Source organism: Zeugodacus cucurbitae, chromosome 3 (assembly GCF_028554725.1).
Source record: "Zeugodacus cucurbitae isolate PBARC_wt_2022May chromosome 3, idZeuCucr1.2, whole genome shotgun sequence".
Taxonomy (NCBI): Eukaryota; Metazoa; Arthropoda; class Insecta; order Diptera; family Tephritidae; genus Zeugodacus; species Zeugodacus cucurbitae.
The window spans coordinates 26,515,809-26,659,987 of NC_071668.1; the positions used below are offsets into that span (position 1 = coordinate 26,515,809).

A 144,179-nucleotide genomic window follows, 5' to 3' on the forward strand; every position below is an offset into this window, starting at 1 on the left:
GTAGACTGCTGCTTCGAGTACTGACAGTTTTGTCTACTTGTGAACTCGAGTTATAACCAAAGACTTTATATGAAATGAAAATCCCAGCATTCATTATTGGATAATACTCGACCGAATAAACCACATGAGCACGCAGTGAATAAAATATAGCAGCCGTAGCTGAGGGTGTACACGAATACCGTGGAGAATCGATTAGGCGTCGTTCGCAGCAGCTCGGACTAATGTATGGAACGACTTGGCGCATTTTACGTCGAGATATAAAATTGAAAGGGGACAAAATACTGCTTTTGCAAGAACTGAAACCATGGGAATTCTCAAGCAACATCGCTTCGCTCTATGGAAACTTGAAAACTTACAAGAATATCCCACGATTTCGAGCGAAATTCTGTTCAGCGATGACGCCCATTGCTGCCTCAATGAGTATGTAAACAAGCAAAAGTGCCGCATTTGCGATGAAGAGCAACCTAAAGAGCTGTCATTTCATGCAGATAATTTCACGTTTTGAGCCGGTCGATTAGCCACCAAGATCGTGTAATATCACACCGTTAGACTCTTTCCTGTGGGGATATGTAAAGTCTAAAGTCTATGCGGACAATCCCGCTTCGATTCAGGTCTTGGAGCAAACCATCACACGCGTCATTCGCCAGTTACGAACGAATATGGGACTCAACGGATGGACTATCTGAGACGTTGAAAGAAATAATTTAAAACAAGTAAGAAGGGCTAAGTTCGGGTGTAACCGAACATTTTATACTCTCGCAATTTATTTATTTAACTTTATTTATATTATATAATACACAATTTGACCCACATATGCGTCATATATATTGTATAAAGTCCATTGAAAGTTGGAAGCCATAATATAAGGTTAGAAGCACCGAGGTCCTCATGTTCGATATATGGGGCCTTAAAAACCTATGGTCCGATTTCGGCGATTTTTAGAATGGGGCTGCCACACTATTAACATAGTATTTGTGCAAAGTTCTGCACCGATATCTTCACTAGTGCTTACTTTATATATTGTAAAGTAAACGATTCAGATCGTCTTCAAAGTTCTGGTATATAGGAAGTAGGCGTGGTTGTGAATCGATTTGGCCTATTTTCACAACATATCATTGGGATGTAAGGAAACTATTACAAACCAAGTTTCATTGAAATCGGTTGAGTAGTTCCTGAGATATGGTTTTTGACTTATAAGTGGGCGATGCCACACCCATTTTTCAGTTTGTAAAAAAATCTGAGTGCAGCTTCCATCTGCCATTTCTTATGTGAAATTTAGTGTTTCCGGCGTTGCTCGTTACTGAGTTAACTCAATTTAAGTAATTTTCAACCTAACCTTTGTATGGGAGGTGGGTGTGGTTATTATCCGATTTCAACTAATTTCATGGTGTGTGGTGGGGTACGTAAGAGAATCGACTGCAGAAAGTTTGGTTTATATAGCTTTATTGGTTTGCGAGATATATACAAATAACCGATTTTAAGGCGGGGCCACACCCACTTTCCCAAAAAAATTACATCCAAATATGCCCCTTCATAGTGCGGTCCTTCGTTCCAAATTTTACTTTTATAACTTTGTTTATGGCTTAGTTATGATACTTTATGTGTTTTCGGTTTTCGCCATTTTGTGGGCGTGATAGTGGTCTCACGGCCCCAAGGAACATGTGTTCCAAGTTTCATCAAGATATCTCAATTTTTACTCAAGGTTTTGACTCGTCTCGTCACCCTGATCATTTTGATATATATAACCCTATATCTAGCTCGTTTAGTTTTATGACTTACAAACAACCGTTAATTATTAAAATTATTATTAAAAATTTTAAACGGAATGAGAACATCCCTAATACCCACATTAGATTACCCTTAGAGGGTTAACACTGATTGACAATTTTATGACAGTTTATACACAATTTAGATTTGACATATTCAGTTTTTTTCGAACTTTTATTATTGTGCTAACTACTTGAAAAAAGTGAAAATTTAGAAAAAATAAATTTTGAAATGTATTGAATGTGAGATAAATCGGAACAGATTATTTGAAAATTATGCATAAACATGACACTTTTATATTTTGATGGAAGCAACTATTTCAATCTGATATTTAAGTTTATCTTTTAAATACTGCTGTGATGTCCACGTAGCCAATTAAATATGATTAGTCTGGTATGATTAGTCAAGTATTAGTTTGCCGTCATAACTAAAGTTCAAGAGGTCAGGAACTAAAATTAATTTCTGACGTAACCGCTGCTTGTCGTGATCTCTCTCCAGTCTGGTACAAAAGTTTTCTACGTACTACCGGTCATTCTGCGTTGATTCTTCTACATATATCAGGTTTTTTTTTTTTTATAGTAGGGGGAAGCATCGAAAGCCGGAGTGCGGAACTTTAATCCGCTAAACCTAACCTACGGACCACCGGATAAGGTATTACTTCGTGGGAGTGACAAGACTTTTAAGTCTCCTCTATAGCGCGGACTGACTGACGCCTAATCTGTTGAATATGTCTCAGTTCTGTCATGATTAAAGCTGCCGCTTCGCAAACAGCTTTCCATTTTTTGGAGAACTGACACATAAGTGCAGTCAAATTTTCCACCGTTAAGCTACCACCTAAGGTTGTTTCCACCTTTTCCCTTATGTTAGAAAAGCGTGGACAATGAAAAAATACATGTTCAGAGTCTTCTACAGATTCTGCACATATTGGACAATACGGACTAACGTCGCAACGGAATTTGTACAGGTAGCTTCTGAAGCACCCGTGACCACTTAATATTTGGGTCAGGTGGAAGTCCAGGTCCCCATGTTCCCTATGTATCCACGAATGGATGTCCGGTATTAGTCTATGGGTCCACCGTCCTTTGGCTGAGGTTTCCCACCGTTGCTGCCAGTTTGTGATGCTAATTTTTCTCTCTTCTATCTTTTTAGTCTCAGAGGGGGGTGCTGATAGTTTATACAGCCGAGCTAGTTCATCACCCTGGATGTCAATAGGCGGCATGCTGGCTAAAACTGCAGCAGCATCACTGGATATGGTTCGGAAAGCACTAATTACTCGGATTGCCGACAGTCTATGTACTGCGTTAATTGGTCTAAAGTACGCTTTAATGTCTAATGCCTGAGTCCATATCGGAGCCGCATACAAAATTACGGAGATCATCGCCTTTGCAATTAAAAGTCGTCGACTGGATCGGATGCAGCCTCTGTTCGCCATCATTCTAGATAGAGCGTTGTATATTTTATTTGCTTTGTTTGCCGTATGCGCCAAGTGCTCCTTGAATTTAAGTCTGGGGTCTAGTATGACCCCCAAATACTTTAACTGTGGTTGTGAAGTAATCTCACAATCCCCTATAGTGAGAGTCATTCTTTCTTCAATTTTCCATGTGCTTATGAGCAAGACTTCAGTTTTATGCTCTGCTAGTTCCAAACTCTTGGAAGAAAACCATTGCCGTAGACCATTAATGCATTCATTGCATTTGCTTCGTAGGTCATCAAGATGCTTTGCCACTGCTACCACTACGAGGTCATCGGCATATGCTATTAATTTCACAGTTTTTGGTTGGTGTCTTCGCAGCACCCCGTCATACATAAGGTTCCATAAGAGGGGGCCTAAGACCGATCCTTGCGGTACTCCACTGGAAATAGAGTAGCTCTTTGTGCCTTCGTCTGTGTCGAATATCAGCCTTCTATTTTCGAAATAACTCATTATTATTTTTATTAGGTATTGAGGGACGCGCATTTCATGTAGAGCTTATCAGGTCCAGGCCAAATGATTTGTTAGTTGAACGTGGTAGCGTATACCCCTTACCTGTTCTCTTGTGTTAGATGACATTATGTTTCTACGTTGAAGTCTACGTTATGATCCTGTAAGGCTCCTTCTATTCTCTATTCATGCAGCTATTTGTAATTGCTATATTTCTGTACATTCACCAACATTACTCTCATACGAATGTATGTAGCTGTTTGTGTTGAATTAAACCCGATAACTTTTCGTTTGTTTATTGCACTTAAAGTTATACAACTTCCTACGTTATAAATAAAATTGACTGATTTTTTAAGTAAAATTAAAAATATGTATATTTGTTTAGAAAAGGGCAGACTATTGAGCAGATTCTTTGTGTTGTGATATGCTAAGTATACATAGCTGGTTCTACAGCCGCATTCATGCCCCATCAAGTCGCGACTGCAACATTCATCATACATATTTTGAAAGACACAGAGAGAGAAGGAGAGCGGAGTATTTTCTTAAATTTGAGATCAATATATAAACACTGATTTTAATTAATTATTATAATTTTTGGCTATACTTACACCTACTTGTTAAATTATTATGGTAGAAGACTTTTAAAAATTTTGGAATGCTCATCTTATACTTTATTATAAATATTTAAATATCATATTCATATTTTCAATTTAGGTAACAAATTGTGAAACTGAAGTTTAGTAATATCCGGATAAATAATGTGATATATTAAGGGTTACACTAGATATATAGATTCATATGTATGTTTAACGTTATATATATTCACCAGCCAACATTTCAATTTTCACTTTTTAATCCATACCGCAGTTATACATCCGATTCAGCTTCATTATATCGGTCTTGCTTAAAGCATCACGCTGGCCCATTAAACCTTCCGGTACTTCTTGCAATGGCTCTATAGTATGTTTACCGTTCGCCGAGAAAGCAAGCGGCGAGTAATGCATAATACTACCGTAATCGTATTCTAAACCAAAATCTTCAACTAAATTCTCAGCGTATATGTTAAAATTGTGCTCGAACTCTGGTATAATATTTTCAGTCACTATGCGTACATAATTGTCCCGATTGTGAGTGCTCTGCATATGATAAAAGCCAAGTAGATGCAACAACTCATGTATTATTTTACCGGGGCGATAGCAGCCCGTATTAAATTCAGAATCCTCTATATTTGATGATGAAATGCCTTCCTCAAAACCTACGGTTGAATAACAGCCCTCGCCATTGCCGGTTATATTGACAAAATACGACTGGTCATCGCCCGCTTCTACAAAACGTACGCATGAAACATCTTCCACGGTCTTCATTGCACCTTTTATAAAAATCTTACGATCGTCCTCTAAATAAAAACTTTTCATTAGTGAACCCAAAAACACAAATATACATAAGTTCATTTACCAAAATCATCCGAAAATTTATAGTAGACAATACCGTTGGGCCAATATTGACTAGAATTACTCAAACCATTACGTTGGGACGATCTCAAGACAATGTCACCTTCAAAGAAGCCAGGAGTTAATTCAGGATCTTCTATCGGTGCAGGTACTGGTAACGCCTGACTTGTTCCTATCACCGAAAGCAGCGCCAAACTCAGAAATGTCCTCATTTCTGCTGAGGATTTTTTTGAATAATTATTTTCCGCACTCCAATACAACTAATAAAGTACACTAGACATGAACTAGTACTTATGTGCACGTCCACATTTAGAATGCTTTTTATACAAATTGGACTCTATCGCATGATTAGCTAAGGAAATCAGAACACAACTGTGCTAATTAACTTGGTTTCATATTACATGTGCCATTTGAAGGTATTAAAACATATTTCTCTAACTAACCAAATGGTTATTTTAATTAAGTATTTAATAATTGCAAAACAAACAAGTAAGGAAAGGCTAAGTTCGGGTGCAACCGAACTTTTTATACTCTCGCAATTTATTTAGAGATGTATCTATATTTTCGGTGGAAAATTATCTCTAGGCACAGAGTTCTTCATGTTTGATATCAGGGGCCTTGAAAAGTAATGGTTCGATTTTGACAATTTTTCCACAAGTGATGTCACAGCTCAAATACTGTATTTGTGTAAAGTTTTGGTTCCTTATGAATACATTATAAAGTGAACGAATCAGATGGAATTCAAAATTGAGTTATATGGGAAGTAGACGTAGTTTTGAACCGATTTCGCCCATATTCCACCAGTGTCATCAGGGTGTCGAGAAAATATTATATACCGAATTTCATTGAAATCTGTCGAGTAGTTCTTGAGATATTGTTTTTGACCCATAAGTGGGCCATGCCACGCCCATTTTCCATTTTGTAAAAAAAGTCTCATTGCAGCTTCCTTCTTCCATTTCTTATGTATTTTTGGTGTTTCTGACGTTTCTCGTTAGTGAGTTAACGCACTTTTAGTAATATTCAACATAACCTTTGTATGGGAGGTGGGCGTGGTTATTATCCGATTTTTTTCATTTTTGGACTGTATAAGGGAACAGCTAAAAGAAACGACTGCAGAAAGTTTGGTTTATATAGCTTTATTGGTTTGCAAGTTATATACAAAAAACCTATTTGGGGGCGGGGTTACGCCCACTTTTCCAAAAAAATTACATTCAAATGTGCCTCTCCCTAATGCGATCCTATGTTAAAAATTTTTTTTTTCATAACTTTATTTATGGCTTAGTTATAGCTCTTTAAGTGTTTTTGGTTATCGCCATTTTGTGGGCGTGCCAGTGGTCCGATTCCGCCCATATTCGAACCTAACCTTCTTATGGTGCCAAGGAACACGTGTTCCAAGTTCCATTAAGATATCTCAATTTTTACTTAAGTTACAGCTTGCACGGACGGACAGACGGACGGACGGACAGACAGACATCCGGATTTGAACTTTACTCGTCACCTTGATCACTTTGGTATATATAACCCTATATCTAACTCGTTTAGTTTTGGGTGTTACAAACAACCATTATGTGAACAAAACTATAATACTCTCTTAGCAACTTTTGTTGCGAAAGTATAAAAAGAAGAAACTAATAAGAAGTAAGAAAGCATCGAAACCAACATAATAGTTCTTAATTGGATAGGAAATAAAATGAATTTAACGTCTGGGTTCAAACGTCAGTGTTGCGTGTTGTTGCGGCAGAATGATGAACTTGATGTTTTAAATTTTCCTCAACTGGCGAAGAGAAGAAACCATTAGGTCTTAATTTTAAATTCTCCAGTCAAAAAGAAGAAGAAACAAACTTAGTAGGGTAAGTGAGTTTAATTTGCTTCTGAAAACTGATCATTTGGGTAAAATAGAAGTTTCTGTTCTCTAAGAACAAGGTTTAGTTTTACACTATCCAAAAGATGGAACTTGATATAAGGATTTCCAAGTTCTTCAATAATTGCTTCATAATTATTATAATATATGTATGTATGTATTGACATAATGGTAGGTCACAAGATTTAATCGATTTTAGTGTTTTAAAGTGTTACATATGGTTGAAGATTTTTTTATACTTGGGATAGTCTTTTCGTAATCATCACAAAATAACGAAAACATGCGAAATCATTAAATTAACTTACGTTGACAAAATGAAATCATTCTTATAAACTTGAAAACATTTCTAAAGCCCTTTGGTACTAATTCTTGGAATTCGTATTAATAACATGCAAAAACATAATTTCCGAAAGCAACACATAAGCATACGTATTTACTTCTTCTAATCATTTACAGTTCTTCCGCTGAACCAAGAAATCTTCCGATATTTGTCTTAATATCTCTATAGTGCTTCTGGCATTTACCTAGAATTCCCGTGGTGAATAATGGCCCAGTATTTTTAAGCACTATGCGAACATAATAATTTCGATCGAAGGTGATCTTCATGTGGCAAACTCTAAGTGTGTACGTCAATTCAAGCTTTATGGTACCAGGGCGATAGCTGTCCTCACACAAGAATGTCATTAAATGGTTTCAAATATATTCATGCTCATAGATTAAACTTTATTGTAAATATTTATAGTAATTGTAAATTAACATATTAGACACATCGAAAAAAATGGTAAAATTAAGAGAGATATACATATAATAATATATATAATAAACATTGGTTTCTATCTTATATATATATATATGCGCATATATTAAATGGAACCACTTACACCAACAACAACACAGTTAATTAATGCTTTTTCTTACATTTATACATTTTATTCAATTTGTAAATATCAATTTTACTTAAAGCTTCGCGCTGACCCATTTCACCCTTCTTCACTTTCTTCCGTGGCACTATAGTCTTTTCGCCGTTCTTCGAGAAAGCACGCTTTTTATAATGCATAATACTACCGTAATCGTATTTTGCTTCAAAATCTTCAATATGTTTCCTTCCATATCTTTTAAAATTATGTCGATGGCCTTTTTTAATATTTTTCTTTTTAATATGCACATATTTGTTACGGTTATAAGTGTTCTGCATATGATGGAAACCGAGTGTGTGCATCAATTCGTGCATTATGCTACCCAAACGAAAGCAGCCCTCTTCTACGGGATACGGTTTCAGATTGAACGCTTGAACTTTATTATCATATCCAACATGGGAGAAACAGCCATCCGGGGTGCCTGTTATGTTGATGAAATATGGTTGATTATCGCCGGCCTTTTTGAAGCGAACGCAAGTATCTTCTTCTATAGTTTTCATGGCATGTTTAATAAAATCTATCTGTTTCTTGTCTGCATAAAATGGATAAATATTTAAAGAATTGACTTAAGAAATGAAATAAAGAAAATTGACATATATTTATTTACCAAAAAATCCATCCATAAATTTATAATAGACAATAGCGTCGGGCCAACGGGATCCAGTCCTTACGCCATTACGTGGGGACGCGTCCAACACAATATCACCTTCAAAGTAGCCAGCAGTTAGTTCAGGATCGTCTTCCTGCCGTTCATCTACTGGTAGAGCCCGACTTCCACCAATCACAGAAAGCAGCAAGAAACCCACAAATATCATCTTTCCCGTGATGAATATTTCGAATTTTCGAACTAATATTTTCCGTACTCTAATACTAATGTTCACTATTTGTTGTTATAAAGTACTGAAGTGAATGACCACTTTTAGTTTGCCTTTTATACCAATTGAACGTAATTTTTGCTTTTGTTTTAAAAGTAACTAACTCAATTTTCGTTCAAATATAACTTTTGGTATAAATTGCTAATAATTATGAAATGCATTTTGCTAACTTTATGATCTTTATCATATGTTTTGGAAACGATAAAAATAAAGTCTTACCTAGGTATTGGATGGAACACTTTCTGCATTTCAAAACATTTTTTTACAGTGGTGGTCCTATCGCTATGCTGACCAATGAATTTTTAACAATTTGACATAGACCTTTTTGGAGTTGATTCGTGTAATATCATCAAACAGCTGTTATGATTGGCGTGGATGTTGAATTAGATTTTCCATAAAAAGTTATTGCCTCTAAAATTTTTTCAATGGCTTTTATGACCAGGTGTTCTTAAATTTAATTACACTGGTGAGCAAAATTTTAAATTTTTGTTATTTTGTTGGTAGTTTTTTATACACTCGCAACAAAATTGCTAAAGAGATTATTATAGTTTTGTTCACATAACGGTTGTGTCACCAGTAACAGAGTTAGATATGGGGTTATATATAAATACATGTTCAGAATGTCGAGTGGAGTTGAAATCCGGATGTCCGTCCGTCCGTCTGTCTGTCCGTGCAAGCGATAACTTGAGTAAAAATTGAGATATCTTAATGCAACTTGGAACACAAATTCCTTGGCACACTGAGGAGGTTGGTATTGAAATGGGCGTAATCGGACCATTGCCACGCCAATAAATAAAGTTATGAAAGTAAAATGTGGTAAAAAGGATCGCATTAGCGAGGGCACATTTGGATGTAATTTTTTTAAGTGGGCGTGGCCCCACTCCCAAATAAGGCTTTTGTATATATTTCGCAAAGCTATTTAAACCAAATTTTCTGCAACCACTTTCTTATACAGCCCAGAAATAAAAGAAATCGGATAATAACCACGCCCACCTCCCATACATAGGTTATGTTGAAAATTACTAAAAGTTACTTAACTCATTAACGAAAAACGTCAGAAACACTTAATTTTACCATAGAAATGGCAGAAGGAAGCTGCACTCAGATTTTTTCACAAAATGGAAAATGGGCGTGGCGTCGCCCACTTATGGGTCAAAAACCAATTCGCAGGAACGACTCGACCGATATCGAATATGAAGAACTCATTGCCTTTAGGTAATTTTTCACCAAAAATGTCGACAAATCTCTCAGATATCTTAATTTAAATCACAGGGAATATTTTTGTTCTAATTGTGTGTCTCTGTACCAAAAATGGTTAACATCGGGTCACCTAATTATAGGTTTCTCAAAAATGCGGTGGGCTTTATAAATCGGTTAATATGCGATATACCTTAGCAAAATTAAGGGAGCGTATAGTCTTCGATATATTGTAACTTGGTGGGGTGAAATTAGGGATGCAAACATCGTGAAATGAAACATCGATGGTTCGATGTATCGATGTTTCTTCAAAGCCCATTGAAATCAAAAACATCGGTCATTAAAACATCGATACATCGAAACATCGATGTCTTTTTTAACTTTTTTAACTTATTTTAAATTTATTGTCAAAACTAAGGGATACATAAGCAGAAGCATAAATAAATGAAATGTAGTACGTCTTAAGTTCATCCAGTTTATTTCACTTAGCATTAAATGTCCGTTAAAGTTTTTTCTCAATAAATAACATAATTTCAAAACAACGACATGGAAAGTTTTTTCACTGTCATTTCTTTTCGATTTTACTTCTGCGTGATAGTTGCCCTGGGTTCTGAAAACGGTCGTTTACTCGGCACTGAAGTGGCCACAATGTGTAAATATTAATAAGCCTATTTGTACAACTCCGGAAACACAGTATTCATGTCAACCCAAACTCTATTGGCTACTGATTGGTAGGGGTAACAGCCGAGATACACTTTCCAACCAACCTTCCGTACCTGTAATTGTAGATAAATTTGACAGCTTACATTTCACCTTTTGGTGGACCAAATGTTTATTCTGGTTCCAAATATCAAACGAGTATTCTGTTTCACACTCATCCGAAGATTCCGTTGTATTAGCGCGATTCTTTGAATTTTCTATGAAGCAAAAAAGAAAGTATTTCTTTTAGCCATAGCATCTTTAAAATGCAGTAATTTGAATCTCTGATCTAACGCAGTAGCCTACGCCAGAATTAAATTGTATAAATAAATCATAAAAGTAAACGCAGTATTGTCCAAGCGCACATTCTCTTAACGAATTTTCCGTATTTTACAAAAATCGAATTCCAATGTAATAAAGCGTATCAAAATAGAGGGTTTCGAGTTAATACCCGAAAAAGTGTGAAGGTGTGAAGTCAAATTTTTATATAAAACATCGACATAAAACATCGACATAAAACATCGTTGAAAGTGACATCGATGCATCGATGTTTTAGATTCGAGACATCGATAGCTAACATCGCAGCTTTTTGACGAAAACATCGATGTTTCAAAAACATCGATACATCGTTCGCATCCCTAGCGGTGGTCGGTCGGAATGAATAATTAGCTTTAAATTATTCGAAGAGTTGCGTTCAATATTTTGTTTAAAGCTTCATATATATAAGTTGTGCATTTCAGTAAAATATATCTGTAAGCATTGTGGATTTTGGCCTGATGGTGGTAAAAGGCTACCAATAAGATGATATACCTGGCCCTCTATTTAAAAAATTGGCATAAAATTACCTTCTCTTATTTCTTTGGCGCCAAACGAATTTATTTGAAAAAGGCTATTGTACTTACGGCTGTTGGTTAAGAAATGTCTAGATAGCGAATGATTATTTATCAAACAATTTTTTATTGGCTGTGGTGGTTCTTGAAGGACAAGGACAATTCAAAGATAACTGGATGGGAACCTGTGATAACTCAAAGATAATGTAAAAGATTAGTAGGAACTGTCATGCAAAATGCCACAATTAGTACTGTTAATATTGCAGCAGCATCGAATCAGGACATTATAAAAAGTTAACATAAATACCTGACGCTTGGCAAAAATGGGTCAATATTTCCGAAAATAAAAAAACGACATCCCAGACATTTGCCTTAAATTAGATCCTGGAGCCTATCGTGGGCAGATAATGCTAAATTTTGGTTCCAGAACTTGTTTAGTAAACGCTTTATGCAGTTACCACGTGAAAATAAGAAATATGCAGTTTAGACGCTAAACAGAGTCGGAGGTGACATGATGATTTTTTGGGGAAGTTTTCATTACCTAAGTTTTTAAGTTTGGTACTAATTTAGGGACTCTAAACCATCCGGACATATCTGAATTCACATGACCATGCCATTGTAGTGGTTAGTCGCCCTTTTCCAACTATTGATTACATTTTACAACAGGACAATGCTCCATTTCATGATAGATCTTTACCTACAAAAGTTTTAAATGAAGCAAATCAAGTTGACCTCCGCACAGCCTTGACTAAAACTTTATTGAAAATAGTTGGGGTTTCGTTAAATATCAGAGGACAATTAATATAATAACCGAAAACGCCGAACTTACCGATATTTGGTCTAAATTAAATACGAACCAGATATCAGGATGTTTTTGAGGCTTATTTCTAGCTATTCTAACCAAACTGACTTCATTCGCTCAGGAATAGTGTATCTCGGCTGTTACCCCTACCAATCAGTAGCCAATAGAGTTTGGGTTGACATGAATACTGTGTTTCCGGAGTTGTACAAATAGGCTTATTAATATTTACACATTGTGGCCACTTCAGTGCCGAGTAAACGACCGTTTTCTAAACCTTTCCATGTCGTTGTTTTGAAATTCTGTTATTTATTGAGAAAAAACTTTAACAGACATATAATGCTAAGTGAAATAAAATGTATCAACTTAAGACGTACAACATTTCATTTATTTATGCTTCTGCTTCTGTATCCCTTAGCTTTTCACACTAAATTTAAAATAAGTTTAAAAAGTTCAAAAATACATCGATGTTTCGATGTATCGATGTTTTAATGGCCGATGTTTTTGATTTCAATGGGCTTCGAAGAAACATCGATACATCGAACCCTTGATGTTTCATTTCACGATGTTTGCATCCCTACCCACCGCAGACTGCTCACCAGGGTAGATACAATTCTCCAGCTGTAAACGAGGTAGCTGTTCTCTTGGTTGACGAAAAAAAAGGCCGAATATCCAGTATATTGTCATCGTGATGCCGCATGTGGAGGAGCGCTTTGCTCAATATCAGAAGCAGTAATTTCGCTATAGATAATAGCTGGATTGTCCTTTATTCTCCTCTTTTGTGCAGGACGTTCAATGTTCACATAAATGTTGAGTACTGTCATTCAGTTCAAGCCATCAAATACATTTGTAAATACATAAATAAAGGATCGGATCAAGCTATAATTGGTGTCAGTAACCCAAATGATGAATTGGAAAACTACGTGAATGGCTGCTACATAAGAACTTCTGATGCTGCCTGGCGAATATTGGAATTTACGATCCACGAGCGACATCCTACAGTCTTGCAGTTAGCTGTTCACTAAGAAAATGGCCAAAGGGTGTATTTTACCGCAGAAACGGCTGAACAAGTGGCCCAAAATCCACGTAAAACAACTTTGCTGGCTTTTTTGAGCTATGTAATGAAGATGAATTCGCAAAAACACTTCTAAACCACGAAGTCCCGCAATACTATACGTGGGCCAATAATAAGTTCACAAGAAGGAAGCGTGGTGAGAACGTAGTTGGCCATCCAGGAATAAAAAAAGATGCAGCTTTAGTTAGAGTCTACAGTGTCTATCCTTCTCAATCGGAGTGTTTCTATCTTAGGATGTTGCTACATCACGTACGGGGCCCAACCTCATTCCAGTACTTGAAAACCGTTGACGGAGTTCTCAAAGAAACATATCAAGCTGCTTGCCGTGCTAGAGGTTTGCTAGAAAACGATGACCATTGGGAAAATACTCTCAGAGAAGCTTTGCTTTTTCAATGTTCATAACAACTGAGAGAATTGTTTGTAGTCATACTTTTATTTTGTCAGCCATCGGAACCATTAAAATTATGGGACATTTTCAAAGACGATTTATGTGAAGATATTAGACACAGAATCAGACAGCAAAATCTAAACTTCAGAAAATAATGGAGCAGAGACAATGACTAATCGCTATAAATAATTTGACCGCTTTTGTTAATGAAAACCTGCCAAAATTAGTCCCAGATCAAAGAGATGCTAAGATAGAGATATAAGGAACTCCTCTGCAGCCATAGGCGGGATTACTTTTGTTTTTGCGGGAGATTTCCGACAAACTCTCCCCGTTATTAACAGAGGTACGCGACCAGATATCATGAAGGCATGCTTGAAATCGTCACCCTTATGGGCTTCAATTGAAACATTGATATTACGAACGAATATGAGAGCTCATGTTCATGGAATCACTGATAGCGATTTCCCACAACAACTGCTAAAACTTGGAGAACAAATTTTTCCCACTCCAAATTTAAGCGGTCATTGTGACATTCCTCTTGATGAGTCTCTAGGTCAAATACTCCATAATTTGGAACAGTTAATAGATGATATATACACTGATATCGAGAATTTGCACAAAAAGGACTTTCATTGGCTATGTTCTAGGGCTATAGTATCTCCTAAGAATGATACTGTTAATGAAATAAACAATCTAATAGTTCAAAAAGTCCCCGGTCAAATAAAAACATACAAATCAATCGGCAATGTGACTACTATCGAAAACGCAGTCCCTTCTTATCCACAGGAATTTTTAAATTCTTTGAATCCTTCTGGACTGCCACCACATGAGTTGTCGCTAAAAATCGGAATCCCAATAGTGCTTTTAAGAAATTTAAGCCCTCCGAACATGTGTAACGGGACGAGGCTGCTTATTAAAGAGTTAAAGGACAATTTAATTGTAACAACTATAATTACTGGCCCAGCAGTTGGTCAACTGGCTCATATACCGAGGATACCGATGATCCCGACTGATCTGCCAATCCAATTTAAACGACTTCAATTTCCGGTAAAAACATCTTTCGCATTAACGATTAACAAGTCCCAAGGCCAAAATTTTGAATTAGTAGGATCGCGGGTCGGAGCCCCTGAAAATAAATTTATTTTGTTGCCACAGAATAAAGCAACATCAAATATTGTTTAAATAAAAAATTAAAAAGGTTATACAAGTTAAATAAATTTCCTATACAATGACTTACGATTTTGGAAAAATATCAAAAATTGACAAAATGGCGTAATCCTGAAAAAAAATTTTAGGTAAAACAAGTCAGGAAAGGCTAAGTTCGGATGCAACCGAACATATTATACTCTCGCAATTTATTGATGTAATTTTATAAGGAAAACACAATTCGATCCATATATTCTGCATAAAGTTCAATAGAATAATGAAAATCATCATAAATTGTATAAGGGGACTGAGGTAATTCCAAAACCGATTTCACTCGTTTTCACCACCAAGATACAAAACATCGAAGACTATACGCTCACTTAATTTTATATTACTTATAATTAGGTATATGGGATCTGGAGGAAGTTATGACCCGATTTTAACCATTTTTGTACAGAGACAAACAGTTATAAGAGGGAATGAATTACATTAAAATATCTGAGAGATTTACCTATATATTCGGTGAAAAATTACCCTTAGGCACTGAGTTCTTCATGTTCGATATCAGGGCCCTTGAAAAGTTATGGTCCGATTTTGATACAGTATTTGTGTAAAGTTCTATTTCGCTATCTTCATTGGTTCCTTATGTATACATTATAAAGTGGAGGAATGAGATGGAATTCAAAATTGAGTTATATGGGAAGTAGGAGTAGTTGTGAACCGATATCGCCCATATTCCACCCGTGTCATCAGGGCGTCAAGAAAGTATTATATACGAATTTCATTGAAATCGGTCAAGTAGTTCTTGAGATATGGTTTTTGACCCATAAAACCAACCAAAAAGATCGTAGGTCATTGTATAGTAAATATATTCAATAATACTAAGTTTTTGAAAACGATCGAAAAATGTCGTTTCGAGAAAAATGCGTTGAAGTTTCGACTACAGCGGCGTATTTCTACTAGCGGTTGAAAGTATGAACTATTGAATAAGCAAAAAATAAAACAAGTACGGAAAGGCCAAATTCGGGTGTAACCGAACATTTTATACTCTCGCAATTTATTGATATAGATTTATTAAGACAACAATAGAAAAACGAAAATCATCATATATAGTATATAGCCTGAAGTTATGAACCGATTTAACTCATTTTCATCACCAACATACATTATGTCTAAGATTATATGCTCACTTAATTTTGCTAAGGTATTTCATATATTAACCGATTTATAAGCTGGGCTTAATTTTTGAAAATCCTATAATTAGGTATATGAGAGCTAGAGGAAGTTATGACCCGATTTTAACCATATCGGGTACAAAGACACACTATTAGAATAAAAATATTTCCTCTCAATTTAAGTAAGATATCTGAGGGATTTATCGATATTTTCGGTGAAAAATTACCCAAAGGCACTGAGTTCTTCATTTTCGATATCCGGGGCATTGAAAAGTTATAGTCTGATTTCATTTTTTTCGCAGGTGATGCCACGGATCATATATAGTATTTGGGTAAAGTTTTATTCCGCTAGCTTCATTGGTTCCTTATGTACTTGTGAACCGATTTCATCACGTTTTATCAGGGCGTTAAGAAAATATTATCTACCAAATTTTGTTCGAATCGATCGAGTAGTTCCTGAGATATGGTTTTTGACCCATAAGTGGGCAATGCCACACCCACGCATGTCGGCCTGTAAAATTTAATGTTTCGTTAGTAAGTTAACGCACTTTTAGTAATTTTCAACCTAACCTTTGTATGGGAGGTGGGCGTGGTTATTAACCGATTTCAACTATTTTCATGTTGTGTGGTGGTGTAAGAGAACCGACTGCAAAAAGTTTGGTTTATATCGCTTAATCGGTTTGCGAAATATATTTGGAGGCGGGACCACGCCCACATCCCCAAAAAAATTACATCCAAATATGACCCTAACTAGGGCGATCCTTTGTACCAAGTTTTACTTTTATAACTTTATTTATGGCTTAGTTATGACACTTCATATGTTTTCGGTTTTCGCCATTTTGTGGGCGTGGCAGTGGTCCGATTTTGCCCATTTTCGTAAGCAACCCTCTCACGGTCCCCAGGGACACTTGTACCAAGTTTCGTCAAGATATCTCAATTTTTACTCAAGTTATCCGTTGCACTGACGAACGGACAGACAGACATTTGGATTTTGACTCGTCTCGTCACCCTGATCATTTTGATATATAGTATAACCCTATATTTAACTCGTTTAGTTATATGACTTACAAACAACCGTTATGTGAATAACACTATAAACTCTACTAAAAACGTTTGTTGCGAGAGTATAAAAATCGATTTTTTGAAGGAGTCACAATGATATATACCGTTGAAGTACTCCTTCCCCAACTACCCACATACGTCTTCATCGGAAGGGAGGATCACGTTCTGCTATTAGAATAAAGGAACTATATGGTTGGAACCGAAAAAATTACGGGCATTGCGGTATCTCTAACCTCCCACTGGACAATAGGACTTCAATAGTGGCTTTTAGGTCAGGATATCCACTAAACATTAATGGATAAGAGGTTAAGTAAGAGAGGAGGATATACTATCAATCTATACCGACGACGATCGAAAATGCACTGCATGTGGCAAACTCTGAGTGAGTACATCAATTCATGCATTATGGTACCACGGCGATAGCTGTCCTCTCACAAGAATGTCATTAAATGGTTTCAAATATATTCATGATTAAACTTTATTGTAAATATTTATAGTAATTGTAAATTAACATATTATAAACATCGAAAAAAAGGCGTCAAATTAAGGGAGATATATAGTACATATAATAATATATATAATAAACATTGGTTTCTATCTTATATATATATGCGCATATATTAAATGGAACCACTTACACCAACAACAACACAGTTAATTAATGCTTTTTCTTACATTTATACATTTTATTCAATTTGTAAATATCAATTTCACTTAAAGCTTTGCGCTGACCCATTAGACCCTTCTTCACTTTCTTCAGAGGCTCTATAGTCTTTTCGCCGTTCTTCGAGAAAGCACGTCTCGGATAATGTAAAATACTACCATAATCGTATTCTGCTTCAAAATCCTCAATTAAATCCTTATCATATATTTGAAAATTATGCCGTTCGCTTCGTTCAATATTTTTCTTGTTAATCTGAACATATTCGTCGCGGTTATAAGTGTTCTGCATATGATGGAAACCGAGTGTGTGCATCAATTCGTGCATTATACTGCCGAAACGAAAGCAGCCCTCTTTTATGGGATACGGTTTTAGATTGAATTTTTGAACACGAGCAGTAAATCCAACTTTAGAGAAACATCCAATCTGAGTACCTGTTATGTTGACGAAATATGGTTGATTATCGCCGGCCTCTTTGAAGCGAACACAAGAAGCATTTTCTATAGCTTTCATGGCATCTTTTATAAAATGTATTTGTTCTTTGTCTGCATAAAATGGTAAAATATTTAATTTATTAAGTGAAGAAATTAAATATATCGCCAAATATATATATTGGCATATATTTATTTACCAAAAAATCCATCCATAAATTTATAATAGACAATACCCTTAGGCCAACGTTTATCTGAATTCTTTACGCCATTACGCGGGGACGCGTCCAACACAATATCTCCTTCAAAGAAGCCAGCAGTTAGTTCAGGATCGTCTTCCTGCCGTTCATCTACTGGTAGAGCCCGACTTCCACCAACCACAGAAAGCAGCAAGAAACCCAGAAATAACATCTTTCCCGTGATGAATATTTCGAATTTTCGAACTCTAATACTAATGTTCACTAGTTGTTGTTATAAAGTACTGAAGTGAGTTTAGTTTAGTTTGCCTTTTATACCAATTTTTAAACGTAATTTTTGCTTTTGTTTTAAAAGTAACTAACTCAAGTTTTGTTCAAATATAACTTTTGGTATAAATTGCTGATAATTATGAAATGCATTTTGATAACTTTATGATCTTTATCATATGGAGGATGGGACCATGTGTAGAAGTTCACGTAAGTAAGGAAAGTTTTTGATTGTCATTCACTTGGGAGTGTCCAGAAACGATTCTTCTCCACATGATTCAAGCAGCTCACGACTTCCGGTTTTAGACCAAGTATCCTCTAACATCATCCGTTTGAAGGCGAGCTAAAGCGAGAAGGCGAACCCGCTTCTGCGGCTGTACGTAGGGCTTGGGACCCACCACATAAAAATGGAGTACCAATGAAAAATCGAAAAATAAAGCCTCGGATGAGACGCCCCCTGCAAACGTTTTAAGGATAATGATATAAGGGCATGCACCTGGAATGTCCGGACCTTTAATTAGGAAGGTGCCTCTGCCCAGCTGGTTGATGTCCTCATACGACTAAAGGCTGACATCACCGCCATCCAAGAAGTGCGATGGACGGGACAAGGACGGAAGAAGGTGGGTCCTTCTGACATCTATTACAGCGGCCATATATGTATGTATGTGATTGGCGGTGCAACCGTTTAGCCGGTTATAGCCGAATCGACGATAGTGCGCCACCTCTCTCTCCTTCGCAGTTCGGCGCCAGTTGGAGATCCCAAGTTTAACCAGGTCGCTCTCCACCTGGTCCCTCCAACGGAGTGGAGGCCTTCCCCTTCCTCGGCTTCCTCCGGCGGGTACTGCATCGAACACTTTCAGTGCTGTAGTGTTTTCGTCCATTCGGACAACATGACCTAGCCAGCGTTGCCGCTGTCTTTTTATTCGCTGAACTATGTCAATGTCGTCGTATAACTCGTACAGCTCATCTTTCCATCGTCTGCGGTATTCGCCGTTGCCAATGTTCTGAGGACCATAAATCTTGCGCAAAATTTTCCTCTCGAAAACTCCTAGTGTCGTCTCATCTGATGTTGACATCGTCCAAGCTTCTGCACCGTAAAGCTGGACGGGAATGATAAGCGACTTGTAGAGCTTGATTTTGGTTCGTCGAGAGAGGACTTTACTGTTCAATTGCCTACTCAGTCCAAAGTAGCACCTGTTGGCAAGAGTTATTCTGCGCTGGATTTCGAGGCTGACATTGTTCGTGTTGTTGATGCTGGTTCCCAGGTATACGAAATTATCTACAACAAAGTTATGACTGTCAACAGTGACGTGGGAGCCAAGACGCGAGTACGCCGACTGTTTGCTTGATGACAGGAGATATTTCGTCTTGTCCTCATTCACCTCCAGACCCATTCGCTTCACCTCCTTATCCATGCGGGAAAAAGCAGAACAAACGGCGCGGTTGTTGCTTCCGATGATATCAATATCATCGGCGTACGCCAGGAGCTGTACACTCTTGTAGAAGATTGTACCTTCTCGGTTTAGCTCTGCAGCTCTTATAATTTTTTCCAGCATCAGGTTAAAGAAGTCGCACGATAGTGAGTCACCTTGTCTGAAACCTCGTTTGGTATCGAACGGCTCGGAGAGGTCCTTCCCAATCATGACGGAGCTTTTGGTGTTGCTCAGCGTCAATTTACACAGCCGTATTAGTTTTGCGGGGATACCAAATTCAGACATCGCGGCGTAAAGGCAACTCCTTTTCGTGCTGTCGAAAGCAGCTTTAAAATCGACAAAAAGGTGGTGTGTGTCGATCCTCTTTTCTCGGGTCTTTTCCAAGATTTGGCGCATGGTGAATATCTGGTCAATTGTCGATTTTCCAGGTCTAAAGCCACACTGATAAGGTCAAATCAGTTTGTTGACGGTGGGCTTTAGTCTTTCACACAATACGCTCGATAGAACCTTGTATGCGTTATTTAGGAGGCTGATCCCACGGTAATTGGCGCAGATTGTGGGATCTCCCTTTTTATGGATTGGGCAGAGCACACTGAGATTCCAATCGTCAGGCATGCTTTCTTCCGACCATATTCTGCAAAGAAGCTGATGCATGCACCTTATCAGTTCTTCGCCGCCGTATTTGAATAGTTCTGCCGGTAATCTATCGGCCCCCGCTGCTTTGTTGTTCTTCAAGCGGGTAATTGCTATTCGAATTTCTTCCTGGTCGGGTAATGGAACATCTGTTCCATCGCCATCGATTGGGGGATCGGGTTCGCCATCTCCTGCTGTTGTACTCTCACTGCCATTCAGCAGGTCGGAGAAGTGTTCCCTCCATAATCCCAGTATGCCCTGGACATCGGTTACCAGATTACCACCTTGGTCTCTACATGAGGATGCTCCGGTCTTGAAACCTTCGTTAAGTCGCTTCATTTTTTCATAAAATTTTCGAGCATTCCCTCTGTCTGCCAGCTTCTCAAGCTCTTCGTACTCACGCATTTCGGCCTCTTTCTTTTTTTGTCTGCAAATGCGTCTCGCTTCCCTCTTCAGCTCTCGGTATCTATCCCATCCCGCACGTGTTGTGGTCGTTTGCAATGTTGCGAGGTAGGCAGTCTGTTTTCTCTCCGCTGCGAGACGGCACTCCTCATCGTACCACCTTGTTTTTTGTCGTTGCCGAAAACCAATTGTTTCGGCTGCAGTGGTACGCAGTGAGTTTGAGATGCCGTTCCACAGTTCCCTTATACCGAGATGCTGATGAGTGCTCTCAGAGAGCAGGAGTGCAAGTCGAGTAGAGTATTTCGTGGCTGTCTGTTGCGATTGCAGCTTTTCGACGTCGAACCTTCCTTGTGTTTGTTGACGGGCATTCTTTGCTGCACAGAGGCGGGTGCGTATCTTCGCTGCGACCAGATAATGGTCCGAGTCTATATTTGGTCCTCGGAGCGTACGCACGTCTAAAACACAGGAGACATGTCTTCCGTCTATCACAACGTGATCGATTTGGTTCCGCGTGTTTCGATCAGGAGACAGCCAAGTAGCTTGATGTATTTTCTTATGCTGGAATCTGGTACTACAGACGACCATATTTCGGGCCCCAGCGAAGTCGATCAGCCTCAGGCCGTTTGGCGATGTTTCGTCATGGAGGCTGAACTTTCCGACTGTTGTGCCAAAGACACCTTCTTTACCCACCCTGGCGTTAAAATCACCAAGCACGACTTTTACATCGTGGCGGGGGCAGCGCTCATAGGTGCGTTCTAGGCGCTCATAGAAAGCATCTTTGGTCACATCGTCCTTCTCTTCCGTTGGGGCGTGGGCGCAAATCAGCGATATGTTGAAGAACCTCGCTTTGATGCGGATTGTGGCTAGACGTTCATCCACCGGGGTGAATGCCAGGACTCTGCGACGGAGTCTCTCTCCCACCACAAATCCAACACCAAATTTGCGCTCCTTTATATGGCCGCTGTAGTAGATGTCACAAGAACCTACCTTCTTCCGTCCTTGTCCCGTCCATCGCACTTCTTGGATGGCGGTGATGTCAGCCTTAAGTCGTATGAGGACATCAACCAGCTGGGCAGAGGCACCTTCCCAATTAAGGGTCCGGACATTCCAGGTGCATGCCCTTATATCATTATCCTTAAAACGTTTGCAGGGGTCGTCATCAAAAGGGGGGTGTCTCATCCGAGGCTTTCGTAGATTTTTCATTGGGGGGTGTTTTTATGTGGTGGGTCCCAAACCCTACGCACAACCGCATAAGCGGGCTTCGCCTTCTCACTTTAGCTCGCCTTCAAACGGATGTCTGTTGGCTACCCAGAGGATACTTGGTCTAAAACCGGAAGTCGTGAGCTGCTTGAACCATGTGGAGAAGAATCGTTTCTGGCCACTCCCAAGTGAGTGACAATCAAAAACTTTCCTCACTTGCGTGAACTTCTACACATGATCCCATCCCCCTCAAAACTAATACGGCTGTGTAAGTTGACGTTGAGCAACAACAAAAGCTCCGTCATGATTGGGAAGGACCTCTCCGAGCCGTTCGATACCAAACGAGGTTTCAGACAAGGTGACTCACTATCGTGCAACTTTTCGTGTTGGAAAAAATAATACGAGCAGCAGAGCTAAGTAGAGAAGGTACAATCTTCTATAAGAGTGTACAGCTGCTGGCGTACGCCGATGATATTGATATCATCGGAAGCAACAACCGCGCCGTTTGTTCTACTTTTTCCCGCATGGTTAAGGAGGCGAAACAAATGGGTCTGGGGTGAATGAGGACAAGACGAAATACCTCCTGTCATCAAACAAACAGTCGGCGCACTCGCGTCTTGGCTCCCACGTCACTGTTGACAGTCATAACTTTGTTGTAGATAATTTCGTATACCTGGGAACCAGCATCAACAACACGAACAATGTCAGCCTCGAAATCCAGCGCAGAATAACTCTTGCCAACAGGTGCTACTTTGGACTGAGTAGGCAATTGAACAGTAAAGTCCTCTCTCGACGAACCAAAATCAAGCTCTACAAGTCGCTTATCATTCCCGTCCAGCTTTACGGTGCAGAAGCTTGGACGATGTCAACATCAGATGAGACGACACTAGGAGTTTTCGAGAGGAAAATTTTGCGCAAGATTTATGGACCTCAGAACATTGGCAACGGCGAATACCGCAGACGATGGAACGATGAGCTGTACGAGTTATACGACGACATTGACATAGTTCAGCGAATAAAAAGACAGCGGCTACGCTGGCTAGGTCATGTTGTCCGAATGGACGAAAACACTCCAGCCCTGAAAGTGTTCGATGTAGTACCCGCCGGAGGAAGCTGGGAAGGGGAAGGCCTCCACTCCCCTGGAGGAACCAGGTGGAGAGCGACCTGGTTACACTTAGAATCTCCAACTGGCGCCGAACTGCGAAGCAAAGAGAGGAGTGGCGCGCTCTCATCGATTCGGCTATAACCGGCTAAACGGTTGAACGCCAATCACATACATACATGATCTTTATCATATGTTTTGGAAACGATAAAAGTAACGTTTTACCTTTCTGCATTTCAAAACATTTTTTACAGTGGTGGTCCTATCGCTAGATTTTCTCTCCATATATTTCATAGTAACCAATGAATTTTTAACAATTTGACATTGACCCTTTTTGGAGATAATTCGTGTAATATCATCAAACAGCTGTTAAGATTGGCGTGGGTGTTGAATTAGATTTTCCATAAAAAGTTATTGCCTCTAATATTTTTAATGTCTTTTATGACCAAGTGTTCATAGATTTAATTATTAGAACTAATGTAAGGGGCTGTAATAAGATGTTGCCATGTTTCTGGATATGTAGGTATAGATGCAGAGCAATAATCAAACTCCAACCCTTGTATCCTCGTCCCGTACCCTAGAAACGTGATCAGTCCTTGTGCTAGATGCTGTAACAGTGGGTACGGAGCCTTTGGTTTAAGCGAGGCCAATAGAATTGGATGCATATATTTTTGAAGTTATACTTCTTATACGACTTCGGAAAAGGTTGCGATAATTGTTTAACGCGTTAAAAGTAGTATTGCGTTGAACAATTAACGCGAGAGAGAGAGAGAGAGAGTGAATGAGAGTAAAGCAGAGAACTTAAAGCACTTTCCATGCTTATGCTATTTGAGCAATTCTTGTTTTTGTAGAACAATGTTTCAATTTTTGGTTGGTGACATATTCGCATGTGTACGCACATGTATGATTGTATGCTTGCGCATTATTTTTCTTTTGTTTCTGTTTCAATTCTCAACTATTTTGTGTGACTCTTGGTTGAAATACTCTGCGTTGGCCGTTGAAAAGTTAAGACTATACTTCACAGGATCATTTCTGTAGTCAGCCTTCATTTACTTTCTTTGCAAATCGAACGTATTAGCACCCGCGATGAGGAGGTTTATGTACTTCATTTCTAATTTTGTCTTGTGGCATATTAGAAATGATGTTTATTCGATGATCGGTCGGTTACAACGGATAAAACGACTTCTGAGTGGTGATATTAATGAATCAATTTCAAGGTTTTATACGTACAGTAGGGCAATTCGCAATCTGGTGCAAATGGTCTTGCATATTTGCAATTGCAAATTCGCTGTATATTTTGTTAGTGTAAAAGCAACAATATGCCTCAATATGTGAACTGCAGGTTCGCAAGCTTTTTTTGTAAATTTCTCATTGCCAGAAGCTGAACCACTACTGGCATTCCTCAGAGAGAAATTTTCATTGGAAATGATCAATGGAAGAAATGATCCTACGACAAAAGGAGGTACGACTACTGATGCGATATTCGCGAGAAATATAGATAAAATAGATGACATTAATAGATGAAGACATTTCATATCGTATTTTAGCTATCATAATCCAATTGTAAATATTATAGATATCATGAGACAGACATGTAGCACCTATCATAGTATGCTTCAATTGAGTATAGCGAACAACCGGTACTCAGCTAATGGATATAAACATGGTACAATACTACATGTGTGTCACTATGCTGGTATATGATTTCTTGAGCTTTTATTGTAGTACACATCCATATGTCTGTCTTAGGCATAAACGATTTCGTTTTTATTTCAAACACTACCAGTTTGGTGTTTGCCGACGAAGCAATCAAGTACCGTGGAGGTAAAAATTAGTACAAGGAACAGTCTTACAAATCAGAAAAAATGATGATCGAATTTCTTTGGCATCCACCGTAATTTTTGAACCTGGTCTCAACGATTTTTTAAAGTACGCAGGCTTCAAGATGGAATGTTCTCAGATTCAATAAGATGTCGTTGGAAAAAAGTTTATGAACCGTTTAACACTGAGGCAGACCATCGAATAATTGGAACATCAATATATCGAACAAGTTATCGCACAGCAATTTTCTCATCATCATGTAAGTAAGTAAGGATTTTTAATTACTATCACTTGTTGTTGTTTTTGTCTTCTCTTTCATTTCATACGCTTAATGAGCTTACACGGACAACTTAATCAGCGAATGAGAATTCTTCTCTTTTTTATGTTCTTTTGAGAGCAGCGCCACCCAATTGTTTCATACGTGGGATTCGTAATTCGCTTAACACAATATGGGAGAACCTTATCTTGAAACTATGTGAAATCTACTGAGAGCGCTTGATAATAAAAATTGTTAACTTCACAGAGTGGATAAATCAATTTCAACTATTTCCTTACCTTTCTTATAGAGCTTCAAAATAGAGAATCGTAAAGATAATCTTAAATATATACACCTCAAAGATAAATACGTCGAGAAGAACCTTATGAGTTTCCAAGAGAGAGCTGAAATACATATACACAATGATATTGTAGAGAAACAGAACGTTCGACAGATAATTTCACGTTTTCGGGCGGTCAAAAATAGGGAACCAGGAAATGGACCACCCTTTATAATGTTTGCTCAAATAGTTGTTTATTATCTTTATCTATATCGTTTATGGGGGATGAGGTCATATGTAGAAGTTCACGCAAGTGAGGCAAGTTTCTGATTGCCATTCACTTGGGAGTGGCCAGGAACGATTCTTTTACATATGACTCAAGCAGCTCACGACTTCCGGTTTTAGACCAAGTATCCCCTGGGTAGCTAACAGACATCCGTTTGGAAGCGAGCTAAAGTGAGAAGGCGAAGCCCGCTTCTGCGGTTGTGCGTAGGGCTTGGGACCCACCACATAAAAAAATCTTCCCAATGAAAACAAACACAGAGCCTCGGATGAGACACCGTTCTTTTGATGACGACCCCTGCAAACGTTTTAAGGATAATGCTTTAAGGGCATGCACCTGGAATGTCCGGACCCTTAATTGGAAAGGTGCCTCTGCCCAGCTGGTTGATGTCCTCATACAACTAAAGGCTGACATCACCGCCATCCAAGAAGTGCGATGGACGGGACAAGGACAGAAGAAGGTGGGTCCTTGTGACATCTACTACAGCGGTCATATAAAGGAGCGCAAATTTGGTGTTGGATTTGTGGTGGGAGAGAGACTACGACGCCGAGTCCTGACATTCACCCCGGTGGATGAACGTCTTGCCACAATCCGCATCAAAGCGAGGTTCTTCAACATATCGCTGATTTGCGCCCACGCCCCAACGGAAGAGAAGGACGATGTGGCCAAAGATGCTTTCTATGAGCGCCTAGAATGCACCTATGAGCGCTGCCCCCGCCACGATGTCAAAATCGTGCTTGGCGATTTTACCGCCAGGGTGGGTAAAGAAGGTGTCTTTGGCACAACAGTCGGAAAATTCAGCCTCCATGACGAAACATCGCCAAACGGCCTGAGGCTAATCCACTTCGCTGGGGCCCGAAATATGGTTGTCTGTAGTACCAGATTCCAGCATAAGAAAATACATCAAGCAACGTGGCTGTCCCCTGATCGAAACACGCGCAATCAAATCGATCACGTTGTGATAGACGGAAGACATGTCTCCAGTGTTTTAGACGTGCGTACACTCCGAGGACCAAACACTGACTCGGACCATTATCTAGTAGCAGCAAAGAACGCCCGTCAACAAACACAAGTAAGGTTCGACGTCGAAAAGCTGCAATCACAACCGACAGCCGAACGATTTTCTACTCGACTTGCACTCCTGCTCTCTGAGAGCACTCTTCAGCATCTCGATATAAGGGAGCTGTGGAACGGCATCTCAAACTCATTGCATACCGCTGCAGCCGAAACAATTGGTCTCCGGCAACGCCAAAAAACCAGTTGGTACGATGAGAATTGTCGTTCCGCAGTGGAGAGAAAAAAGACTGCATACCTCGCAACGTTGCGATCGACCACAACACGTTCGGGGTGGGATAGATATCGAAAACTGAAGAGGGAAGCGAGACGGATTTGCAGACGTAAAAAGAAAGAGGCCGAAATGCGTGAGTATGAAAAGCTTGAAAAGCTGGCCGACATGGGTAATGCTCGAAAATTTTATGAAAAGGTGAGGCGATTTACAGAAGGTTTCAAGACCGGAGCATTATCATGTAGGGACCGAGGAGGTAATCTGGTAACGGATGTCCAGAGGACACTGGGGTTATGGAGGGAACACTTCTCCGACCTGCTCAATGGCTGTGAAAATACAACACCAGGAACCAGGAGCGAACCCGATTCCCCAATCGATGACGATGGAATAGATGTTCCATTACCCGACCATGAAGAAATTCGAATAGCAATTACCCGCTTGAAGAACAACAAAGCGGCAGGGGCCGATAGATTACCGGCCGAGCTATTCAAATACGGCGGCGAAGAACTGATAAGGTGCATGCATCAGCTTCTTTGTAGAATATGGTCGGAAGAAAGCATGCCTGACGATTGGAATCTTAGTGTGCTCTGCCCAATCCATAAGAAGGGAGACCCCACAATCTGCGCCAACTACCGTGGTATAAGTCTCCTCAATATCGCATATAAGGTTTTGTCGAGCGTATTGTGTGAAAGACTAAAGCCCAAAAAAAAAATGGAAAATCGACAATGGACCAGATATTCACCATGCGCCAAATCTTGGAAAAGACCCGAGAGGGAAGAACCGATACTCATCATCTTTTCATCGATTTTAAAGCTGCCTTCGATAGCACGAAAAGGAGCTGCCTTTGTGCCGCGATGTCTGAATTTGGTATCCCTGCAAAACTAATACGGCTATGTAAACTGACGTCGAGCAACACCAAAAGCTCCGTCAGGATCGGGAAGGACCTCTCCGAGCCGTTCGATACCAAACGAGGCTTCAGACAGGGTAACTCACTATCGTGCGACTTCTTTATTACTGGAAAAAATTATACGAGCTGCAGAGTTAAATAGAGAAGGTACAATCTTCTACAAGAGTGTACAGCTGCTGGCGTATGCCGATGACATTGATATCATCGGAAGCAACAACCGCGTCGTTTGTTCTGCTTTTTCCAGACTAGATAAAGAAGCGAAGCGTATGGGTCTGGTGGTGAATGAGGACAAGACGAAATGTCTCCTGTCATCAAACAAACAGTCAGCGCACTCGCGTCTTGGCTCCCACGTCACTGTTGACAGTCATACCTTTGAAGTAGTAGATAGTTTCGTCTACTTGGGAACCAGCGTTAACAACACCAACAATGTCAGCCTTGAAATCCAACGCAGAATCACTCTTGCCAACAGGTGTTACTTTGGACTGAATAGGCAATTGCAAAGTAAAGTCCTTTCTCGACGAACAAAAATCAAACTTTACAAGCCGCTTATTATTCCCGTCCTGATGTATGGCGCCGAAGCGTGGACGATGACAACATCCGATGAGACGACTCTTGGGGTTTTCGAGAGAAAGGTTTTGCGTAAGATTTATGGTCCTCTGAACATTGGCAACGGCGAATACCGCAGACGATGGAACGATGAGCTGTACGATTTATACGACGACATTGACATAGTTCAGCGAATAAAAATACAGCGGATACGCTGGCTAGATCATGTTGTACGAATGGATGAAAACACTCCAGCGCTGAAAGTGTTCGATGCAGTACCCGCTGGAGGAAGCCGCGGAAGAGGACGACCTCCACTCCGGTGGAAAGACCAAGTGCAAAGTGACCTGGCTTCACTTGGTGTTTCCGGTTGGCGCCAAAAAGCAAAAAGGAGGAATGAGTGGCGCGCTCTGGTGGATTCGGCTATAATCGCTAAAAGCGGTTTCTACGCCAAATATATATATATATATCGTTTATAATATTTTGAAACCCATTTGAATCCTGTTTTGATGAGGTTCGTTCGTCCTGTTCGTCGTCGTTCTCGGCCAATTCGTGTGTTTAGAAGACTATGATTCCAGTCAGTAACGTCGGGGTTTCACGCATGGTTGAGTTTTTTGTTCGCGTTTGTTCTACTAAATTGTCTATTTTTATACTCTCGCAACATGTTGCACAGAGTATTATAGTTTTGTTTACAAAACGGTTGTTTGTATCACCAAAAAATAAGAGAGTTAGATAAGAGTTTATATATAAATAAATGATCAGGATGACGAGTGGATTCGACGTACGACGGACGTATATCCTTCCGTCTGTCCTTGAAAGCAATAACCCTCCGTGGGAGGGTTGCTATTGAAAATGAGCGAAAGAGAACATAAATTTGACATAAGAAAATAGAAAAATAAGTCTTTACAGAAATACTGTATTTGACTGTAGCGTCAATTGTGGAAAAATTGTCGATATCGGACTATAACTCTTCAATGCCACGGATATCGAACATGAAAATCTCTCAGATATTTTAATTTAATTTAGAGGGTTAAAATCGGGTCATAACTTCCCCTAGCTCCCATATACCGTATATTCGGATTATCAAACCTCCGGTGTGCTTTATACCGCATATATCGGTTAATATGTGAGATATCTTAGCAAAATTAAGTGATCGTATAGTCTTGGATATAGTATACCTTGGTGGTGAGAATCAGTGAAATCAGTTGAGGTATTACATCAGTCCTCATATACTATATATGATGATTTTCGTTATTCTCTTGGACTTTATGTCGAATATATGGGTTGTGTAATAAAATATTCGGTTGCACCCGAACATAGCCCTTCCTTACTTGTTTTGTTTATTACTGTCAATTTAAGAGAGACTTTTTACATATAAGTTTCTTATTGAATTTTTTTTTGTTTATTATTCATTATGGAATTATTTGGTCTTGCCTACTTCCTTCCTTATGGCCTTGTTACACGTAACGAGTACAGTGGTGAGACAGTATACTCGGCCGAGAGAGTTGCATTGGCGAGTAGAGGTTTACACGTATTTTGTTCATCTAGTTAGACAGTGAAGTTTTTCAAAGTTTTTCAAAGACATTTTAAAAGAGTTTTTAATGAAGTTCTACCGTATCTCATAAAAGAGTTGTGGGATTTATTGGAAGCAGAAAATAATAGAGTGTGGACAAGACCGTGGATATTGAGACGATCCGCTATTGGTGCAACAAATACCCTCTTTAGAGAATTGGAATCAGAAGATCCTGAAGAATTCAAGTCGCTTTTGCGCATGAATATAGAAACCTTCGAAACATCACTCCAAATATACAAAGAACTGATATTGTCATGCGAGAGGCTATTCCTGCACGAGTTAAACTACAAGTAGCGTTAACTTATTTGGCAACGGGAATGAGCTATCGCTCTTTGCAGGCAATGTACCGTATTTCCCGCTCAGCAATATCTGCAGTAATACCAGAAGTTATGGAAGCTATTTCACTTTATTTACAAGAATTCTTAAAGGTAATTTGTAATTGAAAAATAAAATTCGCCTTCAGTAGCCTTTATTTAATGCAAAAAATAATTATAAGAAAAAGTTATTCAATTGCAACATGTTCAATATTATCTGTATTAATAGCTGATTCCAGTGCAGTTTGAATTATATCGCTTGTAACCACCACTTCCGATGGTGTAGTATCAGTGCCTTCCACTATAAATGAATAATTGTCATGACCTTCATCAAAATTAGGTTGGTTTGATGGAGGATTGGAGAATGAATCATAGCTGTAATTGGAAAACGATGTTGTACTTCTGGACTTCTCTCTATAATCTTTTATTCCGATTTCACTTAAAATGCATTATATTTTCTGTTGTGCTATTAATGCATTTTCAAAAGAAAGATTTTTCAATTGTACTGCCACATTTTTGCCAAACACATCAAACGAGCATTCTTCTTCTTGTTGGTTTATTGATTCATTCAATGTGCTTAAAGAATTAATGGCTTGTACGATGTCTCGGCACCTTTTTTGTCCACGCATAGAAGTAGGAACCGCCTTATTTGTTGATGCGCCATTAGAGCTACTTTGTTGTGTTGAAGCTGGGCATTGCTCAGTTTCAACTTCAATAGTTGAAGACGATGCAGGAATCTGTAAATTGAAATATTAAATTTATATCATTAAATATTATTTCAGGTACCGGACAATGATGAATGGAAAAAAATTGAAAACGGATTTAAAATCAGGTGGAATTTTCCCGGATGCCATGGTGCCATTGATGGCAAACATATTGTTATTTTTGCACCTCCAAATTGTGGAAGTGAATATTTTAATTATAAGGGCACCAATAGCGTTGTCTTAATGGCTGTCGTGGACCATGATTATTGTTTTCGCTGTTTAAATATTGGAGCAAATGGAAGAAATGCGGATGCAGGAATCTTCAATCAAAGTGCATTGCGCCAAGCCCTTGAAAACAATATGTTACCCAAAGGTGGATTTTTAGTGGGCGATGACGCTTTTGCATTGAAGTGTTATTTATTGAAACCATACGGTGGACCAAATCTCACAACAGCACAAACAATTTTTAACTATCGTATATCTAGAGCACGAAGAATAGTCGAAAATGCGTTTGGAATTCTAGCGAGCAGATTCAGAATTTTTCATACACCTATTCCAACGGATGTCAAAACAACTGACAAAATAGTTCGTGCTGCATGTGCTCTGCATAATTGGCTCAGAACTAAAAGCTCAACTACATATTTCCCAAGTGGTTGTGTTGATGAAGAGGATATCAACTCTGGTGTAATAGTTCCAGGAGCTTGGCGAAGAGAACTTGTTCAAGGGCTGCCCAGTATTACCGATCACAACACCAACTACGCTGGAAAGACAGCTAGGGATTTGTGTGAAAAATATGCGGAATATTTCTCCAATGAGGGTGCAGTGCCATGGCAAAACAGGATGATTAGTTAAGATTAATAAAGAAATATTTAATAAACTTACATTTTCAAACGTTTGTCTTTTTAGTTCGTTTGCGAACACCTCTTCCATTTCGTGTAGCCACTTTATGTTTGATTTGTAGACGTTGGTGAGTCCAGCTCCTGATTTTTTAGAATCTTCAATTTTTTTTCTCCTGGCTGTAGGTCGATCTTAAATTTTTTATTTTGTTCTTCGCCTCTGTCACTCCAAAGTTTGTTATATTCATTTCTTGGACTATGGCAAGAAGTGCAGCCTCACGTTTGTGTTTGTTTTTATAATCCGCAGATGAAAAATTCCACAAGCATTGGTGTAATTTATAATTTTGAATAAATTTCACAGTTGTATCATAATTCCACTTATTTGCCATTTTAATTCTTTCACAATGCAAAATTCAATTGAAACTAAATAAACAACATGAAAATCGACCGAGTGGCGAGTGAAGACCGAACGAGTGTTCACATGCAACGAGCGAGTCAGTGATTAGCTCAGAAGGGGCAAAAGAGTGAAGAAAAACGAAGCTCTCGGCCTAGTAAACAAAATGTGATTCTAGTGACTCTCTCGCCACTATACTCGCCCACTGACTCGGTTCATTACTCGCCTTACTGTTTAAACGAAACGAGCACTCGGCCGAGTCACTGTCTCGCCGCTCTACTCGTTACGTGTAACAAGGCCATTACTTTCATAAAATCTAAATGGCTGGGCACTTGCAATGAGCAATTGTTTAAACACATTCCTAACCCAATATCGCTAGCATATGCATTGGAGGATGGGATCATGTGTAGAAGTTCACGCAAGTGAGGAAAGTTTTTGATTGTCATTCACTTGGGAGTGGCCAGAAACGATTCTTCTCCACATGGTTTAATCAGCTCACGATTTCCGTTTTTAGACCAAGTATCCTCTGGGTAGCTAACAGACATCCGTTTGAAGGCGAGCTAAAGTGAGAAGGCGAAGCCCGCTTATGCGGTTGTGCGTAGGGCTTGGGACCCACCACATAAAAACGAAGTACCAATGAAAAATCTACGAAAGCCTCGGATGAGACACCCCCCTTTTGATGACGACCCCTGCAAACGTTTTAAGGATTATGATATAAGGGCATGCACCTGGAATGTCCGGACCCTTAATTGGGAAGGTGCCTCTGCCCAGCTGGTTGATGTCCTCATACGAATCAAGGCTGACATCACCGCCATCCAAGAAGTGCGATGGACGGGACAAGGACGGAAGAAGGTGGGTCCTTGTGACATCTACTACAGCGGCCATATAAAGGAGCGCAAATTTGGTGTTGGATTTGTGGTGGGAGAGAGACTCCATCGCAGAGTCCTGGCATTCACCCCGGTGGATGAACGTCTTGCCACAATCCGCATCAAAGCGAGGTTCTTCAACATATCGCTGATTTGCGCCCACGCCCAACGGAAGAGAAGGACGATGTGACCAAAGATGCATTCTATGAGCGCCTAGAACGCACCTATGAGCGCTGCCCCCGCCACGATGTAAAAGTCGTGCTTGGTGATTTTAACGCCAGGGTGGGTAAAGAAGGTGTCTTTGGCACAACAGTCGGAAAATTCAGCCTCCATGACGAAACATCGCCAAACGGCCTGAGGCTGATCGACTTCGCTGGGGCCCGAAATATGGTCGTCTGTAGTACCAGATTCCAGCATAAGAAAATACATCAAGCTACTTGGCTGTCTCCTGATCGAAACACGCGGAACCAAATCGATCACGTTGTGATAGACGGAAGACATGTCTCCTGTGTTTTAGACGTGCGTACGTTCCGAGGACCAAATATAGACTCGGACCATTATCTGGTCGCAGCGAAGATACGCACCCGCCTCTGTGCAGCAAAGAATGCCTGTCAACAAACACAAGGAAGGTTCGACGTCGAAAAGCTGCAATCGCAACAGACAGCCACGAAATACTCTACTCGACTTGCACTCCTGCTCTCTGAGAGCACTCATCAGCATCTCGGTATAAGGGAACTGTGGAATGGCATCTCAAACTCACTGCGTACCGCTGCAGCCGAAACAATTGGTTTTCGGCAACGACAAAAAACAAGCTGGTACGATGAGGAGTGCCGTCTCGCAGCGGAGAGAAAACAGACTGCCTACCTCGCAACGTTGCAAACGACCACAACACGTGCGGGATGGGATAGATACCGAGAGCTGAAGAGGGAAGCGAGACGCATCTGCAGACAAAAAAAGAAAGAGGCAGAAATGCGTGAGTACAAAGAGCTTGAGAAGCTGGCAGACAGTGGGAATGCTTGAAAATTTTATGAAAAAATGAAGCGACTAGGTTTCAAGACCGGAGCATCCTCATGTAGAGACCAAGGTGGTAATCTGGTAACCGATGTCCAGGGCATACTGGGATTATGGAGGGAACACTTCTCCGACTTGCTGAATGGCAGTGAAAGTACAACACCAGGAGTTGGCGAACCCCCCAATCGATGACGATGGAATAGATGTTCCATTACTCGACCATGAAGAAATTCGATTAGCAATTACCCACCTGAAGGACAACAAAGCGGCAGGGGCCGATAGATTACCGGCCGAGCTATTCAAATACGGCGGCGAAGAACTGATAAGGTGCATGCATCAGCTTTTTGCAAAATATTGTCGGTAGAAAGCATGTCTGACGATTGGAATCTCAGTGTGCTCTGCCCAATCCATAAAAAGGGAGATCCCACAAACTGTGCCAATTACCGTGGGATAAGCCTCCTAAATATCGCCAATAAGGTTCTATCGAGCGTACTGTGTGAAAGACTTAGGCCCACCGTCAACAAACTGATTGGACCTTATCAGTGTGGCTTTAGACCTGGAAAGTCCACCATGGACCAGATATTCACCATGCGCCAAATCTTGGAGGATCGTGAAAAGAGGATCGACACACACCACCTTTTTGTCGATTTCAAAGCTGCTTTCGACATCACGAAAAGGAACTTTATGCCGCGAACTCTGAATTTGGTATCCCCTCAAAACTAATACGGCTGTGTAAGTTGACGTTGAGCAACACCAAAAGTTCCGTCATAATTGGGAAGGACCTCTCCGAGCCGTTCGATACCAAACGAGGTTTCAGACAAGGTGACTCACTATCGTGCGACTTCTTTAACCTGATGCTGGAAAAAAATATAAGAGCTGCAGAGCTAAACCGAGAAGGTACAATCTTCTACAAGAGTGTACAGCTGCTGGCGTACGCCGATGATATTGATATCATCGGAAGCAACAACCGCGCCGTTTGTTCTGCTTTTTCCCGCGTGGATAAGGAGGTGAAGCGAATGGGTCTGGAGGTGAATGAGGACAAGACGAAATATCTCCTGTCATCAAACAAATAGTCGGCGCATTCGCGTCTTGGCTCCCACGTCACTGTTGACAGTCATAACTTCGAGGTCGTAGATAATTTCGTATACCTGGGAACCAGCATCAACAACACGAACAATGTCAGCCTCGAAATCCAGCGCAGAATAACTCTTGCCAACAGGTGCTACTTTGGACTGAGTAGGCAATTGAACAGTAAAGTCCTCTCTCGACGAACCAAAATCAAGCTCTACAAGTCGCTTATCATTCCCGTCCTGCTTTACGGTGCAGAAGCGTGGACGATGTCAACATCAGATGAGACGACACTAGGAGTTTTCGAGAGGAAAATTTTGCGTAAGATTTATGGTCCTCAGAACATTGGCAAAGGCGAATACCGCAGACGATGGAACGATGAGCTGTACGAGTTATACGACGACATTGACATAGTTCAGCGAATAAAAAGACAGCGGCAACGCTGGCTAGGTCATGTTGTCCGAATGGACGAAAACACTCCAGCCCTGAAAGTGTTCGATGCAGTACCCGCCGGAGGAAGCCGAGGAAGGGGAAGGCCTCCACTCCGTTGGAGGGACCAGGTGGAGAGCGACCTGGTTACACTTGGGATCTCCAACTGGCGCCGAACTGCGAAGGAGAGAGAGAGGTGGCGCACTATCGTTGATTCGGCTACAACCGGCTAAACGGTTGCAACGCCAATCACATACATGCATGGAAATATGTACGCAGATGTGTAGATTACATCACAAAATGTGCGAAATTTATACGAATACTGAATGTCTTATTTTCAATTTACAGTTAGAGACCGCAAAAATACAATAAGCCAGTGCAGAAGCACTCGTGAATGTGTGAATTTACTAAAGTGCAAATATGCGCTTACAGATGTGTGTACAACAACAACAAAAGCACATAACCACGTTCGTTGTGTGATCGTTGATGTATGCAAGCGCGTTTTCAGCTACTGTTGCATATATTTTATGTAAATATGAGCCTGCGTCGGCAACATGCACCGTCAGCAGCATATATGCATATGTATATACATACATATATATATACACATATTCACATTAGAGTTGCGGCATGCTGTGTGCTTGACTGTAGTGTGGTGTGGCTGTAGCAATAGCAAAAGCGCCGCAAATCCAGTGTTTTGTCGGCCAAACTTGAAGGCATTCATAAGTATTCTGTTTCAAACGCACACACGCTTTGATGGCATATGTCAGGCCATAAATTGCCATAAATTTGATTTCAACTTCCGCTTCGACATGCCCCGAAATCGCATACGCACTCAGCGCCTCTGAGTGTCGGTACGGCAAGCAGTCGAGCTACGTTTTCTGCGGCTTTTATTATTTTGGTTTCCAAACTTTGTCTCAATCTGAATCGCATTCGCACTTTTGCTTGACTTTGTGTGTTTTATGTAAAATTAAAAGTTCGAAAATGTTTCGCATGCGTTTCGTTTGGAATAGAGTAGGCCAATGGCAGCGTCCGCATATTGAATGTAGAGCAGGGCTGCAAAAAGTATCCTCAAAATATTATAGTATGGTATAGTGTGTCGCGTTGGCAAAATTCGCACGCAGAATTATGCGCTGTGTTTCTAGCGTTTTATCGGGTGATCCAATTAGAGCTACTGTTTTTAAAAGACAGATCACCTATGAGTCCGTTTCCCGCTGTCATTTAATTTTTATTCTATATTGTTTCGCATTCCTTCGTGGAAAGACTTCCGTCTGAAAAACTTTTACAAATTTAACTTCAACTTTATGACGAAAATTCACGTTCCATAAATAATGTTTTTCACGCGCTTTGCCCAACTTATGATCAACATAATCGGCCAACTGAAAATATAGCAGCGGTAGCTGAGAGTGTACACGACGACCGTGAAGAGTCGATTCGACGCAGTTCGCAGTAACTCGTATGAAACGACTTGCCGCATTTTACGCCATGATACCCGCATTTGGTTTCAACAAGACTGCACCACTTCACATACATCGCATCAATCCATGGATTCATTGAGAGAACACTTCGGTGAGCAGATAATTTCACGTTTTGGACCGGTCGATTGGCCACCAAATCGTGTGATATCACACCGTTAGATTTTTTCCTATGGGGATATGTAAAGTCTAAAGTCTTTGCGGAAAATCCCGCTTCGATTCAGGTCTTGGAGCAAAACATCACGTGTGTCATTAGCCAGTTACCAGTCGAAATGATCGAACGAGTCATCGATTGGACTCAACGGATGGACCCACTGAGACGTATCCGCGGCCAACATTTGAAAGTTATAATATTCAAAAAATAAATGCTAAGCAATCTTCTTTCGAATGGTAATACATATTTCCCATTAAATTTGAATTGTCTGTGTTTTTCTTTAAACAAGTAGGGAACCTCGAAATAGATCACCTTTTATTAAAAAGTTATTTTCATAGACATGTGGTTTTCAAGAAGAAATAAAACGCATATAATTTGTTATGGTCAAGAATTTAGTCTTATTATAAATATAAAGACTTTACATATGATATCGGGCAAGTGACTGCAGCGGCGGGCTCGAATAAATTCCAGTCGAACGTCGACGATGGCGCATGAACTAGTGTAGGTGTTTTTCGATACTCTGATCCATAGCAAAAAAAGCGCTTTTGGTGCGCACAGTACGCCACCTCTGAGGTATTCAATTAATTTTAAAAAGCTGTGAATACAGAAATCACTTTGTGCTATCTGGTACGAAGTTTTCATTTCAGAGCATCTCATCAACGATATTGATGTCATGGCTTTCCGCATTGATATTCGAATTATCTAGTGATTTCTGCAGTATTAAATAGTTGAACTAACAGTAACTGCTAAAGATCAAGAAATATTGTAGAATTTCAAAGTAATCGTCAGCATTTGCTAACTGTTCCACTGTACCAACAGTGGAGTTTTGTGCGAAATGAGTCAAAATTAGTGTGAGAATTGAAACCACTACAACAACAACACGACTCATCTATGCATATACATATATACGTATGAATGCATGCAAGTAAGTACATTTTCGCATAGAAGACACAGAGCAAAGCCATCGATGCCCTAATGCAATGCATTTCATTTTCAGATAATTTATGTGGTGTAAATATGCTACTATACTCCTATTACCGTTGCTGCAGCAAGTCGACAAAGTGCAAGAAGAAAATTTTGCCGCAGCCTAACAATACTGTGAAAACCATAAATTTTTGGTTGTGATAAAAAATAAATTTCAAATGGTAATTTCACTGGACAGCCATGCATATGCAGCCAACACCCCACACACGCACACCCATACACACATATATAGTATAATATATACGTATGTATTTGTAATAAGGCCGGCATATGTGTGAGGCTTATTGGCATCGAGTGCAAATGTGCGTAACGAAAAATATAATTTATTACTTGTGAATATTTTTCAATTGGAAAATATGGTTAAGCAGCTCTTACTTAGTATTCCACACACTCGCACACACACACAGATGTTTCGTATGCGTAAAAATTGGTTTCTCAGTGTAATTTTACATTACAAAGTTGTGTGCGTTCCGCTCGATATCTCCTTTTTCCAAATTCGGCTTATGTAGCTTTTTGCAAATGCTCTAATATTTCCAAATATTTCCCAGTGAAATTGTAAATATATACTATGTATATACACAAAAACGGTTTCTCGCCATTTAAAGCGGCAGGACCAGATGGCATAATACCTGTAATGCTACAAAAGCTGGAAGAGCCAATAGTTCAAAGGCTCAGCAATATCTACAAAGCAAGCATTCAACTATCTTATATCCCAAGAAGTTGGAAAAGAATCAAAGTGGTATTTCTTCCCAAACCAGGCAGAAGAACGCACGATAATGCTAAGGACTTCAGACCTATAAGCCTAACATCCTTCATGTTGAAGGTATTAGAAAGGCTAATAGACATACATATAAGATCAATCATGGCAGATACATTATCGAAGTCACAACATGCTTACATGAAGGGTCGAACAACCGAAACTGCCCTTCATGATGTGATAAATGTAATTGAAAAATCACTACATCACAAACGGTACACAATGGCTGCATTTTTTGATATAGAAGGAGCCTTTAATAATATAGAAATAAGCACAATCATTAATTCACTGGCACATGGCGGTATAAACGACATGGTGTGCAGATGGATACAGTCGATGCTTATTAACAGAAGGATAATAGCTTCAAACGGCGCTGCTACACGAAAGAGTTATGTGAGCAGGGGGACACCTGAAGGAGGAGTCCTCTCGCCACTCTTATGGGTGGTAGCGTTGAACGAAGTACTACTCCAACCTAACGAAGGAGAAGCAAAAACAATAGTATACGCCGACGACATAGTGCTGATGGTATCAGGCATGTTTCCTTCAACAGTCAGCGAGATTATGGAAAGAGCCTTGAGAAGGTTAAACCTATGGGCCATGAATAACGGACTAGGTGTTAACCGCAACAAAACAGAACTGATGCTATTTACTAACAGAACAAAAATACCCCAATTTCATCTACCGGAGCTCAATGGTACACCTCTCTCTCTGTCACCTACAGCAAAATACTTAGGGATTGAGATAGACACCAAATTGAACTGGAAAATGAACATAGATAAAAGAACAAAGAAAGCATATATGGCCTACTACACCTGCAAGAGAATCGTCAGCAGGAACTGGGGCCTTAGGCCAAATATAATCATGTGGATGTACACTGCCGTCATCAGACCAATACTTTAGTCTGGTGGCCTGCATTAAAGAAACAATATAATATCAGGAAATTAAATGGACTACAAAGAGCAGCCTGCGTAGGAGTTACAGGTGCTTTAAGGTCCTGCCCGACCGAGGCACTTAATGTGCTTCTTTACCAACTACCCATAGACATCCATATCCATAAAATAGCTGCATGCTCTGCTATAAGAATTAAGGAGCTAGGTGGATGGAAACAGAAAAATTATGGACATAGCGACATTCTGAACAGAGTTAAAGTAAATGCCAATAAATCAGATTTCATTATCCCGGAGTTAGACTTCAATAGGGGATTCCAGGTGAGGATACCCTCTAGACAAGAGTGGAGAAGAGGCCTAATAAGGGAGAAAAATACTATAGAATAATACCGACGGGTCCAAAATGGACTGCGGAGTAGGCACAGGTATATACTCCGATGATCTTAAAATTTCTCGTACTGGGCATAGAGAAGGCCTGTGAAGCTCTATTGGCTAACTACCAGAGGATACAAAAAGCAATAATCTATACAGATAGTCAGGCGGCGCTCCTAGCTTTGTCGACGCCACTGACCAACTCCAGCGTAGTCCATAACTGCAAGAAGGCATTGAGCACTCTGAAAGACAAAGTACAATTAGACTTGGTCTGGGTTCCCGGCCATAGGAACAGCTTCGGTAACGAAAAGGCAGACGAGTTGGCAAAAGCAGGAGCCGTTTTAGACGAATCCGAAGCTATGCCAATACCATGCCCGCTAGGAACAATCAAAAGAGAGCTCAACATACAATTTGAACAATTAGCAGAGAACAGATGGAAGAATACAACAAAATACAAAATAACTAAACAGATATGGCCAAAATATGATTAGACTAGATCTGGGGTATTATTAAATAGGTCCAGGAAAAGTATTTTCAGACTTACAGCTACTCTAACGGGTTATTGGCCATTTGGAGAACATGCAATGAAAATGGGCATACCCTATAATAACATTTGTCGAGGCTGTGAACTAGAGGGGAATAAGGAAACAATATTCCACTTTCTCTGTGAATGTCTAGCCCTAACGCAGATCAGACACAGGACACTTGGAGGCCATCAGGCAACAAGCCTTGAATGGATATCCACTAAAAGCATATCGGACATAAGTAGCTTCATCGAAAACACAAAGTGGTTTGAGGCTAAAGATGAAACGGGAGAACAGTAAATGATAAGGTCTACGAATAGTGCATCAAAATGGCACATCTAGTGCTAATTGGGCCATATAATTATATGGCAGCACTCCTACATACCTACCTATATACACAAATTCAATAATATTTCAGACCTTCCGATAGATTCAATTTCAACTGTATAAATCACCACATATGTATTTCGAGAAAATATTCTTCTTCTATATATACTTGATTTGCAATCAGAAAATTTATAAATACAGTAATAATGACAGAATGGATTGTTCTCCAATTACTTAATTTGCTAAAAATCTTCTTAAAACTACTTCAAATCTATATGGAAGATACAACATAAGTATTCAATGTTGGATGTACTTGTCGTTCCCCATAACTACATTACATCCATCCAAACTGGCTTAAAGATTGACATGTAAAGTCGTACTTTATTTTCAAGGCTAAGTTGTGATCGCAAACTTAAAGCCAGTACATTTTTTATTTAAGCTGAATTTGTTTTCTCTTTTACGTGTGTCTCCCAAGTGAATCATCTGTCCAAATAAAGACCAAGGTATTTGACATTTTCAGTTTCTGGTATTTTAGAGCCATTTAATTTGTATTTTCTCAGTTCTTACTTCCCTAATAGAAATTAACCGAATAGAGAGACTCATCTGGCAAGGCGATTCTAGGAAGTCTTGTACATCAGCAATGTTTTCGTTAACTAGAATTACGTTTGGTCTAAAAACTGAATATAAATGGTCCGGCTTTCTCTCGATTATCTCTGCACCTGTGACCATAACTATTTTCTATAATCGGGTTTCTCATAATGGGCCATTTTTGAAATTTGGTCGATTCGTTAGATATTCTAATGTTTCTTGAACCTTTATTTCAGACAGTTTAGACTTCAAATAATTTCTTACTTTAAATTCTTGTGTCAAGTGGACTTCGACTAATTTGCAATCGTTTCCTGAATAATATTCTCTCTTTGATTAACTATTATTTGATTAAAAGGAAGAAATGGTTTTTTACTTCATTCGCAATTGATTGTGAAGTGAAAACAAAGTTCGCTTCATGAATAGCAATTGTAAGTTTTTCAGTTGGCTTCAGTTAGGTTATGTTAAGAGGTAGATCTCCGAAAATGCAGAGACTCTCACTAAGGCAAATTCGACTGTAAATTGTGACACCCGGAAAAACTCCTAACGGATCATTAATACCCTTATGATGCGACGAAGCTAATATCGACGAGGCTAATGTCGATTCCAGTTACTTCGCTGGGTCCTACCGAGGTGCTTTAACCTAAGTCTGGCGAATGCTGGACATTGAAGGAGGAAGTGCTTGGACGATTCCTCTTTGCCTTCCTCCAAACAGCTTGGGCAACTAGCGTCTGACATAATCCCTAGCATCACTGCGTATGTGCCTATTGGGCAATGACCAGTAAACACTCCAATGATCGCGGAGAGATGAGCCATGTGGGCCAAAAGGATCTCGCTACTGCGCAGGTGCTGGTTGCTCTCCAGCGCTTGGGGAGCTCACTCAAAGACAGTATGTCCAGTGCTCTGACGCAAGTGGACCACGGACTGCCCACACTCCGGCGTCAATGTAGCTAGGGTACCCTCTCTTGCAAGCTGATCCGCTTTCAGTTTCCAGCGATTCCGCGGTTACCGGGTACCCACACAAATCGGATTTTAATGTAGTCTGAAGCTACAGACAATGATGTTAGACACTCTCTTACTAGCTTAGAATGTACTGTCATCGAGTCCAAAGAGAGTATAGCCTCTCTGCTATCGGACAGGATGCCACACTTCGAAGTAGTATATCTACTGCTACTTTGAAGACAGCTACCACTGCCTGAAAGATGCTGCAATAGTCTTGCAGCCGAAAACTGGCGTTAATTGAGAGCTTCCGACAGAAACCTACCTGCTTCTAAGCCACCGCAATGTGGCCTAACCTAACACAGCTCGCGTAGATAGGGACCAACCAGCAGGACACCTTTGCCGCGCGCAGTAGCTGCACAGGTATAATGCCGTCCAGTCCTAGAAACTTGAACGACTTAAAAGAGTTCAAAGCCTAGGTTACGTAGCGTTCATCCAGAATGTCAAGGAAGGCGATACCGCCCTCCTGAAGCTCCTCGATGGATGCTCCTTCCGTTAAAAGGTTTCTTGGGAATTGAGCGTCCAAAAGTAGCTCCAATGACCCTTCACTACTCGAAGTCCAGTCACCAGTTCCATCTTTCAGATAGCCTACTGGAGTTGGACCTTTAGCGAGAATGTGTCTAAATCGCGAGGATTCCTGGCAACATTCCACGCTTTCGCAGTAGGATCGCCAAGAAGACCGTTTGGATCTTCTAATCTCAGATTTATAAATGGCAAGTCCTGCTTTGTACAGAGCCCAATCGTCACTTAGACCACTTTTTCGAGCCTTGTTGAAAAACCTTCGACTTGAAGATCTAAACTCAGAAGGCTCCGGTGTCCACCAGAGAGGACAGGAACTTTCTAGGATAGCCCTGCACGCAGAGCTGAATACCTCGTCACACTCGTCTATGGCACCAGCAGAGAGCACACAGTCTCGTGATGGCGCCACCGGAAGAGCGGAACGAAGTTTTCTACCATATAGGTCCCAATCGGTATTCCTAAGTTTTCTATATGGTTTACAAGCTTGACGTGTTCTGTCTATGTTAAAACTAATATATCTATGATCCAAGAAGGAATGCTCCTTTAGAACCTTCCATTCTGAGATCTGTGGCGCGATGTCCCTAGATACTAAGGTAAGGTCAAGGACTTCCGCCCTGACCGCATTCACAAAAGTAGCAGAGTTTTCCCTATTACAAATGAATAAGTCCTAACTACTAATAAAGTCAAGTAGTGACTCACCTGTCACGTTGATATCCGTTCTTCTCCAGACCGTGGGTCTAACGTTTGCGTCTGAGCCAATAATTAAGTCGACTCTTCCACGCGTGGCACCAAGAAGGGCCTTTTTCAGCATGGCCGGAGGTGGTTCCTACTCGTCGTCGTGATGCATGTATGTCGAGATTAGCCAGAGTTCTCTAGCGTTACCTTCCAGCCTAGTGGTCACGACATTATTGCTGCTAAAATTGGGCAAAAGAAAAACATTTAGTTCTTTTCGGACCAGCAAGCAGGCTCTGAACTTACCTGTACAATGGCCATCACCAGCTTATGGCTCCTTGCCCTTAATCCAGAGACACCGCTACTGCTGAGCAACGGTTCCTGGATATAGACGACATCGGTCTCGTCTGTTGTTTGACGAAACAATAGGTTTGCGGAGGCCGCCTTAGCATGTTGAAGATTAATCTGATTAATACACTTCCCCCAAAGACCCACCATTTCGTCGTGGTCAACTGGTGGTACCACGCTATAAAATACTTTATAATTATAGTATAAAGAGCCAGAATGTGCATTTCAATTGAAAATGCTTTCCATCAGTGGCTCCTACGGAGTTGCGCATCCCAATAATATTGTAAAAATCATTGGCAATTCTTGCCCATTCACTCTCATATGGGGATGCAATATATATGGCATGCAGGGCATTCCATGTATGCTGGGATGTCTCCAAAGCGATTGCTCTTACAGTTGAGACTCCCATGCGAAACATCCATGCAAGGGTCTGTCACTTTGCACCTTGAGCTAAAACCCTTAAGATTACATGCATATATGCATGTAGAATACTCGGACTTTAATAAAGTAAAATATTTATTTACATGAGCGCTAACACTTATCTGCACTCAGGTTCAATTGGTCTCCTGAACGAGGTTTTTTCTAATTTCTCTTTTAGTAAATTCAGCACCAAATTAAATACTCTTCTTTATATGGAGTTCATGTTTTTTTTGTGTGTGATGGAAAAAATCACCGAAAAACACTGTTGCCCTATCAACAGTAGTGTGAGAGTTTAACCCACTAATAAACATCTAAATGCATAGCTTTGGAATATCCGAGTTTAAATCAAAGCTCTCTTTACTGTGTTGTTGTTGTGATATACCTTTTTAGCAGGTCTGGTCGTTTTCGAAGATCACTAAGACAGTATGTGGGGTTTCCATTACAAATAGTAGAGTAATTGAACTTTGTTAGTTATTCAAATCAGTTCTTTTGGATTAGTCAGTCAGATACCCGCCATGGATACTTATCGTTATAGTCAGTAATAAAGTGGTTACCAAGACTTTGAATATATATTTTGTAGTTTTCTAATTTAATCAGGGCTCCTTTATTTATAGAATATGATTATCCTACAAAATGTACGCATGAGACCTCTCCAAGGTATTCATTACACCTTTTATTAAAGCCTTTCGTTCATTCCGAAGACACAAACATACGTAAGTCCAATTAACTAGTATTTTCCATAATTTAATGTAGACAAGTCAAGGACGATTCGAATCTCTAATTCCATTGCGTTGTGACACTCTCAAGATGGGATTTAGTTCAGGATCTTCCATTGGGGGTTCTAATGGTGGTAGAGTTCGACTTGCGCCAATACCGAAAGCAGCAACAAACGTAGTAACAACATCATTTCTGCTAAGCAAACTTTCGAATTTTCGAAGAATTATTTTTCACACTAGACATGAACTACTTATATATGTGAACGTCCACATTTAGATTGTTTTTTTATACAAATTGGATTCTATGTCATGTTTAGAGTTAAAATCAGCTAAGTCCATTTTGGAACTGGAGGTTTCGACATAGACCAGGATACAAGAATGCTAAAATGTTTCTATCTTCAACCGAAAACAATATAATTCTCCCTGTCCTGTGGTACTTGTTTGTAATAAAAGCTCTTCAGCCTAACACCAGTGATATTTGTCGCTTCAGTTTACATTACTTACATATTTTTGCAAATTTGACATTTGAAGTTTTTGAAAACTCAGCTGTGTTAATTAACTTGGTTTCAATTTACAAGTGACATGAGAAGGTATTAGAACATATTTCTCTAACTAACCAAATGGTTATTTTAATTAGGTAATTAATCATTTCAAAACAGAACAAGTAAAGAAAAGCTAAGTTCGGATGTAACCTAACATTACATACTCTCGCAATTTATTGATGTAATTTTATTAACCCATTGACGCATGATTTCATTGCTATTTATTAATTCATTCATGGACAAATAAGTAATTAAAAGAAAAAACTTTAAATTTGTTTAATTTTTGAGAAAAATGGGTGTCCTCACCTGGGAATAATGGGCAGTTTAAGTAAGAATTGCGCAAAACACTTGCGTTCAACGTAAAATGTTTTGTGCGCAATTCACAAGGCCAGCGCCATTTAGAGTTCTTTTTCCTTACGAATATTACACCATCCAGTGGCGGATTAAGTATTTTGCCGCCCTAGGCCCTGTCTGATTAGCCGCCCTTTTTAAAGGATGAAATTTTATTTCTTTGAGTCCGTTCATATTATTAAGATATACTATTTATGTCATAAAAGTATAATTGTTAAACAATACAAATAAATATTAACAACATAAATAACAGTCAGTTTTCTTTATTTGCTTTCGTCTGAGCAAAATCATCAATTATGTCGTTGTAATCAATTTCTTGAACTAGTTGGCTTCAATTGAAAGTAGTGCTAAAGCATTGAGTCTCTCTTGGCCCATACTTTCGCGTAAATACGTTTTGACTCTTTTCAACTCTTCTTTTGTGTTCATTAGAGAATCTTTCAGTTGACAGTGCAAATGAATACATTCATTCGCGAGTATCATCCAAGCAAGTATCATCCAAATCATTGTTTAATATTTATTTAATTAATCAATTTAAGTAAAAATTTAGTCGGTTGAATTAGTGGCTAGAACCGTTTTCAACTTCTTACATTTATAACCATTCGAATACAAAGATCGGCACATTAGCAATCATTGTAGAAGCGTCGATGACAATCATTTTCTCAAAAAAATCCATGGGGGTCCGAACCCTTATTATATTAACAAAGATATCAATTCGTTTTTGAACCAAATCGAAGGAGTGATATTTCACGCTATAATTAGGTGAAAACCGTCTTCAAACTGGTTCGCCAAAATTACCTTGATGAACTCTTCATCACTTTCATTCCAATCGGAATCATCTTGACAACGTGGAACTACCTCAATCCTTCCAGTTACATCATTCGGCATACCAGAGCATACCAAATCGTATTCATTCACCTTCTCTTCATCCTATTCATCCATCATATTCCGAATCATCATCTTATTCTCTATTATTTAATCAACCACCTAAAGACGTTGGTAAAAGTTAATGGTTAAGCCCACTGTCTGCCTTTTTCCAACTATTATTTCTTCATCACCTATTTGGGGAACGATAAAAGTAACATATTACCTTCGCATTGGAGCACTTTCTGTATTTCAAAATATTTGTTTACAGTGGAGATCCTATCGTAAGATTTCATCTCCATATATGTACATATATTATAGTGACCAATGAATTGTTAACAATTTGACATTGGCTGGTTTTCGATTCGTGTAATATCATCAAATATATGTAATGATTGGCTTGGGTACTATAGCATTAGGATGCCAAACAATTGTTATGGATCGAATTTCATTGAAATTGGTCAAGTAGTTACTGAGATATGCGTTTTGATCCAAAAGTGGGCGGCGCCACGCCATTTTGTTAAAAAATCTGAGATCTGCATTTAGTGTTTCTAACATTCTTCGTTAGTGAGTTAACGCACTTTTAGCGGTTTTCAATATAAGATTTTTAAGGGGGTGGGTTTTGATTTTTGAAAAACTGACACCTAATTCGTAATCAACGATCCCGAAAACCCCCCGAGTAACGAGATTCAAGCGATTCCGATGAATTTTTCAAAGAAGCGTCCGCCATATTGGATCCGCCATTTTTAATATTGAAAAACCGCACCGAATTCGCAATCAGCGACCTCTAAAACCATCGAATAACAAGATTCCATCCCCCCCCCCCCCCCAGGTCATGACAAACATTTGGTTTGTGTGGCTGTGTTATTATACAATAATGATTTATGAGTCTCAAGAGGTTGATTATGTTGACCACAAGTTGATGAAATGCCCAACCATACTGAACAACAAGTAAGGAAAGGCTAAGTTCGGGTGCAACCGAACATTTTATACTCTCGCAATTTATTTATATATTCTTATTAAGATAACACAATTTGATTCAATTTTAAAATCATATATCAAAGGTATATGAGAGCTAGAGGAAAGAATAAAAGGATAGATAGATAGATAGATAGATATTAGAAGAAAAATATTTCCTCTGAATTAAATTCGGAAACCTGTAAGATTTACCGAAATTTTCGGTGAAAAATTACCATGGGGGCGCTATTCGGGGCTTTGAAAAGTTATAGTCCGATTTCGAAAATTTTTTAACAAGTGATGCCATAGATCATATACAGTATTTGTGTAAAGTTTTATTTCACCTTCATTGGTTCCTTATGTGCAGTGGAACTTCTCTAACTCGAATCACCATAAACCACAAAAAAACTTCGAGTTAGAGAGATTTCGAGTTATAGAAATTTTCTTTAAAACATAAATTTTTTAAAAGCTGTAAAATATAGATTTACCCACAATTTTAGTTTTATTTTTATTTAAATGCATTAAAACATGTATTCTGTAATTTTGTTTGTTGCACTCTGCTATTGTTTGGCTCTTAACGTCTGTATCTCATGCCTTTGTTACACGATTTATGAAATCTATAAGTGTTATATAATATCATAAGGAAATTTGCATGAAATTTGATTTCTAAGCGCTATTGTCAATTCAAAAGTTCGAGTTATGGCGATATTCGACTTATAGAAGTTCGAGTTATGGAAGTTCCACTGTATATATTATAAAGTGAAGGAATAAAATAGACTTCGAAATTGAGTTACATGTGAAGTTATAGTGGTTGTGAACCCATTTCATCCATTTTACACAAGTGTCATCAGGGCATGAAGAAAATATTAACAAGTAAGGAAAGGCTAAGTTCGGGTGTAACCGAACATTTTATACTCTCGCAATTTATTCATTTAACTTTATTTATATTATATAATATAATCATATATATTGTATAAAGTCCATTGAAAGTTGGAAACCCTAATATTAGGTTAGAAGCACCGAGGTCCTCATGTTCGATACATGGGGCCTTGAAAACCTATGGTCCGATTTCGGCGATTTTTAGAATGGGGCTTCCACACTATAAAGGTAGTATTTGTGCAAAGTTCTGAATCGATATCATTGGGATGTAAGAAAACTATTACAAACCAAGTTTCATTGAAATCGGTCGAGTAGTTCCTGAGATATGGTTTTTGACACATAAGTGGGCGATGCCACGCCCATTTTCCATTTTGTAAAAAAATCTGAGTGCAGCTTCTATCTGCCATTTCTTATGTGAAATTTAGTGTTTCTGGCATTTTTCGTTACTGAGTTAACTCACTTTTAGTAAGTTTCAACCTAACCTTTGTATGGGAGGTATGCGTGGTTATTATCCGATTTCAACTATTTTCATGGTGTGTAGTAGGGTATGTAAGAGAACTGACTACAGAAAGTTTGGTTTATATAGCTTTATTGGTTTGCGAGTTATATACAAATAACCGATTTGGGGGCGGGGCCACACCCACTTTCCCAAAAAAATTACATCAAAATATGCCCCTTCCTAGTGCGATCTTCTATTCCAAATTTTACTGTTATAACTTTATTTATGGCTTAGTTATGACACTTTATGTGGTTTCGGTTTTCGCCATTTTGTGGGCGTGGCAGTGGTCCGATTTTGCCCATTTTCGAAAGCAACCCTCTCACGGTCCCAATGAACGTGTGTTCCAAGTTTCATCAAGATGTCTCAATTTTTACTCAAGTTATCCGTTGCACGGACGGACGGACGGACGGACAGAAAGACATTCGGATTTTGACTCGTCTCGTCACCCTGATCATTTTGATATATATAACCCTATATCTAACTCGTTTAGTTTTATGACTTACAAACAACCGTTATGTGAACAAAACTATAATACTCTCTTTAGCAACTTTTGTTGCGAGAGTATAAAAATTTCGAATTTCATTGAAATCGGACGAGTAGTTCCTGAGATATGGCTTTTGACCCATAAGTGGCCACGATGCCACGCCCATTTTTTATTTTGTAAAAAAATATGAGTGCAGTTTCCTTCTGCTATTTCTTCTGTAAAATGTAGTGTTTCTGACGTTTTTCGTTAGTGACTTAACCCACTTTTAGTAGTTTTCAACCTAAACTTTGTATGGGAGGTATGCGTGGTTATTATCCGATTTCAACTATTTTCATGGTGTGTGGTGGGGTACGTAAGAGAATCGACTGCAGAAAGTTTGGTTTATACAACTTCATTGGTTCGCGAGATATTTACAAATAACCGATTAAGGGGCAGGGCCACGCCCACTTCCCCAAAAAAATTATATCGAAATATGCCCCTTCATAGTGCGATCCTTTGTTCCAAATTTTACTTTTACAACCATATTTATTGCTTAGTTATGACACTTTATGTGTTTTCGGTTTTCGCGATTTTGTGGGCGTGTCAGTGGTCCGATTTTGCACATTTTCGAAAGCAACCCTCTCATGGTCCCAAGGAACATGTTATACAAGTTTCATTAAGATATCTCAATATTTACTCAAGTTATCCGTTGCACGGACAGACGGACGGACAGACAGACATCCGGATTTGAACTTTTCTCGTCACCGTAATCATTTTGATATATATAACCCGATATCTAACTTGTTTACTTTTAGGACTTACAACCAACCGTTATGTGGACAAAACTATAATACTCTCGTAGCAACTTTGTTGCGAGAGTATAAAAACCATCCGAACTTCATGCATCCAGAGAGGCATAACCCCCTAATATTAATATTATACAAATCTGGAACATCAACTGCCGACAAAAGTGGTGACGATATAGAAACTTTCTATGATGAACTTATGCGGTTAACGAAACCACTTGAAATATATGTATATAATTAAAAGCGATTTTAATGCAAAAGTCAGTAGAAGTCAAAGAAGTCAAAAGTCCCACAGGTCAATACGGTGACAGAAATGAGAGATGAAATCGACTAATTCAATTCTGTCAAGAGCAGAATCTTATTATCTGGAACACATTAGGAGGCAGGCTAACTCCCAGAAGGCTTTATACTTGGAAATCCCATTATGACGCTTCTGATAATATTATCAGAAATCAAATAGATTATATTCCGATCAATAAGCGCAACTGTTTCTCAATAAAAAAATATCAATACAAATCCAGAAGGGGATGTACCCTCGGATTACAATCTATTAGTAGAAAAATTGTGTACTAAGCCTTTAATTTAGCTAATTCTGGATACTACATCGAAAAACTCTCTTGGAATATGGAATATAAAAATTAAAACATTAAGATGTATCGACAACTGAATAGAGAAATAAGAAGGATGATTAGTTGAAATTGAAATAAACACCGAATTCCGAGAAATTGAAATACAGTGATCCTCGCTTAAGTGCCCCCCTGTTTAAGTGCCTTTCCCGCTTAAGTGACCATATTTTGCGGCATCGTTGTTTTTTCTCTAAATTTACATGCTTTTTCTCTAAATTTATAAAATTCCCCGCTTAAGAGCTTCCGCTTAAGTGTCTTTTCCACTTAAATGCCTGTAATATTTATACCATAAATACAAAATTGTTTTAAATTTTCCTCAAGTTAAGTGCCTTCTAATATTTTTCCATTGAATGCGCTGAGTATTGTCAAAAGGAAAGCATATACATAGTTTTATAATGTTTTTTTAGATATTTATTGTTATTAATAAGTATTTTTTGTTATAATAAGAAATATATTTGACTTTCATTCTAAAACAAAAAATATTAGATACCTCGAGGCACTTAGCCGAATTCATTTAAATCAATCCTTATAAAGGAAAACAATGAGGTAGTACTTGATATGCGTGAAAAAAATATAGGGCGAAATATATTGAAAACGTTTTTTCGGGCGAAAGTACATTGAACCGAAAACGTCATCTGCATCACAGACCACCAACTGGCAATTATATTACGCAAGACGAAATAAAGAGAGCTATACAATCAATGAAGAATTACCAAAGCAACAGGTCCGGCTGAGGTTCCAGCTGAAGTTTATAAATGACAAAAACATGACGCTCTTAGTAAAGCTTTTTAACCATGTTTATGACAATTTGCAATATCCAAAAGACGGGTTAAAATCTACATTCACACCACTACCTAAGAATAATAGTTGTGAATAATTAATCTAATATCACATGCTCTCAAGATATTTCATAAAATCATTCAAGCCAGAATATATGGCTTCAGAGAAAGTCTTGGAACACGCGAAGTGTATACTGCAAAGATGTCCAAAAAGATTTAATTTTATGTTTTATTGACTATGAGAAAGCTACAAATATACAATACGATACAATAATATACTACGATACAAATATACATGATAAACTTATGGAAATTATTCATTCTATGGGAATAGATGACAAAGAGATTCGTTACTTAAAAAATCTATATTGGCAGCAGACTGCCCATGTAAGTATCAATGGTGATATAACCGAAGAAATATCTATTTCACGAGGTATAAGACAAGGGTGCATTCTCTCACCCTTGTTATTTAACATATATTTGGAAGTAATGTTTCAAGAATCAGTAACCAGTATCAAGGTGTTAAAGTGAATGGTATTTTCATCAACAACAGATGTTATGCAGATGCCAACACACTTATAGCCGATAGCTTGATCGGATGACGAGAACTTATAAATTGATTAAACTTACGTAGTGAAGAATTTGGCCTACGCATTAATATACACACATATACAAAGACACATAATTTATTATTAACAATATGCCCATTGAAAGGGGCTAACAATTTCAAATAACTTGGTTGCCAAACAACGAAAATTGGGATTGTTCTAAAGAAATAAAATGACGAATCGAATTTGCGCGAACAACTTTCCTCAAATACAAAAGCATAGTGTTTGGTCGGTGCTTCTCTATGTCATGGAAACGTGGACTCAGAAATTCACAGATGTCAACAAGCTAGGGTTTGTCGAGTTATGGCTTCTTAGAAGAATATTAAAAAGAGCTTCTACAATTAATTATCCAAGGAAAAATTGAAGGAAAACAGGGTATTGCCGGACGCAACTATCATACCCTCGAAACATTCGCCAATGAACAGGAATTCAGAACATTGGCAACCTCATAGATGTGGCGAGAGACAAAGAACAATACATTCTACGATAATTAAAAATCCGGGATTTACTATTATACAACAGATATATTTTTAAGCTATATGTATAACATGTCAACATTATTATTATATTATTACTATTTTTATACTCTCGCAACAAAAGTTGCTAAGAGAGTATTGTATTTTTGTTCACATAACGGTTGTTTGTAAGTCATAAAACTAAACGAGTTAGATATAGGGTTATATATATCAAAATGATCAGGGTCAGGAGACGAGTCAAAATCCGAATGTCTGTCTGTCCGTCCGTGCAACGGATAACTTGAGTAAAAATTGAGATATCTTAATGAAACTTTGAACACATGTTCCTTGGCACCATAAGAAGGTTAAGTTCGAAAATGGGCGGAATCAGACCACTGGCACGCCCACAAAATGGCGAAAGCCGAAAACACATAAAGTATCATAACTAAGCCATAAACAAGGTTATAAAAGTAAAATTTGGAACAAAGGATCGCACTATGAAGGGGCATATTTGGGTGTATTTTTTTTGGGAAAATGGGCGTGGCCCCGCTCCCAAATCGGTTATTTGTATATATCTCGCAAACCAATAAAGCTATATAAACCAAACTTTCTGCAGCCGGTTATCTTACGTACCCCACCACACACCATTAAACTAGTTGAAAACGGATAATAACCACACCAACCTCCCATACAAAGGTTAGGCTGAAAATTACTAAAAGTGAGTTAATTCAGTAACGAGAAACGCCAGAAACACTAAACTTCACATAAATAATGGTAGATGGAGGCTTCACTCAGATTTTTTTACAAAATGAAAAATGGGCGTGGCATCGCCCACTTATTGATCAAAAACCATATCTTAGGAACTACTCGACCGATTTCAATGAAACTTGGTTTGTAATAGTTTCCTTACATCCCAATGATATGTTGTGAAAATAGGCCAAATCGGTTCACAACCACATCTACTTCATATATACCAGAACTTTGAAGACAATCTGAATCGTTAACTTTACAATATATAAAGTAAGCACTAGTGAAGATATCGATGCAGAACTTTGCACAAATACTACGTTTATAGTGTGGCAGCCCCTTTCTAAAAATCACCGAAATCGGACCATAGGTTGTCAAGGCCCCATATATCGAACATGAGGACCTCGGTACTTCTAACCTTATATTATGGCTTCCAACTTTCAATGGACTTTATACAACAATATATATGACGAATATATGCGTCAAATTGTGTATTATATAATATTAATAAAGTTAAATAAATAAATTGCGAGAGCCCTTCCTTACTTGTTATTATTAATATTGTACATATTATTAAATGTTAAAGGATCACCCATACTCGAATACGAATTGGCAAATAAAGCAGATGAAGAAGAATAAAAATGTTATATTCATAGTTCTCATTTAAGGTTATTTATTGCGCAACAAGAGTTTAGTGATATGGGAAAAAAATTATACGATATCTATATACAAAATATATTCACCTTCCAATGTTACCTTTTTAATCTTCGCAAACTGTACATTCATACATCCGATTCAACTTAATTATATCGGATTGCTGTAAAACCTCACGTTGACCCATTAAACCTTTCGGTATTTTTTGCAATGGCACTATAGTGTCTTTAGAATTTTTTCCGTTAGCATCCGGTGAAGAATGCATAATACTACCGTAATCGTATTCTACACCAAAATCATCAACTAAATCCTTACTGAATTTTGTAAAACTATACTCGCGGCCTTTTATAATATTTTCGTTAACTATACGTACATAATCGTCCCGATTGTAAATTTGCTGCAAATGGTAAAAGCCGAGTACATGAAATAATTCATGCTGAATTCTTCCCAGAGTATAGCAGTATGATGTTATTGTGCCCGGTAGATTACATGATGTAATGCCTTTCTCAAAACCTACGGTAGACGGTACGGTACGGTTACAGGTGCCGCTACTTCCCGTTATATTGACAAAATACGGCTGGTCAGCGCCCGCTTCTACAAAACGTATGCATGAAACATCTTCCAGGGACTTCATGGCTCCTTTTATAAAAGTCTTCCGATCATTATCTAAATACAAAATGTTCATTAGTAAAACCAAAGACACAAATATACTTCATTTCATTCTATTACCAAATCCATTCCAAAATTTATAATAGACAATACCATTGGGCCAACGTCGATCTGAATCCCTAACAACACTGCGTTGCGACACTCTCATGAGGGGATTCAGTTCAGAATCTTCCATTGGTGGATCTACAGGTAGAGCTCGACTCGCACCAATAACCGAAAGCATCGCCAAACTCAGAAAGGTCCTCATTTCTGCTGAGCAAAATTCAAATTTTCGAATAATTATTTTCCGCACTCCAATACAACTTATAAAACCCACAAGACATGAACTAGTACTTATGTGAACGTCAACATTTATATTGCTTTTTATACAAATTGGGCTCTATCCCATGTTTAGCTAAGGAAATCAGAACACAACTGTGCTAATTAACTTGGTTTCAAATTACATGTGTCATTAGAAGGTATTAGAATATATTTCTCTAACTAACCCATGGTTGTTTTAATTAAGTAATTAATAATTGCAAAACAGAACTAAAGAATCACTGTATTCTAGTTCTTAATTGTATAGAAAATGAAATGGGTTTAACGTCTAGGTTCAAACGTCAGCGTTGAGTGTTGCTGCGTCAGAATAATGAAAGACCACCCTTTACTGGATGTTTCAAATTTTACACAAATACCGAAGGGAAGAAACCATGAGGTCTTAATTTTAAATTCTCAAGTCAAAAAGATGAAGAGAAAAGGGAACTCGATATGCGGATAGCCGGAATTAATTATTAGACCGTCAACAAACCTTACTTCGATACGAAGTTTTAAAGAAGTTTTTTTGACACTCTTGTGTTGTTAAAATACTTCAATAGATGATTTGTAATTGTTATAAAACACTCTCTGCTAAGTTAATGGATGTTATCACTACTCGCCACGATTTTTGTGTTTAAAACCCTCATGGTAGATGAGCATTTAAAAGCATATATTTACTTTGTCTAACGGTTGTTATAATGTATATTTAACTTAATAATATCACATTTGCTTAAACAATTACGCAGACTCAAAATATCTTCCGATATTTATCTCAATATATTTATAGCGATTTTGACATTTACCGAGAATATACGAGTCGAATAATGACTTAGTATTTTCACGGACTATGCGAACATAATCATGCCTATCGAAAGTGGTCTGCATGTGAAAAACTACGAGAGAGGATGATAAGCGACTTGTAGAGTTTTGGTTCGTCGAGAAAGTACTTTACTTTTCAATTGCCTACTCAGTCCAAAGTAGCACCTGTTAGCAAGAGTGATTCTGCGCTGTATTTCCAGGCTGTCATTGTTATTGGTGTAAATACTGGTTCATAAGTATACGAAATGATCTACGACTTCAAGGTTGTGACTGTTAACAGTAACGCGAATGCGCCGACGGCACACCAGTCGACTGGTTGATTGATGACAGGAGATATTTCGCCTTGTCCTCATTCACCCCCACTACGGCACGGTTGTTGCTTCTGATGATACCAATATCATCGGCGTACGCCAGCAGCTGTACACTCTTATAGAAAATTGTACTTTCTCTATTTACCTCGGCAACTCTTATTGTACTCTCGCAACAAAGTTGCTAAGAGAGTTCTTTTGTTCACATAACGGTTGTTTGTAACACCTAAAACTAAAAGAGTTAGATATAGAGTCATATATACCAAAGTGATTAGAGTGACGAGTAGATTTAAAATCCGGATGTCTGTCCGTCCGTCTTTCCGTTCCTCTGTGCGCGATAACTTGAATAAAAATTGAGATATCCTAATGAAACTTGGTACACATGTTTCTTCTTCGTCCAGGGGGCATAACCCCCTAATATTAATATTATACAAGTCGATGTTCCAACTGATGACTATATAGAAACTTTCTATGATGAACTTATGCGGTTAACGAAACCACTTGAAATATAAATAATTAAAAGCGATTTTAATGCAAAAGTCAGTAGAAGTCAAAAGTCAAAGAAGTCACAGGTCAATACGGTGACAGAAATGAGAGATGAAATCGACAAATTCAATTCTGTCAAGAGTACAATCTTATTATCTGGAACACATTAGGAGACAGGCTAACTCCTAGAAGACTTTATACTCGGAAATCCCATTCTAACGCTTCTGATAACATTATCAGAAATCAAATAGATTATATTCAGATCAATAAGCGCATCTGTTCCTCAATAAAATAAGAAAAAACGTTAACTTTGGCTGTATCGAAACTAATATACCCTTCACAGGTGCATTTCTAGTAACAATGTGTTTAAGCAAATCGAAAGACGTAAGTAAAAGTATGTAAAAACAAGTAAGGAAAGGTTAAGTTCGGGTGCAACCGAATTTCATTGAAATCTGTCGAGTAATTCCTGAGATATGGTTTTTGACCCATAAGTGGGCGATGCCACGATCATTTTCCATTTTGTAAAAAAATCTCAGTGCAGCTTCCTTCTGCTATTATTTTTGTGAAATTTAGTATTTCTGACGTTTTTAACTTTTAGTAATTTTCAACCTAACCTTTGTATGGGATGTGGGCGTGGTTATTATCCGATTTCAACTATTTTCATGGTGTGTGGTGGGGTACGTAGGAGAACCGACTACAGAAAACTTGGTTGAAATAAGCCTTAAATAAATTTATGAAAAAAAAATTTGGAACATAGGATCGCATTAAGGAGGGGCACATTTGGATGTAATTTTTTTTTATATCTTGCAAGCCAATAAGGCTATATAAACCAAACTTTCTGAAGTCGGTTCCCTTACCACGCCCACCTCCCTTACAAAGGATAGGTTGCAAATTACTAAAAGTGCGTTAACTCCCTAATGAAAAACGTCAGAACATCTAAATGTTACAGAAGAAATAGCAGGAAGAATCTGCACTCAGATTTTTTTACAAAATGGAAGATGGGCGTTAGCATTGCCCACTTATGGGTCAAAAACCTTATTTCAGGAACTACTCGACAGATTTCAATGAAATTCGGTATATAATATTTTCTTGACACCCTGATGACACGTGTGGAAAATGGATGAAATCGGTTCACAACAACGACAACTTCCCATATAACTCAATTTTGAATTCCATCTTATTCCTTCACTTTATAATATATACATAAGGAACTATATCCCACGGTAATTGACACAGATGGTGGGGTCTCCCTTTTTATGCATTGGGCAGGGCACACAGAGATTCCAATCGTCAGGCATGCCCTCATCCGACCATATTCTGCAAAAAAGGTGATGCGTACACCTTATCAGTTCTTCGCCGCCGTATTTGAATAATTGTAATTGCTATTCGAATTTCGTCATTCTTCAATTCTATTCCATCGTCATCGATTGGGGAATCGGGTTCGCCATCTCCTGGTGTTGTACTTTTACTGTCATTCAGCAGGTCGGAGAAGTGTTCCCTCCAAAATCCCTGTATGTCTCTGTTCCTACATGATAATGCAGAGAGCAGGAGTGCAAGTCGAGTAAAATTTCTTGGCTGTCTGTTGCGATTGCACCTTTTCTTCTCTGCTACCAGATAATGGTACGAGTTTATATTTGGTTCTCGAAACGTGCGCACGTCTAAAACACTGTAGACATGTCTTCCATCTATCACAATATGATCAATTTGGTTACGCGTGTTTCGATCAGGAGCCATGTTGCTTGATGAAATTTCTTGTGCTGGAATCTGGTACTACAGACGACCATATTCAGGGCCCCAGCGAAGTCGATCAGCCTAAGGCGATGTTTCGTCATGGAAGCTAAATTTTCCGATTTTTTTGCCTTCTTTATCTATCCTAGCGTTGAAATCGTGACGGAGGTAGTGCTCGGGTAGGTCCGTTCTAGACGGACGTTCTAGAGAAAGTATCTTTGGTCACAACGTCCTTTTCTTCCGTTGGGACGTGGGTGCAAATAAGCGATATGTTGAAGAACTTTGCTTTTATGAGTTCATCTAGCGAGGTGAATGACAGGACTCGGCGACGGAGTCTCTCTCACACTACAAATCCAACATCAAATTTGCGCTCCTTTATATGGCCGCGGCAGTAGATGTCACAAGGACCCACCTTCTTCCGTCCTTGTCCTGTCCGTCGTATGAGGACATCAACCACCTAGGCAGAGCAGTTATCTTCCCAATGGTCCGGACATTCTATGTCCATGGCCTTAAATCATGATCCTTAAAACGTTTGCAGGGGTCGTCATCAAAAGGAGAGTCTCTCATCCGAGGCTTTCGTAGATTTTTCATTGGATACTTGGTCTAAAACTGGAAGAAGAATTGTTTCTGGCAATCAAATTTTCCTCACTTACGTGAACTTCTACACATGATCCCATCCTCCGTCAATCCATGAGACCCAAATCTTCTATACTGGACGTTGGCAGTAGTGTTTTACAAAAAGTTCTTCAGGTGTACGCTTGTCACTGTTGTATTCGACAGATAATATTCGTATCAAACCGTCACCTCTAGGGTGAACTTCTGTGATGCGTCCTATGCGCCACTGCCTGGGGAGTAAATTATCAATTTGAATTAAAACTACATATATCTTCCTGCTATAAATTCTCACGTCGTCGTTTCCATTTCCGACGAGCTTGTAGGCTAGATCATTTCCAAAAGAGTTTGAACATTTTCTGCAATTGTTGTGAATGTAAAATACGATTTTCTGGAATATATGCAATAGGTGGCTCTGGACTCGAATTTATCGGTCGACCAAAGAGAAATTCGCTAGGTGTGAGTGCGGAGCTACTACTTGGATTATCGTGAAGAGGCACTCTGGGGTGATGAATTTACATTGTGTGCCAGAAGGTGCTATACGCTGAGTTCTATATATGTATGTACATTTCTGCAATCTTGTAGGTCTTGATTCATAACTCTACTATATTATAGCCATACATATAAAAATCACACCGTATGTTTTAGAAATAGTAGTGGATCGCTTTCCTCCGTAACGAACGTTGAAATTATCACAATAGTCCAATCCGGTATGGGAAAATGGTGGAGCAACCGTAACGCGAGACTTAGGAAGTGATTACATCTGTTGCTGATGTGTTAATCGAGCTTGTCGACGGCATACGACACACTGATGAAGATATGACTTGAGCAACATCTCCTGTAGCCTGAAGCTCTAGATGAGGAATCGTCATTTATTTCAGTAGGGCAACTCTCATTTTTGCCGCAATTAGTACTATATATTTTCGACCCCGACTTTTTTCCTGTGGTTTGCTCAATTAATGTCAAAAAGAGATTACAAACAAAATTTCACGTTGCCACGCCTTTTATTCTGGTCGTTATAGAAGGTTGCTTGTGAGCAACATTGGTTACTTGTGAGCAACAAAATGAAGATTTTCATTTTATAAAAAAATGCTTCACTTAAATGTTGCTTCACTTGATTGTTATATTCACGAAGAGTTAAAAAACTTTAGAATTTAAGTGTGAAAATTAAAAAAAAAATAGTTATTGTTGTTTTTACAGCAAAGAGATGTGGTCATTTGAGCCATTTGGTCAATCGAGTCCCAGTTTGGTCCTTTTTCATCAAACACAACCCAATACCAATATTGATAGTAGCGTTTCGCATTAGCATGTGTTGGAATAAACTTGTAGACTGCTTAGGGTCAATCATGTGGAGATTCTATTAATGTTGCTATTGAGAGGCGACGTCCTTTCCTATTGGTTAATTCGAGGAATGTAGCACTAGAAGTCATCAAAAATATTCAGTCTGCTTGCAGAATTTGAACGAACAGGTTTATGCCGCACAATACGAATATGTGCACGTGCTAATGAATATACAATTACAATATTATTAGTTTGGGCAATGTAATAATTAAAAAAAAGGCATTTTATGTTATTTTACAATTAATTTTTTTTTTTTCATTACATATGTAAAATATACAAATTCGTTCGCATCGACCTGCTCAGTCAACTGCTGTATGCAAACTGATTTTATCGTCGTTCATTTATCGTATTGTCCCCTCGTAGGAGCCCATTTTAAGGTCCAGACCCAATGCTGGCTGGCTTTGCTTGCTTTCGTTGACTTTGCGTATTTTGAATGCTTGTATGACCAAATAAGCGCTTTGAACACTGTAAAACCAAGCAGCAGATTCGTAAATTGAGAAAACGCAGGGATGTTAACTAGACGCAGTGAAAACATTTTTAAAATGTTTATTTTAATAATAAAATTGAAAAAGATTAAAAGCCTTCGCAATGCAGATTATTTATAACCCTATTGTAAATATATTGTGGTTGTATAAACTTCCGAAATAGAGTGGTTACGTATTGCTGATGAATTTAAATTATTATTCGAATTCAGGTTCAATTTTTATACTCTCGCAACCTGTTGCACAGAGTATCATAGTTTTGTTCACATAACGGTTGTTTGTGTCACCAAGAAATATAAGAGTTAGATATGGGGTTATATATACATAAATGATCAGGATGACGAGTAGATTTGAAATCCGGATGTCTGTCCGTCCGTCTGTCCGTCTGTCCGTGCAAGCGATAACTTGAGTAAAAATTAAGATATCTTAATGAAACTTGGAACACATGTTCCTTGGCACCCTGAGGAGGTTGCTTTCGAAAATGGGCAAAATCGGTCCACTGCCACGCCCACAAAATGGAGGAAACCGAAAACCTATACAGTGTCATAACTAAGCCATAAATAAAGTTATGAAAATGAAATTTGGAACATAGGATCCCATTAGGGAGGGGCACATTTGGATGTAATTTTTTTGGAAAAGTGGGCGTGACCCCGCCCTCAAATAAGTTTTTTTGTATATAACTCGCAAACCAATAAAGCTATATAAGCCAAACTTTCTGCAGTCGTTTCTTTTAGCCATTTCCTTATACAGTCCAAAAATGAAAGAAATCGGATAATAACCACGCCCACCTCCCATACAAAAGTTAGGTTGAAAATTACGAAAAGTGGGTTAACTCCCTAACGAAAAACGCCAGAAACACCAAATTTTACACAAGAAATGGCAGAAGAAAGCTGCACTGAGATTTTTTTACAAAATGGAAAATGGGCGTGGCGTCGCCCACTTATGGGTCAAAAACCATATCTCAAGAACTATTCGACCGATTTCAATGAAATTCGCTATATAACACTTTCTTGACACCCTGATAACACGGGTGGAATATGGGCGAAATCGGTTCACAACTACGTCTACTTCCCATATAACCCAATTTTGAATTCCATCTGATTCGTTCACTTTATAATGTATTCATAAGGAACCAATGAAGCTAGCGGAATAAAACTTTACACAAATACTGTATTTGAGCTGTGACATCACTTGTGGAAAAATTGTCAATATCGGACCATGACTTTTCAAGGCCCCTGATATCAAACATGAAGAACTCAGTGCCTAAGGTTAATTTTTCACCGAAAATATAGGTAAATCCCTCAGATATTTTAATGTAATTCGTTCCCTCTGAATTTTTTTCTTATAACAGTTTCTCTGTGCACCTGAAATGGTAAAAATCGGGTCATAAATTCCCCCAGATCCTATATACCTAATTATAAGTAATATTAAATTAAGTGATCGTATAGTCTTCGATACATTGTATCTTGGTGGTGAAAACGAGTGAAATCGGTTTAGGAATTACCTCAGTCCCCATATACTATTTATGATGATTTTCGTTATTCTATTGAACTTTATGTCGAATATATGGGTCGAATTGTGTTGTCTTTATAAAATTACATCAATAAATTGCGAGAGTATAAAATGTTCGGTTACGTTGTTGTTATAATTATAAACAAGTAAGGAAGGGCTAAGTTCGGGTGTAACCGAACATTTTAAACTCTCGCAATTTATAATTATAAACAAGTAAGGAAGGGCTAAGTTCGGGTGTAACCGAACATTTTAAACTCTCGCAATTTATTTATTTAACTTTATTAATATTATATAATACACAATTTGACCCACATATTCGTCATATATATTGTATAAAGTCCATTGAAAGTTGGAAACCCTAATATTAGGTTAGAAGTACCGAGGTCCTCATGTTCGATATGTGGGGCCTTGAAAACCTATGGTCCGATTTCGGTGATTTTTAGAATGGGGCTGCCACACTATAAACGTAGTATTTGTGCAAAGTGCTTACTTTATATATTGTAAAGTAAACGATTCAGATCGTCTTCAAAGTTCTGGTATATAGGAAGTAGGCTTGGTTGAGAAGCGATTTGGCCTATTTTCACAACATATCATTGGGATGTAAGGAAACTATTACAAACCAAGTTTCATTGAAATCGGTCGAGTAGTTCCTGAGGTATGGTTTTTGACCCATAAGTGGGCGACGCCACGCCCATTTTCCATTTTGTAAAAAAATCTGAGTGCAGCTTCTATCTGTCATTTCTTATGTGAAATTTAGTGTTTCTGACATATTTCGTTAGTGAGTTAACGCACTTTTAGTAATTATACTCTCGCAACAAATGTTGCTAAAGAGAGTATTATAGTTTTGTTCACACATTACAATATACTCGTATGAAGTAAGCACTATTGAAGATATCGGTGCAGAACTTTGCACAAATACTATGTTTGTAGTGTGGCGGCCCCATTCTAAAAATCGCCGAGATCGGACCATAGGTTTTTAAGGCCCCATATATCGAACACGAGGACCTCGGTGCTTCTAACCAAATATTATGGTTTCCAACTTTCAATGAACTTTATACAACAATATATATAACGAATATGTGGGTCAAATTGTATATTCTATAATATAAATAAAGTTAAATAAATAAATTTGCGAGAGTATAAAAAGTTCGGTTACACCCGAACTTAGCCCTTCCTTACTTGTTTTAAATTTCATTTGAACTAATTTTTTGTCAAACGTATGTTGTATTATTATTATATACATGTATGTTAAATATTTAAAAGTTTCGTAAATGGCTAGAATACACAAATGTGATGAACAATTTTCTGCAAATGTAGAAAAAAAGATAAGGACTGACATCCTTGGTTACAATATCAAATGTCAAAACGACAAAAGCGCTGGCAAATAGAACATAGAGCTATTTCAAGCGCTTGAAGCAAAGCTACATTTGGTCTCTTTTTATATGCTGTAGTATAGTTCTATTCAGTTTTGACAGTTCTCACAGCAAAGCAAGTAAAGCCAGCCAGCATTGGGTCTGAACCTTTACTCGTTTCGCTTGTGCGTGTTAGTGACAATCGGTGAGTGCACTTATACGATCACTTACGCTCTTTTAGCACATGCTGAAGCTCCGGTTATGCATGCTTGACTCAACTCAGCTTAGAATAAATTTGGCTTGGAAAACTTATATAAATATTAAAGATTAGAATTTTAACATATTTAATTTTAACCGACAACGCTGGAATAGTGTCTAATGAGAATGAAAAGAGAAACAGTGAGACAGAATGTTCGAAAGATCTACGCCTCGCATGTGTTATTCCAAATATTTGTTCCTGTGCGCTCCAACGTCTGCAATTGGTTCATCACTACATAGTATAAAACAAAGTCGCCTTTTCTGTCCCTATATCCTTATGGGCGCTTAAATCTTTAAAACTACGCAACGGATTTTGATGCGGTTTTTTCCAATAGATAGAGTGATTCAAAAGGAATAATACATGCATCTTATACTAAGGCAACATTGCTAATTTTAGAGGTTTCTAACGTGATGTCGTAAATTAACCTATTTTTTGGGCTTATTTAGCAATTTAGCAAAAAACGCTGCCTAAACCCTACGAGTTAGATCAAATTAATAATGTACTACAGTATTGTACACCATAAAAAGGTCTACAAAAAAGTCCGCGATGGTATATGTTTATCTTTTAGGGATAACCCACATTAACCATTTTTATTGTTTACTTTTTACGTCAGCTATTATTATTATTTACGAAGCTATTTTAAGCAATACAGCATTAATCCTTATCGAATTAAGTACCTTAAATACAGTGTGCAATTAATATAGATCAATATGTTTCCTTACAGCATGTACATTAAACAAATATTTTCGGAGATATTACAAATTTAAAATTTGCGTTTGCGGCGGGCGGTACCGGTCGGACGGGGCAGTGCGGGGAGGCGTGCCTATAAATAGCGCGTCGGAGGCCGCGGTTCTCCCTATAGCACTTTGAATTTAGCAGCAATCGGACGCGTTAATTATCGGAGCTCTCTAGCGAGGAAAATAACAGTACTTGATAAAAACGTGTTTTTCAGCGCGACAACGTATCAGTTAATAACTATAAGTTACGATAAATAATAATCAATTAATTTAATAATAAGGAAATTATTTTCAAAAATCTTAAGAAAGTTCTGAAAAAAACTTAATAGAATATAGCTATCTTTTGTTCTTGATGATTGCAGATTATCATTTGTGACTAAATGGTATGTATTTAGATGTTTTTTACTGCGGCACATAGGTACCAATAATATGGCAATTTGTTCATAGGTAGGTAATCATACATAAGTCTAGAACTGAGTTAACTTTGTTCAGAAATTATAAAGTCATGTCTGGAAGACGTCGTCGTTCGAACATAGGTCGTAGTTCAGTGAATGCTAGAAGAGTACGTTCACAAAGAGATGAAGATTCGTCAACAGAACGTGAAGCTCGACTCAGTCAGCTTAGGGATAGATATAGATAGGTTCGCCGCAGCCGGGATCGAGATAGGCATTCGGTTCAGAGAGATAGAGAATCGTCAGTAGAGCGTGAGGCTCGGCTCAGTCAGCTTAGGGATAGATATAGAGCTGATAGAGAGAGAGAATCTTCAGTAGAGCGTGAGGTTCGCCGCAGTCGAGATAGGGATAGACATCGAATACAGAGAGCCAGAGAATCATCAGCACGAGTTACTAATTCATGGGTAAATAAAGAACATTCTGCCATGAATTACGATCCTTCGATTTCTTACAAGGACGATCGTATAGTATCAATAGGTGCTATGTCAGTAGTATGTGAATATTGCTTGGCATTGAAATTCAAGGACGAATCAAAAGGCATGTGTTGCTTACAAGGAAAAGTCAAATTAGAAGAAATTCTCCCTCCACCTGAACCACTTCACTCTCTTCTTACGGGTGATCATCAGAAATCCAAACAATTCATGCGCAATATACGCCGTTATAATAACGCATTTCAAATGACCTCTTTTGGGTTCATGCCTACATTTAAAATTCAAGGGCAAGTGTACCACTTAGCTGGGAGCTTGCTACCACTTCGACCCGATGATCACAAATTGTTGCAAATATATTTTATTGCAGATCCAGACACACAAGCATCTACACGGTGTTCAAGTGTTGCACAACCAATTGATAGAGATTTAATTAGATCTCTGCTAGATATGTTACATTCTCATAATTACTATATGTATACAGTCTTTCAAAACTGTGATTGAGAGTATTCCAGCAGATACTTCTGACTTTAATGTCGTAATCCATGCAAATAAAGTTCCTGTTGGAGAACACAGAGGACTATATAACGCGACTTCTACGAGTGAGGTAGCAGTGGTGATAGTTGGACAGCAATTTGACAAAAGAGTCTCCCATATAAGACGATAAGCAACGCGCACCTACATATTAAATTGTGATTGATTTCATATTTTTTTCAATTCAGAAGGAACATTTAGCTTTTCAAATCTATTTCTAGATACGAATTTTGAAATTCAGTAAGATTGAGGTTTGCGGACAAAACCATCTTTAATTCAAATACCAATACAACCAGCACCTGCGCAGTAGTGAGGGCCTGCGTTGGCCCACAGTGGATCAAAAACGGTATTTGCAGCTACTGTCGCTCAGTAATGCTCACATCTCCGCGATCATTGGAGTGCTTGCTGGTCATTGCCCAATAGGCACACACGCGGTGAGAGGCCAGGGATCATGTCAGACGCTAGTTGCCAAAACTGTTTGGAGGAAGGCGAAGAGGAATCGTCCAAGCACTTCCTCCTTCAATGTCCAGCATTCGCCAGACTTAGGTGTTAAAGCACCTCGGTAGGCATATTTTCTGCGAACTAAGCGAAGTGACTGGAATCGACATTAGCCGACTTAAGAACTTTATTATTAAGTCCAAGCGCTTCGTCGCAACATAAGGGTCTTCGTGATCCGTTAGGAGTTTTTTAATTTTTTCATTAAATTAAATTATTATAATAATTGGATCGATGCAGCGTCGTTATATAATTTTCCCTGAATCCTAGCCATCGAGATATTTTGTTTCTCTCGAAACTGTTCCTTCCTTCCATACAAGTTTCGTAAAGTTCAAATGATAGGGGATATCCCGATCAGTTTCGCTAGCCACAGATTTTGACCAAAGATATTGGCGGTGACGACAAATGGTACCCAATGGATCATACAGTCTAGGCCCAATATCGTTGTGCTGGAATCGTTAATGTTTATCTCCGATGCTGCTGTCTTAGAGCCGCCGATTCTTTTCAGTGTTTGGACACAGTTGGAGTTCCACTTATTTATTTCAAAAATTCAAATTTACCTTGTTGAAGAAGGGAAGAACGGAGTTTACGTCATTATTATCACATCCTCGCTGTAAGTTGGTTGCACTTTTTCAACCATACTTTTTTTTCATAAGATAGAGATCATAATCTTCATCGATATATTTTCGATTTTCTCACATCTGTAATGCAGGTTTATAATGCTTCTAAGTTACGTCCCTTTGACCAGCCATCATTAGTTCCAACTCCTGTATTTAACCACCCTTTTGGCTAAAATTATGCGGTGTTTCCGAGTTATTTTATTCCTCAAAGAGTTTGGAGCTTTTGTTTGCTTGGCTATCAATTTCACAATTTTTAGTTTATCTAGCAGCGGTGGATACCTCAGTGATTGGGAGACGTTCTTGTAATTTTAGAATTTCTATTAAAATAATTTTTTGGTGTAAGCCATAAGCAATTTTCAAAGGTCATATTTTGGCAGAAAAATCTGATTCAATGAACACAGGTATGAATCGTGAAATGCAGGATGGTCAGGACGAATTGGCAGCGACTCTTTCTCGTAATATACCACTACTAAATAATGAAATGACAAACCAATTTTCTCCCGAATAATGCTGTCAGTTTCGGCAAGTTAAAGGGGCCTTTTTTGGATGCTCCAGTTGGAAAACTTGTCAAAACATTCCTTATTTCACTATACATACAATTAACAATAATAATTTAGAAGAGATTTTCACCACAGAGGGCGGTACATATTTAATATGCTTTAGTTAAATTAGTTAAAACTTGTTCGTTATACTTTTCTAAGAAACTGCTACGAACTTGGCTCATCAAATATATGATTAAATGAGATGACCGATTTGTTAGTCGTTTGGACGTCGTCTATCAACATATACTCCATCACATCGACTGCGGAATTTTATTTATTTTATAAATTTTATCATCTGACAAACAAACTGATTGGATCATATCAGTGTGGCTTTAGACCTGGAAAATCAACAACTGACCAGATATTCACCATGCGCCAAATCCTGGAAAAGGCCGGCGAAAAGAGGATCGACACACACCATCTCTTTGTCGATTTGAAAATTGTCTTCGATAGAATCCAGAATCACTCTTGCCAATAGGTGCTACTATGGACTGAGTAGACAATTGAAAAGTAAAGTCCTCTCTCGACGAACAAAAACTAAACTCTACAAGTCCCTCATCATTCCGTCCTACTTTATGCTGCAGAAGCTTGGACGATGTCAACATCCGATGCGACGGCACTAGGAGTTTTCGAGAGAAAGGTTTTGAGGAAGATTTATGGTCCCTTAAACATTGCCAACGGCGAATACCGCACAAGATGGAATGATGAGCTGTATGTGTTATTCAACGACATAGAGATAGAGTGCCCAAGCTCTGATGGTGTTCGATGCAGTACCCGCTGGTGGAAGCCGAGGAAGAAGGACGCCTCCACTCCGATGGAATGACCAGGTGGAGAAGGATCCTTCTTCACTTGATATTACCAAATTATCGCCAAACTACCAAAAGGAGAGATGCGTGGCGCGTTGTTGTGGACTCAGCTATAAACGCGTAAGCGGTGTCTACGCCAGTCAAGAAGAAGAAGAATTCACTTTAATATGAATCAATAACCAATTTCATTAAAACTGCATAGAAAGTTGTTACGAGGCAAAGACGAGCTGGCATAATTTGCAAAGCTTTGCGTGTGTAAGCGCTTTGAAATACTTCCTGTGTTTGTGTATTCAATAGTTTTGGTAAAATACATATTTTCCAGCACGCTTCCTTTCGAATACATCGTAAGTATTATATGTTGTCAGACCATAGGGGTCGGATTTAATTAATTTTTAAATGTTTTACTACTTATCCGTTGCCAAGATCGCAATGAATCCCAGAGAGAGAGGGAGAAAACCACTGGGAATAGCGATATCAACATTTCTAAAAATTATTTGAGATCGATAAATAACAACTGATCTTAATTCATTAATTATTTATTGGCTATACTTTCCTACATGCACTTCTGTAATTATTAAGTTAAGAGACTTTTGCAAATTTTGGAATTCTGAGCTACTAACTTTATTATAAATATTTATAAAAATATTATTTCCATAGTTCTCATTTAAGATTACTTATTGCAAAACAGGAGTTTAGTGATTTGGGAAAAAATAATACGATTTATAAAGGTTACATCGGTTAGGTCCATAAGTATGAATATGATATATTCATCTTCCAGCCTTTCAATCTCTGCTTAGCTTTTCAATCCATACCGCAGTTATACATCCGATTCAACTTAATTATATCGGATTGCTGTAAAACCTCCCGTTGGCCCATTAAACCTTTCGGTATTTTTTGCAATGGCACTATAGTATCTTTAGAATTTTTCGCGTAAGCACTCGGTGGAGAATGCATAATACTACCGTAATCGTATTCTACACCAAAATCATCAACTAAATCCTTACTGAATTTTGTAAAACTATTCTTGAGGCCTGGATGAATATTTTCGTAGACTATACGTACATAATCGTCCCGATTGTAACTTTGCTGCAAATGATAAAAGCCGAGTACATGAAATAATTCATGCTGAATTCTTCCCAGAGTATAGCAGTATGATGTTATTGTGCCCGGTATATTACATGATGTAATGCCTTTCTCGAAACCTATGGAACAATTACAGATGCCGCTACTTCCCGTTATATTGACAAAATACGGCTGGTCATCGCACGCTTCTAAAAAACGTACGCATGAAACATCTTCCAGGGACTTCATGGCTCCTTTTATAAAAGTCTTCCGATCATTCCCTAAATACAAAATGTTGATTAGTTAAACCGAATACACAAATATACTTCATTTCATTCTATTACCAAATCCTTTCCCGAATTTAAAGTAGACAGTAGCATTGGGCCAACGTCGATCTGAATCCCTAACACCATTGCGTTGCGACACTCTCAAGAGGGGATTCAGTTCAGGATCTTCCATTGGTGGATCTACGGGTAGAGCTAGACTCGCACCAAGAACCGAAAGCAGCGCCAAACTCAGAAAGGTCCTCATTTCTGGTGAGCAAAATTTCAAATTTTCGAATAATTATTTTCCGCACTCCAATACAACTTATAAAACCCACAAGACATGAACTAGTACTTATGCGAACGTCAACATTTATATTGCTTTTTACACAAATTGGGCTCTATTCCATGTTTAGCTAAGGAAATCAGAACGCAACTGTGCTAATTAACTTGGTTTCAAATTACATGTGTCAATAGAAGGTATTAGAACATATTTCCCTAACTAACCAATGGTTGTTTTAATTAAGTAATTAATAATTGCAAAACAGAACTAAAGAAACTAATAAAAGAGTAAGAAGGCATTGGCATGAATATTATATTTCGACCACCCTTTACTTGATGTTTCAAATTTTACTCAAATACCGAAGGGAAGAAACCATGAGGTCTTAATTTTAAGGTCTCCAGCCAAAAAGATGAAGAGAAAAGGGAACTCGATATATGGATAGCCGGAATTAATTATTAGACCGTCAACTAACTTAGACTTACCTTACTTTCGACTTACCTTACTTACTTTTCGACGCTCTTGTGCTGTTAAAATTCTTTAATAGATGACTTATAATTATTATAAAACCACTCTGCTAAGTTAATGGATGTTGTCACTAGCCGCAACGGGTTTGGTGTTTTAAAGTCCACATGGTAGATGAGCATTTAAAAGTATATATTTATGTTGTTATGCAGTTTATTTAACTTAATTATATCACTTTTGCTTTAAATTTACGTTTACCATGAAATCTTCTGGTTTTTGTCTCACTATCTTTATAATGTTTTTGATATTTACAGAGCATTCGAGAGACAAATAATGGCCTAGTATTTTTACGGACTATTCGAACAAAATCATGCCGATCGAAAGTGCATATACCAAGCTCTTAGTGTGTACATCAATTCATGCATTATGGTACCAGGGCGATAGCTGTCTTCACACAAGAATGTCATTAAAATGTTTTAAAATATATTCATGCTCATAGTTTAAACTTTATTGTAAATATTTATAGTATTGTAAATTAGCAAATTAGTAATATAGAAAAAATTTTAAATTAGCAGATATATAGTTATGTATGTATATATAGATTTAAAACAAAACATTGGTTCACATAATATATATGCGCATACATTAATTCGACACCCATAGCAACACAGTTTTTAATGCTGACTAATTTTTTCCACATTTATACATTTTATTCAATTTGTTAATATCACCTTTACTTAAAGCCACACGCTGACCCATTACATTCTCCGGCACATTTCTCAGAGGCTCTATTGTATTTTTGCCGTTCGCTGAGAAAGCAAGGGGCGAATAATGCAAAATACTACCGTAATCGTATTTTGCTTCAAAATCATCAATAAATTTCTTTTCATATTTATTAAAATTGTGCAGATGACTGGGGTCAATATTTTTAGTGACAATACGCACATATTTGTTGCGGTTATAAGTGCTCTGCATATGATAGAAACCGAGTGTGTGCAACATTTCGTGCATTATGGTGCCGACACGAAAGCAGCCCTCTTCTAAAGGATACGGTTGCAGATTGTATTGTTGGATGCCACCACTAAACCCAATAGTGGAGTAACAGCCACGAGGATTGCCTGTTATGTTGATGAAATATGGTTGGTTATCGTCGGCCTCTACGAAGCGAATGCAAGAAACATCTTCCATGGTTTTCATAGCACCTTTCACAAAAAGTACTTGTCCTTCGTCTGCATAAAATGGTAAAATATTTCAAATAATTAGTTAAGATATCAAATATATATATTAAATATTTATTTACCGAAAAATCCTTCCATAAATTTGTAATAGACAATACCATTGGGCCAATGACGACTTTCCTTACTTACGCCATTACGCCAAGGCGCTTGTAACACAATATCACCTTCGAAGAAGCCAGGAGTTAGTTCAGGATCTTTTTCAACAGGTGGGTCAGCTGGTAGAGCCGGGCTTGTACCAATCACAGAAAACAGCAAGAAAATAAGAAACATCATCATTGCTCCAGATGAATATTTCGAATTTTCGAACTAATATCTCCCGTATTCCAGAGAACACAAGTTGTCGATATAAAGTACCGAAGTGAATGACCACTTTTAGTTTGCCTTTTATACCAATTGAACTTACTATTATTGAGTCAGTTTTAAAAGCGGCTAAGTCAATTTTCTACAAAATATAACTTTCGGTATAAATCGATGTAAGTTTCGGTATGCATTTTACCAATTTTAATACCTTTATCGTATGTTTTGGAAAAAAAGTAACGTTTTACCATCGTATTGTGCATTTCAAAACAATCTTTGACAGTGTAGAATCTTCCGCTAGAATTTCCCACTTCGTTTACGATGGCAATCTAAATTTTTCGGCAACTTTGATATTGACCCTTTTTGGAGTTGATTCGTATAATATCACCAAACAGCTTGGGTGCTGAACATCTAAATGTTCCATAAAACGTTATTGCCTTTAATATTTTTTCAAAAGCTTTTATGACCAAGTGTTCATTGATTAATTATTACCCAGAGTAAGCAAGTCGTTGAAAGCGCACATACAATCTTTAGCAAGCAAGTTTGCCATGAAACTAAGAAAATAATCGAAGTTATTTCAGAGCAGCATTAGTTTCGCTAGAAAAGCTTTGTGAATAAAATTCCATTATAAAATTACATAAGTATGAATACTTCAGTAACACGATAAATAATATACTTTTATAAGACAAGTAATTAAGAAGTGCAAGATCGCTTAAAATTCAACCAAAACCAAATCTTAGCCTTCAACGGTTTCGTCGTTTTTTATACTCTCGCAACAAAAGTTGCTAAGAGAGTATTATAGTTTTGTTCACATAACGGTTGTTTGTGTCACAAAGAAATATAATAATAGATATCGGGTTATATATATATAAATGATCAGGATGACGCGTGGAGTTGAAATCCGGATGTCTGTTCGTCTGTCCATGCAAGCGTTAACTTGAGTAAAAATTCAGATATCTTAATGAAACTTGGAACACATGTTCCTTGGGACCGTGGGAGGGTCGCTTTCGACCATTGCCACGCCCACAAAATGGCACATAAAGTGTCATAACTAAGCCATAAATAAAGTTACAACAGTAAAATTTGTAATAAAGGATCTCACTAGGAAGGGGCATATTGGGATGTAATTTTTTTGGGGAAGTGGGCGTGGCCCCGCCCCCAAATCGGTTATTTGTATATTTCTCGCAAACCAATAAAGCTATATAAACCAAACTTTCTGCAGTCGGTTATCCTACGTACCCCACCACACACCATGAAAATAGTTGAAATCGGATAATAACCACGCCCACCTCCCATACAAAGGTTAGGTTGAAAATTACTAAAAAGTGAGTTAACTCACTAACGAAAAACGTCAGAAACACTACGAAATAGCAGAAAGAAGCTGCACTCAGATTTTTTACAAAATGGAAAATGGGCGTGACATCGCCCACTTAAGGGTCAAAAACCATATCTCAGGAAGTACTCGACAGATTTCAATGAAACTCGGTATATAATATTTTCTTGACACCCTGATGACACGTGTGGAAAATGGGCGTGGCGTCGGTTTACAACCACGACAACTTCCCATATAACTCTATTTTGAATTCCATCTAATTTGTTCACTTTATAATACATATATACCTTTATATATCTTTATTTGCTACCTCTAAATATCAGTTTTATCTTTCGATCAATCGAGATGGCAACCCTTCTTTGGTATGCATTATCATTCGTTTCAACTCACGGTTCGCCGAGTTCCCAGCATTTTCTACTGTCAACTTATCGGCAAATAATTTATTGAAGAATTTAATACTTTTAGCTATGTTTTATTGGAATATATGAGTTACATTTTTCATATTCAAACTTCTTCTAGGCATGTTTCGGCGATTTCCAGGCTTGTCGAAAAAAGTAAGAATTTAGTATATTAATTTCAGCTTTTGCATTTAAAACTTTGTTCTAAACACTCAAAGTATCTGTACTGTTGGACGTTAGAAGGAAAAATTAAGCAATGATCAAAAATCTTAAAATTTCTTTCGCAACACTTCCAATTATTAACATCAAAGTCAATTAAATTTTTAACTTCCCTTCCTATTCACAATTTTCGAATATAAATATATTACACTTTCAAAGGACAACGATACATAACATTCAATTTGTTGATATCGCTTTGACTTAAGCCACGGCGCTGGCCCATAACATTGGCCGCCTCCTCTTCCCTCAAAGGCACAATCGTCATTTTGCCATTGGCCGAGAAAGCATAGGCCGAATAGTGCAACACACTGCCGTAGTCGTATTCCTCATCGAAATCATCGACAAAGTCCTCTTCGTATTTGTTGAAGTTGTGCTCGGTGCCAGGGCGAATGTTCTCTTTATCGATGCGTACGTATTCGTCGCGATTAGCGGCGCTCTGCATGTGATAGAAACCGAGTGTATGCAAAAACTCGTGTACAATTGTACCGAGACGGAAGCAACCAGTATCCAAAGCATAGTTCTGCAGATTATAGGTTTGAACGCCGTTCAACCAGCCAACGCTTGAATAGCAACCTCCATCTTTGCCGGTTATGTTGACATAATAAGGCTGGTCGTCGGTGGCCTCCTTAAAGCGGATGCAAGAGACTTCCTCCAAGATCTTAATGCCACGCAGAATGTGATTTTGATGGACTTTATCTAAGAGAAGCGTAACAAATAAGTATTTAAATATTGGTTTGGAAGAAATTCCCATCAACTTACCGAAGTACCCCTCACTGAACTTGTAGTATACAATGTTGTCTGGCCAGCGTCTGGTTTCATTGCGTAAGCCATTGCGTTGTGTTTGTTCCAAAACAATGTCACCTTGGAAATAGCCAGCGATCAACTCAGGATCTTCATCGACTGTTGATCTTAGAGGCACAGCCAGGGAAGTACCAAGGACAGCAAACAGCACAACGCCCAGAAATATCTTCATTGTTCGTCAAAAGACAAAAGAGTTTTACGCAAGAACTTAACTGTATTCTATACACACGTCTGGTAGGCAGTCTAAACTACAACTGAACAGTTGTTTGAAGGTTCTCTCCGAACAAAATTGTTTTATGGCATCATAAATATGTTTTCTTCTATGAGTACCCAGTATATTGTGGTCATCTTATCGATATGAATATATGAATTTCGCACAAATTCGATGTTACATTTTTAAGCGAAGAATATTTATGACCTTTATCGATTAGCACCCTTATCATACCGTACATGGCGTTCCAGCAACTACTGGGCTTTTCCACATACAACCATGGATGCATAGAAATATATATGTATATCGAGTTATCCACTAAAGTAATTCACAGCGTGGTTGTAAATTATTTCGCGATAAGTGACTATCTGAGAATCGGTTAGGTTATTGAATCTATAATCAGCAACTTTTAGACATATAGTTCTCATAAATGTGAATGAGAGATATTGGGTGAAAAGAGAAGGATTGATTAATGGTGAACTAACTAAGATTACATATATACATATGGATTTTATTCATGTTTTCTCATAGGACTGACCATTGCTTATGTTCCAAAATTTACAAATTGTTTTTAATGTCCCATGTGCAATCTATGGAGTTTAACCAAATTGAAGAAAATCAATATCTGTCGAAGCTTCGACTGGTCTTTTTAATACGACGTACTGTACAAAAATCGCTAGTCGATGTTTTAGCTTATTCCGAAACATGAATTCACACGAAAGACCAAGAAACACTCGAAAGAGTGGAATTCACCCGACGAATCGACTCTGAAGAAGACGAATACTCTCGTATCCATCGCAGAGTTGACGGTCATAGTTTTCGGGAATTCAAAAGAAGTTATATACATCGTCTTATCAAGCCGATTAGAAGAAAATGTATTTGTCATACGAAGAAGAGAATGTTGGAGCATCGAGTCGTAGATAATCAGATATTATATTGAAATTTACTCAATAATTTTCGTTTTTCTTTTGCAGGTTTAGTACTCATACTTAGGGTTAATTTCCAGTTTTCTAAAGATATACATATAGGTTAGGTTAGGTATGAGTGTTGCCATACCATTTTATGGCCCAATTAGCACTAGATGTGCCATTTTGATACACTGTTCGCAGACCTTATAATTTACTGTTGTCCCGTTTCATCTTTTCGTTCAAACCACTTTGTGTTTTCGATGAAGCTACTTATGTCCGATATGCTTTTAGTGGATATCCATTCAAGGCTTGTTGCCTGATGGCCTCCAAGTGTCCTGTGTCTGATCTGCGTTAGGGCTGGACATTCACAGAGAAAATGGAATATTGTTTCCTTATTCCCCTCTAGTTCACAGCCTCGACAAATGTTATTATAGGGTATGCCCATTTTCATTGCATGCTCTCCAAATGGCCAATAACCCGTTAGAGTAGCTGTAAGTCTGAAAATACTTTTCCTGGACCTATTTAATAATTCCGTAGATCTAGTCTTATCATATTTTGGCCATGTCTGTTTAGCTATTTTATATTTTGTTGTATTCTTCCATCTGTTCTCTGCTAATTGTTCCAATTGAATGTTGAGCTCTCTTTTGATCGTTCCTAGAGGACATAGAATTGGCTCAGCTTCGGATTCGTCTAGAACGGCTCCTGCTTTTGCCAACTCGTCTGCCCTTTCGTTACCGAAGATATTCCTATGGCCGAGAACCCAGACAAAGTCTAATTGTACTTTGCCTTTCAGATTGCCCCATGCCTTCTTGCAGTTGTGGACTACGCTGGAGTTAGTTAGTGGCGTCGACAATGCTAGGAGCGCCGCTTGACTATCTGTATAAATAGTTGCTTTTTGTATCCTCTGGTAGTTGACCAATAGAGCTTCACAGGCCTTCTCTATGCCCAGTACTTCTGCTTGGAAGATGCAAGCCAAGTTCGGTAGACGGAAGGAGCGTGAATAGTCAAGATCCTCGGAGTATATACCTGTGCCTACTCCGCAGTCCATTTTGGACCCGTCGGTAAAGACTGCTATAGTATTCTCCTCCCTTATTATGCCTCTTCTCCACTCTCGTCTAGAGGGTATCCTCACCTGGAACTCTCTATTGAAGTCGAACTCTGGGATAATGTAATCTGATTTATAGGCATTTACTTTAACTCTGTTCAGAATGTCGCTATGCCCATAATTTTTCTGTTTCCATCCACCTATCTCCTTAATTCTTATAGCAGAGCATGCAGCTATTTTCTGAATATGGATGTCTATGGGAAGTTCGTAAAGAAGCACATTAAGTGCCTCGGTCGGGCAGGACCTTACAGCACCTGTGACTCCTACGCAGGCTGCTCTTTGTAGTCCATTTAATTTCCTAATATTATATTGTCTCTTTAACGCAGGCCACCAAACCAAAGCTCCATATGTGAGTATTGGTCTGATAACAGCAGTATACATCCACATGATTATATTTGGTCTAAGGCCCCAGTTCCTGCTGACGATTCTCTTGCAGGTGTAGTATGCCATATATGCTTTTTTTGTTCTCTTTTCTATTTTCATTTTCCAGTTCAATTTGGTGTCTATCTCAATCCCTAAGTATTTTGCTGTAGGTGACAGAGAGAGCGGGGTGCCATTGAGCTCCGGTAAATGAAATTGGGGTATTTTAGTTCTGTTAGTAAATAGCATCAGTTCTGTTTTGTTGGGGTTAACACCTAGTCCGTTATTCATGGCCCATAGGTTTAACCTTCTCAAGGCTCTTTCCATAATCTCGCTGACTGTTGAAGGAAACATGCCTGATACCATCATCACTATGTCGTCCGCGTATGCTATTGTTTTTACTCCTCCTTCGTTAAGTTGGAGTAGTACTTCGTTCAACGCTACCACCCATAAGAGTGGCGAGAGGACTCCTCCTTGAGGTGTCCCCCTGCTCACATAACTCTTTCGTGTAGCAGCACCGTTTGAAGCTATTATCCTTCTATTAATAAGCATCGACTGTATCCATCTGCACACCATGTCGTTTATACCGCCATGTGCCAGTGAATTAATGATTGTGCTTATTTCTATATTATTAAAGGCTCCTTCTATATCAAAAAATGCAGCCATTGTGTACTGTTTGTGATGTAGTGATTTTTCAATTACATTTATCACATCATGAAGGGCAGTTTCGGTTGTTCGACCCTTCATGTAAGCATGTTGTGACTTCGATAATGTATCTGCCATGATTGATCTTATATGTATGTCTATTAGCCTTTCTAATACCTTCAACATGAAGGATGTTAGGCTTATAGGTCTGAAGTCCTTAGCATTATCGTGCGTTCTTCTGCCTGGTTTTGGAAGAAATACCACTTTGATTCTTTTCCAACTTCTTGGGATATAAGATAGTTGAATGCTTGCTTTGTAGATATTGCTGAGCCTTTGAACTATTGGCTCTTTCAGCTTTTGTAGCATTATAGGTATTATACCATCTGGTCCTGCCGCTTGAAACGGCGAGAAACTGTTTATTGCGTATATAATTTTCCTTTTGTCTACTATGTGACTAGAATTATCCTGTTCGTTCGTTTGTGTTACAGGTTGGACCTCCGTTACTGCTGTTTGTTGACAACCAGGGAAATGTGTGCTTATGAGTACCTCCAGCGTTTCTTCCGCCGAGGAGGTCCACACATTCCCCCCCGTCTTTATGTAAGCAGTACTGGTGTGTTCTTTTGATAGTATCTTACTCAGCCTGGCAGATTCTTTGCAACTTTCTATTGAGGTGCAAAAGGATCGCCATGATTCTGTTTTAGCTTTTTTAACTGTTTTTTTGTATTTTTTCATACAGTCTTTATATGGCTGCCAGACTTTAGTTCTGAAACTTTCGTTGAAGGCTTTCCTTAGTTGTGTTCTCAGGTTTTTAAGATCACCGTTCCACCAAGGAGGAGACTTCCTCTTTTTCAAAACTGTCATCGGTGTGGATTTATTGAACGAGGTTAATAAAATTTGTTCTATCTTGTCTACCTCGGTATCTAGTTCTTGCGAATTGTTAATAGTGTTATTGCTTGTTTTTTCCATGCTCTTTATTGCTATTTTAGTAAATTTTTCCCAATCCGTTCGTCTAGGGTTTCGATATTGTCGAGGAGCACTGCATTTCTCACGGATGCTGAATAGTATCCATGAGTGATCCGACATGGAAGGTTCATCGGATACCGTCCAGTCATCTACAACTAGACTATCTGAGTCTGTTGATAGCGTGAGATCCAGCACTTCCTCCCAACCCGAAAACCTGTCCGAGCTTGGGAAAATAAAAGTCGGCCTCTTGTCCTTGTTGCATATACTTAAATTGCTATTTAAAATATAATGTAAGAGCGACTCACCTCTGGTGTTTGTACAGGAGCTGCCCCATAGGGTGTGCCTGGCGTTGGTGTCACACCCTATTAGGATATCTTCTTTATTGTTGTTTTCAGTTAGTTTTCTGAGTGCTGCGGGTGGTACATCCTCATCATGAGCCATGTAGGTTGAGACAATTAAGATGTGTTTTCCTTTTTGCTCCACCTTTACCACTGTAGTATCTGCTGTGCTGTAATTTGGACAAAGAAATGCATTTATACTTTTACTGATAAGAATGCATGCCCTTGGTTTACCTTCATTACGCATGTAGAAGAGATTGCAGTTACTGCTGTTTAGCCCTTTGATTGTGTCTTCCTTGACCCAGGGCTCCTGTATAAGGCTGATGTCGATGCTCCTCACACTTATGAGGGTATTCAGATTTGCTGTAGCACTCTTTGAGTGCTGCAGGTTTATCTGCACGCATCTAAGACTGTTGGTCATTCTTGCTCTCTCTGATGTCCACATTCCTTAGCAACTGGCTGGCGTCGTCGACCTCTTCCGTGTCGTCTTCGTCAGCCGCCTTGTCGCCTTGGAATATTTTCATCCTGGCCTTGCGAATTCCGAAGCTGATTTTGTTGTCAGCTTTTCCTAGAGCCTCTAAGGACACCTCGCAAATGGCCACTAATATTGGCCTGCTGGTTTTATCTATACCTGGTATAGATTTATTCTGCAGCTTGATGCACCTCAGGAGTTTTTCGCCTGGCTCCTCCAAAGGGGGTAACCAAATGCGCTCACGAGGCCTCTTTGGAATTTCGCTGGCGGGTATAAGCCTCAATTGGAGGCTTTCAAAGGCGTGGCTAATCTTAGCTACACTACTCGTCAGGAAATCCAGAGAGGACTGGTTCATACATTTGATCACCCTGTAACCCCTCAGGGTTTCGGAAGAGTCAAACTCTGGATGAGGACCCGCAGGATTGTCGAGCACATAGCTTAACACTAAACTCGACAATCTGACGTCGATCTCCACCCATCTATCCTGTATGGTGTTTGGCGAGGAGGAATTATCGTCTATAATGGCTACCTGTAGGCAGTCCCTGGCTACATCGCTGAAGTGTCTTGCAGCACTTGTAATATTTTTATCGCTTTCCCCCTGCCTGGGTTTCTTGGGCTGGGTTCCTTGCGGTTCATTGAGGGAGCGATTCATTTTCTGGGAACTGCTCGCCTTCACGTTTTCTACTAGTGGTTCTGATTGCTTTCTTTTCAGGAAGCTTTCATACTCCTCCACTGTTTGCTGTAGCCTCTTTATCTCCGCTTCATCAACTGGGTTACCGGCTGCCTGATCCTTGGCTATCTTGCTTAACACAAAGACTGCCCTCTGGTACCGGTTTTTACGCAGTTGATTTTGCGATTTCTTTATTTTCTTCTTTAAAGTTTCACCTTTAGCTGCCAGTACACTTTGGTTGGTGTTCTTGGCGGCGCTTAAGGTGGAAGCTTCCATATCTGTCTTGTTAGTACCCTGATTGGTACTCACTGCTGTCACTACCGGTGTACTGTGGCTGGTACTCCCGGTAGTACTCTTACTCGTCTCCTGGTTGGATGCGAGTAACTCGTCTTCATCGGATTCCATTATAGGATTTCGATATGTGTTAGCAGTTCCGGTGGTCATGGCATTGGTCGTCAAGTTAGTTGTTGTTGTTGTAGTTGTTGATGTTGTAGTTGCTAAATCCATTGTTGGTCCCACGAGTAGTCTGGAAGGGGTTGGTCACTCGTACGCAGAGCCGGTATGCGCAGAGAAAGCATTTTGATACCTCCGACCTCGCCCGGGCATCGGAGGGGACCGTTCGCGATCAGCTACTCGTTACCGCCCGCTGACCATTCAGCCATCGGCACGGGCTTAGGGTGGTGTTGGTGCGGGTGTCCTAACAATTCCACAATAGGATACAGACGTAAAACCATAGGCTTATTCATCTGTATCCCCGTTGTGTAAATTGTTGGGTATCCCTCTTAGTTCGTAAAAGTAAGTGCGTGTTCCCATTTGGGATGCGCGCATTTACTCTTACTTAAGCCCCTTCGCCACGACAAGGCGACCAACGTAGAAGGAGAAGATATACATATACATATACTCGTACGATCCTCAATAATTTGTACTAAAAATCGATTACACCGTCGCGAGGTTTTTCTTACGAGGCACATTTGGAATTTCGGCAGCACGTTGGCAAGCTGTAATAAATTATATTATCACCATAATTAAACGGCTATAAATGTATACTTCAACATACTGATAAATCCAATATTAATAGTATTTATAGACTCATTAAAGGTGTCTACCGAAACTAGAAAATAATTTCAATTCGTATTTGATTGCGGTGAAAAACGCACACGGTCTGCGTAAGTAGACAGTTGTTAATTTACAGCTTATTTTTTAATATTTTTGAATTGTTCGAAATAGTTACCCACAGGTCGTTATATAGGCAGGAGACAATGAAGTACTTGGTGGGATTTTTGTTGCTAGTGCTTACCAAGAGTACGCTAACCGCACCACTAAGTCAACCTGATCATCTTGACTATGATAATGCTGAGCTCATAGCTGGCTACTTCCAAGGCGATATTGTTTTGGCGCCTACGCAGCGCAATGGACATCGCAATGAGACGCTACGCTGGCCCAACAACATTGTCTACTACAAAATCAATGATGGATACTTCGGTAATCGATTATCAGATTGTAGAAGTTTGAAATTTGCAAATGTTCACTTATCACATTCATAAATTTTGTTGCATAGATGAGGCGCATCGCAATCACATACTGCGCGGTATTAAAATCATAGAAGATCTTTCGTGTATTCGCTTTCAAGAAGCTACCGCCGATCAGAAATATTATGTAAATATCACAGGCAAAGATGGCGGCTGCTATTCGAGCATTGGCTGGATGAATGGCGTACAGCATTATAATCTTCAGCTTTATCCGTTGGATACGGGTTGCTTCCGACTCGGTACAATTGTGCACGAGTTCCTACACACGCTCGGCTTCTTTCACATGCAGAGTGCCGCGAATCGCGACGAATATGTACGCATCGAATTCGACAATATTGAGAAAGGTATGGAGTTTAATTTCGAGAAATATGACGAAGATTATATCGATGATTACGAAGAGGAATACGATTACGGTAGTATATTACACTATCATGCCTATTCGTTCTCGGTGAATGGTGAAAAGACCATTATACCATTAAAAGATGAAGGTGCGATAATAGGTCAAAGGCGCGGCATGAGCAAAAGTGATATCAATAAGTTAAATACAATGTATCGTTGTCCAGTAACCTTGTAATTGTATGAATTGCAATATATGTATTGTAAACGATAAAAGTGAAAAATTTAATAAAGTGGTAATATGATGCATACTTCTGGAATAGCTTCCATTTATTCGGAATATCAATCCGACCTAGCCCTCTTTAATCGAAATGAATTCATACCTTTGATTTTGGTACAGTTCACAATACGAAACGCATGTTAATTACAAGTTATTGCTACTCTTATTCATTTCTACTCTCCTGGTCTTATTATCAAAAGTTGAATATAACATCAGTTCTAGAAGCCTTCGTTTGTTTTATGATTTCAGAGGTCCTGAAAGCGAATTGCTATGGTAGTTGAATCCTACGAAAATATTGAAATTGAAAATATTGAGAGCAAGAGAATGCAGACAAGAGAATTCGACAGTTCGAAATATTCAAGGATGCACTCAAGGCTCCCAGCTTAAAAAAAAAAAAACACATACACTTCAAATTTAATGGGGAATATTTATTAAGATTCGGTCCTTGTGACATCTACTACAGCGGGCATATAAAGGAGCGCAAATTTGGTGTTGGATTTGTGGTGGGAGAGAGACTCCGTCGCAGAGTCCTGGCATTCACCCCGGTGGATGAACGTCTAGCCACAATCCGCATCAAAGCGAGGTTCTTCAACATATCGCTGATTTGCGCCCACGCCCCAACGGAAGAGAAGGACGATGTGACCAAAGATGCTTTCTATGAGCGCCTAGAACGCACCTATGAGCGCTGCCCCCGCCACGATGTAAAAGTCGTGCTTGGTGATTTTAACGCCAGGGTGGGTAAAGAAGGTGTCTTTGGCACAACAGTCGGAAAATTCAGCCTCCATGACGAAACATCGCCAAACGGCCTGAGGCTGATCGACTTCGCTGGGGCCCGAAATATGGTCGTCTGTAGTACCAGATTCCAGCATAAGAAAATACATCAAGCTACTTGGCTGTCTCCTGATCGAAACACGCGGAACCAAATCGATCACGTTGTGATAGACGGAAGACATGTCTCCTGTGTTTTAGACGTGCGTACGCTCCGAGGACCAAATATAGACTCGGACCATTATCTGGTCGCAGCGAAGATACGCACCCGCCTCTGTGCAGCAAAGAATGCCCGTCAACAAACACAAGGAAGGTTCGACGTCGAAAAGCTGCAATCGCAACAGACAGCCACGAAATACTCTACTCGACTTGCACTCCTGCTCTCTGAGAGCACTCATCAGCATCTCGGTATAAGGGAACTGTGGAACGGCATCTCAAACTCACTGCGTACCGCTGCAGCCGAAACAATTGGTTTTCGGCAACGACAAAAAACAAGCTGGTACGATGAGGAGTGCCGTCTCGCAGCGGAGAGAAAACAGACTGCCTACCTCGCAACATTGCAAACGACCACAACACGTGCGGGATGGGATAGATACCGAGAGCTGAAGAGGGAAGCGAGACGCATTTGCAGACAAAAAAAGAAAGAGGCCGAAATGCGTGAGTACGAAGAGCTTGAGAAGCTGGCAGACAGAGGGAATGCTCGAAAATTTTATGAAAAAATGAAGCGACTTAACGAAGGTTTCAAGACCGGAGCATCCTCATGTAGAGACCAAGGTGGTAATCTGGTAACCGATGTCCAGGGCATACTGGGATTATGGAGGGAACACTTCTCCGAGCTGCTGAATGGCAGTGAGAGTACAACACCAGGAGATGGCGAACCCGATCCCCCAATCGATGACGATGGAACAGATGTTCCATTACCCGACCATGAAGAAATTCGAATAGCAATTACCCGCTTGAAGAACAACAAAGCAGCGGGGGCCGATAGATTACCGGCAGAACTATTCAAATACGGCGGCGAAGAACTGATAAGGTGCATGCATCAGCTTCTTTGCAGAATATGGTCGGAAGAAAGCATGCCTGACGATTGGAATCTCAGTGTGCTCTGCCCAATCCATAAAAAGGGAGATCCCACAATCTGCGCCAATTACCGTGGGATCAGCCTCCTAAATATCGCATACAAGGTTCTATCGAGCGTATTGTGTGAAAGACTAAAGCCCACCGTCAACAAACTGATTGGACCTTATCAGTGTGGCTTTAGACCTGGAAAATCGACAACTGACCAGATATTCACCATGCGCCAAATCTTGGAAAAGACCCGAGAAAAGAGGATCGACACACACCACCTTTTTGTCGATTTTAAAGCTGCTTTCGACAGCACGAAAAGGAGTTGCCTTTACGCCGCGATGTCTGAATTTGGTATCCCCGCAAAACTAATACGGCTGTGTAAATTGACGTTGAGCAACACCAAAAGCTCCGTCATGATTGGGAAGGACCTCTCCGAGCCGTTCGATACCAAACGAGGTTTCAGACAAGGTGACTCACTATCGTGCGACTTCTTTAACCTGATGCTGGAAAAAATTATAAGAGCTGCAGAGCTAAACCGAGAAGGTATAATCTTCTACAAGAGTGTACAGCTCCTGGCGTACGCCGATGATATTGATATCATCGGAAGCAACAACCGCGCCGTTTGTTCTGCTTTTTCCCGCATGGATAAGGAAGCGAAGCGAATGGGTCTGGAGGTGAATGAGGACAAGACGAAATATCTCCTGTCATCAAACAAACAGTCGGCGCATTCGCGTCTTGGCTCCCACGTCACTGTTGACAGTCATAACTTCGAGGTCGTAGATAATTTCGTATACCTGGGAACCAGCATCAACAACACGAACAATGTCAGCCTCGAAATCCAGCGCAGAATAACTCTTGCCAACAGGTGCTACTTTGGACTGAGTAGGCAATTGAACAGTAAAGTCCTCTCTCGACGAACCAAAATCAAGCTCTACAAGTCGCTTATCATTCCCGTCCTGCTTTACGGTGCAGAAGCTTGGACGATGTCAACATCAGATGAGACGACACTAGGAGTTTTCGAGAGGAAAATTTTGCGCAAGATTTATGGTCCTCAGAACATTGGCAACGGCGAATACCGCAGACGATGGAACGATGAGCTGTACGAGTTATACGACGACATTGACATAGTTCAGCGAATAAAGAAACAGCGGCTACGCTGGCTAGGTCATGTTGTCCGAATGGACGAAAACACTCCAGCCCTGAAAGTGTTCGATGCAGTACCCGCCGGAGGAAGCCGAGGAAGGGGAAGGCCTCCACTCCGTTGGAGGGACCAGGTGGAGAGCGACCTGGTTACACTTGGGATCTCCAACTGGCGCCGAACTGCGAAGGAGAGAGACAGGTGGCGCACTATCGTCGATTCGCCTATAACCGGCTAAACGGTTGCAACGCCAATCACATACATTTATTAAGATTCGAAAGAGCATTACTTAGCATTTATTTTTTAAAGATTATCTCTTTCAAGTGTTAGTCGCGGCTACGCCTCAGATGGTCCATCCGTTGAGTCCAATTTTCGATGACTAAACTTAGAACTTTCTAAAAATAGAATGAAAGACGTGAGTACATGTCATTTTTACAGTGCAGCGAATACTTCTCAACTAAAGGGGAAATTCAAAGTGGTCTGTCGAATATTTACGTTAATGAATTTGTATAAAATCATACAAATGTATTTTTAAGTGGAAGGTTTATATTTTATGTTCCAATAATAATAAAAGCTAATTTGTGTTGTATTTTTTTAAATTAAAGCTTTTCTTTGCCTTGTTTTTTATAGATTTTGTACGCGTCTTTTGTTAGGTTTAGTTAAAGTTTTAGTTATGGTCCCCCCTCTCCCCCTCTGACTTTTTTTCCAGTGTATTTGTCAGTGTCTTAAGTTAATATAAAAGTTAAAGTTTGCTGCAGAGATGTGCGGATATATGCATAACCTACAATATACTAACGCCATCTTTTTTCTTCAAGGTCAAATTTGCCTTGTAATGTTCTATAACTATGCCATAAATAAAGTTATGAAAACAAAATTTTGTACAAAGGATCACATTAGGCATGTGAATATTTGGGAATTTTTTTTTTTTGGAAAAGTGGGCGTGTTTTTTGTGCATATCACATAAACTGCTAAAGCTATATCAACCAAATTTTGTGGAGTCTTCTCCATATCTCAGGAACTACTCGACCAAATCCAACGAAATTCGGTTCACAAAGTGTTTTTGCCTCCCAACACTATAGTTTGAAAATTGGCGAAATCGGTTTACAATATTTACACCATAATTTTAAAATCCATCTCATACAAATACTACATTTAGAGTGTGAGATCGCGCGCCGGTGTAAAAATCGCTGAAATCGGACTATAACCTTTCAAGGTCTCAGATATAGAACATGAAGGCCTCAGTGTTATTGGTTATTTTGGTAAATTTCTCAGATTCTAACGTAGCAACATTTTTTGTTAAATATCTGATCTTATTAACAATCTGTATATATATGTATGTATAGAAATGTCTTATTAAGAATCTGTATATGTATATATGTAAAAAACTGGGCGGGCGGGAGTGAACCACACCATTTTTCCCTCCATATATTAGGATCTCTGTTATTACAATAAATTGACAAAGTTTGAAAGCAAAAATAACAAAATTATTATAACTTGTCCCGATCGTTCCTACGGGAGCTATAGGATATAGTCGCTAGAAGTGGCTAATTTTTTTATAATATATTTAGAATATTTTTCTAGATTTTTGGTGAAAATTTCATAGCGATATCTCAATGGGAAGCGCGATTTTCTTTACAGAACATGGACTTTCGTAATAAAATTGAACAATTTGTAAGTCTTTCCATGATGAAATGCCACAGAATACTGAACAAAAATAACGTGACGGCTTGATACGACTCAAGCATGATCTGTCAAGAAAAGGCTATTGAAAAAAGTACCTCTACTTGGATCACACGATAAAAGCAGAAAATTTAACACAAATCTCTAAATCTAAATGCATTTAATAAATTTCCTTTAAAGAAGCTATATCCACAAAATTATTGATTTATTACTCACTCATTACTTGCCACATTCAACTGTATGTGATTTCTTCTTTATTTTTTTCGCTTTACTAACGAAAGATATTAATTTCGGCAATATTCGCAAAATGATTGTCATAAAGAAGAGGCGCCATTCAATGGAAATTTCAGACATTTATCATCGTTAGTGAAAGGCCATTCATTGGCCACAAACCGAGAAGAGGAAAGTAAACAAATACGAAGCACACAGGCATATCCACACACTAACGGTTAATTTTGATTGACGGCCTACGGCTGATGAAGGGAAAAAGCCCGTTGTGGCATATGAGCAATGTATTTTCATGCATATCAATACATGCATACATTACATGCCGTTATTTCTCACACTTGCCGCGGCAGGAGGTTTCTTTATTTTGCCATAGTTATGTATATATTGATGTCATAAATTTATTGTAGCATGTAGACTTAACAGTTTCTGCTTATACAAATCTTCATATTCACATCATAAAGCATACAGACATACTACATATGTAGGTATGTATTGGGGCTTGCCTTTTGCTTGCTGCCTTCGCTTCATATTTGTGTGATTAATTCAGTTGCATTAATTTTATTACGAATTGATTGCTTCTGTTCAAATTGCAATCAATCATATGTGTCTACGCTTATGTCTACGGCGCGACGACGGTGCACAGACTTCCCCAACATTGTCACGAATCATATTGAAAAAGCTTCAAATGTATGTATGTCGCATTGACAATAATATGCCACTATTGTTTACACTTTACAGGAGAACATGATACACTTTATGCAGTACATGATATTTGTACTTTGTACTTACGGGTCTTCATATACACACAAGTCGATGGAGTTTACAAAGTAGTAAACCCTTTCTCTAAACTGGATAACTAAGCTATGGTGGTAAATGAGAACAATATCTGCTGTCATCGAAGTAGTCAGCACACTTGCGTCTTGACTTAAAACATACTGTGGATACCCATAACTTTGAAGTCGTAAAACATTTCTTCCATCTTGGAGCCAGCGCTTAAATCGAAAGAAAGATCAACTTTACAACAAGTCTTCCTAGAGATCCCCTTTTTGACAGATAATGCGTAAGTGGTTCGCCACGCTTCGCTTAACTTATGGCCAACATAATCGGTCTATTGAGCGTACTATTCGTAACACCATCTTGAGACTATAGGATAATATTCGACCAGACCACGTCCAGCAGGCAGTGAAGAAAATATAGCAGCCATGGCTGAGTGTGTATACGAAGACCGTGGAGAGGCGAATCGGCGCCGTTCGCAGGAACTCGGACTATGGAACGATTTGGCGGATTTTACGTCGAGTTCTTAAATTGAAAGGGTACACAATACAGCTTGTCAAGAACTGCCATTTCATCCAGATAAAACAACGGTTTGGTGTGGTTCGTGTGCCGATCTAATCATTGGTTCATATTTTTTCAAAAATGAGGCCGGTGATAATGTAACCGTCAAAAGCGACCGCGCCATGATAACCGACTATTTGATATCTGAAATTGAAGCTCGTGACATCGGCGACATCTGGTTTCAACAAGACGACGCTACTTCACGCTCTTATGAATGATAAGTAACATTCCCCATTCCATTTGATTTTTTTGTATTTTTGTTTCTTTAAAAAATATGGAGCCTAGAAATGGATCACCATTTATATGGTGCAGACGTGGATTACTATAATAAGACTATGCAAAATATGATATGATGAGCATGCTTAAAGACGACATCAATATATGATAGTTCAAAAAATAAATAAAATTAGCACCTGCTTAGGCCGGTACAAAGGAAAAGATATGGATTCCTTCGTTAGGTTAGGTTAGGTTATGTGGTTGTCGAAACGACGCACCTAGGCCTTTTGGAGGCCCATTGTGACACCACTGGGACTAAGATCCCTCACACTATAGGGTCATCTTTGAACCACCCTGTGGTCTTAATAAAGTGAAAAAGTTCACATAATTTGATATGAGCAACTTCACCCACATCCTCGAGAAAACCGCGTCCAATAGTCGCAATTCTTTTCCTATACAGAGCCTTACATCCACATAGAAGGTGTGTAATCGTTTCTTCCTCTTCTTCTTCCTGGCAGCTTCTGCAATAATCGTTACTAAGTAACCCCAGCCTGCTGGCATGTCTACCAATCAGACAGTGTCCCGTTAACACCCCTACAAGGGTTGTTGTGTCATTCCTACTAAATTTCAGTAAACGACAAGTGCGGCTCTTACTCCATTCAGGCCATGTTTGTCTACTTACGGAACAAGTCGTTAATTGTTTCCATTGTGATTCAGCCATATCAACAGCATGTTTATATATTAGGTAACTGCACGTTGCCAGAGGCATATAAATTCCCTCTTTATTAGCATCTAACTGCAATGTTGTGCCCATTCTGGCTAATTCATCTGCTACACAGTTTCCAGGAATGTCACTATGTCCCGGGACCCATTGCAGGTGTATCGTGAAATATGATGTCATTGCTATTAGTAAATCCAAACACTCTTTCACTATCTTCGATGATATTCTATGCGTCTTTAGTGATTTTAAAGCCGCTTGACTATCCTAAAATATGAATATGTGCTTAGTCGTTAGCACTCTTTTTGACAAAACGAGAAGGCTTTCTTTAATTGCAGAGATCTCTGCTTGGAAAATACTGCAGTGATCCGGTAGTCGGAAAGCGATTCTGGTATCCAGTTTCTCTGAAAATACCCCGCCTCCTACTCGTTTGTCCAGTTTTGAACCGTCTGTATAGATACTTATCCCATAATCTTTGTCCACTTTTCCCATTTCCCACTCCTCTCTAGAGGGGAAGGATATGTGTAGGTCCGAGTTTAGATTCATTTCTATAGGATTTCGAAAGTCCGTACTATTCGGTATAAATGGGAACTTGCCGAGTATACTGGAATGTCCCCTATTACAGTTTTGCAGTAGCGACTCAGCCTTAGTGCCGATTTCGCTGCCTGTTGTTTGCAAAATAGATCTATAGGCAGTAAATACAGAATCGCATCTATTGCCTGGCTCAGCGTTGTTCTGAAAGCTCCACTGATACATATACATGCAGCTCTTTGTAAACTTACCATACGCTTTACTGCGTACTTCTTGTCAATTATTGGCCACCAGACCAGTATCCCATATGTCATTATCGGTCTAACTACAGCTGTGTAGAGCCAATGTGATACGCGGGGAGTTAATCCCCATTTTGGTCCAACCATTCTTTTGCAAGTGTATAGTGCCAAAGCTGCCTTCCTTACCCTGGCCTCCAAGTTTGGTTTCCATAACAGCTTCCTGTCTAAAATAAGTCCCAGGTAGCTTGCCTTTTCATTTATTGGTAGCGAGGTGCCGTTAATTGAAGGTCGTGTGAACTCTGGAATCTTGTGTTTCCTTGTAAACATCACTAGTTCAGTTTTGGTTGCATTTAGGCTTAATCCACATGATTTTGCCCAACGATTTATCTCATTTAGCCTTGTTTGCATAAGGTCCGAGAGTATATGTGGGAATTTTCCCCTAATTGATACCGCCACATCGTCAGCGTAGGCCACCACATGTACTCCCCCTTTCTCTAGATCTAACAACATACTATTCATTGTTAGGATCCATAGAAGTGGGGATAGCACGCCTCCTTGAGGTGTACCCCTTTGGACAGATCTGCACATTGTCGAAACTCCCAACGTTGAAGTTATGAACCTGCCTAGAAGCATCTGTTCAATAAGTTTCATGAGTGATTCCGAGACGTTCAGATCTTTAAGCGCGTTGATAATGGCCTTCGGCTGGATGTTGTTAAACGCGCCTTCTATGTCTAAGAAGGCTATGAGAGCGTATTCCTTTACCACTAGAGCCCTTTCAATCTCTGTTACCACCGAGTTTAAGGCGGCTTCCGTAGATTTTCCTTTTGAGTACGCGTGCTGCGAAACTGCTAACTTTTCCGGAGCTAGCTTACTTCTTATGTTAATTTCTATTAATCTTTCCAGTGTTTTTAGTAGAAATGAGGAAAGACTGATTGGTCTAAAATCTTTTGGACTTGTGTGAGAGCTTTTGCCCGCTTTTGGTATGTATAATACCTTCACTTTTCTCCACAATGAAGGAATGTAAGGTTCCTTCGAGAATGCTTGTTAACCAGGCCGTTACATAACTGAGCGATTTCTGCAATTGAGCCGGGAATATACCGTCACGCCCGGAGATTTAAAAGGCTTGAAGCTGTTAATTGCCCACCTTATTTTGTCTATTGATATTAAGTCTTCAATATTAGGGTCTGTGTCCACTACTCTGTCTAGAGTATACTCAGCGGTGGAGCTCACTGAGCTGCCCGGGAAGTGAGTATCCATCAGCAATTTTAAGGTTTCTTCACTGGATTCCGTCCAGCTCTGATCTGGCTTCTGTAGGTACCCAACGTTATGTGTAGCCTTTGCTATTACTTTTCTTAACCGAGACGCTTCTGTCGTCGTCTCGATTTCTTCACAGAAGGATTTCCAGGATTTACGTTTTGATTTCCTAATTTCCTTTTTGTATAACTTGAGAAGGTTATAGTATCGTTCCCAGTCTTGCTCTACTTGGGATTGTTTCGCTACGTTAAATAGCCTCCTGCACTCTTTCTGCGATTTCTTGAGCTCGGGGGACCACCATTGGGGTGTAATTCTTCCCTTACTGCGAGTAAGTGGACATGCCACTTCTAATGCTGGTTGATAAGATTCTGTGAACCTTTCAACTAAGGAATCTATGTCTTCCCTGCTCTTAGGTTGGAATGGAGCAGTCATAGGGATATACCTCTTTAGCTCTTGCATATGCACTAGCCAGTTTGTTTTCCTATGGTTCCTATATTTATTATCTTGACCTGCTTTGTCACTCAGTACACATTCAATATACCGATGATCGGAAAAGGAGTGTTCTTCTAGAACCCTCCATCGTATTACTCTGTCTACCAGTTCTTCCGACACAAGTGTTATATCTAATACTTCTTGTCGGTTTCTGGTAATAAAAGTTGGCGTGTTTCCTCTATTACACAGCAATAGCTTAGTGCTTAATAAATAACTAAAAAGTAGCTCACCTCTTGTGTTTATATCTGAGCTGCCCCATAGTGAGTGGTGTGCATTGGAGTCGCATCCAAGTATTAACACACTCCTGGACGCCTCGCTTTCTTGCACCAGCCTTTTTATCAGCAGTGATGGTACCTGCTCCTCATCATACGGCATGTAGCAAGAGACAAGCCGGTAGTTACCTCTGCTCGTCTCCCAGCTTACTGCCGTTGTGTCCAAGTCACTATATTTGTACAATATAAAAACATTAAGATTCTTTTTAGCCAATATACATGTCCTGTTCTTACCTTCGCAATGTGACATGTAAATTTTATAGTTTGGCGTCCTCAGGCCGCAAATCCGCCCTCCATTAACCCATGGCTCCTGAATGAGGACAAAGTCAGGCTGATCTATTGCCATGCGGTTAATTAGGGCTACTGACGCTACTTTGCTGTGGTGAAGAGTAATTTGTAGGAGATGCATTAGTTAAAGTTACATCTACATCGTCTTGAGAATCGCTTAAAAGCTCTTTCTCAGTATATAAGTTAGAGAGCCTGTCCGCCAGTTCAGACCCTGAGGAACACTCACCTTGTTCGAGGCTATCGACATCGCTTGAGGACTCCATAGGATCTTCCTCCACTTCACCCATCTCGTTATCCGAGGTAAGATGGTCGATAGCTCCGGCATCTGCTTTATATGTCTTCACCTTGACCTTAGTGAAGCCATAGTTGATTTCACCGCCACTTCTGTTCAGCGGTTCGATTGCGTCATTCGTTAGCAACAACAAAATCTGCATTGTGGCCCTTTTGGTCTCCATGCCCGATTCGGTTGTCGCTTCGTCGAATGCCTTAACGAACTTCCAACCCCCCGTTGGTAGGTTAGGGTTGCAAGCCCTGATCAGCTGCATAATTTGATCCGGCTGAGATGGTGTAGCCGGTATCCACACTCGTGCCCTTGGTCTAGACGGTATATCTTTTCTGTCGACCGCTATTAGTTTGGCCCCAGGATATACCTCTCCCACTTTCGCTAAGGCGGCCTTATAGAGCTGGACCGATCGTTCGTCGTCACATGCTACTATTTTAATTTGGCCCTGGTACCAACCGGCATCTGTGCATGACGGCGGTGGACCCGGATTGCTTAGTAGCACTTCCAGGGCCACGTTAGCCAGCGCAGCTTGCACCCATTTCCATTGGGTTCTGGGAATTCTGCCTTCGGGATCTCCCTCATCCAGAACACCAATGATAATGCGGTTCCGGGCCACATCCGCAAACGATTTGTTGGGCGTCTCCTTTATTTTCGGTCGTTTAGCCGACGGCTTAGCTTCTTCAGCTGACCTCTGTCTTTTTGTTGCTCCTACTGGCGGTTCTATGCTAAAATTGGGAAGAACCGCTTTAGCACATTCTATCGTTTCCTTGAGTTCCTTAGTGAGCTCCTCCTTTGTTGGTGGATGCAGGTGAGCTCTTCTTAGAATGTATGCAGCGCGTTTCCTCTCTGCATACTTCGCCTTCGATGGCTCTTCCACCCTGAGGATAGGCCATTCTTTCGGCACTGCACCAGCAACTAAACTGTTGGCTTCTCCCTTTGCCTTCTGCCTCTGGTTGGTAGGCTTGGCTCCGGGTGCCGCTGTTGTTGTTGCCTTGCTGGAACCTGGCTTAGCTGTAGTTCCAGCACTGGTGCCAGCCTTAACATTCAGACCAGGCAAAGCCACTGTCTTCGTGCTGACTGTCTTAGAGCTCGTTGCAAACGCTGCTCTTTTTTCGGAACAATCCGCTCCTTCCGGCTTTATTAAGGGAGGACCGGACTCCCCTGATTTTTCATTTTTTTTATTTAAAGTGTTCATAATTGGTCCCACGAGTGTGGGGGAATAAATGTCCACTTGCGCATAGCCCCCGATACGCAAGCAAGGCTATCTTATTACGGAGGGCGCCAGGTATCCGTAAACTTCGTTCGAGACTGGGCTATTTAAGGGCCCCCAGCCAGGTTGATCCTCGGCACGGGTCGCATGACACCTTGATCCAGCCCTTTGTTGTACCCCCTACCATGATACGACTGCGTCACCGAATGATGTGCTATTGAAGAGCAACAAACACTCAACAACGGAGTCGCACCTTAGCTAGATACCTCTCGACTATGGTGGGGACAGACCGTTACCGGACAGACCCCTCCATAGTTGCGACACTGTGGTAACTATTACCAGTCGGCACCCTCGCGGAGGGTTCAGCGGGGGATTTTTGCCGACCGGATTCCTTCGTTAGAATCATCTAATTTAAAATCTTGAACGACAGATGCCTCATTGTAGACTCGGTTCTACGGTTAATAGTTTACGGCTTTGATCAATGAGACGAATAGAGTCCGTTATTAGTGAGTATCCTCGCCTCTTATCACATCACTTCATATAACCTGTCATAATAATAAGTCACCTGGGATCCGGTCCTATCGGTTACTTCCCTTGACTGTGCACAGCAATTCCCGCAGCTACATAGTTGTATGAAAATGATTGGCGTAGAAACCATTTAGCCGAATCGATGATGACGCGCCACTCCTCTCTTTCCCTCGTTCGCGCCAGTTGGAGATGCCAAGTGTAACCAGGTCGTTCTCCACCTTCCTCGGCTTCCTCCGGCGGGTACTGTATCCAACACTTTCAGAGCTGAAGTGTTTTCGTCCATTCGGACAACATGCCCTAGCCAGCGTAGCCGCTGTCTTTTTATTCGCTGAACTATGGCAATGTGGTCGTATAATTCGTACAGCTCATCGTTCCATCGTCTGCGGTATTCGCCGTTCCGAGGAACATAAATCTTGCGCTAAATTTTCCTCTCGAAAACTCCTAGTGTCGTTTCGTCTGATGTTGACATCGTCCACGCTTCTGCACCATAAAGCAGGATGGGAATGATAAGCGACTTGTAGAGTTTTAGTACGTCGAGAGAGGACTTTACTTTTCAATTGCCTATTCAGTCCAAAGTAGCACCTGTTGACAAGAGTGATTCTGCGCTGGATTTCGAGGCTGACTTTGTTGGAGTTGTTGATGCTAGTTCCCAGATAAACGAAATTATCTACAAGTTCGAAGTTATGACTGTCAACAGTGACGTGGGAGCCAAGACGCGAATGTGCTGACTGTTTGTTTAATTAGAGGAGATATTTCGTCTTGCCTCATTCACCTCCAGACCCATTCGTTTCGCTTCCTTATCCAAGTGGGAAAAAGCAGCACTAACGGCGCGGTTGTTGCTTCCGATGATATCAATATCATCGGCATACACCATCAGCTGTATAGTGTACACTCTTATAGAAGTTTGTACCTTCTCTATTTAGCTCTGCGGCTCGTACTATTTTTTCCAGCACCAAGTTAAAGAAGCCACACCATACACCTTGTCTGAAACCTCGTTTGGTATCGAACGAGTCGGAGAGGTCCTTCCCAATCATGACGGAATTTTCAAATTCAGAGTTCGCGGCGAAAGCAGATTTAAAATCGACAAAAAGGTAATGTGTGTTAATCCTGTTTTCACGGGTCTTCTCCAAGATTTGGCGCATGGTGAATATCTGGCCATTTGTGGATTTACCAGGTCGAAAGCCACACTGATAAAGTGCAATCAGTTTGTTGACGGTAGGGTTTAATCTTTCACACATTAGCCTCGATAAAACTTTATAGGCGATATTTAGGAGGTAATTGGCACTGATTGTGGGATCTCCCTTTTTATGGATTGGGCAGAGCACACCGAGATTCCAATTGTCAGGCATGTCAGTTCTTCGTCGCCGTATTTGAATAGCTCGGCCGGTAATCTATCCGTCCCGCAGTTTTGTTGTTCTTCAAGCGGGTAATTTATATTCGAATTTTTCCATGGTCGGGTAATGGAACATCGGATTCGCCATCTCCTGGTGTTATACTTTCACTGCCATTCTGCAGGTCGGAGAAGTGTTCCCTCCATAATCCCAGTATGCTCTGGGCATCGGTTACCAGATTACCACCTTGGTCTCTACATGAGGATGCTTGAAACCTTCGTTAAGTCGCTTAATTTTTTCATAAAATTTTAAAGCATTACCTCTCTCGGCCAGCTTTTCAAGCTCGTCATACTCATGCATTTCGGCCAAATGCTTCTAGCTTACCTCTTCAGCTCTCGGTATCTATCCCATTCCGCAGGTGTTGTGGTCCTTTGCAACGTTGCGAGGTAGGCAGTCACTCGCTACATAGTTAAGCTTTTAAAAAATGCCTTCTTCTGGCTTGAATGGTGCCAATAATTTGAAGATTTGTTTCAAAAATATTTACAACTTAATAAAACCGTGTAATATATTGATGAAGCTTTTACAGAAAAAAAATAATTTCAGTCAACTACAACAAGTCTGTGCCAGAGTCTGAGTTGGCATTTCATATGTAAATGTACGACACAAGAATATTGGTTGGTACCGAAATTGAAAGTGGACGTTTCCGGTTGTTCTTCAGAAACGTTCTCTAAACTCCACATGGAGCTTTACTAATCGGGTAGGGAAAACGTTTAAAGTAAGAAATGTATATTGTATGAACATTTTTTATGTCATCGCGAGCATTAATTGAAAAGTAATGAGAACCCTTGGTGAGTTTTCTTCACATATGCACGAGGATTCCTCATTGCTTGAGCAGCTATCATGTCCTCAGCTATATTTTCCTGTTCATAGGATTCAAGGATTCGCTTGATAGAAATTGCCGAGACAAAATTTAAATATCACATTTCTCTTTTTGTGAATCAAGATGCGAACATTATGTTGCAAGAAGAAAAAGTATTCGCTTTATATTTACGATCCGAATTTTAAAATTAATAAATTTGCTTGTTTTTAATACTAATGTACAAGTACTATTAACCAACACATAAACAACAGGTTGGCCTTTAGTATTATAGAACATGACCAAAATCCGCTTTAAATATTTGAACAAACTCAAAATGCAACCAACCGACGCTGGAGGCCATTAGCGTGGCAAGGACAAAAGGATGTTAAGTAAGTGTGCGGCTTTGCCGTTGCACAATGCATTTGAAGTGACATAAAATATTAGAAGACGCACTCATTTTGTGTGCAAAGCGCGAGCTGCGAGGACCCCCAGACAGGTCATTAATCAAATTATTGTGCCGCTCGCATAATGAGCATCAAGCGCACTGCAGCACACACACATACACATCACAGCGCTTGCACATGCGCCGTCTTCCCCAGCGCCGAGCCACTGCAAATGCATTCGCAAGTGCTCACATTTCCGTGCTTGGCACCGTTTCCGCTGGCGAATGCTCGCAGTTGGAAAAGCTTTTGTTGGCAGCTGTCAAAGACGCGTTCACGCAGACGCTGCAGCAGTGAAAGTTGCCAACGCCCGGGCGCAATGAGACAAAGCGCACCGCACTTCAGATGGAATATAAGAGCAAGGCCAAAGCTGCGTAGCGCAAGGCGAAGACTGCAGAGACGGTGTTTTTGTGTGTGTGTGTGAGTATGCGCTTGTTTTAAGCGCAATTAATTCAGAATTTTTAATTTAATGCACTACTTTTCCCAACTACTAATAGTGTTTGTGGCAGCAAATATGTCGCACTAACTTTAAAATTGGTGTTCCACATGTTCAGTTGGAAAAACAAAAGTCGAAAAATATCGTTATACGAAATGCTGAAGGCACAATCTCGGAGAATTATCCCTAATCGCCGAAACATCCTTGATCCTATTTTACAGTCTCTCTAGTCCCAATTTTAAAATGTATAAAAAAGTAATTTTATCTTTTTTTCTATATAAAGAATCAATCAATGATCCACTCGCCATAAAATTTCAGATATCCCTAAAGCATTTATAATGCTTAATATGAGCATTATTGAATTTCAATACGTTGGGGCAACATTTCGCATCCTCAAAGACTCATTGAGGGACAAGTTATATCAAAATGCATTACTTCATGTATCTCCATTATCAAAATTGTACCATAAACGTTTCTCTTTCATTCAACCGAGTACTCGCTGTGCGAATAGCATTACCAACTGCTTGATTTACTTATGAAATTCAATATCATTACCAAGTAAAGGCTTTCTAGTACTTACAAAACGTTTGCCATTTGATAATATATTATTTGACTAATTATTACAACTTACAACTGGTAATTTTCTCATTCATAAATTAAGCTATATTTTCACTAACATACATATAAACAACAAAGGCGGATCATAGACTTCGTCCACATGCATTGAAAAGTACTATATAAGAATCAGAGAGTACGCCAAAGTTAACCACCTCACACATAAAATTGTGTAGTGTAAAATCATTACGATATAGTGAATTCTTCTTCGTTACTGGCGTAGACACCACTTATGCGATTATAGCCGAGTTAACAACAGTCGTCATATAACTCATTCAGATCATCGTTGCAGAACAGGAATGAGACATACAGAGTTTGGTTTTGGTTCGTCGAGAGATGACTTTACTTTTCAATTGCCTACTCAGTCCAAAGAACCACCTGTTGGCAAGAGTGATTCTTTGTTGATTTTCGAGGCTGACATTGTTATTGGAGTTGTTAAAGCTGGTTCCAAGATAGACGAAATTATCTACAACTTCAAAGTTATAGTCGCGAACGCGCTGACTGTTTATTTGATGGCAGGAGATATTTCGTCTTGTCCTCGTACACTATCAGATAGAAAAAAACAGAACCAATTGTTGCGTCCAATGACCTCAATATCATCGGCGTACGCCAGTAGCTGTACACTCTTATATAATATTGTACCTTCTATAATTAGCTCTGCGCACACACGATAGTGAGTCACCTTGTCTGAAACCTCGTTTGGTATCGAACGACTCGGAGAGGTCCTTTCCGATCCTGACAGAGCTTTTGGTATTGCTTCACGTCAGTTTACACAGCCGTATTAGTTTTGTAGGGATACCAAATTCAGATATCGCGGCATAGAGGCAACTCCTTTTCGTGCTATCAAGGACAGCTTTAAAATGGATAATGAGGTGGAGTGTGCCGATCCTCTTTTCACGGGTCTTTTCCAAGATTTGGCGCATGGTGAATATCTGGTCAGTTGTAAATTTTCCATGTCTAAAGCCATACTGATCAGCTTTAATCAGTTTGTTGACAGTGAGCTTTAGTCTCGTGCTGTGCTCTGCTTGTTCTGTAGAATATACTCCTACAACAAACACCAATGGAGATATCGGAGTAAAACTTAGCACAAATACTATCTCTGAAAATAATCAAAATTTCAAACCACCAAATTTCGAATAAAAGGACCATAGTATCATACTGCAAATATCAGTAAATTTGTATTTCGATTTTGCATTCTTTAAAAGCACGATTCATAATCATCATTCAGCACGAAGCTGCTGTAAAAATATGGCATGCTCCACTTCTGCATTACCGAAGAGCAGCTTATGGACTACTCGTAACATCTGACAAATGGACCATATATGTACATGATCTTATAATTTATACCGGGTTATTTACATAAATATTTTTTCATACGTATGTATGTATGTATGTGTGTACACTTAAGCGGTGGATGAGGTTAAGTTTGTCTGAGCGGACGCTTGTCTTTTGTATTTTACAGCCCTCAGGAGTAAAGTTTCTAGTATAACAACTTCCTGAGTCTGCATGTAAGCAACGAAACGATAAGATGTGCCAACAAATGACAACCAAGGAACCAGTAGCAGGTGTCTTAAAAGTCTGTAGGCGTTCAACACTTGCCATGCTTTGTTGCTATTTTGACTACATATAGAATTATGTGGTGATAAAGCAAAGGTTTGCTCGTAAATAAATACGCACTTGTGGCAACAAAACACGCAAACAAACCGAATAGATGAACAAAGTGTCGTAATAAATATAAATAAACAAATGAAAATATATATTTATTGTGCATATGTATATGTGCACTTGTGGTCTTCGCCATATATGAGGCGGTGTAAGGCAACTAGAGAGCACGTTTGACCTGAAAAGCAACTTCAAAGTTTTTTATGGTTGTGAAACTATGTATATATGTATGTATGAAGCATTACATTACATATATATATATATATATATGTATGTTTGTAGTATGACACTAGCAGCTTGCGGTTTGTAAGATGGAAGCAAGAAAAGCGAAAAATTTTTTCTGCTACAATAGGCCCAGCTAGTCGACTTGCTGCCAGCCAAAAGAGTCAATCACAACGCGTAATAGAAACTAATACTCAAAGCAAGTGAACATGACGAATAAACGTACACAGTACACAACGGCAAAGGTGTAGCCGCTTAAGGATTGAGCAACGCGTGAGCACGAAACACCTGCACACAAGTGGCGAGTAAGAGCAGTTCAAAAGGGTGAAGGTAAGGACGACCACTTCGGAGTGTGCTATTTTCTTATTATAGTATTGCCGTAAATATATGTGTTGGTATATAGTTGTTAGGGTTGTTGTTGTATATTGCGACCAAGTCAAAGCTCAAAGAGGTGTTTTAAGTGCCATGAAAGCTGGTGTGAAACAATCACTAGTGCCGCAATTGCGGTAATAATATTCCGCGCTCCCATAAACACACCTACACACATACATATATGCTTACACATATTCAAAGCGTAAAACTCAATACACACACACTAAAGTTTCCTGAGCGACTTAAGCAAGCACGTGAGTAGTGGCGCAAAGTTCAAACGCACGCAGCACTCTCATACACTCTCTCATATATATGTATGTATGTAGGTGTTGTGTATATATGTATTTATGAACCGCCTCTACAAGCACACCTGCCGCATTTGCCGCGGGCACAAAGCTATTAAATACGCATTTAAAATTAATTAAGTACACAAAATCGGAAATGAATTTAAAGTTTTCGAAACAAATTAAAAACTTTGCTCACTGAATAAAAGCAGAGCAAAGCGAAGCGAAAATGCAGCGAACGCACTATTGCTACTTAATTCTAACTTTAACGCTCACGTATTTCAGCAGCAGTACATAATAGCTGTAATTTTCTGTTTTTCTATGCAACACCACACACCCACACACATGTGCAAGTACCGTTCGCCTCTGTATGTGTGGCATGCAACTGCAATGTCGGTTTATGTTAAGTCAACGCTTTTAGTTGGCTAAACAGCGGAAGGTAAATTCAAACTTTTTACAACCAGCATCAAATTGAAAATCCGCTCTGCACACACACGCACATATATAGCTGTAAATATGTATGTACATATATACGAACGCACTAAATAAATTAGCAAAGCTGGCACGAACTTTTCCCTCAACAATCGGAAAATGATTCAAGATAGGGCAAATGAGCGAATGAGCGCTTTTTGCAATTGATGCCGATCTTATACATCGTTAGCCACCTTCGCAGAAGAAGAATTTATACATACATATATACAGATGGAAATTCAATTAAAGCGGAAATAGTTTGATTAGTTTAGTGAACTTTAAGAAACGTTATTACCGTTAAGAGTATTAAGAGCTAAGCAAGTTTTTGTAAGACATTCCTAGTTGTACAGAGTGTATGGCTGTTAGATATCGATATCGATATAGATATAGATATAGATATAGATATAGATATAGATATAGATATAGATATAGATATAGATATAGATATAGATATAGATATAGATATAGATATAGATATAGATATAGATATAGATATAGATATAAATATAGATATAGATATAGATATAGATATAGATATAGATATAGATATAGATATAGATATAGATATAGATATAGATATAGATATAGATATAGATATAGATATAGATATAGATATAGATATAGATATAGATATAGATATAGATATAGATATAGATATAGATATAGATATAGATATAGATATAGATATAGATATAGATATAGATATAGATATAGATATAGATATAGATATAGATATAGATATAGATATAGATATAGATATAGATATAGATATAGATATAGATATAGATATAGATATAGATATAGATATAGATATAGATATAGATATAGATATAGATATAGATATAGATATAGATATAGATATAGATATAGATATAGATATAGATATAGATATAGATATAGATATAGATATAGATATAGATATAGATATAGATATAGATATAGATATAGATATAGATATAGATATAGATATAGATATAGATATAGATATAGATATAGATATAGATATAGATATAGATATAGATATAGATATAGATATAGATATAGATATAGATATAGATATAGATATAGATATAGATATAGATATAGATATAGATATAGATATAGATATAGATATAGATATAGATATAGATATAGATATAGATATAGATATAGATATAGATATAGATATAGATATAGATATAGATATAGATATAGATATAGATATAGATATAGATATAGATATAGATATAGATATAGATATAGATATAGATATAGATATAGATATAGATATAGATATAGATATAGATATAGATATAGATATAGATATAGATATAGATATAGATATAGATATAGATATAGATATAGATATAGATATAGATATAGATATAGATATAGATATAGATATAGATATAGATATAGATATAGATATAGATATAGATATAGATATAGATATAGATATAGATATAGATATAGATATAGATATAGATATAGATATAGATATAGATATAGATATAGATATAGATATAGATATAGATATAGATATAGATATAGATATAGATATAGATATAGATATAGATATAGATATAGATATAGATATAGATATAGATATAGATATAGATATAGATATAGATATAGATATAGATATAGATATAGATATAGATATAGATATAGATATAGATATAGATATAGATATAGATATAGATATAGATATAGATATAGATATAGATATAGATATAGATATAGATATAGATATAGATATAGATATAGATATAGATATAGATATAGATATAGATATAGATATAGATATAGATATAGATATAGATATAGATATAGATATAGATATAGATATAGATATAGATATAGATATAGATATAGATATAGATATAGATATAGATATAGATATAGATATAGATATAGATATAGATATAGATATAGATATAGATATAGATATAGATATAGATATAGATAGATATATAATATAACCCGCTTTTAACCATTTCTAGTACAGAGACACACTATTAGAAGAAAAAGATTTCCTCTTAATTAAATTAAGATATCTAAGAGATTTTCCGATATTTTCGGTGAAAAATTAGCCTAAGGCATTGAGTTCTTCATATTCGATATCCGGAGGTTGAAAAGTTATTGTCCGATTTCGACAATTTTTCTCAAGTGAAGCCAGAGATGATATGTACTATTTGTGTAAAATTTTATTCCGCTATATTCATTGGTTCCTTATGTACATATTATAAAGTGAAGGAATCAGATGGAATGCATAATTGAGTTATATGAGAAGTTGTGGTTGTGAACCGACGCCACGCCCATTTTCCATTTTATAAAAAAATCTGAAAGAATCTTTCTGCTATTTCTTCTGTAAAATTAAGTGTTTCTGACGTTAGTGAGTTAACGCCCTTTTTGTAATTTTCAACCTAACATTTGTATGGCATGTGGGCGTGGTTATTATCCGATTTCAAGTTTTTCCATGGTGTATGGTGGGGTACCTAAGGGAACCGACTGCAGAGGATTGGTTTATATAGATTTATTGGTTTGCAATATATGAAGTCAGCACTAGTAAAGATATCGGAACAGAACTTTGCACAAATACTGCATCTATAGAATGTCATCGCTCTTCTAAAAATCACTGAAATCGGGCCATAAGTTTTTAAGGCATATATCGAACAAGAGGACTTCAGTGCTTCCAATAATTTTTTTAACGAAAATATAAGTAAGTCTCTCAGATATTTTGAAGAAATTCAGAGGAAATATTTTTCTTCAAATAATATGTCTCTGTGCCAAAAATGAGTGAAATCGGGTCATAACTTCACCCAGCTCCCATATACCAAATATAAGGGTCTCCAACTTTCAATGGACTTTATACCATATATATACCGAATGTGTGGGTGAAATATTACTAAAATTTAATAAATAAATTGCGAGAGTATAAAATGTTCGGTGACACCCGAACTTAGCCCTTCCTTATTTGTTTTATACATAATAATGTTTTGTTTATAGTCGTTGAATTTGAGGAAGTTAAAAATAATAATTTTTAACAGAATTTTGGAATTATTTGATCATGGTTCAAGGCAAGCAATGCATTTTCTCCTCATGTGCATTAATGTATTATATCCTTTCTAGGGCGCTATCTACCTTAATCACTGAAAATATTAGCTAATTTATATATATATATTCCCTAAATTTCACTACTTGTACGCAATTGTTTTTGATTCGTTATAATTTGGAGAATATTATTATCGAATTAGACTGGGATGAAGGAGAGGATTTCTTCGCTATTAATAAAAAGATTTGGAACCCAAAAATGCGATAACATTAAAAATCTACAAATCATATATAATATCTTCATCATCATTCTTAATTTTATCTCTGCAATCGAATTTATACGAATTTTACTCCTGTGGCAATGCCAGCGAAGTGAAGTAAACTACACGAAACTCAAAAACGCAAAGTTATATGCAATAATATATATGTTTAATGTGACTGTTATGTAAATAATAGCATTTTATTAACAGAGATAACAGTTTACTGGAGAAGTGCAGCGGCAACAACGTTCCGCACACATCATTAGCTTACGCGAATGCAAACAACAGCTACCAAATGAAGACACTAACGAATTAAGTTAACAATGTAAGCGAGCATTGCGCATAACTGTGCATTCGCATTAATTAAAATTCCAAAATGCAGCGAACGCAGCAAGACATTGGTGCTAAACTGCTGCTGGCATGTGGATGTTGCTGTAAGAATGGGTACCCATTTATGGCTGCGCGCAGTTGAAGGCTAAATTTTATTTAAACGCTCCAACAGCTAAATAATAGTTCAGACAGAGCAAGGAAAAAGTAAAAAAAAAATATTGTAAGTTGTAAAAGTTACTCATACGCCATCGCAACGCTACACACATACATATAAACAGACATTCACAGAGAATTCACTTTGACCGCCGCGCCGCTTCAATGCGATTCGCTACACTTCACTTAACACACAAGCATGTAGGAAGATATTAAGCGACGCGGTGGCATTTGGGACGCAGCCGTAAGCAACAGTGTTGCTGAGATCAGCAACCGCAAGGCCAGCGCTACGCACAACAGCGACACAATGCCGCTAATGATAATTACACGCAAAAGTTTTGCATTAATTTTTGCGTCTAACGGCATTCTGCGTCGCTGCTATCGTCACGCCAAAAGCACTTCCAATTGGATTCTTTCACGCTCACCCCTCCGCTATCAGCTGCTCGCCAGCTTACGCTTTAATTTCGATATTTTTTCCATTTTCATGTGTCTGCTGATATTTGGCTGCCTGCGAAGTCGTAAAAACGACACTAAGCATGGCTCTTCGTATGCGAATGCGGACGACAAGTGCCGAGGGCGCGCGGTGACAATTCAATGCGCTTGACTCTGTTCGACTGCTTTTGAGACGATAAATTTCCTAATGAAGTGCAAATGGTGAGTGTGACAGACGCAGGTTTAATTATCAGTGAACATTAACGCATCTCTCTCACCCTCAGTTTCCGTTCTAAGCCGCTCACGCCTTAGAACACACTTAGTGCGGCGACTTGCTCTTTCCACTCAATTGACGAAATTCGAGCGCTACACGACAGTATTGATGAATTGGTTCGACATTAAATGACCCCACAAAGCAGCCCTCTGCCTGCGAGAGCATTGAAATGTGCCGTTAATGACAACAACAACAATAAGTAAATACGTGATTTAATATTTGTAATCTTACATACACGCATAAGGAAACTTTATTTTTGGTAGATATACATACATATATGTATGTGTGCTTGTACGTGAAAATACTTATATGAAAGCATATATGCATGTATACGTGTGTGATTATGCGCGCGCTTAGCGCTAGCGGCTGTCATGGTTTATGCGAAAAGTTTTGCACATTTCATTGCGTACGCGCCGCAGAGCGATATTAATTTTCGGTACGCTAGTGTAGATAGCGGCGCATGGGCGCGCATGATGAGCAAATGTGCGGATTTATTGCATACTTTTTGGCGCAACTTCCTCTTCAAGTGGTATGTATGTAATATATTTTATACCAGCCAAGATTTATGCGAGTTCGTCGTGTCGCTGCTGCCTTCTGCCGCTTCTGCTTGAATAAATCCAAACAAGTATGTACGCGAAATGTTGGAAATGTTTTCTAATAAATAAATAAAAAAAATATGGCAAATATCCAATCGCCTCGTCGAATGCGCGCCCAATATTGTGATTTATTCATGTATAAATTCTATTCAATGCAGATTTATTTCAATTTTAGATTCTTTGCTCTTTTTCAGGAAGTAAACTAAATACTGTGGAATTTACATAACTCGAACTTCTATAACTCGAAGATTTCCATAACTCGAACACTTGAATTGGCAAAAACGTTTAGAAGCCAAATTTCACAAAAATTTCCTTCCATAACTCAAACTTGCTTAACTCGAAGTTCTCCATAACTCGAACTCTTGAAGTGCCAATAGAAAATTTCCTTTCATAAGTCGAACTTTTTGGTCAGGGCATTAATACAAAATTTAAAATTTTACTATCGAGACATAATTTTAAAATCGCTCTATATGGTATGGAGACGAACAGAAAAAAAGATGTTACACTTATGGATTGCATAAATCATGTAAGAAAGGCATGGGATATAGACGTCAAGAGCCAACCAATAGCAAAATGTAACAAACAAAATGGCAGAAAGCAATCGTTTAACGTATGCCCTTAAAAACTTTTGCAAAATAAACAAATAAAACTATGTAGAAATCTATATTTTATAGCTTTTTGAAAAATGTATGTTTTAAGAGAAATTTCTATAACTCCAACTTCTCTAACTCGAAATTTTTTTATGGATTACGGTGATTCGAGTTACAGAAGTTCCATTGTATTTCAGTTCGCGTATATTTTTAAGCAGACTTCTTGCGGGTTTTTAGATTAGCAATAATGCTGAAAAGAGGAGAACTAAGACTTTAAACAGAGGCAGCAATAGGCTTTATGCCGCTTCTGAATTATTGTTCATTATTTGGCATTTTTCTTTTTGAAAGATTATACGAAATATCGAGAGATATCTCGGTTCCGAACCCGCAGTATAAGGGAGATATAATTTACCATCTGCCATATAAGCTTGACCGAAAAGTTTCATACACCATTTATACCAAATTTCTGTTCTTCGGTAACTATATCCTGTAATGTATAAAAAATTTTTCCAAAAAACCCTTTTTTCGATTTTGCAGACTAACTTCAAAAATCGTAGAAAACACTTTTTTTTACTTATGACTTAATCTTCCTGAAAAATTTAGTTAACTCCAATACCCAGGCGAATGTGGTACAGTGTTATTAATCACAAATTTTATGATTCGAGGATATCGGCGCGATTTTAGTGAGAAGTCGACTGAGCATATTACAGATTTTAGACCGGAATACTAATTTGTTGTTTTCTAAAAATAGAAAACGAATTAGGCAAGATTAGATATAATTCCAACTAAGTTTAGTTCAATTGCGAGTGATTACTAAGAGATCCTACCATTAATATCAGAAGATGTTATTAGGTCTGGTTAATCAGCACTACTTCTTTAAAAGTGAGTTACATGTTAGCAAAATAAATGGCTCCTCTGCTCGATGAAAATTCTCGATTCTCGTTACGAAAAATATTCGATACGTATTCGATCAATGTATTTGTAATTACTCAACTTTTTACAATTATTATAAAGTTTTTTTTATACGAATAGTAGGTCGAAGCATCGAAACCCGAAGTCCTAAACCTAACCTACTTCCAACAGAAAACTCTCCAACGGGACCACCGGCTAATTCGTGGAAATATTTATTATAAAGGGTATGCCATATATTATGTCGCTGTGTAGAAATTTTAGTATTTATTAGACGATTGGACTGGTTACGCATATTTCCGAAACTTGAATTTTTTATTTTTTTGTTTTTATAGTAGGGGGAAGCATTGAAAGCCGGAGTGCGGAACTTTAATCCGCTAAACCTAACCTACTCCCAACACAGGACTCTCCCACGGAACCACCGGATTAAGTATATACTGACGCCTAATCTGTTGCTAATGTCTTAAAGGCTGCCGCTTCGCTAATAGCTTTCCAATTATCGGAGGGCTGACACATAAGTGCAGTAAAATTTTCCACCGTCAAACTCTCACCCATGGTTGTTTTCAGCTTTTCTCTTATATCTAAGAAGCGTGACCCCGTGACCACTTAATATTTGGGTCAGGTGGAAATCAAGGTCCTCATGCTTTCTATATATCCACGAGTGGATGTCAGGTATCAGTCTGTGGGCCCACCGTCCTTTGGTCGAGGTTTCCCAACGTTGCTGCCACATTGTGAAGCTCACTTTTCTCTGCTCTAGCTTTTCTGTATTTGTATGAGGCGCTGGTAATTCATGCAGTCGCGCAAATTCACTTCCCTGGATGTCTATGGGCGGCATACTAGCTAGTACTTCGGCTGCTTCGCTAGATATAGTTCGGAAAGCACTTATTACTCTTATAGCTATGAGTCTATGTATAGTGTATATCGGCCTGGCATACGCTTTTATGTCTAGCGCCTGGATCCATATTGGCACCGCATACATGATTATGGAGCTCATCGCCTTTGCAATTAACAATCTCATACTGGAACGAACGCAGCTTCTATTTGCCAACATTCTCGATAAGGAGTTGTACACCCTGTTTGCTTTACTTGAAGAGTACGATAGGTGCTGTTTAAATTTTAGTTTGGAATCCAATATTACCCCTAGGTACGTCAGCTGTGGCTGTGAGGTAATCTCACACTCCCCTATAGTGAGGGTTATATTTTCTTCAATTTTTCTAGTGCTTATGAGCAATACCTCTGTTTTGTGCTCGGCCAGTTCCAAACTCATGGAAGAGAACCATTGGCGCAGACCACTTATACATTCATTGCATTTGATTCGGAGGTCGTCTAGGTGCTTAGCCACTGCTACTACTATTAGGTCGTCTGCATATGCTATTAATTTGACATTTTTATGTTGAGGTATTTTTAGTACCCCGTCATACATAAGGTTCCATAGGAGGGGACCTAACACCGATCCTTGTGGTACTCCACTTGAAATAGAGTAGCTCTTTGTGCATTCGTCCGTGTCGAATATCAGCTTTCTATTTTCAAAATAACTCATTAAGATCTTTATGAGGTATTGAGGGGCCCGTATATCGTAAAGGGCTTTGATTATGTTTGCCCATTTCGCTGAGTTAAAGGCATTCTTCACATCCAGGGTTATTAGCGCGCAATACTTTTTTGTGCCACCTTTCCATCGTTTTCCACTTACTGCGCTCCTTGCAGTGTCAACAACTTCCTTTAGTGCGTCGATAGTGGATCTCCGTTTTATGAAGCCGTATTGTCTCTCTGATAATCCGCCGGCTTCCTGGATTGCAAATTCCAAGCGGTTTCTTATTATGCTTTCGTACACTTTATCCATTGTGTCAAGCATACACAGAGGTCGATACGATGAAGGTTCATCTGGTGGCTTTTTTGGTTTTGGGATTAGTACCAAACGTTGCACTTCCCAGGGGTCGGGGAATATTCCTTCTTTTATACAGGCATTATACATTTTTAGGAACAGAGTGGGTTTCGCAGTTATAGCTTCCTTTAGGGCTCTGTTTGGTATACCATCTAGTCCAGGCGCTTTATTGTTGCTAATTTTTTTCACAATGGCCATTAGTTCTTCTTCCGAGACGAGTTGGGGTGACTCATCATCTTCATTTTGGTGCTCAGCATATGACATCGGGTCATGTGTCGGAAACAATGCTTCGACCACTTTCCTCATAAAAGATGCGCTTTTAGGTAGCTGCGTCTTATTTTTAAATTTTGACATGCAAATTTTGTATGCTGTTCCCCAGGGGCTACGTTTGCTTCTTCACAGAGCTTTATAAAGCAATTTTTCTTACTACAGATGATAGCCGACTTCAGGTCCTTCCTATGTCTTTTAAACGCTTCTCTGAGGCTGTTTTCGTCTTCGCCACCCTGGTTGCGCTGTAGGCGACGTCTGGATGAGTGGCAAAGTTTTTTGAGCGTGGCTATTTCCTCTGTCCACCAATATACTGACCTTCGAAACTTGAATTTAGTATGTCTCCATCCGTTGTATTAATTTCATATATTTATCGGTGAGTTGAGTGAGTTGAATGTTTTGCGCACATAAATATTTGTCAATATATAGTTCAAATGTAACTAAACAGTCGATGGAAATCAATATTGTAAAGGCATGAAATAGTTAATTACGTTAGTAGTTTCAACACGATGATGCGCCACGTCGGTGAGGCGAAGATTATGTCAGCAATATTCGGAATATTGATGAGCTCAAGGCAAACATTTGTACTGCCTAAGATGCCACGAGAATATTGAAGACCAAGTGGAACTAAAAAATATAATACAAATTAAATGCAAACAATTGAAGCATGAAAAGTGGAATTCTTCTCACAGTTTTCCAATGTATACTTATATCCTCTATATACTTATTTGTTTCATTGTCATTAAAGAAAATATAAAGGGTGATCCATTTCAAGATTCCTTACTTCCTAAAAGAAAACAAGTAAGGAAGGGCTAAGTTCGGGTGTAACCGAACATTTTATACAATTTATTTATTTAACTTTATTTATATTATATAATACACAATTTGACCCACATATTCGTCATATATAAAGTCCATTGAAAGTTGGAAACCCTAATATTAGGTTAGAAGCACCGAGGTCCTCGTGTTCGATATATGGGGCCTTAAAAACCTATGGTCCGATTTCGGCGATTTTTAGAATGGGGCTATAAACATAGTGTTTGTGCAAAGTTCTGCACACATATCTTCACTAGTTCTTATTTTATACATTGTAATGTAAACGATTCAGATCGTCTTCAAAGTTCTGGTATATAGGAAGTAGGCGTGGTTGTGAAGCGATTTGGCCTATTTTCACAACATATCATTGAGATGTAAGGAAACTATTAGAAACAAAGTTTCATTAAAATCTGTCGAGTAGTTCCTGAGATATGGTTTTTGACCCATATGTGGACGATGCCACGCCCATTTTCCATTTTGTAAAAAAATCTGAGTGCAGCTTCCATCTGCCATTTCTTATGTGAAATTTAGTGTTTCAGGCGTTTTTCCTTAGTGAGTTAATCCACTTTTAGTAATTTTCAACCTAACCTTTGTATGGGAGGTGGGCGTGGTTATTATCCGTTTTATTTCATTTTTGGAATGTATTAAGAAGTGGCTAAAAAAACGACTGCAGAAAATTTGGTTTATATAGCTCTATTGGTTACCGAGATATGTACAAAAAACCTATTTGGGGGCGGGGCCACGCCCACTTCCTCAAAAAAATTACATCCACATATGCCCCTTCATAGTGCGATCATTCATACCAAATTTTATTTCCATAGCTTTATTTATGGCTTAGTTATGGCACTTTATGTGTTTTCGGTTTTCGCCATTTTGTGGGCGTGGCAGTGGTCCGATTACGTGTTCCAAGTTTCATTAAGATATCTCAATTTTTACTCAAGTTACAGCTTGCACAGACAGACAGACAGACAGACATCCGTATTTGAACTTTTCTCGTCACCCTGATCATTTTGATATATATAACCCTATATCTAACTCGGTTAGTTTTCGGTGTTACAAACAACCGTTATGTGAACAAAACTATAATACTCTCTTTAGCAACTTTGTTGCGAGAGTATAAAAATACAGAATATGCAAAATTAATGGTGAATCTTATCATTCTAAAGAACATTATTTGGCATTTTTTTTTTTAAGATTATCTCTTTCAAATGTTAGCTACATTTCAGATGGTCCATCCTTTGAGTCCAATTTTCGAATACTCGTTCGAACATTTCGACTGATAACTGGCGAATGACACGCGTGGCCTTTGCCCCAAGGCCTGAATCGAAGCGGGATTGTCCGCATAGATTTTAGATTTTACATATCTTTGCAGGAAAAAAGGCTAACGGTGTGATATCACATGATCTTGGTGGCCAATTGACACCCCGTTCTCAATAAATTCATTGATTGATGCGATGTGTGGGAAGTGGCGCCGTCATGTTCAAACCAAATTTCGGTTATCGGAGTCGGTTATCATGGCGCGATAACGATCGCCACCAGTATCATTTTTGACGAAAAATGGACCGATGAGATTATGTTGACCCTAAGTTGAGTGAATCGGCCGAAACGCATTATTTACAGAACGTGCATTTTCGTAATAAATTTTAATAATGATGAAATGCCAAACAATACTGAACAAAAATGACATGACAGCTTGACACTGTAAAAAATGCTATTGCAAACAGTACCTCTACTTGGAACACTCGTTATATGAAAGCAAAAATAAATTGGATATAATGATTTTTGTAACCAGCTTTTAAAGCTATTTTGGTGGAAATTCTCGAATAAATATCTGTCTTTATGTTAACGGAATTCATAAGTGTCTAGGCTTTGTTATCCAACGGACAATATCTTCATTAAATAATGATTCTTCTAACTAACTATTACACTCCAAGATCGAATTTAGAATTTCTCCAAACATATGCTCGGTTTCATCCACTCATTAACATTATTCTTCTCTCTCTTTCTCTCTTTCTCTTACAACTATCATCTCTCTTTCGTCAGAATACCTTAATTTTTGTTAATCAAAAATGTAACTTTAAATTCAATAACTTTCATTAAACTACACATTTAACGAAAATGGCTTTACCGACTTCGACTCCCATTTTATTAAAGATCTGAGTTATGCAGCTGTATGTGTGTGTTTGTAGCGCAACCCGAGCACTCATAACCGAATAATATATGGAAGAAGTGCTCTTAAGTGCACTTTGTAGACGCAAGGCTATCAATTTAATTCAATTATCAACTGAATTATGGTCTTTTAATTTTCGTTACTGAACTGAGCTGGTTATGAGTGGCACACGGAAGCCAGGCAATAAGCTCAGCTGTTTTACCAGGGACAACGTCCGTCCAAGCACAGCTGCAATTTGACATTATTGGTTTATTAAAATGAAATTATTCAGCCATTTAACTTGTCGTTTGTCTTACATTATTGGCTGCGATAATGGCGAAGGACGCATTGGCATTCACACACACACGGAGGCATGCATATGCCACATAATGGCTTTTGTAGCATGCGTGTACTACACACAGAGCAAGCATATGTGACACCTTCCGAGTAACTGTGTAACGGACTGTAAAAACACACTCTGCATTCATTATCAGCATTTGTGCGTATGTGTGCGTGCTTTACAAGCCATGACCGTTATCCTTACAAGCATCGCTATCAGCAGGAATTTGTCACTTGTGGCACATTAAACGACGCGTTATTGAATTACCAACACTAAAGCCATAAAGCGTCAATTGGTTAGCCATTACAGCGATTCCGGCGATTTGCGCAAAAATCACCTTTGTTCTTGTTCGTTTATATGTCGCCATAAAAGGTTTCCGCACATGCTTGCCAACTACCGGTCTGTAAATCTATGAAAGTGATAGCGAGTGAAGAAACCCGTATCAGCTACGCCCGCATTTGTAAAACTTTTAACGAATTTATATGTATGTATGTATATTAGCACTCTTTATTTATTATTTCCAGTACATTTCTTGTAATATTAAAAGCTTAATTTTTAATAGATATGTCTCCATATAGTTACTCTTATTTCACAGTACATAATTTAGTTTATTCGTATATACTTGTCTTAAGCAGCCTTCGATTCACCCTTCTCTGCTCGCTATTTCCATCTTTTTTATCACTGTTACTATTGCGAAGAGCGCAAATGTAAAATTATTGTTAAAAATTAAAATACAAAAAAATATTTTTATCAAGTTTACAAACTTAAGGTTTGAAATCAATTAAAATTGTTTATTGAAACAAAACCTAGGGTTACTAAATGTTGGCGCATATCGAAGATTTTTTTACCAAAGAAGAAAATCTTAGCGGAGACGTGCTTCCCGTTTGTTGAACATCTGGAATAGTTAGTTCGATTCGCTACTCTTCAATGCTTGGCGAATCGAAGACAACTGTGGGGATAGTAAAAGTGGTTTATCTGTTCTCTTCAATGCTTCCAGATTTTATTTTACAGTCCTTAGAGTAGGAATGGCTGAAGTGACGGTGGGAAATGAATATAGTATAAACATTTTTATTGATTTTAAAAACTGAAGCCTGTGTATAAATTATAATTATTTATAGAAAACATAAGGCATGACAAATGCTCTACAGAGAAGGGTTATTAACAAGCGCAAACCAATAGCGTGTTCGCGGAAAATTCAGAATATTTAGTTAGTTAGTTTTAATTATTTTGTCATCATTTGAAAATTAAGAAAATAAACTACGAACTTATTTAAATATGAGTCTCTTGGAAAAATTGTTGTAAGTAAATATATTATTTCCTACGATATACAAGCAAGTTTTTGGGTTATGTATTGGACATAAACTTTAAACTTCACTTAACCAAAATGAACAAGTAAGGAAAGGCTAAGTTAAGGTGCAACCGAACATTTCATACTCTCGCAATTTAATGATGTAATTTTATTCAGATAACACACTGTAACCCATACATATATTTGGCATAAAGTCCAATAGAATCATGAAAATCATCATATATGGTATATGAAGACTGGGGGTAATTTTTCCAGAAGTGAAGCTACAAATGATATATAGTCTGTTGAAAATCTGGCAACCACGGATAGCTGTAATAATGCTTATTCCCCTTTACAACAACAACGTTTTTCAGTTACTTGCTGTTTGATCTAACATTTATTACATAGAGTTTTAAGTTTTGAATAAACCACTGAAGTGAACGGTTGTCTAAACGTTTAATCTGAGTCCTTTTATTTATTCCGACACACTGCGGTAAAAAGTAAGTCCACCAACATAGTCTTTGTGTAATTTTTATACCCTGAACAGGGTATATTAAGTTTGTCACGAAGTTCGAAGTAAAGTATATATATAAATGTTCAGTATGTTGAACTGAGTCGATTTAACCATGTCCGTCTGTCTGTCTGTCCGTCCGTCTGTCTGTCTTTATATATACGAACTAGTCCTTCAGTTTTTAAGCTATCGTTTTGAAATTTTGCAGATTTTATTTTCTCTTCAAGATGCTGCTCATTTGTCGGAACTGCCGAAATCGGACCACTATATCATATAGCTGCCATACAAACTAAACTATCGGAATCAATGACTTCTATGGAAAACTTCCGCATTTTACTACATGTCTTCACGAAATTTGGTGTGAGTTATTGCTCATAGAAATAATTTAATCTCTAAAAAAATGGGTTAGATCGGTTCCCTATAGCATATAGCTGCCATACAAACTGAACGATCGGAATCAATGGCTTGTATGGAAAATTTTCGCATTTGACGTGGTATCTTCACGAAATTTGAGATGGATTACTGCTTAAGGTAACAATATAATTTCCGAAGAAATTGTTCAGATCGGATAAATTAAAATAAAATTTGGGTCAGATAACTAAGGTACATCTTTTAATTGAAAACCACATTAATATACATAACATTACTAACATTCATAACATTACTAACAAACATAATATTATGTAATGTTATATGGAATTTTCGCAACAAAGGTTCAACGAAAGTCTTATGTTGGCTTTTTTTATATCAAATATAGTTCTACAATGTCTCCATGTCTTCCTCTTTTAAATCTATATATTTCTCCACAACCTCCAGTTTTGATTATATGCATTTATTATAAAGATAAGCGTTTGTCATTATATTATATTTTGAGAACAGACAGGCGCATGAACAGGGAACTATTCGCCCCCAGCAAGGTCAACCTTTCCCTAATTCGGAATTCACGCAGTCAAACTAAAATTTTGATTGGTCGCTAGCTGCAGAAGGTGCATGGAAGAGGTAAAGTCTTCTCAAACCTCTTCAGATTTATGGTAGGTTCTAGGCGCTTTGTCTTACTTGATTCTTAAATTCTTAAATTTAAGTGAGGGTTTGAATTTTATGGCATCACAAAGGACTGTCCTTAATAGTCTAACAGCCGCTTACACGAAATTTTTTAATTGGAAATTAAGTTCCATTTATTTTTAATTTTTTTTTCACTTTGAACTTTAGTTTCCTGCGTTTCACCATTATTAACATTTGGCATCCAAAAAATTAAAATGCAGGGATGTTAGTAAGAATAACAGCTGATTTATATAAACAAATAAATTTTATTTCTTTGTCAAAATGGTAAACAAATGGGAATTCAGCTAAATAATATTTAAATGGCAAACCATTTAAATAAAAATTAAGCCAAATGGTGAAACAGAAATTAATTATTTTTCACTTAAATTTGTTTCGTGAAACCGGCTGTAAGTGTAAGTGTAAGGATTCAGATGCTAAAAACAAAAGTATTTTTATACTCTCAACAAGTTATAGTGCTACTCGCCACTTATAGGGCGAAAACCATATCTCATAAACTACTTGACCAATTTCAATGAAATTCGGTTCATAATATCTTCTTAGCTTCCCAATGATATGTTATGAAAATAGGCCAAATCGGTTCACAAGCACGACTATATACCAGAGCTTTGAAGTCGACCTAGCGCTAGTGAGCATATCGGAACAGAACTTCGCATAAGTTTTCAAGGCCCCATTTTTTACCGAAAATATAGGTAAGTCTATTATGTCTCCCCGCTAAAAATGGGTCATAACTTTCCCTAGCTCCCATATACATCATATTAGGGTTATTCATCTTCCATGACGTGTCAAACGAAGCTCTTGCGGTGGACATCATAACTCAGGATTGGTTCATCTAAAAACATGAAACCAAAAATATTTCGATAGTATATGGGTAAATCTAGTTAATGAATGAAGCAAAAATTAAAATATTGAAATTTGAATTTTTTGCAGAATTTTAACCAAAAAATCACAGAAGTGAGTATGAATCAAGTAACAGCTGTCAAAAACACCAACTCCGAAAAAAGTATTGCTTATACGCCAAATAAATGCCAGATATTTCGAATCTGGTGTCCTCTAAATATGACAAAAAAAATCTTCCTCCGCCTGCTAAAATATCACAATATCTCACATAAATATCTCTCAATACTGGCGAACAACTACCACCCATTTTTATCAATAACACAGCTTCCTATGACAAAATTTAGACACTGCAGCACCAGCAGGAATTATCCAGATGTTCCACGTCAGATGAAAATGCAAAACATCTTCACTTATCCGCATACAACACTACTCATAAAGGAAAGATAAGACCAACGAAAAGATGAAATTATTTCTTTAAGGAAATAGTAGGAGTTCAAGAGAAAAAGTGCCGATGCTTCCCTTGACGAAAATTTTCCAAAAACTACAACAACTTAACCACCACCGCACTTGCTAATGCTCAAACCGATTACGGCACGGCGTTAACTCTTTGAGTATAACTTATCTTCCAAAAAAATGAAAAAGGCAATGAATTTCACAGCCTCATTGTGTGTGTCCAATGTGTTTGTTTATTTGGTGGTCAGCGACGAACTCACTCGGTCGAAGTAAAAAAGTAGTAGTTCATCAGTGTTGCACATATGTATGTATGTGCATGTGAATCGTGTTGTTGTTGTTGTTTGTGATGTTATCACAGCCACAGGATATTGCGCACTAAGCCGAACAGGGTGGAGGTGGCACGTGGTAGTGAGTAACGGCCTTAGACAACGGCTTCCGCTTCCGCATGAAGCGCCAACGGACTGGCAAAGTTTACATATCACACAGCAACTCATACGCCACTATACATACATACACATATACACACGCATATACACGAATGTGCCGGTTCGCGCTGCCTGTCGTCCGAGTGGATAAATTCTCATTTACTGCTCTTTTGCGCTTCGCAACTACTTCTTTCCAGCCATTTTGTCATGCTGTTGTTTTCATGCTCTTGTCGAGTTTGTTTTCATTGTACTTATTGTTGTTGTTGTTGTTTCAGTAGCATGCATAAATGTTGTTGTTGTTGTTATTTTGCCAAGTGAGCATGTAAATTGCGTTTGGCTGCGTTAATGTCCGCACTGTGCAAGTTTGCCGTCTCGTCTGTCGGCGGTTCTAAACAGTTGTCTGTTGGTCGGCAAGTTGCATGCAACACTTTCAATGTGTCACCGCACGCATCAACTGTGTGTTTGGTCGCACAACAACAAATACAAAATATACAGACATAAGGCCATACGTTTTTGTTTGTGTGTGTACTTCTGTGCCTGTGTGGGTGCTTTGTGGCGCTTGTGCGGTGTATTTAACTGACCACCAGCATCGTTTGTGTTTTTTTGTGCGTTGGCATATTGTTGTTGTTGTTATATGTTTGTGTATTTGTGTGTCCGCCTAGTTTCATGCGCAATTGTTGCTATTTTTAGCACTGTTGCATTCACACAAGTGTCACAACTTTCTTTATTGCCACCACAACGCACACTGACACCGTCGCAAACACTTTTTGGCACCACAAACACACACACACACCCCTCCTCGCACTCACCATAATCCTTTGCACAGCGGCAAAGTGTGGCGATAAACGAATATCGGTGGGCCAGTGGCTATTAGGCCTTTAGTGGCCATTCGTGGGCATACGTTGATTACCATTGTAATACCTTTTTGCCATTCACTCTATTCATTTGCTGATCGTTTGAATCAAGTTGTAACTGTGGCATTCATGTGCCGGAAATAAAGACTGCGGCCAAGCGCACTCGACAGCTGGAACCGTTGGAGTGCTGGGCAGCATATGGCCGGTCATGAATATTCGCAATGATAAGTAGTTGCTGTAAGTGAGATGGACATATAAATTGGCTAAATGAAAAATAAAATAAGGTCCTAAAACTCTCATCAACAACAACACATACTAGGTGATAGCGAGGGATAGACTTATTTAGTAATAAATATGAAATTATTTAAAAACGTTAGCTTCCCTGTATGTAAAATCTAGAGCCTCTGTAATAAGAAATTTAACTGTCTTCCCTTCACTAGGCGTTAAAGAGTTGTGTATCGAACACGCTATAACCACTTTAAAAGTATATGTCGGAGAAATGGTATTGAATGATAACTTTAGAACCTTACAAATTTCCCTATTTCACTTATTCGATGACTCTATCTCACAGAAAACCTTTCAAGTTCAACACATCCGCACAATTTAATATATATTTTCTTACTTCTTCAAGTTATAATTACCAATTGATAAGGACTCGCTAAAATTTAGTTATGTTATTGACAGAAGCTACATCTCCATTAAGAGTAGGAACATAGCAGCTACATACCCACATATCAGAGTTACAGAGTCCCTAATTCGTTTCTCGGGGTGACTGAGACAAAACAGAATAAACTTGAAGATATTTACTTTAAAGTAACTACCCATTCGTTCTCCCAACTCATGGTGAGCACACATTCTTGTTCTTTACTGGCCTACAAACCGCTTACGAGATTGTAGCTGAATTAACAATGGCGCGCTATTAATTTTTCCTTTTCGCTATTTGGATCCTTAAGCACCTGATCTTTCCAACGGAGTGGAGGTCTTCCTCTTCCTCGGCTTCCACAAGCGGGTACTGCATCAAAAACTTTCAAAGCTGGAGTGTTTTCGCCTATTCGGATAACATGACTTAACCAGCGTAGCCGCTGTCTTCTTATTCGCTAAACTATGTCAATGTCGTCGTTTGGCTCCTACAGCTCATCGTTTCATCGGCTGCGTTGTTGGCGGTTGCCAATGTGTAAGGGACCATAAATCTTCTGCAAAACCTTTCTCTCGAAAACTCCTAGTTCCGTCTTATCGGATGTTTACACCGTCTTCTGCACCATAAAGCAGGACGGGAGTGATGAGGGACTTGTAGAGTTTGGTTTCAGTTCGTCAATAGAGCACTTTGCTTTTCAATTGCCTACTCAGTCCAAAGCAGCACCTGTTCGCAAGAGTTATTATACGTTGGATTTCGAGGCTGACATTGTTATAGGTGTTCATGAGATGGGTGATTCTACGATAAGAGGTAGCTAGTGCGGCAATCAGCTTATAGTATTGTTTGTATCCTTTATGTTGCTATTTTTTTAAATGAATCACATCATATTAATGTAGTGTATTAAATAATATTACAATTTATTGCATAATTAAAACATTTTTTCTGGAATTTCTTACAAAATCTAAAAAGGTGTCTCCCCTGGCTTGTCCCGTTATATATATATATATATGTAGAGCGTATGTCGTGGTAGGCACGTCTTTACTCTACGAGTCGTCAAGAAGAAAAGGGACGAGTCTCGTGCTTTATTTGTCATTAAAGGAAAGGAAAAGTGTACAAAGCAAAATGTCAAACTGGCAGGTAGAGTTAGCATGCGTAATGTAATTATAATTAAATAATAATAACTCCGAAAAGAGTGACGGTGATGCCACATATATATACATATATATATATTTAGCGTAGAAACCGCTTTTAGCGATTATAGCCGAATCCACCAGAGCGCGCCACTCGTTTCTCCTTTTTGCTTTTTGGCGCCAACTGGAACACCAAGTGAAGCCAGGTCAATTTGCACTTGGTCTTTCCACCGGAGTGGAGGTCGTCCTCTTCCGCGGCTTCCTCCAGCGGGTACTGCATCGAACACTTTCAGAGCTGGAGTGTTTTCATCCATTCGTACAACATGACTTAGCCAGCGTAGCCGCTGTCTTTTTATTCGCTGAACTATGTCAATGTCGTCGTATAACTCGTACAGCTCATCGTTCCATCGTCTGCGGTATTCGCCGTTGCCAATGTTCAGAGGACCATAAATTTTACGCAAAATCTTTCTCTCGAAAACCCCAAGAGTCGTCTCATCGGATGTTGTCATCGTCCACGCTTCGGCGCCATACATCAGAACGGGAATGATGAGCGACTTGTAGAGTTTGATTTTTGTTCTTCGAGAGAGGACTTTACTTTGCAATTGCCAACTACTTCAAAGGTATGACTCTCAACAGTGACGTGGGAGCCAAGACGCGAGTGCGCTGACAGTTTGTGTGATGACAGGAGAAATTTCAGGCTTGTCCCGTTGCTACTTTTTATTTAACATATATTTATGGTATGAGATGCTAAACAAAAACTAAGTTCAATTGGAAGTAAAATAATTAAAATTAAATCAGTCTGAGCGCTGAGTTTTTTAGTTATTGCGGCCCAATCGTGAGGTGTACTGGATCGAAAACTGATTTTGTCTCTCCTTTGGTAATTCATATAACGTATACTATTAATTTAATTTATTTGCCTTTATTCTCCTAAATTACTAATACTGTTATAATTATAGTGAAATAAATAATTAACCCAAAAAATTATTCAGTCAATTAAAACAATTAAATTTTTCATGAAAACGTCTCTCCCCTGCCATATTTCCCCTCTCAAAATAACTGCCAGGGGAGAGAGTTAGAGACCAGGGGAGTTACTATTCATCATGACACCCGGACCGGAAGTCATGAGCTGCTTGAGTCTTGATACTTTCTTGCGTGAACTTCTGAACATGACCCCTTCTCCACCTCCAGCCATCATCAGCATCAACAAAACCAAAAATATTAGTCTCGCAATCCAACGCAGAATCGCTTCTACCAACAGATGCTAGTTTGGACTGAGTGGACATTGAAATGTTAAAGTCCTCTATCGATGAACCAAAACCAAACTCCACAAGTCCCTTATCCTCCCCGTTCTGCTTTATGGTGCAGAAGCATGGACGATGTCAACATCCGATGAGACGGCACTAGGAGTTTTCGAGAAAAAGGTTTTGTGGAAGATTTATGGTCCTTTGAACATTGGGAAAAGCGAATAACGTAGATTATGGAACGACATAGTTCAGCGAATAAAAAGACAGCGGCCACGTTAGCTAGGTCATGTTGTTCGAATGACGAAAGCGCTTCAGCTTGGAAAGTGTTCGATGCAGTATCCGCTGGTGGAAGCAGAGGAACAGTAAGCCCTCCATTCCGTTGGAAAAAACCATGTAAAAAGTGACCTGGTTTCTATTGGTATTTCTAGTTGGCACCAAAGAGCAATAAGGAGAGAAGACTAGCGCAAAACTAGATCCGCATATAATCGCATAAGCGGTGCATACGCCAAATATGTATATATTTATGTATGTATATATAAAAAAGATCTGGTTGGCCAGACCCCATGTCAAATCTTCTTTTAAAAGGGCAGAAGATATATTACGTCTTTAAAAAGTCCGAAATGTTTTTGAAAGATATTAAGATTTTAATACTTAATATTTGCTTCCTTTATTTAGGATAAAGAGTGAATTTATTGATTTGTTATTTTAATTTTATGGTTTATTCATCTAGGAAAGGGAGTACCTTTAATTTGTACTACTATTTTAAATTAATTTTTTGCTTTTGGTACAATAATTATCTACCATAAACTTTACGTCTCTCCCCTGGCCGATGTATTTACCCTGGTCGTCGAAAAAGTAATAAAATATATATTAAGTGACTTGCCCTTACATGAGAAGATAAATAAAAGGGACAAAAATTATAATATAGAGGTTTCATGAAAAAAATTCCGTTCTCTCTATGCAATTGAAACCTCTTATCGTAGAATCACCCATATACGAAATTATCTACTACTTCAAATTTATGACTATCAACATTGACGCGAGAGCCGACTGTTTGTTTGATGACAGGAGATTTTCATCTTGTCCCTGTTCACTACCAGACTCACATTACTCTTTTAAACTTCAGACCTAGCAAGCATTCTCCCACACACAGTGAATCAGGGCACCCCATGAGGTTGGTTGGTAAGTTATCGTAGCTCGCTCAAGGGTTTCTTTTTTACGAGAGTAAAAAAATTATCACCAGTGAGTTTAGATTTATGTTATGAGAATTGTCTAGCCTCATTTAAGCCGTAAAACTAATTTTAAATAAATTTAATTATATGGAAAAATATTATATTATTAGAAAATTACCAGTATATAATTAAATTTTTCAAAATCTCCCCAAAAATAATGTCTGCATAACTTCCTGCTAAAACTTTGTAGAGTTCGCTCAGAGTGCTGCTCAAATTAAATGAATTTAAATGTATTCACATAATTCTCATTTTATAACCCAACTCTTCGCCCACTCGAAGACTGCCTTTGTCTGAGCGAGTACCATAAATTTAATCAATAAGCACATATATAAGAGTGTATGTAATGACAAAAACAGAAAAAACTTTTGTGGAATATTTTCAATAAACTACCCGCAAAAACGTAAATGAGCAAAACTTTTGTCATTCATAGAGAGTGGCGGACGGCAAGGCGATGAGCGGTTAAAGAGGCACAATTCAATGTGTCTGCCAATGTCTATGCGTGTGTGTTTGGGTGAATTTTGGCCAACTAAAGCGAATTGCAGCAACTTTTGCGTCATTAGATGGCGTCGGTCATTAGTGGTCCATTTTCACATTCTCACCCATGTGGTGAGTTAACGGGCGCCCACACACACACACACAAAGTACCGATTTGACTGCTCTGCATCCAGGGTGACAAAGAGTAGTAGACAGCAGCAAATTTTATGGTCAGTTAAAAATGAATTGCAATTTGGTAAATTGGGGGTGTGAAGATTTACTGTCTGATCTCCTTGCAAACTTACACACAAATTTTGCGCATTTATACGAGTTTAAGAGTGGAAAAGTATGAGGGCTAAAAGTTCAAATTAATTGGAAACTCTTAAATGGAATACTGAGTTAAAATATATCCATAAAATATATTTTTATTTCCGCCTGGAGCAAAGTTTCTATAGAGCATCAAATATGGAATATATTTTGGATCCCATACGTATTATTTTTATTCCGGTATATTAAGGACCGATTTATTTTTTACGTTATTATGGTTCCATACACAAATTTTATAACTATTAAGATACTGTTGAACTTCCATAACTCGAACTTCTATAAATCGAAGTTCTCCATAACTCGAACTCTTGGATTGACAAAAAAAGTCAAATTTCATAGAAATTACCTTCCGTAACTCGAGAGTCTCTCTAACTCGAATTTTTTTTGCGGATTATGGTGATTCGAGTCAGGGAGTTCAACCGTATTTCACAACAATAAATTTAATTAGCCAAAAGTACCGAAGTCCCCCTCATGTTCGATATAAGGGGCTCTGAAAAGTTATAATCCGATTTCGGCGAATTATTGACGAGTAGTTCCTGTGATACGATATTTTGATCCATAAGTGGGCGGCGCCACGCCTATTGTCCGTTTTTCCATCTCCATAGATTTTATGGATTTTGGAGTTTTTCCTATCTGAATTATAATACTTTTAGTAATTCTCAACATAACCTTAATCTGAAAAGTAGGCATGGTTATAATCCGATTGACATTTTCATGCTGCGTAATGAAGTGCCTAAGTGCCTAGCTTTACGGTATATTGCAGCATGAGTTCAGGTACTGATTTAAAAATTCGTTTTTATTTGATTTCTTTGGTTCCATTTCAGAATAGCTCGTCATCAAATCCATTAAAACCACAACCGGATTCTCCCAAAATTATTTACAATAATTCGGTGGATAGAAAAGTTTTACACTTATTTTTATATGTGCCTCTTGAGATTATCATATAATGGACGGATCTACAAGGAACACCCTCATAGGATTTACATTACACTGAAAAAAAACTAGTAAAACCAAAGTATTCTGCATTTGCCACAAATACTTTTTGCATTAGAAACGCGCCCAAATACTTTGAGTATTTGTTTTAAAAGTGCGAGCACTGTTGAAGTAAATGCGTCAAGTATTTAAATTACCAATGGAACACTTTTGATCGAAATACGGGGCACTGTTGTAGCAAATACACACATACATTTATGTTAACAGTAGAAGTATTTGAGATTAACAGTAATTGCTCTTGATTCAGATGTAATCGTATTTGTTTTATTGTTGTGTTTAACACCCCCTCCCCCCATTTCAGTACACCCCCCCCCCTCCCACCTCTCTCCGCCCACTTCCCTATGTACAATCAAAATTTCAATACCAATTTACTTTTTTCATAAAAAATATATTTTATTTGAGAATATACAGACTAAAGTTTACAAAAATGACAACTACTATGCATGTATGTACACATAGTTTTGAGGACTCTCACCAACAACAATAACTCTAGGTTGCAGTGTTAATCCCTCGTTGTGAGCGCTTTCATTTAGCTCGTCAAGTTTTTGCTGGAAGTTATTAATATTTATAAGATGCACCATCATATCCATTTGTGCATCTGTAATGAAGGGCTCTATGTTTTTATTTACTCTCGGCGGTGTTATTACTGCATGTAGTAAGTTTATAAGATAATAATGCCTGCAATCTGCAGCGGGCGATGCGGCAGGCGCACTAATGCAAATGCAAACTATGTAAGCTCCTTATGCGCAGCTTCACTAAACGCGAAATGTCTTGAAGTAATCACTTTCACTTAAATTAATACTTTCAGCACATATATTTACCTATAAAACCCAAATTAAAGTATTTGCGCACGCAACACGTGTTTCTGTTAGAATGATCGATGAGAAAATGTAAGCGTCAACTTCCCTGTCATCGTATGGAGAAAAAGTAAAATTAAATGCGAAATGGTTGTGACAAATACTTTTACATTTAAAAAACTGTAATCAAAAGAAAATTAAATACGAAACCTTTAAAACAACTATTTTTATATTAGATTTTAATAAGATGATTTTTAAAAGCACAGCCGCTTTTGATTCAAAAGTGCCACATTTAAAAAAAGTATTTGAATCAGGAGCAAAGTATTTCCGTCAAGAGTTTTGCTGTTGAAACAAATACTTTTGTTTTACTGTACTTTAACTGCAAAAAGTATTTGATTTAACTGCGTGGTTTTTTTTTCAGTGTATATGTCGACCGGAACATAGCTGCGTGTGAATTATTTTAGAGTATGTTATTGCGGCTAGATGTTTCCCCTTTGAATTTCCTCTTATTACTATCCCATCATTCTTTAAAATTCAACACCATGTTACAATTCCAACTCTAAATTTCTCCTCCAAATATCAGTGAGTAATCACGGATACCTACCTATTTTAATGTATAACATAAATTTTTAGGGGTAATACGAGATATTGCCGACCAATCACAAGAAATATTAATGCTTATAGAAGACCTCGTAGAAAAGATTTATCCGTTAAACTAGAATAATGAAACTCTATGATGATGGGACACAGAACATTGTAGCAAATCATAACACAAATAATATTTTGAAATGCTGCCGAGTTGACAGTCCTTGACCGGATAAAAATCCATAACCGTACCGGTCACATAGACACAACTGCCGTGAGAACAGAATGTCCCTTAACATAGTTAAATAATGTTAGGATAACTCGGAGATAAATTGAGGTAAATTTGATGAAGATAAACTCTTATTTATTTCCGATTCATTTATTCTTAACATTTTCGTTATATGTATTAAACTGTTACACTCTGATATCCGTACCACCAAATTCGTAGAAAATAAATAGGAATGGTCTGAATAGCAGTTGTTAATCTGGTAAGTTGTTAGTCGATAGTTCGTTAAAGCACTTAACTGTGAACATATTTTTTGGTCTATCTCAGTAGTGTGGTAAAATTTGAAATTGAAATGAATTTTTGAGGCAACGACGCAAAGAAGTTGCAAATTCGTTACCAAGTAACGAAAACATTTCTAAGCTCAGGCTGGTACTTCGGTACTCGGTGGAACGATAATTTATGAATTTTACGAAAACTACCGAATAACAACTAACGAACTAACAGAGCTGGCCTGAGTACCCATAATATTTCAGATATATTAAATAATTTTATTAATTTTAAGCGCAGTTTGAGCCTATAATACAATTCATTTAGGACGTTGGCCACCTTTCATTTCACAGATACATATTCCAAGTTCATGCTAGGTTACGGCGACGTAGTTGGCAGTTAATAGCAAGCGGAAGCTGAAACGCTCCTGATGCACTTCATGGTCACGGAGCTTCCACTCCAGTATAGCAGTAGCAGTAAACCACCTCCGTCCGCTGCTCTCCACTGCAGAAAACTCTCGCTAAACGGAAATGAAACACTTCCTTCCGAAAGTAGTTGTGGTAGCGCATAAGATTCTGCTACAACTGGGAACGCTTCAGCCGCAACGGCAACTCTAAGTGCACTCAATTCCTGTCACACACATTTCATTCGGCGCAAGCGTTCTACATTATTCGCTTCGTGACACGACGCGCAGCTGGTGGCACATAATATGGTACAAGTAGATAGTTGCTAGCAATTTAACTACCCGCTGTGCTAGTAAGTATTTAGTGCCACACTGCACTTGACCAGCCAACCAACTAACCAGTGACCCAACCGCCCATGAAGCGTCTTTTGTGCGCGTTCCAGCTTTCAGCTTCTCTTCTTTCCCATGGCAACTCTCCAGTCGACACTCGCAGCTGGTGTTTCCGCTCTTCCGCTGCCACTTTAGCACTTCACCACTTTGCACTGGCTTGCAGCTGGCTTTACCACAATTTTACAACGCTTCCGCTTTAGCCACACTTAATTTATGGCTTAGTAGAAAATACCGACAGATCCGCCATTTACTGGAGATGGTGGCAACAACAAGAAAACTGCGAAGTGACAATGCAATGCCAATGTGTGGAGAAAGATGGGCAAATCAAGAGGCTGCAAAAGAAATAATTCGTTTCAAATTAAATAAAAAATATGAAAATTTAGATGTGTGCATGCGCATTTACGAGCGGCATACTTATTTATAGTTAAATTAAAACAAAAAACCGTGTAATTGATCTACTCCACCTATTTGTGAGGTTATCCGACAAGTGAAGTCACGATTAGTATGATACAAACTGAACTCTTCGGAATTATTCCGACCACACCATATATTTATTTTTAGGTAAGGCCTCCAAATAGGTTTAGACGAAAATCACAACGCCTTAAAATTAGTAAATTTACAGTAAACAGAATCACTACACTAGAGCTCACTTCTATTCTAGTACCCACTAATCCGCTAATTTCCATTAGGCGATATCAAAACCATGATGCCAGTCGTATCGACAGAGTTAAACACAGTTATAGCAAAGCATCAATATCTCACATAAGTAATATTAGAAATTCTTTTGTACAAAAATTCCAATAACAACTTAAAGTCTTAATGGCTCCAAAAACAATTCGGAATAGCTACAGCAACATATGGAAATTATCAGAATTAAGATTGGAATAGGTTATATAAATGCAAAAAGCTAAGAACATTTAGTGACTCATTGTGTTAGGGTAAACTCATTGAAAAATCAAACTATCCCACATAACTACAATGAACTCATCTATCTTAATTACTATATAAAGCTAACAAATGATTTTCCTATTTGACCAACAAAAAATGTAAACAAAAGAAATGTCTCGCGTGCACCGGCTGAGTAATGAAGAGTGCTTAGTAAGTTTTCTAATATAAACATTGAAAATGTTCGAATATTCAACACAATCAGATAATGTATATTATCTTATCTTATCATAACTGCATAATCTAACAGAGCCCGATAAGAGTGTGCATAATAACTACACATGAAGATTAGTAGAATAGGTGACTTACAACAACAAATGAGATATCGAAATACTTAAAGAAAACATATGTACATGCTGAGGTACAGTGTACTCATGTTAAATGGAATATTTATTTAATTCAAACGCGTTTAAGGCTTCTAAAAAATAATAGGAAACATTAAGAACCTTATTTTATGTTTTTTATAAATATAATAATTTTTATAAATAAATATAATCTATACGAATATTATAAAGAGGAAAGGTTTGTTTTTTTGTTTGTTTGTCTCGAATAGGCTCCGAAACTCCTGAACTGATTTGAAAAATTCTTTCACCGTTGGAAAGCTATACTATCCCTGAGTAACATAACAAATATTCGTGAAAGGCCAGAAAAAGATTAGAAAGTGAGTAAATATGGAAAAATTGCGAGGAAGATAATAATAAGAGAATTTTATTCGAGTTGACAAGAAAAATATAAAAAGAGAAAACAAAAAAATATAATTTGAAAGTTGTCATTGTTGCTTTGTTAAAATATTTTTTTTATTGTACAATTGTATAAGGTTGTTTCGATAGGCCAAAACAATTTGTAACAAATAATGAAAGGCTAAGTTCGGGTCCAACCGAACATTTTATACTCTCGCAATTTATTGATGTAATTTTATTAAGATAACACACAATATGACTTATATATTCGACATAAAGTCCAATAGAATTACGAAAATCATCATATATAGTATATGAGGGCTGATGTAATTCCAGAACCAATTTCACTCAACGTGATCTAAACACCAGTTGCCAAAATCGCCAAAAATAGCGCTATAACGAAGATTTTCCAAATATTCAAGAATTCTCTGGAGGTACTGCACAGGACTTTAAAAGATCTTGAGTGTCGGTGAACGTTTTTGGTGGAGCCAGGATTCTGTTAGCGGGTGATTTACGCCAGACTCTTCCAATTATTCTTGGATCAACTATTACTGACGGGCTAATCGTTTAATTAAAAAATCCTAAAATCATTTAATTTGTGGCGACAAATAAAGAATCGCCAATTAACAACTAACATATGAGTGTTTTTGCAAGAATATCAAATTGCGATTGTAGAATCAGTTGGAAATGGTAGGGTCGCAGTTGACACCTCGATAGATTAATAGTATTTCCAACAGATTTCCGTCACTTCATTGACTCGAAAGAGAAGTTTTCCTGACATGAAACCTCAATATGATAACCATAAATGACTGATTGAATGACCTATATTGGTGATAAAAAAAGATATCGATGATCTTAATGCGACAATTTAGAATTTCGGTCCAAGAGAGTTGACACAGCTACAAACCAGGATGACGTAGTCAATTATCCCAAACTATATAAAATTGCCTGTACTATCACCATTCACTTTGCAATTAAAAGTAGTGTGAGTTGTAATCATGCTGCGTAACATAAATCAACCTCCAGTAATCAATATCGTCGCCGAAGCCAAGATTGGACCAACTTAATTTAATGTATACCTTAGCCACAAAAACGTGTGGCCGGGTCTGCTAGTATTTAATATTTAAGGTATATTAACCGGTCTTTCGTCGAAACTAATTATTTTTGAATTGCTGATATTCCATGTTCATTTGAAAACAAACTGTCTGATTACCAAGTACTTGACCATGATTTTGGAGTAAATGAAGTGTGGACTGTTCTTTATTATTTGACGCTCGATCTAGAGAATATTTATTTTCGAACCCTATAGAAAATTTCGTTTGATAAAAAGTACTGCAATACATATTGAGAAAAAAGAGTATATTCTTATTGTTAGGAATTAGCCTTAGAAACATGCATTGTAGACAAATATCTACGGAGAAAAACCAAACTACAGTATAGCGTAACATATTTTAATTTCGGAAATGAATTAACTATATTGATAAACTATAAAAATAATTTACGTCTCAAAACGAGTCTAATACATAGGTGGATTCAGCGGCTAGCGATCCATTACATTTTATCTGTTTCTGTATTCTGTTAAAATAAGCAAGAGCTTACTGTAGTGTCTTATCAAAATGCTCACACTAACACATCTTCCTTTATTTTCGAAAAGTATACCGGTGATTCAGGCCTTACCCGTTTAAATTCCATCAGTACGATTCGAATAACCAAACTGAACGAAGCTAAAAAATATTTAAAATACACAAAAGACTTTCAAACAATGGGGTATTCATAAATATATTTAAGAAAATAAAAAATAAGAAACAGACTGAAGAAAACATGTGGCTTGCCGCGTATAAAAGAACTATAATATGCTGGTCAACACTTTTCATTGTTGCACTGCTGATGCAACGGGTTACAGGTGGACCACCAAAAACGTGTCCAATATACTGCAATTGTAATTCAGTGGATAACCTCAATCATGCGGACTGCAGGTGGGAAAAAATAACTGTGAAATATATAATGAAACGCTAATAATATTAATAAAAGTTAATAAGTTAAAACGTCCATTATAATTCTGAGTGGTTTTTTGTTGCTCAATAACAGTTTATTTAACAAATAAATTGTGAAGTTATCTGTGCATATATGTATGTATATATAACTTATTTCACAATCTTATTCACTGCTATGTTTGGGTGTGTTATTGTTATATCGATTTGTCATTGACAAACCCAAAGCGAATGCATTGATTTGGAACGACCTAATTTTGGTAGATATATTATTTATATATTTATGACTCAGAGGAACTATTCGATCTTAAAACGGACACCTCTTTTAATATACTTAATATTGCAAAATTTTTCTTTATTTGAATAGAAAATTTGCAGAAACTAGGCGTCCATATAATAAGTTTTAAAGTTTTAAGGAAAAAAGTTAGTTCTATATAGGAAAGAAAGTATTAGAAGGTGACTAGAAACTATTACTAGCCATGCTCCAAGCATTGGTTCTCCCAGATCTTTCACCTCTTTCAATGCACTTTCACAAGTTCGCTAATATATATTATACTCTTCTTTATTCTTCAGCGGTAAACGTTTGATAAGTCCAAATTCTGCGGTGCCATTTGAGGTTCAATCGTTAGATTTAAGCTATAACGACATCACTATACTAGACAATAATTGCTTTGAGGTAAGTCAGCTATCAAATATAAATAAATATTTAAGCAACCTAAATCATTTTTTATACAGGACTATGTCTACCTATTTAACATAACCATCGCTCACAATGCCATACACACTATCTTTCTGGATGTATTTGCGCCTTTGAAGCGCATACGCGCCATTGATCTCTCCCACAATCGTCTCGAAACCATTGACCCAAGACTTTTCGAATCGAACCGTAGATTGCATACACTCAACTTGGCGGGCAACAAGTTCTTGTCGCTTCCCAACGAGCCCCTGTTACACAGCAAGTCGCTGCGCAAGCTCAATTTAGCTGATGCACAGATAAATGTGCTGCTGCCTGAGCACTACAGCGGTATCCCGCAATTGCAGGAGCTCGATTTGGCGCATAATCTCATCATCACCATTGATCAGTTTGCGGCCCAACCACCAAAGCGCCTGCTGGTGCTTAATTTAGATGAGAATAATTTGAACTGCGATCAAACACTGCAAACGGCAATGCAGCAGTTGAAGGCGAGAAACGTACAAGTCGACTATAGTTACTGTCAAGTAGTTGGTGCAGACTCCAGTGATAACGATCTCAACAAGTTTGAGCGAATCGAACTGATGGAGGGTCATAGGGTTAAAGAAAATGAAGGCAAAGCTGAGTTGGGCATTGTGGAAGATGATGTCGGTGATTCACAAGAGAATTTCGATGAAGCCATTCGGAGTGGAGATCTCTCAGGCTGGCACTTTCCACTTACATCAGTTGAGGATACAGATGGTTACACCGATTTCGATGTGACGGAAAATGAAGAGAGTGGTAATACATCTACTGCTACGTACAACAAGAAAACCACGAATGAAATATGTCTTCGTTGGTGTCAACAATATGGAAATAACACATTTACGAAGCATTCTTCCAATGACGCCATCGATTTCAACACGAAACTCTACACTGACTTCGATCTACTATTTGTCTTCATTTGTGGCATTGCGGTTGGCATTGCGCTAACCATCTTTATTGGCAGCTGTATCATATGCATTTGGCGTTGTTCTTCTTTAAAAGCCAGACATGTGCATGTTGAAAATCCTTATGATGTACCCTACGCTATAGCACCACAATCTCGCCAACCATCAATCCCATCAGCACCACCGTCTTCGTATGCAGCAGTAGATGCGATTAGAAGACCTTCAGCACGTGAAACTGAACCAACGCAAGAACTACTTCCAGTGGTATATCCACAGCCTCCACGGAGACGTCAGCGTCGCACCGCATCTACACAACGCGCTGTGGTACGCCGTGACCAACTTGCTCGTCCCGGCAGTGATAATTTCATTTCACGTCTCTTCGGCCGACCAGCACGTCATCAATATTATCGCACCATCAATGAGAACACAGCGACTTTAATACGTCGCTTGAGCCGCAGCAATCTTTTCAATAATCGCCTGAGCCAACATTTTGGTGAACGGGACCGAGAACACAACACCGTAAGCTCTGCGCCGAACACACCACCAGTTAGTCCAGATGGCGCTATTATATCAAATTTAGATAGCGAGTTGGAGAGTTTGGCCACAGCAACGAGAACTCCTCATCGCCGTCGTCCGGAAACGCCTCCACCTTTGTATAGCGAAATAGTTGCGAAGGATTCTAATCACAGCAGTTGATTTTTCAACAAACGACTGATTCATTTATAGCTTTTAAAATTATTAAACATTTTATAATAGCAAAATGTTTATTATGTTCATTAAAGTATTTTTTAATAACCGTAGTAAACTGTTCAAAATAAAACAGAGAATTCATTTTATAAATAGTACTCGTATGAGTCTATAGTTTTGTGGTTCCGAATATTGACGATGTTTAGAGATTAAACTGTAATCTACGAGTAAATTGGCTGGCTGATAGCAGTTCTAACTGGCTATTGTCCAATCGGGATTCACGCTGTCAAACTAAAAAAAAGCGTACGCTAGTTGCAGAAGCTGATTGAGGGTTATGAGTTATAATCTTCCTAAAATTTCCTATCGATTTTCGTGAGTTTCTTGGATTTAATCAAGTAATTTTACTTGATTTTTTTATGAATTGAAATTGCACTTTTGCAAAAGGAGCAAGTAGTTTTTAATAGAAATAAAAATTAAGAAAAAATCTAATATCTAGTCATCAAGAAAATGAATTGAATAAATCAAATAAATAAATATTAAGTATTTTTTATGGTACATATTACTAACGGAAGTAGAGGAACACCGAATAATAGGCCTATACATTTTAACTACACTACGAAAAATATATAAACATAATTATTGGTCTTGGTAATAATTCGACACTGTGGTCTTCAAGCGATTCATCTATTAATCACCACAAAGGGCTTTATTATTCATCCTTACATATATATGCAAATATACATAATTCCTAGATGGAACATATGACCTCTCAACCTTACGTAACATGTATATGTAAATGATTGAACAGGACGATGCAACATACCATAGAGCTGAGATGTTATAACTCTATCGACGAATTCTTGGTGCTCTAAGGTGCTTTTGTGTGGTGGATACCAGGGTGAAAGTAGAGAGTGTTGCCAGGAACAAGGCCACAAAAGCACCGAAGGCAAATTGTAGACGGGATTGCCATCCGGAAACATCCAGACCAACATTGGCAAACCCATGTACTGTCTATACGATGATCTAGACAGGAGCATAGCAAAGAAGATCACAACGCGTTGGAAAAATTTAACGGGGTGTAAACCCGCTAAAGCCATATGCACAGCCGTTTTACTTTACAATTACTTCTGTAAGATGGGACTGAAAGATCAAGATGACTGCAAGAAATGTCAAGAGCAAGGTACCAGAGCAACAATGGGGCATTTCTTGTGCACAAGTGCATTGGCCAGGCAACGGCTCTAGCATTTGGGGGAATCACAGTAGGAGAATCTGGAAGAGGTATTATTAATAAAACCACATAACCTTTTAAAATTCGCGTCAAGCACCGGCATTGTAAAAGAAGACTACTCCTCATAGACTACGTGACGACTTTCCATCTGGTATCGCAAAGGACCAAAACTGGTATATGTGTGGCTTATTAGTCTACCAGGCTAGCATAACCTAGTTTAAATATAGTAAGTCCCCTTTGCAAAAAAAATCGAGCAATAAACAGCCGAATAAGTGCAATTCCAGCAAAATCTTAAGCAACTTAAGTGTAAGCTAGTGAAATGTTAAGTAAAACGGCGAAAGAAGGATCTGGCAGCACAGTTAGTGCATCGTTATGTTGCGCTTACGCATTGAAACTTTTCTTTTAACTCGTATTTATCTCATCTCGCCGCAGGTTGGGATTATGCAAAAAGTTTTTTTCATTAATTTTCGAGATACACTGCGATGCTGCTATTTTCCCCCTCCCTCTGCACACACACACACACACACACACACACACACTTATATTTCAGTGTAAATTGCGTTTTGCACTTTTTATATGCACTGCAAATCCGCAAGTAAAGCCGGAGCTATTGAAATGCAAGCGAAAATAAGATGACAAAGCTGCTTGCTGTAATACGACAAGTTGGTGATGATTTTTCCACTGTTGCTCTTCCTTTTTTTGGGCGGATCACAAATGCGACTATGGCCCTCACCGATGATTGCGGTGGCCGAAATGCAACACTGCTGCTTACTTGTCTGCTCCGCAAGGAATTGAAATGTTGCAATGTTTTGCAGCGCAGCACAGCGTTTCCTTTTCCACTCAACGCCGAATTTGGCTTTCTTTAGCGTGTGTAAAGTTTACTTTTTGAATTCGGTGCGCATTCGTGTTATTCGCTGCCAGATTTTGTCTGCCGCGCAGCGTGTACACCTTTGAAATGCGCTTACCGCTGCCCTTCAGCTGCCAGCGTCCGCTGTTAATGCTTCTTGTTGCTTGTTTTTTTTTTTGCTTTAACAAATTTCTTGTTACTTCGGAAGTGTAAAAAAGTTTGATAGTTTGTACAAGTTTTTATTGCACATCGATGGCAGAGTCGAAATCTTCTGTTTTCACTTCGGCTTTATGATACACACGTTCAAGTTTAAGTTTACAAGTGTGTATGTGTGTATATGTATGCTATACTTCTATAAAACTGTGTCCCTGTCCGACTGTGCGCACCTTTGCGTGAAACTTTATTGATATTTCTTTTGCTTTCGCACAAGTTTTTGTGGACCAATGCCAGTGGGGCGGTGCACTTCAGCTTCTTTCCCCAGTAGTCACATTCTTCATGCGAAAGTAATAAAAATCGGTTTTTATGTTTTTATATGCACAATTTAATTGATCCTGTGTGCAATTGGAGATTCTTTCGAAATTGTTGGACACAATATTTAAGGTACAAAAGCAAAAGGAAACGCAACAGAGGGAATTAGTGCAAATCTGGAATTGAGCAAAGAAGCAATAGTGAGCTACCAACTGCAGTTATTTACCCCAGCAGCATTTCAGATATTTTAAATTTGCCAGTGGTGAATGTGTGACTACTACTGCGTGAGAAGTGAGCTTAAATTCCGGTAATGGTAACGTCTAAAATTACGAAAATTAATGTATAAAGGTTTTAGTTTTTAGATGTTTTACTTTACTTTAACTTTTGCCGAAATTCCCTTATGTTTCGGCCCCACGCTTGGAATATGCTACAAACTTCTTGAGTCGGCTAATGTCAATTCTAATCAATTCGCTAGATTCATCGAAAGTGAGCCTTCCAAGGTGTGTCAACCTTTATTGAAATCGGTTTTTGAGCCATAAGTGGGCGATGCCACACCCATTTTTCATTTTGTAAAAAAATCTGAGTGAAGCTTCCTTCTGCCATTTCTTCCGTAAAATTTAGTGTTTCTGACGTTTTTCGTTAGTGAGTTAACCCACTTTTAGTAATTTTCAACCTAACCTTTGTATGGGAGGTGGGTGTGGTTACTATCTGAGTTCAACTATTTTCATGGTGTGGTGTGTGTTTTCCCCAAAAAAATTACATCCAAATATACGTCTTCCTGGTGCGATTATTTATTCCAAATTTTACTTTTATAACTTTATTTGTGGCTTTGTTATGACATATTTATAGGTTTTTGATTTTCACCATTTTGTAGGCGTGGCGATGGTCCGGTTTTTCCCATCTTCGAAAGTAACCTCTTCAGGGTGCCAAGGAATATGTGATCCAAGTTTCGTTAAGATATCTCAATTTTTACTCAAGTTATCCGTTGTACGGACAGACAGACATCCGGATTTCAACTCGTCTCATCATCATGATCATTTTAATATACATAACCCTATATCTAAGTCGTTTAGTTTTATGACTTACAAACAACCGTTAGGTGAACAAAACTATAATACTCTCTTAGCAACCCAAACACCAAACGGTAAAATAGTTATATTTTTCCTTTTGATAAAACAGCCAGACCGGTTAGGAACTGGAAACGTTCAACGGTTTGTCAGCTATGTGTAATCTTCTAAGCACCATTTGACTATTGTAGATGAAGTATTTTTTGGAGCACAATAATAGCGTTTTTGTTTTTTCTGAATACAGACTTGTATCACTATATGGGCACATTATATAAATACTCCATTACACCCTGTAATTTTTCTGTTTTTGCATGACAAAAGTACCAAAATTTGGTGTGACATATAATTAAAGAGCAAATTAAATGGAAAATTATAATACGAGGGCTGCTATATATAACTCTGGCAATCTGACATTTCCATTGGAAAGTTTGACAGTTTTTAGCATAACATCACTCAGAACTTTTTGTCATTTAATCGTGAATTGTTTTATTTACAGGGAATTAAAAAATTCATCTCGGCCAAAAAATGAAATTAACTCGTGAACATTTTCCTGCGATCATTTTTCACAACTTTCGACGTGGATTATCGCGACAAGAGTGTATCGATGAACTAAAATCTTTGTATGGCTATGAAGCACCATCCTATAGCACTGTGAAAAACTGGTACAACGGATTCAATCGTGGCCGACGCTCGCTCAAAGACGAATTCCGTGAAGGTCGTCCAAAAACATTGATGCCGTACGTGAACTGATAATGCAAGACCGTCATGTAACGTACCTTCAAATAGAGGCATGCCTATGCATTTCTCCCACCAGCATACATTCCATATTGCATGAACATCTGGCCGTAAAAAAGGTTTGTTCTCGTTGAATCCCGCACAATTTGACAATAGCTCAAAAAAGGCTCAAAACAAGTGCTTCGAAAATTGGTTTGATCGCATGCAAAAGTTTATAAATCTTGATGAAGAATATTTTGAAAAACAATAAAATATTTATAAATATTCCAATTTTCATTATTAGGCCAGAAATATATATAGCAGCCGTCGTAATATATACAATTAGTTGATGTTTCCAAAAAGAAAATTAATATTAAAATTGACAATAGCTGCGATTCATTTTATAACGTCAGGGTCAAAAACAATTTTCACATTTGCAAAGTCTTTGGAATAAATTACAGATATGTTGTATGCCACAAGAGGAAAATGGCAAAACAATAATGACAAAAACCGAAAATATAGCTATATCAACTACTAATAATTAGTTGTAAGTCTTTATTTGACAACCAAACTAGCCATGCTTGTGATCAACTCAACTTATGTTAGAATATTTTAGAAATGGGGTTGCTGTCAATAATACTTGTAACACTTCAAGAATAGTGTTTTGAAGACACAATAGTCAAATTATTGACATACTTCGGTTTCCCAGTTAATTAAAGTATAAAGACAATGACAACTCAAGATATTTTGTTTAGAAGTTGAGTATTTTATTATTATTATTAGAATAGCATTATGTTTTGGAAGAATAATTGAGAGGAAAAAAGAAAAACTTGCGACGATGTGGCTAAAGTGTCACCTCTTACACACATGTAACATCAGGTCGGATATGGTATATGGAATAAAATGGTGTAAGCAAGTGAGAGTTTCTTGTGAAGGTTAAAGTATGTGAAACAAGTATTTAGTATGTTGACAAGAAGTGTGCTGCTTACATAACTATAAATGTTACGTTAGATATTATTATTTCGCATTACATGGGGGGGGGGGGATGGGGTCATATGTAGAAGTTCACGCAAGTGAGGAAAGTTTCTGATTGCCATTCACTTGGGAGTGGCCAGGAACGATTCTTTTGCATATGACTCAAGCAGCTCACGACTTCCGGTTTTAGACCAAGTATCCCCTGGGTAGCTAACAGACATCCGTTTGGAGGCGAGCTAAAGTGAGAAGGCGAAGCCCGCTTGTGCGGTTGTGCGTAGGGCTTGGGACCCACCACATAAAAAAATCTCCCCAATGAAAACAAACACCGAGCCTCGGATGAGAAACCCCCCTTTTGATGACGACCCCTGCAAACGTACTAAGGATCATGATTTGAGGGCATGCACCTGGAATGTCCGGACTCTTAATTGGGAAGGTGCCTCTGCCCAGCTGGTTGATGTCCTCATACAACTAAAGGCTGACATCACCGCCGTCCAAGAAGTGCGATGGACGGGACAAGGACGGAAGAAGGTGGGTCCTTGTGACATCTACTACAGCGGCCATATAAAGGAGCGCAAATTTGGTGTTGGATTTGTGGTGGGAGAGAGACTCCGTCGCCGAGTCCTGGCATTCACCCCGGTGGATGAACGTCTAGCCACAATCCGCATAAAAGCGAGGTTCTTCAACATATCGCTGATTTGCGCCCACGCCCCAACGGAAGAGAAGGACGATGTGACCAAAGACGCTTTCTATGAGCGCCTAGAACGCACCTATGAGCGCTGCCCCCGCCACGATGTCAAAATCGTGCTTGGCGATTTTAACGCCAGGGTGGGTAAAGAAGGTGTCTTTGGCACAACAGTCGGAAAATTCAGCCTCCATGACGAAACATCGCCAAACGGCCTGAGGCTGATCGACTTCGCTGGGGCCCGAAATATGGTTGTCTGTAGTACCAGATTCCAGCATAAAAAAATTCATCAAGCAACGTGGCTGTCCCCTGATCGAATCACGCGCAACCAAATCGATCACGTTGTGATAGACGGAAGACATGTCTCCAGTGTTTTAGACGTGCGTACGCTCCGAGGACCAAACATTGACTCGGACCATTATCTAGTAGCAGCAAAGATACGCACTCGCCTCTGTGCAGCAAAGAACGCCCGTCAACAAACACAAGGAAGGTTCGCCGTCGAAAAGCTGCAATCACAACCGACAGCCGAACGATTTTCTACTCGACTTGCACTCCTGCTCTCTGAGAGCACTCATCAGCATCTCGATATAAGGGAGCTGTGGAACGGCATCTCAAACTCATTGCATACCGCTGCAGCCGAAACAATTGGTCTACGGCAACGCCAAAAAACCAGTTGGTACGATGAGAATTGTCGTTCCGCAGTGGAGAGAAAACAGACTGCCTACCTCGCAACGTTGCGATCGACCACAACACGTTCGGGGTGGGATAGATATCGAGAACTGAAGAGGGAAGCGAGACGCATTTGCAGACGTAAAAAGAAAGAGGCCGAAATGCGTGAGTATGAAAAGCTTGAAAAGCTGGCCGACATGGGTAATGCTCGAAAATTTTATGAAAAGATGAGGCGATTAACAGAGGGTTTCAAGACCGGAGCATTATCATGTAGGGACCGAGAAGGTAATCTGGTAGCGGATGTCCAGAGCACACTGGGATTATGGAGGGAACACTTCTCCGACCTGCTCAATGGCAGTGAAAGTACAACACCAGGAGATGGCGAACCCGATTCCCCAATCGATGACGATGGAATAGATGTTCCATTACCCGACCATGAAGAAATTCGAATAGCAATTACCCGCTTGAAGAACAACAAAGCGGCGGGGGCCGATGGATTACCGGCCGAGCTATTCAAATACGGCGGCGAAGAACTGATAAGGTGCATGCATCAGCTTCTTTGTAGAATATGGTCGGAAGAAAGCATGCCTGACGATTGGAATCTTAGTGTGCTCTGCCCAATCCATAAGAAGGGAGACCCCACAATCTGCGCCAACTACCGTGGTATAAGTCTCCTCAATATCGCATATAAGGTTTTGTCGAGCGTATTGTGTGAAAGACTAAAGCCCACCGTCAACGAACTGATTGGACCTTATCAGTGTGGCTTTAGACCTGGAAAATCCACAATGGACCAGATATTCACCATGCGCCAAATCTTGGAAAAGACCCGAGAGAGAAGAATCGATACTCACCATCTTTTTATCGATTTTAAAGCTGCCTTCGATAGCACGAAAAGGAGCTGCCTTTATGCCGCGATGTCTGAATTTGGTATCCCTGCAAAACTAATACGGCTATGTAAGCTGACGTTGAGCAACACCAAAAGCTCCGTCAGGATCGGGAAGGACCTCTCCGAGCCGTTCGATACCAAACGAGGCTTCAGACAGGGTGACTCACTATCGTGCGACTTCTTCAATCTATTGCTGGAAAAAATAATACGAGCTGCAGAACTAAATAGAGAGGGTACAATCTTCTACAAGAGTGTACAGCTCCTGGCGTATGCCGATGATATTGATATCATCGGAAGCAACAACCGCGCCGTTTGTTCTGCGTTTTCCAGACTAGATAAAGAAGCGAAGCGTATGGGTCTGGTGGTGAATGAGGACAAGACGAAATATCTCCTGTCATCAAACAAACAGTCGGCGCACTCGCGTCTTGGCTCCCACGTCACTGTTGACAGTCATAACTTTGAAGTTGTAGATAATTTCGTTTATCTGGGAACCAGCATTAACAACACCAACAATGTCAGCCTTGAAATCCAACGCAGAATCACTCTTGCCAACAGGTGCTACTTTGGACTGAGTAGGCAATTGAAAAGTAAAGTCCTCTCTCGACGAACCAAAATCAAACTCTATAAGTCGCTCATTATTCCCGTCCTGATGTATGGCGCTGAAGCGTGGACGATGACAACATCCGATGAGACGACTCTTGGGGTTTTCGAGAGAAAGGTTTTGCGCAAGATTTTTGGTCCTCTAAACATTGGCAACGGCGAATACCGCAGGCGATGGAACGATGAGCTGTACGATTTATACGACGACATTGACATAGTTCAGCGAATAAAAAGACAGCGGCTACGCTGGCTAGGTCATGTTGTACGGATGGAAGAAAACACTCCAGCTCTGAAAGTATTCGATGCAGTACCCGCTGGAGGAAGCCGCGGAAGAGGACGACCTCCACTCCGGTGGAAAGACCAAGTGCAAAGTGACCTGGCTTCACTTGGTGTTTCCAATTGGCGCCAAAAAGCAAAAAGGAGGAATGAGTGGCGCGCTCTGGTGGATTCGGCTATAATCGCTTAAAGCGGTTCCTACGCCAAATATATATATATATATTACATCTGGTAAGTTGTTTGGCGATTTACTCATGATTTCCGACTATCAAGAAATTTCCTTCATGTATAAATAAAAATAATACATTAGCCAAGTAAAAACAATTTATTACATACATTTTTATTCAAATACCGACTTAAGATATATTGGTTAGAAACGAGTCTATGAATCTATGCAATAACTACTTGATCATTTAAAACTTCTCTTTAAAATAATAGTTTCACAAATGTACAAAAGATGATATCTAAGAGCATAAGATTCGCTAAGCTAGAGAGGCAACCGGTCACTGCGGCGCTTAAATTGAAAGTAGCAAAACTAATTGCTTTAGTTGGAGTTGCGAAGAAATCGCAAATTAAATGAATGCGAAAAACTTTACTAAACGAAGCATTTAAACGTAATACATATCTCGTAATCCGCTTTAGAGCACTAAGCTATCTCTGCGCACACACACACACATGCGCACAGTGAATATGTCAATTATTTAGACGCCCAACACTTCGAAGCGAGCAACACGAAGCGTTGGCAATTAAAAAGTGATGAACTCACCAAGAAAGCCAGAGCGCGCAAAACTCTGGCAAAATCCCATTTAACTTCCTCCATTCAACCAGCCAGCGCAGCATGTCGAATTGCTAGTGCTCGGTGGCAGTCGTTGCAGCAGCAGCAGGTGGCACGCCCGCGGCGGGGAAGTGTGACTGCAAATGCTCCCTAATCAAATCAAGTCGTTGCGAAATGATTTTTTAAAACAATTTCAACTACTCAATTACAACATCTTAACAACATTTCGCAACTCATCTGACTGGCTGGTAGCTGTGGACGTGTGTGTGTCTGTCTGTGCAAGAGATGAGAA

The 144,179-nt window shown here is 38.6% G+C and overlaps 10 protein-coding genes and 1 pseudogene across 10 annotated transcripts; 4 read left to right on the plus strand and 7 right to left on the minus strand.

Annotated features, from left to right (window-relative positions):
* Positions 1-4,489: 4,489 nt before the first annotated feature.
* LOC105219461 (seminal metalloprotease 1) lies at positions 4,490-5,445 on the minus strand. Its single transcript, XM_011195611.3, has 2 exons — positions 5,144-5,445; positions 4,490-5,084 (listed from the first exon to the last, which is right to left on the minus strand). The coding sequence occupies exons 1-2, from the start codon at positions 5,349-5,351 to the stop codon at positions 4,540-4,542; spliced, it is 753 nt and encodes a 250-aa protein (XP_011193913.1). The 5' UTR covers positions 5,352-5,445; the 3' UTR covers positions 4,490-4,539.
* Positions 5,446-7,838: 2,393 nt separating this feature from the next.
* On the minus strand, positions 7,839-8,829 carry LOC105219462 (seminal metalloprotease 1-like). The gene is made up of 2 exons (XM_011195612.3): positions 8,525-8,829; positions 7,839-8,449 (listed from the first exon to the last, which is right to left on the minus strand). Exons 1-2 carry the CDS (start codon positions 8,730-8,732, stop codon positions 7,902-7,904), a joined length of 756 nt encoding a protein of 251 aa, XP_011193914.2. The 5' UTR covers positions 8,733-8,829; the 3' UTR covers positions 7,839-7,901.
* Positions 8,830-17,667: 8,838 nt separating this feature from the next.
* On the minus strand, positions 17,668-18,740 carry LOC128920305 (seminal metalloprotease 1-like). Its single transcript, XM_054227378.1, has 2 exons — positions 18,456-18,740; positions 17,668-18,369 (listed from the first exon to the last, which is right to left on the minus strand). Exons 1-2 carry the CDS (start codon positions 18,664-18,666, stop codon positions 17,822-17,824), a joined length of 759 nt encoding a protein of 252 aa, XP_054083353.1. The 5' UTR covers positions 18,667-18,740; the 3' UTR covers positions 17,668-17,821.
* A 5,756-nt stretch (positions 18,741-24,496) lies between these two features.
* LOC128920805 (small nucleolar RNA U3) lies at positions 24,497-24,683 on the plus strand (annotated as a pseudogene).
* Positions 24,684-29,125: 4,442 nt separating this feature from the next.
* Positions 29,126-33,077, plus strand: LOC128920511 (uncharacterized). The gene is made up of 2 exons (XM_054227899.1): positions 29,126-30,865; positions 31,534-33,077. Exons 1-2 carry the CDS (start codon positions 30,692-30,694, stop codon positions 32,305-32,307), a joined length of 948 nt encoding a protein of 315 aa, XP_054083874.1. The 5' UTR covers positions 29,126-30,691; the 3' UTR covers positions 32,308-33,077.
* Positions 33,078-55,027: 21,950 nt separating this feature from the next.
* On the minus strand, positions 55,028-56,039 carry LOC105219465 (zinc metalloproteinase nas-14). The gene is made up of 2 exons (XM_011195614.2): positions 55,755-56,039; positions 55,028-55,691 (listed from the first exon to the last, which is right to left on the minus strand). The coding sequence occupies exons 1-2, from the start codon at positions 55,939-55,941 to the stop codon at positions 55,132-55,134; spliced, it is 747 nt and encodes a 248-aa protein (XP_011193916.2). The 5' UTR covers positions 55,942-56,039; the 3' UTR covers positions 55,028-55,131.
* A 14,059-nt stretch (positions 56,040-70,098) lies between these two features.
* LOC105219464 (zinc metalloproteinase nas-14-like) lies at positions 70,099-71,207 on the minus strand. Its single transcript, XM_011195613.3, has 2 exons — positions 70,908-71,207; positions 70,099-70,844 (listed from the first exon to the last, which is right to left on the minus strand). The coding sequence occupies exons 1-2, from the start codon at positions 71,092-71,094 to the stop codon at positions 70,303-70,305; spliced, it is 729 nt and encodes a 242-aa protein (XP_011193915.2). The 5' UTR covers positions 71,095-71,207; the 3' UTR covers positions 70,099-70,302.
* Positions 71,208-72,055: 848 nt separating this feature from the next.
* LOC105219470 (seminal metalloprotease 1) lies at positions 72,056-73,181 on the minus strand. The gene is made up of 2 exons (XM_029045071.2): positions 72,872-73,181; positions 72,056-72,800 (listed from the first exon to the last, which is right to left on the minus strand). Exons 1-2 carry the CDS (start codon positions 73,083-73,085, stop codon positions 72,256-72,258), a joined length of 759 nt encoding a protein of 252 aa, XP_028900904.1. The 5' UTR covers positions 73,086-73,181; the 3' UTR covers positions 72,056-72,255.
* Positions 73,182-74,890: 1,709 nt separating this feature from the next.
* On the minus strand, positions 74,891-76,123 carry LOC105219466 (seminal metalloprotease 1). The gene is made up of 2 exons (XM_011195615.3): positions 75,816-76,123; positions 74,891-75,752 (listed from the first exon to the last, which is right to left on the minus strand). The coding sequence occupies exons 1-2, from the start codon at positions 76,027-76,029 to the stop codon at positions 75,202-75,204; spliced, it is 765 nt and encodes a 254-aa protein (XP_011193917.1). The 5' UTR covers positions 76,030-76,123; the 3' UTR covers positions 74,891-75,201.
* Positions 76,124-82,553: 6,430 nt separating this feature from the next.
* LOC105219468 (seminal metalloprotease 1) lies at positions 82,554-83,705 on the plus strand. The gene is made up of 3 exons (XM_011195617.3): positions 82,554-82,695; positions 82,757-83,011; positions 83,088-83,705. Exons 2-3 carry the CDS (start codon positions 82,789-82,791, stop codon positions 83,630-83,632), a joined length of 768 nt encoding a protein of 255 aa, XP_011193919.1. The 5' UTR covers positions 82,554-82,695; positions 82,757-82,788; the 3' UTR covers positions 83,633-83,705.
* Positions 83,706-132,081: 48,376 nt separating this feature from the next.
* LOC105219469 (uncharacterized) lies at positions 132,082-135,156 on the plus strand. The gene is made up of 3 exons (XM_011195618.3): positions 132,082-132,378; positions 132,967-133,069; positions 133,129-135,156. Exons 1-3 carry the CDS (start codon positions 132,224-132,226, stop codon positions 134,707-134,709), a joined length of 1,839 nt encoding a protein of 612 aa, XP_011193920.2. The 5' UTR covers positions 132,082-132,223; the 3' UTR covers positions 134,710-135,156.
* Positions 135,157-144,179: the final 9,023 nt, after the last annotated feature.

What these genes read in the sequence shown, in the direction of transcription:
- LOC105219462 (XM_011195612.3), bottom strand. Translation starts at nt 8,732, where the DNA reads ATGATATTTGTGGGTTTCTTGCTGCTTTCTGTGATTGGTGGAAGTCGG. An exon ending in ATTTATGGATGGATTTTTTG is followed by an intron (nt 8,450 to 8,524) that starts GTAAATAAATAT and finishes CATTTTATGCAG; the next exon opens with ACAAGAAACAGATAGATTTT.
- LOC105219469 (XM_011195618.3), top strand. Translation starts at nt 132,224, where the DNA reads ATGTGGCTTGCCGCGTATAAAAGAACTATAATATGCTGGTCAACACTT. An exon ending in CTCAATCATGCGGACTGCAG is followed by an intron (nt 132,379 to 132,966) that starts GTGGGAAAAAAT and finishes TTTATTCTTCAG; the next exon opens with CGGTAAACGTTTGATAAGTC. An exon ending in TAGACAATAATTGCTTTGAG is followed by an intron (nt 133,070 to 133,128) that starts GTAAGTCAGCTA and finishes TTTTTTATACAG; the next exon opens with GACTATGTCTACCTATTTAA.
- LOC105219470 (XM_029045071.2), bottom strand. Translation starts at nt 73,085, where the DNA reads ATGATGATGTTTCTTATTTTCTTGCTGTTTTCTGTGATTGGTACAAGC. An exon ending in ATTTATGGAAGGATTTTTCG is followed by an intron (nt 72,801 to 72,871) that starts GTAAATAAATAT and finishes CATTTTATGCAG; the next exon opens with ACGAAGGACAAGTACTTTTT.
- LOC105219461 (XM_011195611.3), bottom strand. Translation starts at nt 5,351, where the DNA reads ATGAGGACATTTCTGAGTTTGGCGCTGCTTTCGGTGATAGGAACAAGT. An exon ending in TAAATTTTCGGATGATTTTG is followed by an intron (nt 5,085 to 5,143) that starts GTAAATGAACTT and finishes GTTTTTATTTAG; the next exon opens with AGGACGATCGTAAGATTTTT.
- LOC128920511 (XM_054227899.1), top strand. Translation starts at nt 30,692, where the DNA reads ATGCGAGAGGCTATTCCTGCACGAGTTAAACTACAAGTAGCGTTAACT. An exon ending in ATTTACAAGAATTCTTAAAG is followed by an intron (nt 30,866 to 31,533) that starts GTAATTTGTAAT and finishes ATATTATTTCAG; the next exon opens with GTACCGGACAATGATGAATG.
- LOC105219464 (XM_011195613.3), bottom strand. Translation starts at nt 71,094, where the DNA reads ATGAGGACCTTTCTGAGTTTGGCGCTGCTTTCGGTTCTTGGTGCGAGT. An exon ending in TAAATTCGGGAAAGGATTTG is followed by an intron (nt 70,845 to 70,907) that starts GTAATAGAATGA and finishes TTTTGTATTTAG; the next exon opens with GGAATGATCGGAAGACTTTT.
- LOC105219468 (XM_011195617.3), top strand. Translation starts at nt 82,789, where the DNA reads ATGAAGTACTTGGTGGGATTTTTGTTGCTAGTGCTTACCAAGAGTACG. An exon ending in AATCAATGATGGATACTTCG is followed by an intron (nt 83,012 to 83,087) that starts GTAATCGATTAT and finishes TTTGTTGCATAG; the next exon opens with ATGAGGCGCATCGCAATCAC.
- LOC105219465 (XM_011195614.2), bottom strand. Translation starts at nt 55,941, where the DNA reads ATGAGGACCTTTCTGAGTTTGGCGATGCTTTCGGTTATTGGTGCGAGT. An exon ending in TAAATTTTGGAATGGATTTG is followed by an intron (nt 55,692 to 55,754) that starts GTAATAGAATGA and finishes TTTTGTATTTAG; the next exon opens with ATAATGATCGGAAGACTTTT.
- LOC105219466 (XM_011195615.3), bottom strand. Translation starts at nt 76,029, where the DNA reads ATGAAGATATTTCTGGGCGTTGTGCTGTTTGCTGTCCTTGGTACTTCC. An exon ending in GTTCAGTGAGGGGTACTTCG is followed by an intron (nt 75,753 to 75,815) that starts GTAAGTTGATGG and finishes CGCTTCTCTTAG; the next exon opens with ATAAAGTCCATCAAAATCAC.
- LOC128920305 (XM_054227378.1), bottom strand. Translation starts at nt 18,666, where the DNA reads ATGTTATTTCTGGGTTTCTTGCTGCTTTCTGTGGTTGGTGGAAGTCGG. An exon ending in ATTTATGGATGGATTTTTTG is followed by an intron (nt 18,370 to 18,455) that starts GTAAATAAATAT and finishes CATTTTATGCAG; the next exon opens with ACAAAGAACAAATACATTTT.